The sequence below is a fragment of the Prionailurus bengalensis genome, chromosome A2, assembly GCF_016509475.1.
Source record: "Prionailurus bengalensis isolate Pbe53 chromosome A2, Fcat_Pben_1.1_paternal_pri, whole genome shotgun sequence".
Lineage (NCBI taxonomy): Eukaryota > Metazoa > Chordata > Mammalia > Carnivora > Felidae > Prionailurus > Prionailurus bengalensis.
In genome coordinates, this window is record NC_057348.1 from 13563863 (window position 1) to 13690090 (window position 126228).

At 57.0% G+C, this 126228-nt stretch overlaps 6 protein-coding genes, 1 long non-coding RNA gene and 1 other non-coding gene across 35 annotated transcripts; 5 read left to right on the forward strand and 3 right to left on the reverse strand.

Annotated features, from left to right (window-relative positions):
- Window positions 1-8305: 8305 nt before the first annotated feature.
- TRNAR-UCG lies at window positions 8306-8390 on the forward strand. The gene has a single exon. It is a non-coding gene; the product is annotated as a tRNA-Arg (tRNA).
- A 6723-nt stretch (window positions 8391-15113) lies between these two features.
- On the reverse strand, window positions 15114-19818 carry LOC122487087. The gene is made up of 3 exons (XR_006298304.1): window positions 19610-19818; window positions 17258-17912; window positions 15114-15650 (listed from the first exon to the last, which is right to left on the reverse strand). It is a non-coding gene; the product is annotated as an uncharacterized LOC122487087 (long non-coding RNA).
- A 4582-nt stretch (window positions 19819-24400) lies between these two features.
- IL12RB1 (interleukin 12 receptor subunit beta 1) lies at window positions 24401-43761 on the reverse strand. Its single transcript, XM_043587016.1, has 16 exons — window positions 43602-43761; window positions 42746-42808; window positions 41788-41902; window positions 41070-41239; window positions 39277-39419; window positions 36127-36160; window positions 35105-35230; window positions 34304-34386; window positions 33193-33436; window positions 30706-30867; window positions 29867-30004; window positions 29346-29501; window positions 27699-27833; window positions 26648-26750; window positions 26272-26353; window positions 24401-25498 (listed from the first exon to the last, which is right to left on the reverse strand). Exons 1-16 carry the CDS (start codon window positions 43669-43671, stop codon window positions 25145-25147), a joined length of 2178 nt encoding a protein of 725 aa, XP_043442951.1. The 5' UTR covers window positions 43672-43761; the 3' UTR covers window positions 24401-25144.
- A 6769-nt stretch (window positions 43762-50530) lies between these two features.
- On the forward strand, window positions 50531-87495 carry MAST3 (microtubule associated serine/threonine kinase 3). Of its 26 annotated transcripts, none has more exons than XM_043587035.1 (28): window positions 50531-50615; window positions 56557-56588; window positions 66684-66772; window positions 66856-66928; window positions 67107-67127; window positions 67639-67753; window positions 68164-68324; window positions 68510-68585; window positions 68890-69099; window positions 69190-69291; window positions 69582-69714; window positions 71197-71258; window positions 71659-71744; window positions 72562-72770; window positions 73336-73474; window positions 76131-76263; window positions 76501-76666; window positions 77266-77367; window positions 77996-78118; window positions 79001-79110; window positions 80432-80568; window positions 81093-81337; window positions 82072-82278; window positions 82574-82800; window positions 83257-83379; window positions 83997-84133; window positions 84238-84419; window positions 85386-87495. In XM_043587035.1, the coding sequence occupies exons 1-28, from the start codon at window positions 50577-50579 to the stop codon at window positions 85916-85918; spliced, it is 3972 nt and encodes a 1323-aa protein (XP_043442970.1). In that variant the 5' UTR covers window positions 50531-50576; the 3' UTR covers window positions 85919-87495. The 26 variants fall into 26 exon arrangements, with proteins under 26 accessions (XP_043442970.1, XP_043442971.1, XP_043442979.1 ...); XM_043587036.1 differs by having other exon boundaries at window positions 50548-50615; window positions 66859-66928; XM_043587019.1 differs by lacking the exons at window positions 50531-50615; window positions 56557-56588 and adding exons at window positions 58591-58786; window positions 59078-59167 and having other exon boundaries at window positions 81096-81337.
- A 1060-nt stretch (window positions 87496-88555) lies between these two features.
- On the forward strand, window positions 88556-101397 carry PIK3R2 (phosphoinositide-3-kinase regulatory subunit 2). Its single transcript, XM_043587046.1, has 16 exons — window positions 88556-88680; window positions 90362-91110; window positions 93903-93995; window positions 94359-94409; window positions 94499-94630; window positions 94720-94930; window positions 95426-95511; window positions 95671-95779; window positions 95868-95966; window positions 96125-96305; window positions 96390-96515; window positions 98007-98149; window positions 98383-98559; window positions 99454-99525; window positions 99699-99869; window positions 100218-101397. Exons 2-16 carry the CDS (start codon window positions 90789-90791, stop codon window positions 100423-100425), a joined length of 2181 nt encoding a protein of 726 aa, XP_043442981.1. The 5' UTR covers window positions 88556-88680; window positions 90362-90788; the 3' UTR covers window positions 100426-101397.
- A 2559-nt stretch (window positions 101398-103956) lies between these two features.
- Window positions 103957-107427, forward strand: IFI30 (IFI30 lysosomal thiol reductase). The gene is made up of 7 exons (XM_043587051.1): window positions 103957-104160; window positions 105160-105342; window positions 105425-105499; window positions 105748-105840; window positions 106661-106813; window positions 106998-107051; window positions 107136-107427. The coding sequence occupies exons 1-7, from the start codon at window positions 104032-104034 to the stop codon at window positions 107196-107198; spliced, it is 750 nt and encodes a 249-aa protein (XP_043442986.1). The 5' UTR covers window positions 103957-104031; the 3' UTR covers window positions 107199-107427.
- Window positions 107428-115530: 8103 nt separating this feature from the next.
- MPV17L2 (MPV17 mitochondrial inner membrane protein like 2) lies at window positions 115531-118258 on the forward strand. 3 transcript variants are annotated; one of them, XM_043587057.1, is made up of 5 exons: window positions 115531-115924; window positions 116581-116751; window positions 117481-117557; window positions 117650-117778; window positions 117982-118258. In XM_043587057.1, the coding sequence occupies exons 1-5, from the start codon at window positions 115738-115740 to the stop codon at window positions 118009-118011; spliced, it is 594 nt and encodes a 197-aa protein (XP_043442992.1). In that variant the 5' UTR covers window positions 115531-115737; the 3' UTR covers window positions 118012-118258. The 3 variants fall into 3 exon arrangements, with proteins under 3 accessions (XP_043442992.1, XP_043442991.1, XP_043442990.1); XM_043587056.1 differs by having other exon boundaries at window positions 115533-115924; window positions 117650-117866; XM_043587055.1 differs by having other exon boundaries at window positions 115534-115924; window positions 117650-118258.
- Window positions 118259-118309: 51 nt separating this feature from the next.
- On the reverse strand, window positions 118310-123803 carry RAB3A (RAB3A, member RAS oncogene family). The gene is made up of 5 exons (XM_043587054.1): window positions 123633-123803; window positions 122235-122462; window positions 120983-121101; window positions 120040-120164; window positions 118310-119167 (listed from the first exon to the last, which is right to left on the reverse strand). The coding sequence occupies exons 2-5, from the start codon at window positions 122460-122462 to the stop codon at window positions 118977-118979; spliced, it is 663 nt and encodes a 220-aa protein (XP_043442989.1). The 5' UTR covers window positions 123633-123803; the 3' UTR covers window positions 118310-118976.
- Window positions 123804-126228: the final 2425 nt, after the last annotated feature.

Below are 126228 nucleotides of genomic sequence, written 5' to 3' on the forward strand. Positions count from 1 at the left end.
CAGGGAGGAGGACGAGGTCACCCAGGGCCTGGACCCTGGCAGGTATGGGTTCAGGCTTAGCTTTCTGAGTGACCTATGGGCAAGGGCAAGTCACGTGGCTCTGAGCCAGTTTCCTCACCCGAGACTCTTGGGACACCTCCCTGCCACGGCCTCAGTTGTCTCCCACCCGTGGTGTGAATTTGGGTCCTGATCCCCACCGACTTCCGGCCCCGGGTTTTGCCCAGCCCTCCCTGTCCAGCGGCGTCTGCCCTCGGCAGCTGACCTGGCATCCAGCTTTGAACCCATCAGATTTGGGGTTCCTTTGGGCCCAGCAGAGGGGAGATGTACCCACAGCACAGACCAGGTCACCCAGACCTCCAAAATAGCCTCAGGAGGGGGTGAGCTCCCCTGTCGCCCTGGTGTGCAAGACACAAGATCCCAGTCTCCAGAACTCTGTCCCCAAACAGAAGAGTAAGGTGTTTGTTACAAAAGTTTCCCCTGGCAGGCTTGGGAGGACAAGCCATCGCGCGTCCCCGGGACTTCTGCGTCTGCAACTGTCTGGAACCTGATCCCTTAAGAGGTGGATTATCCGGTTCAGATAAATGAAAATCAGAATGGAGCTGGCTTGGGTCATCCAGAATTCAGGGAACCCCCTGAACACAGAGTGAGGCCCATAGGGCATAGAGGGGGGTGGCCGAGATAAAATCCCACCCTTCCCTAGGCCCCTCTCACCCACCCCTCCTTCCAGCGCCCCCCCCCCCCCCCGCCGGATCCCTGACTGCTATTCACGTAATCCAAGCTGGTTTCCACCTCAGGACCTTTGCACATGTGGTTCCCTCTGCTGAACGGCTCTTCTTCTCTGTGGCTGGCTCTTCTTCACCTCCTAACCTCATTGTTCCAAGAACGCCCAACCTGTTGGTTAAAGGTGACACTCCCTGTTACTCCCTCTCCCATTCCCTGTCCTGTTGCCTTCATAGCCCTCATCCCTCTCTGAAATTTTGATTTAGATAGTCATTTATTTGACGCTTTGAGGGCCTCTGCCTCTCTCTCTGCCTCTCCCATGTTTTTTCACTTGTCTCTTTTGCTCACTTTCTGTAAGTCTCTCGTCTTTGTCCCCCACCCCCACCCCCTCTCTGTCTCTGGTTCACCGTCTCTGCATCTCTGTTTCTCTCACTCCTATCACTTGCTGTCTCTTGCCCCTGGCTCACCATCTCTTATGGTCACCATCTCTCTGTCTCAGTCTCTGAGTCTCTCACTGTCTCTCTGTTTCAGTCTGTCATTGTCTCTGTTTCCCCCTGTCTGGCTCACCATCTCTGCATCTCTCTCTCTCTCTCTCTCTCTCTCTCTGTCTTTGTCTCTGTCTTTCACTCACCGTCTCTCTTGTTTACCGTCTCTCTGTCTCAGTCTCTGTTTCTTTCACCATCTCCGTCTCCTTTCCTGGCTTGGCCAGGCCCCCGGGGCCCTGGGGGTGACAGGCAGGGCGCCCTCTGCTTGTTTTCCACCCTCGCTGGCAGGGGGCCCGGCTGGGCCGCTGTTCAGGAACTCTCCAGCTGCCTAGCCGCAGCCACCAGGCACAGCCGCCTCTGGCCTCTCCTCCCAGCACATTCTGTCCCGAGCAGGGAGCACTGGGGGTGGGTGGGGTGGGGGTGGAGGGTTCCTATCGGGCTCCAGTTACAGGACAGCCCGTCCTGGTGGCCTTGCTCCCCACCAGTGCTGCCCCCTGATGCCTCCCCTCCTTGCTTGGGACTTAGATCTTCATGAATGGGGCCCCTCTGCCAGCTCATCCCTACCTCAGGGGCTTTGCACCTGCTGTGCCTTCCCCCTGGAGTTCCCTCTCCCCGGATATGCCCAGGACCTTCTCCCCAGCAGGCTTCAGATCACAAGTCACTGCCTCAGGATGCCCTCCCTGTCTCTGGGTCAGAACACCCCTCAATTCCCTGACTCCTGTCCTGATGCCTTTCGCTTCCTGATCTTCCCCCTTCCTCAAAGTTAGATATTTACTTGTTCGTTGGTGTGGTGTCTGTTACCCCAGAGCCCTCCCGGGCACACACTAGGTGCTCAATGAATGCTTTAGAATTGTTGCCATTTCATCCCAAAGTTCAGCTCTAGCTTAGCCACCCAGGCGCCCACACACAGCTCCCGTCCCTTCAACCTGGCTGACCTACCCCAGACCCTGCCTCCTCCTGACCTTGGCGCCCCCCTGCGCCCCCCGCACACCAGCAATATCTCTGCCCTCCCAGCTGCTCCTGGCGACTTCCCTCCCCCAGATGCATCTTTTCCAGTGAGGGGCTGAGTCTGTGTGTTTTTTAGACCCACTGGGCTCCATGCGGAGGCAGCTATCTCACACACACACACACACACACACACACACACGCAGAAACGCATGCACACACACATACAGGGACCCAGAAATGGGCCGGTGAGCTCGGGCACACACAGCCTAGACCTCCACGGACACAGACCCGCGTGCGCCTGCGTGCACACACACGTAAGGTCCAACAGTATTGACCACGCCGGGCGCCCCCGGCTCTGGTTGAGGGCTTGCAGGGTGTTCCCTCTGCCCTTGCTTCCCCCACCTTATTTCGGGTGTTCGAGGAAGGCCAGGAAAGTCCCCAGAAAGCATCAGGCTGGGCGAGAGGCCCAGGAGGAAGCAGTGAATCAGCTGGCAGCCATCAGTGCCCAAAGGGACCCCCTTCGGGGGGTTGGGGGGACTTACAGAAAACAACAATAAAGGATTGGGGGGTGGACGGGGCCAATGGGGCCTGCTGAGCGGGGTGGGGGAGGGGAGGGGGCATGCCTCAATGGGTTCCCGGGGCTCCAATACCCCCACTCTGCTGAGCCTGATTCCCAGGTGGGGAAACTGAGGCACAGGGATCAAATGACTTGCCCAAGCCCCTCCAGCCATGATGGGGCAGGCAGAGGCCCCCGAAGTCCTTGGTAAAAGGTTTTGGGGGGGGGCGTCCCCTCTTCCTGCTCTCCTTTTGGAGGACAAAAGGAGCCTGGTCCACTTCATGGCTCCAGGTGTGGACGTACGACCAGGTCCGGCCAATTAGAGCCTTTTGTGACCACAGACTCAGGGATTGGTTCAGGAATAGGCATGTGACTCTGACTGGGCCAATCGTGCTGGGACTTTGGGGGGTTCCCAGAGTTGCTGATAGGCCTGGAGGTGATAATAAAGAGGGGCAGAACAGAGAGTTCCAAGGCCATTGTGATGGAATCCACAGACACCCCTTCCCTGGAGGGTCCCGGGAGGGCTCCCAGGAGGAGAGGCCACTGGAGTTGGGGTTTTGATGGGTGAAGAGGAGTTCACCAGGGAGGTAGAGAAGGGCATTCCAAGAGAGGGCAGCCGCGGCTGTGTTTATTTGCTCCTAGGCACCCCCACGAGCCCCCTAAGGGTGAGACCACCTCTTTGCCGGCAGCCTTGTTGGCAGCTGACGTTCCATTACCGTTTGTGGTGTAGGTGGCCCTTGTCTGGGGATGCAGATGAGTGAGATGGGTGGGCCGTGAATGGGAGAATGGGACTCAGGGGGCCAGAGAGCCCAGGGCCGGGTCAGGGTGGCCCCGGGGGGCCTGGGAACAGCACCGCGGTCCCAGGCAGGAGGGGGCACTTCCCGTCTCCCCGTCTGTGAGCCCCCAGTCCTGGGCATGGCCCTCCAAGGGGAGGCAGGTGGGGGCCCCTGCCTTCCTGTGCGACCCTGGGATGGTGACGGCACGTCTCCGGGCCTCAGTTTCGTCATCTGGAACCTGACTTCGCGGTAGGACAGGGTCGGTACCGGGCACAGAAGCAACACCAGGTCTGCGGGACCGGATGGGGTGTGCTGAGCCAGTGGAGGAGGGGCTGGGCCGTCCAACACATTCCCTCAGCAGTTCCTGGCCTCTTTGAAAACAGGAAGCTGGCTCTCAAGGGAGCCCCCCAGCAGCGCTTCCTGAGCCTCCTCATGACGCGTGCTGGGGGGGAGGGAGGGGGGAGGCGGGGGGGGGGGGGGCCGTGCACGCACATGCGTGTTTGCAGGCGGCCTGGAAATGAGTGAAGCCCACCAACGCGTGCACACGTGTCTGCGTGTCAGCTTTGTCCGTGGAGTTACCCGGAAGCACGTGCCCATGGTGCGTGTGCTTGAATGTGGGTTTGCACACGTCGACCAATACGGGAAGCAAACGCGGGCTGGTGGGTGCGTTTGTGAGTCTGGGTCTAGGTGGCGGGCATCGGTGTCTATCCGCAGTGGGGACCGGGGAGTGCTGGCGGGAGCTAGCCAGTGGGGGAAACACCTAAGGGTCAGTGACGGTCTGGAGTCACTCAGCCACAGGGGCCAGAGGGGGCCAAACTGGGGCCTCCTCACGCCATGTTCCTGAGAGGCTTTCGACTTGCCGGCAAACTTCGACTCATCCTTCAAAACCCCATCTCGCCTGGGTGGCTCAGCGGGTTGGGCATCTGACTTCGGCTCAGGTCACGATCTCACGGTTCGGGAGTCCGAGCCCCGCGTCGGGCTCTGCGCTGACAGCTCGGAGCCCGGAGCCTGCTTCGGATTCTGTGTCTGCCTCTCTCTCTCTCTCTGCACCCCCTCCTCTCAAAAATAAATAAACGTTAAAAAAAATTATAACAAGAAAACCCCAGCTCAAATACCCCTTTTTTCTAAGCCAGTCCTGACGCCATGGGCTGAGGGCATTTCGTGTCTGGCCATGTCTATCCCTTCTGGATGCTGAGGGGCATCGCCAGGAACACAGGGCCATGTTCCCCACATGCTGACTTTCTGGAGTTGGCCCAGATTCCTTTGCCATACCTGATCCCCAGGAGGGGGACTCCTGCTGCCATATAATCCTCAGGACCTGCCAACCCCGGTGGTTTAGAAGGTCGGGCAAGACATTTCCACTTGATCCACAGGCCCATGTGTTCCGGAAAGTCCCCTGCCCAGGACTGTGGGCTTTCTGGCCTTGGCCCACAGCAGTTCAATGCCAGTCTGCTTTGTCTGTAGGATGGACCAGAGTTTTTCCAAGGCCCAGGCCGTGTGATGGGGGTTTCTCGCTGGTGTCTCAGTGTCCCAGCCCCAGGGCCGCCATGGGGGGCTTTGAAACGAGGCTCAGATCCCATCCCTCACGCCCCCTCCCCCAAAGCCCACCAGGCCCTCTGTGGCCTCGCCCCGCAGCCTCTATCACAACAGATTTAGGCCTACCTCAGGGCCTTTGCACTGTTCCTTCTGCTCAGAGAGCCCTTCCTCCGCTCCCTACCTTCTCCTCCTTGATCTAAGTTCAAATGTCCCCTCCTCAGAGGCCCCTCAGCCTCCCTGACCAAAGCTGCCGCTCTCTCAACCCCTCCCTTTCCGCCTCTGGCAACTCATAATTACCACATATCTGTGGCTTCATGGCCATCCTCCACCTCTCCTCTGTAATGGGACCTCCAAAAGGAGGGGGCGGGGCATAACGCCCCTCCCCCAAATGGGAGAGTTTCCCAGCATCATGTCTCACCCTTTCCTTCCAGACTGGGCCTAGAAGTTTCCTCATTCTGGCTGTATCAGCCAACAGCATAGATGGGAAATCCCAGGGAAGGAGAGGCGGTGTCCCCGTGTCCAGGCAGAGCATACTCCTCCCCCCACGTGGCCAGAGCTCCACCTCACCTGCGGGAGAACGTCCGGCTCTTAGGCTCGGAGTTCAAGGTCCAGCCCGTGTATGGCAAAACCCTTCCTCTTCCTTTCCTTAATTCTCAGCTGCTGTCAGAGACCATTTGCTGCACTGAGCATGTCAGCACATCGGGCTGAGTACAAAGCAAGGGACTCGTTTGCACGGTATATGAACATTGCGGACCGATGCACTCATAGTCTGCCCAGTACGTAAACGCCGTTGCTTGTTGGCTACTGACAGCCGCGTAGAGAACAGAGGCTGCCCAAGCGCTTAGATCAGGGGTTGACAAACTTTTGCTATAAAAAGTCACATAGTATGGGGCACCCGGGTGGCTCAGTCGTTGGAGCGTCCGACCCTCGATCTCAGCTCAGGTCTTGATCTCAGGGTCAGTTTGTTTTGCTTTGTCTTTAAAGTGTGTTTATTTATTTTGAGAGAGGGCGTTCGCATTAGCGGAGGAGGGGCAGAGAGAGGGAGAGAGATTGGGAATCCCCAGCAGGCTCCCTGTTCCACGCTGAGCCCGACGCGGGGCCGGACCTCATGAACCCCGAGAGCCCGTGGCCCAAGCCAAAATCAAGAGTCCGCCGCTTAACCCGCTGAGCCACCCAGGCGCCCCTCAGGGTCATGACTTCAAGCCCCACGTTGGGCTCCATGTTGGGCCTGAAACCTACTTAAAAAAATAACATAGGGGCGCCCGGGTGGCTCCGTCGGCTGGGCGACCGGCTTGGGCTCAGGTCACGATCTCACAGGTCATGAGTTCGAGCCCCGCGTCGGGCTCTGCGCTGACAGCTCGGAGCCTGGCCAGCCGTTCCCTTGAAAGCAGCCATAAACAATACACAAATGAGGGGGGCCGTGGGCAGCGTCCCAATAAAGCTTTATTTACATAGTTTTGAATTTCATATAGTTGTGTGTCCGGAAACTTTCCTTCGGTACGTTTGTAATTATTGCAAAAGTGTAAAAGACACGTCTAGGGCGTGGCCAAAGCTATATCGTTTGCCAGCCCCTGGATGAGACCTTCAGTGGGCAACAAGTATCGGGAGTGGTCGTCTTACAAACACTGTAGCTCCGCTTAAAGGATTGCAGGTCGCCAGCGACGAAATTTTAGAGCAGGGTAGACGCTTAACAGCGTCTGACCCCTGACAGGCGACAGGTATCACGCTTGATGTTTACGAAGCATTAGATCGGAGCAAGTGAGGGTGGCTCCCTGGGTGTCAGGACCCAGTTTAAGTTGGAACCAGCACCCCCCTCCCCGCCTCCCCCGGCTCCAGCACCACGCGGACCAAACCGGGCGCCGCCTGCCCATTCTCAGAACACTGTTTACCAAGTATCAAGTGACAGGGGCCGGCGGCCGGGTATCGAGTCACAGGGCAGTCACACTGAGGCTTGGGCGCTGTGACAACATCTCCAGACACCAGCTGTTTACACTGACATGAGACTGGCTGTTTACAGGGGACCAGCTGACCTGCTTCCGGATGCCAGAGCCCAGATGGCCGGTGGGACGGGCTCCTCTGCAGGTGTTTGCAGAGGGCCCAGGTCCTGGGGACCCCCCCCCCCTTCCTGCGGCTGCCTCCAGCAGCAGGAGTGGTGATGAGGAGAGAGCTCGTGGCCGAGGCGAGGCGAGGCGAGGCTTTTGCTCGCTGAGGACCCCCACGCTCATCCCTGCTCTTTGGGGGCAGGAATTGAGCCCTGCGGGGCATCAGGTTCCACGGTCTGGCCGCCACTCTCTCTCTGCTCATTTCCGGCTGCGCCACCTTACGCACATCGCTTCGCTTATCTGAGCCTTCACTTCTCTATCTGGAAAATGGGCAGGGCGATGCATCAAGGTTGCCAAATAAAATACAGGATACCCAGTTAATATGGAATTTCAGGGGCGCCTGGGTGGCTCAGTTGAGCGACCAACTTCGGCTCAGGTCATGATCTCAGGGTTTGTGAGTTCGAGCCCCGCGTCGGGCTCTGTGCTGACAGCTCGGAGCCTGGAGCCTGCTTCGGGTTCTGTGTCTCCCCATCTCTCGGCCCCTCCTCTGCTCGTCCTCTCTCTCTCTCAATAATGAATAAATGTTCCAAAAAAATTAAAAAAAAAATTTCAGACAACCAGCCAGTACATTTTAGTAGGAGTATATCCCAAATGCTGCATGGAATATACTTATGCTAAAAAAAAAAAAAAAAAAAAAAAACCACACACAAAACAAACAAGAAAACAAGGTGTTTATCAAATATGCCTCTCCTATGATGAAGTCTCCCTGATAGGAGGTTGTGAAGGTCTTGAGGGGATCACAGGCCGGGCGCAAAGGGCCTGATGCATCATAGGACTGACGTTCACTGTCCCTAACTCCCCCAGGAGCTCACAGGGATGAGCCCAAGTGAGGTCTGCTGATTAGCTCATAAATGCATCATGTGCCTCTGGGGAGCAGGGCCTGGGTGACAAGAATGATGCCATTATTCAAGAGTTTCACTAGGATGTCAGCAAGAGGCCCTGCACCACAGGAAGGAGAGGTTTTCTTCATTCATAGCGTGTCCCCAGCACCCAGATGCTCTGAAGGGCTCAGCAGAGTTGTTGGGTGAAAATAAGAAGACATTCAATAAATAGTTGTTGAACTCCATGTTTGATCCCATCACTCTTTATTGAATACCTACTGTATGCCAGGCGCTCGAACCCATGCGTGCCCAGGGCTCCCCATCAGCAAGGGAGATGGGTATTCATACAGCCATCAGGGGCGCCTGGGTGGCTCAGTTGGTTGAGCGTCTGACTTCGGCTCAGGTCATGATCTCGCGGTTCGCGGGTTCGAGCCCCGCGTCGGGCTCCGTGCTGACAGCTCGGAGCCTGGAGCCCGCTTCAGTTTCTGTGTCTCCCCCTCTCTCTGCCCCTCCCATGCTCACACTCTGTCTCTCTCTGTCTCAAAAATAAATAAACATTAAAAAAATTAGGGGCGCCTGGGTGGCGCAGTCGGTTAAGCGTCCGACTTCAGCCGGGTCACGATCTCGCGGCCCGTGAGTTCGAGCCCCGCGTCGGGCTCTGGGCTGATGGCTCAGAGCCTGGAGCCTGTTTCCGATTCTGTGTCTCCCTCTCTCTCTGCCCCTCCCCCGTTCATGCTCTGTCTCTCTCTGTCCCAAAAATAAATAAACGTTGAAAAAAAAAAATTTAATAAAAAAAAAAATTAAAAAAAAATACAGTCACCAGCATAAACGCAAAATTGTAACTTGGACAAGACCTGCCAAAGGGAGATACACAGTGCTGGTAGGATCCAGAGGGTCCTGAGTAGGGCCCAGAGGGGCTTTCTATGGGAGTGACACTTTATGGGGAGCTGGAGGAAGCGATTCGCAGGTACAAACATGGCACAGAGCATCCTAGGTAGTGGGCACAGCCTGTGCAAAGGTCCCGGGGTGAGAGCGAACGTAATTTCGGGGCTGGCTTCGGGCCACCCCCAGCTCCCTTTGACAATTTGCAGGCTCCAGCAGATAGTCAAGGCTAAGTTTAAGATGGTCGGGGTCTCCCGGCGAGTGGAGCAGGATGTGATGCCCTCAACCACCCACAGTGGGGGAAGGACAAAAGTCTGGGCGCATCCTCAGCCAGAGGGGTGGGGAGGAGCAGGTGAGGTGAACGGCGCCCTGCACCGCCTCCGCCCTGGAATTTCCTGAGCTACTTGCCGGCCCAGTCCACCCTCCTCGCCCACATTGCCATAGCCACTTCCCAGGGCACAGAGCAGCAGGATCCAGACAAGGCCACAAGCCACTGCTGGGTGGAGTCAGGAGGCGGAGATTAGAGTTCTGGGACGCCCAGCTGGGAACTCTCAGGACGGAGAACCAGAGCCGGGATGGCAACAGTAGCAATCACAATAATAATGGCTTCTAAGGCCTAAAAGTGCCCAGCTGAGTCCCGGCAGGGAGATTTAATAGCCACAAAAGCCCCAGCAGGCTGGTTCCAGAAGTATTCCCATTTTACAGACAGAGAGACTGAGACTCAGAAGGATGAAGCGACTGGTTGAGGGCTCCCGGTGACCCCGGGATGTGGCAAACCTTCATTCAGGCTCCTACGACAATAACTACCACGGAACGGGGGGCTTGAACAGCAGACAGGTACTTCTCACAAGTCCGGAGGCTGGGAAGTCCAAGATCGGGATGCCGGCAGATCCGGTGTTTGGTGAGGGATGATTCTTGGTTTGTGGACACCTGCCTTCTGTCTGGATGTCCTCACATGGCAGAAAACAGGGAGAGGGAGCAAGTTCTCTTGTGTCCCTTCTCATAAGGGCACTAATCCCATCGTGGGGGCTCCGCTATCGTGACCTAATCGCCGCCCAAAGGCACCCCCCCCCCTTCGAACGCCATCACACTGGGGATCGGGGTTTCAATTTATGAACTTGGGAAGGGACGCAAGCATTCAGTCTATAGCCACACCTGCATTTCCTTTTTATCCTCACTGTTGAGGGGCTGACATCAGGGCCCATTGGACCCTCCGGGCCATTTGTCTCTAGCCTCATTAGTACTGGTCATAAAATGGGACTTTGGCCAATTGCCAATATCCAGAGGAAGACCTTGACCCCGGGCTCCTGAGCCCACTCTGGGCTCAGCCCAGGGGGACTACGGGAGGAGATGTTTCCATCTCCCGGTTGAATCTGTAACTCGCCGTGTCCAGTTGGTAAAGGCAAATGTGTACATCCACTATCTGTTACTGTATACCCAGGGGAGGGGATGGACTGCCACGGGGCCGATGGAACTTTCTGGGTGATGGAAATATGATATCCAGATTGACAGTTTCAGGATTTATGCATTTGCCAAAACACATCCAACTGTACTTTACTGGGTTTTGTTTTGTTTTAATTTTTTTTTAACATTTATTTATTTTTGAGACAGAGAGAGACAGAGCATGAACGGGGGAGGGTCAGAGAGAGGGAGACACAGAATCCGAAACAGGCTCCAGGCTCTGAGCTGTCAGCACAGAGCCCGACGCGGGGCTCGAACCCACGAACCATGAGATCATAACCTGAGCCGAAGTCGGCCGCTTAACCGACTGAGCCACCCAGGCGCCCCTGGGTTTTATTTTTTAACGTTTATTTATTTATTGAGAGAGAGAGAGAGAGAGAGAGAGCGCGCTCAGGAAGGGGAGGGGCAGAGAGACGGAGAGAGAGAATCCCAAGCAGGCTCTTCGCCATCAGCACAGAGCCCAACTCTGGGCTCGATCCCACGAACCAGGAGATCATGACCTGAGCTGAAATCAAGAGTCGGACGCTTCACCAGCTGAGCCACCCAGGCTCAGTACGTGAGTCACGTAGTCACGTACTGAATTCTACTGTATGGGAGTTATGCCCTAACAAAGCTGACCTTTAACACAGTTATATGAAATTTTATTTTAAGACCAGTTGGGGAAAGGCAACATCATAACAAAATTCACATGCTTTTTTATTTTTTTTATTTTTTTTTTTAACGTTTATTTATTTCTGAGACAGAGAGAGACAGAGCATGAATGGGGGGAGGGTCAGAGAGAGAGGGAGACACAGAATCGGAAGCAGGCTCCAGGCTCCGAGCCGTCAGCCCAGAGCCCGACGCGGGGCTCGAACTCGTGAACCGCGAGATCATGACCTGAGCCCAAGTCGGACGCTTAACCGACTGAGCCACCCAGGCGCCCCATAAAATTCACGTGCTTTTATACAAAGTCTTCTGTTTGGGGAACTTGAGTTATTTGCTGTACCTACGGAAGGACGTCAAGTGCTATCTCACTATAGACTCTAGCCGTCCAGACGTGCCTGGTGATGTTCCCTTCCTCCCTTCGGAATAAAACGCATCTGTATTTTAAATCATGTCGACCCTAAGGTGCTATCTGCAAAGCCTTGGCGAAATACACATGAACATACTGTTACATAAACACAGAAAAGAAGATAAAAGCAGTCAATCTAGGCTGGGAGATGTCACAGCTGTCAAAGCCGCACACCCAGACGCTGCCTCCGTTTCCCCATCTGTGCAATGACGTAATAACAACCTCCTTGGGATTCTCTCCCTCCCTCTCACTGTCTCTGCCCCTCCCCCGCTCACACGCGCTTCATCTCTCTCTCAGGATAAACAAAAATAAAATAAAATAAAAATAAATCCTAGATTGGATTTGGTGTCCTTTGCCCTTTCTGCTGTACGTGTTTGCTTTATGCTGACGTAAATCGACACAACGGGTGGACCGCGATTCCCACCGTTGTCCGAGTGCCTGAGTTGTTCGTCTACACGGCAGGCTTCCTTGCAGGGTGCGGGCCAACCCAGTGAGGCGGCGTTCAGCAGCACCGCCTCAGCCGTGCCCAGTGCGCAGCCGCCCCTTGACAAGGTCCACTCGTGGTCCTGCTTCTCTTCTAGAACAATCTTGGGGGTGCTGAGGAGCCCAGGCCGGTGCCTTGAGACCCCGGAGCCCCTGGGGTCACCAGGAGGTTGGATTCAGGGTGACCAATGGGGGAGCTGGGGTGGGAGGCTTTGGGACCCAGCAATGTGGCTCCCAGGATGAGGGGAGGGGGTTAACGGGTGGGGCAAGGCAGCCAGGCCCAGGTTGGGCTCAGCGTGTATAACTTTGGCCCCTTTCAAAGTCCAGCCCGTCAACCATTCCCTGGAGGTTCGACAGCGGGGCTCATCCCACTCAGACTGGAGGCCCAGAGGTAGATGCAGGAGACGGGGGAGGTGAGACAGGGGACCCAGTCCACCTGTGAGAGAGACAGACAGATGGGGGAGAGACGGGGAGAGAGGGTCTCAAGGGTGATTTTGATTTTGGAGCTGGGCTCATCCTGTAAGACCCATCTCAAGTCTCGGATGAGAAGCATGACCCTGGGATTAGCAGGAACCTCATAAGGTCGAGGGGGAAAGAGTGTCATGGAACTGAGGTCAGTGCCTCCTGGGTCACTGTGCGTCCGGGGACGGGCCCATGGGTCACTGTGCATTCTTGACTTCAGGGCATGTTTGAAATTTTCCATAACACAAGGCATTTTTAAATGATCTCTGGAAAAAATAAATAAATACATAAAATGATCTCTGGGCTCCTGGGTCTGATCCCAGGCCTGATGTCCAGGATCGAGGGAAATCTCAGCTCCTCCTGGAGCAAAGCCCAGTGGCGCCAGAGTGGGGGATGTCTAGAAAACTCCGAGAATGCCCCAGGCCTGAGACAGAGGCGCCAGGCCGCCTCAAGAAGGCGGCTGGGAATTCTGCTGCTGGCATCCCCCTGCCATTCCGGAAATATGTGATGTGCACCCCCACACCTGCCAGCTCCGAGGCTGGAGTGACCAGAGCAGTGACTCCTTCATCCCTGGGGAGGCACTTGCAATATAAGGAGTGACCGCCCTTCCATGGGCTGCCTTCCTGGGAGACGCTGGGGGGAAGGCCGGACAGGGGAGAGGTGGGGAGTGAGAGGTGACAGCCTGAGTTTTAGGGGACCTGGGGATCTCATCTCATTCCCTGAGACTGGGGGAGCGGGGCTGGCCTTATGACTGATGTCGCTGAGGAAGCGGGCGGGAATCCAAACGACCAGATCTGGAGAAACCCATCATTTCACCAGGAAAAATCTCTGAACCATGACCTCCACCAAGAGTGGGAACAGAGGACGGATAGCTTAAAATGAACTTGTCGTGCACCCCAAAATCCATGAGGGCAGATGCCGGCCATGTGAAAATCGGTCCATCCAAAAACAAACAAAGAAACAAAATAGCTCGGTGGTATCGGGAATATGATAGAGGAAGGAATGATCTGGTGAAACAGATCAAGTGGAGGCCTCCCTACATTGGAAAGAGAAATAAATGAAATAAATGGGGCTCTCGACCCTTCAGGGAAACAGAAATGGCTCTCTTAAGAGATCCTAAAGAAGCAACAGGGAAGGTGGATGTACCATATTCATGGACGGGGAGGCTGAGGCTTAAAAGATGCAGATTCTCCCCATCTGAGGGTCTGTTTTGTCTCCCCCCCCCCCCCGCCTTCTGAAGTTTTAACACAACCCCATCCAAAGTCACAACACAGGCTTTCCCTCAGGAGCATGATAAGGTGACACAAAAAATCACCGGGAAGAGCAGAGGGTTGCAAATAGTCAGAATACTTATACAGAAGAACAGGGCGGTGTTACCTGTCCTACCAGCTATGGGGACCCATGACAAAGCTTGTAATTAAGTCAGAGGGATACTGGCACAGGCAGGGACACGTTGACCAATGGATTGGAATTAAATGCCCACAGTCACCCTATGGAGGTCAGGAATTGGCTCCAAGATAGAGAGGATCTATCTCAGCAGCGGGGAGGGGAGAGTATTGTCTAAAAGAATCTGTAGGGGCGCCTGGGTGGCGCAGTCGGTTACGCGTCCGACTTCAGCCAGGTCACGATCTCGCGGTCCGTGAGTTCGAGCCCCGCGTCGGGCTCTGGGCTGATGGCTCAGAGCCTGGAGCCTGTTTCCGTATCTGTGTCTCCCTCTCTCTCTGCCCCTCCCCCGTTCATGCTCTGTCTCTCTCTGTCCCAAAAATAAAATAAACGTTGAAAAATTTAAATAAATAAATAAATAAATAAAAAGAATCTGTAAAGTGAGAGTCTATGTTGAAAACAATTCAGGCAGTTCTTTCTGCCCACAGGTCCTGTCCCCATGCTCTAATAAAACCAGTTACCTTTTCTGTACCAAAAAAAAAAAGCCCCAAACAATTCAGTTGGGTCCCTTTGTCACATCACACACAAAACTCAGTCTCCCGCTCCAGTCTCCGTTTCCAACTCACATGGCCTTCTCTTCTGTCTCAGCTCTTCCCCTCCTTTCTCTTATCTTCCAAGGACATTTGGCATTGGATTTAGGGCCCACCCTAAACCAGAATGATCCTATCTCAAGATCTTTACCTTAATGACATCCACAGAGACCCTACTCCAAATAAGGCCCATTCACAGGTTCCAGGTGGACCCGTCTTTTGGAGGACACCAGGCGGATCGCTTCGGGGGACCCCTGGTCTTAAGCTCATATCAGAACACAGTGAACACCCATTAGCCTGGGGTCCACAAGGTCATGTACCTGTTGCTTCCAATCCTTGCTCGCCTCGACGTCCCCAGCTTCCGGCAAGGGCTTGGCCCACAGCAGATTGGAGAGGATTCCAGAGCGGTGAAGCAAATAGATTCAGGCTCCCGACAGCCAGGGTTGAAGTCCTAGCCCCTCAGAGCAGCAACCTGATCTCTCTGTCCCTCAGTTGCCCATAAAGTAGAGCTGATAATGATCTTCTTGGGCAATGCTGGGTTGCGCCCCCCGCCCCCCTCACAAAAAAGAGATGTCTACCCACAACCTGAGAATGTGACCTTAAAGGGTGTGAAAGCAAAGCCACAGGCCCAAGATAGTGTCCCTTAGGCCAAAAAGGGGGCTTAATACCTAACCTAATTGCAAATTCAACCTCTCTGAGAATGTAAGTCTTAACCAGTCAGCCAGGAATTTTCTTTCTTTCTTGTTCTTTAATTTTTTAAAATTATTTATTTTTGGGAGAGAGAGTGCGTGCGAGGGAGGGTCAGAGAGAGAGGGAGACACAGAATCTGAAGCAGGCTCCGGGCTCTGAGCGGTCAGCACAGAGCCCGCTGCGGGGCTCGAACCCATGAGCCATGAGATCGTAACCTGAGCTGAAGTCGGACGTTTGAGCGACTGAACCACCCAGGCGCCCCGTGTCTGGCTTGATAAAGGCAATTAGATCTTCTACTCGTCCAATTTTTGTTCTTTAACAAGGGTCACTGCAAACATAATGAGCTTTGGATCTGGAGACAAGAGTTTCGGGGACTCGGGTTAAGGGACAAAGAAGAAGCCAGAGACAAAGGCCACGTGCACGTGGACATAGAGGCAGACATCGGGGTGAAGCAGCCACAAGCCAAGGAACCCCACGGGCTGCCGGCGACCACGGGAAGCCAGGAGACAGGCCTGGGTTGGGCGCTCCCTCTGAGCCCCCGGGAGGAGCCCACCTCGCCACCACTTGGGTTCCAGGCCTCCGGCCCCCTGGACTGTGTGAGAACTAGTTGTTTGAAATGTGGCAGGTTCACGGTCATCTGTTCCAGCCCCGGGAAGCTCAGCGTTGTTGGGGGTGATGGGATGAACTGATACCTGGAACACAGCCTTTTAAACAGCAAGCACTTAATATATGCTCGGCAGGAGAATAAAATGTGCTAATTCAGCAAAGCATGAAGTCATTGTTGACTGTTGATTGAATGAGTGATCAAAGCTCGGTGGGGATGAGGGCTCCGTGCACTCCCAGGCCCCTGGTTCCCCTGCCCACACGGTCCCCAGACCCCTGACCTCCCCTCTGCCCAGGGTTGCCCTGCCTCCCCAGAGCAGACAGGTTGATCAGCCCCGAGCAGCAAACCTCCCCAGGCCTCAGGCGGTTGGAGGCAGACGCTATTTGCAAATCTGCAAATCGAGCAAATGGAAACTGAGGCTTTGGCCACCCACTTGTGAAACCAGCCACCGCTGTTTCCTCCCTGTCAGAAAGTCCTCCAGTGAGGGGACATGGGGAGGGGCAAGGGGAGTGGAGGAGGGCTGACTGTGTTCCCAGGGGACCTTGGGAAGTAACGGCACCTTTTTGCTTCGGTTTACCCATCTGCAACTGGGTGGGGGCAGGGGAGGGATCTGCGGGCTCCTGGTTGGAGACGTGGGAGTCGGGGACGCTTGGGTAAGTGACTTCACGCCTCTGAGCCTCAGTTTCCCCATGTGCGAACTGGTGAGACACACACAGCCGCTATTTCCTTTGGGAGACATGACTCCAATCCGATCACCTGCCTTGAGGTCTCCCAGGGTGCCCCACTGCTCTGAAGGTGACGACCAACCCCCTCCCTGTGGCCCCAAAGGCCCCATGAGTCCCACCTTGCTGCCCTCCCCACATGACCTCCCCACGCCACCTCCTCAGGAAGAAACAAATGCATTCCTAGCTCAGGGCTTCGGTCTCCATGCCGCCCCTTCCAGAAGGTGCTCATCTGAAAAACTCTCTCTCTGCCACATCTGGCCAAGTGTCCTACTCCATTCATTCCATCCATCTCCCTCCCTGCCCCCAGGCCATAAATCCCACCAAGAGATATGTCCCCATCATCCTCAGCCCTGTACCCAGGCCCTAGCACACAGTAAGCGCCTGGTAAATGGCTCTCATTAAGAACGTGATTAAGCACGCTGATTAAGCACGTTGGCTTGACATTGCTGTGAACAAAACACGGACTCCTGATGGCAAGAGAGAAAGAAGGGCATGTGGGTGGACCTCCGAGCTGAGACCTGAAGGAGGTGACGGAGACATATGGGTGTCTTGGGGGAGACCGTCGCGGGCAGAGGCACGGCCTGTGCAAAGGCCCTGGGGCAGGAGAGTGCCTGCCGTGGAGGAGTTTCCCAGAGGCCCATGTGGCCTGAGTGGAGTGAGAGTTGTGTTAGAGTCAGCAGTTCGTTAGGCTTTAACAGGATGTCTGAAGGCCAGCAAAGTGTGAGTCACGGTCAGTTACGGGGAAAGTCAGAGGTCTGTCCTGGCAGCCCGCCAAAACAAAGCCACAAAAAGCCGGATCAAACCAGACAGGCCCAAGACAACAACAATAACAACAACAACAACAAAAGTGCAAAGCCCTGCTCCCCCCAAAATCCCCTCCCCAAGAAATAAATATTCCACCCCCTCGTTAACAACGGTCAATAAAGGCTAGAGACCCAAACCCCAGGCCTAGCAGCTCTTCCTTGAGCCTGCCCGCTCTCACCTCTCAAAGAGTGTACGCTCGCTTGAATTACACGTTCCTTCTTGAACCACTCAGCCGTTACGCCTGGTCTGTCCTCGAATTCTTTCTCGCAAAGGAGACCAAGAGCCGCTGGTAGCATCCCGGGGTGCAGCTGGATGGAGGCCGCAGGACCCGGGGTTGGACCAGAATCTGGGGAGAAAGGGTCGGGCTTAGGAGCAGTTTTGCGGGAGAATGGAGAAGAGGGTGGGCCTGTTTGAGCCCATCTCACAGGGAGGTAAACTGGGGATCTGGGAGCAGAGGGATGTAGGTAAAGGAGAGGCTGAAAGGGAAAGAGGGGAGTTAAGAGGTGGCCAGGGTCTGGGACGGAGATTCGGGGCCTCCCCAGACTCACCAGGGCTGGTACAGACACCATGCTTCTATCTCTGATTTTCTCTAGAATTTCAATCTTGTCAGAGGGAAGAGGCTCACCTCTTCCGGTTGACGATGGGCCCGACCCAGCTTCCCACAGGCTCATTTACTCCCCTCAGCAGCTCTGAGACCAGGGTACCATCTTTCACAGAAGGGGAAACAGAGGCGCAGACAGATGAACCCGTCACGCAGGTTGACGAGTGGCAGAGGAGGGGTTTCGAGCCCAGGACGTCAGGCTCCAGACCCCGTTGTTGGGATGGCGCTCTGCCTTGGGGAGGGGGTGGCGTCATCCAATGTCCCACCCTGGAACGTATTATTTAGTACCCGGCTTCGGATGGGGTTTTTGTGGTTGTGGGATTGTTCATTCATTCCTAGCCACCTTCAGGTTCCTGCCTTATGCAGGTGAAGTCCAAGGCCCCAGCTTGGGAAGGTCTAGGCCTGACACAGATACTCCCAGTTCCATAGAGTCTAGGCCGGGAGGAGTTACCCGGAGCTGGGGGTCCCCAAGGGCCTGGGGGCTTCCTGAAGAAGGGACCCTCAGCTTGAAACTCCCTTCCTGCGCCCCCCCCACAGTTACGATGAAAGGCAGGGAGCTCGGGGCCAATGGGGCACTTCCTGGGTGGAGGTTCCACCTCAGACCCTGCTTCTAGCTGCTCCCCCCGCCCCAGCTCCTGGCTGGCACCAGGCCACCTCCAGTGCCACCGCGACATGACTTGGGCCACCCACCAGACCACAGTCACTGGGAAACCAGCTGCGGGAGGTGAGGGTGTCGCTGTCCAGCCTGCCCGGAGTGGGGGTGGGGGGGAACCATTTACAGCGACTATTTATGGGGCAGGCCCAGGGGACCGCAGGCTGGAGGACAGCCTGAGAGCCACAGAGCCTGGTGGCTGGACCAGAATGACCAGTCATGCCGCTGGGGGTTGGAGGCCCTGGATGAGACTCCTCATGATACAGGCTTCAGTTTCCCCATCTAAAAAAGTCAGGGGAGGGGAGTGGTGGATGTCGGGCTGCTTGGGTTTCCTAGGTTTGAGAGGGATTCTGACGCGGTTTGGGTCTCCTGGGCAGCAAGAGAGAGCCCCAGGCTTCCTGGAGCGGGGGCCCCCGAGGCCACAGTGAGGACAGATGGGGGGGGGAGATTAGGATCTGGGCTCGGGAGAGCCTCTTAGACTGAGGGCTGGGGCTGGGTTAGTGCGGGAGATCCCCAGGTAGGCTTGAGGGAGAGACAGGAACGGATCGGGAGAATGTGAGACAGGGAAATGAAACATGAAAGGGAGAGAAATGGGAAAGATTGGGGGGGGGGGTACGCTTAGGGAGGCACAGACCCCCCCCCCTACAAATCCATGGGAAGCTGGGGGCTCAGGACCAGCCCTCTTGTCCACTGGGCCAGAGGAGCCCCTGGGTGGGGCATTAATCTGTGTGCTTTTTAAAATTATTATTAAATATAATTTATTGTCAAATTGGTTTCCATGCAACACCCAGCGCTCCTCCCGACAGGTGCCCTCCTCAATGCCCCTCACCCACCCTCCCCTCCCTCCCACCCACCCCCCATCAACCCTCAGATTATTCTCAGTGTTAAGAGTCTTTCATGGTTTGCCTCCTTAATCTCTGTGTGCTGTTGAGCAAACCATGACTTTATTATGGTGGATGAGGGGCACCTGGGTGGCTCGGTCGGTTAAGCGTCCAGCTCTTGATTTTGGCTCAGCGCATGATCTCGCGGTATCGTGAGTTCGAGCCCTGCTCCCGGGCCCTGTGCTGACAGCTCAGAGCCTGGGGCCTGTTTCAGATTCTGTGTCCCCCTTTCTCTCTCTGCCCCACCCCTGCTTGTGCTCTGTCTCTCTCTGACTTTCGAAAATGAAGAAACATTCTTAAAAAATGTTTTTTTTTTTTAAGATTTTCTCTCTGCCCCCCCCTAAAGTCAATAAATAAACAAACTTCAACAAATAAACACACTTTAAAAAAGCATACCGTTGTGGATGATGTTAGCGACAGCTTCACTCTGCTCGCTCTCCACTCTCACAACCCCGAGGGAGGACTAACTACCCCCATTTCACCGATGGAGAAACTGAGGCTCAGAGAGCCCCCCCCCCCACCCCCCCAGGCTGCACAGCTAGGCTGGGAGCAGAGCCGGGACAGCCCGGGTGCGGGTGCGTGAGACGTTTGTCGGTTGCCTGGGTGACCCCACCCTCACCCCCACCCCCCGCCCAGCCCCCAACCCCAAGGCACATCCGCCGACCGCCCCCTTCCCCCACCAGCCCTCCCGGAGTGTTTTTCTTCCCTCCTCCTGGGTGTTTTGGTTTCGGGCCCCTGAGCGGCCGGTCGCGTAACAGGCGGTTCCCGCCGGCAGGGTCAGCCCAGGGCTGGCGGGGAGCCAGGAGCAGCGCCAGGGCCAGGGTGGGGAGGACTCAGGGAGCGATCACCGCCCTTGCCCCCCCAAGGGGGTCAGCCAGTTCCGTTTTCCTCTCCCCCTGCCCCCCCCCCCAAACCCATGTCCCGCTGGCTCCACCTGGACAGCGGGGCCCAGCGTGGTCGCGGCCCCCATCTGTGGCCACGGGGCCCCCTCGCTGGATGCGGGCGGGTGGCTCCGGGCGGGGTTTCCCGCGTCCTTGCCAAGGTTCCGTGCGCTCTGTTCGTTATTAAACATTGATGGAGGCTGCAGGGTGCGGGCCCAAGAGGCCTCCCGGTTGGGGGAACGAGGGCAGGGCGCAGACGCCCCAACCCCAGTGGGGTGGGGGGTGTTCCGGCCAGGACCCGAGGGAGGGGCTGGGGGCAGGAGGATGGGACAAGTGCCTGGAAGGCCGGGAGAATTCTTAGCTATGACACCTAATCACAAGCAACCAAAGGAATACGTAAATTGGTCTCCATCAAATTAAAAAGAAAAACAACAAAAATTGACCAAGGTCATTCCTAAGAAAGTTGAAAAGGCAGGGGCGCCTGGGTGGCTCAGTCGGTTAAGCATCCGACTTTGGCTCAGGTCATGATCTTGCGGTTTGCGAGTTCGAGCCCCGTGTTGACAGCCTGGAGCTTGCTTCAGGTTCTGTGTCCCCCCCCCCCCCCCACTCCCCCACTTGTGCTCTGTCTCTCTCTCTGTCTTTCAAAACTGAATAAACATTAAAAAAAATTCTAGGGGCGCCTGGGTGGCGCAGTCGGTTAAGCGTCCGACTTCAGCCAGGTCACGATCTCGCGGTCCGTGAGTTCGAGCCCCGCGTCGGGCTCTGGGCTGATGGCTCAGAGCCTGGAGCCTGTTTCCGATTCTGTGTCTCCCTCTCTCTCTGCCCCTCCCCCGTTCATGCTCTGTCTCTCTCTGTCCCAAAAATAAACAAAAACGTTGGAAAAAAAAATTTAAAAAAAAATTCTAAAAAGAAAGTTGAAAAGGCAACCCACAGAATGGAAGGAGGATTATCTGCAAATCTTGTATCTGACAAGGGATCGATATCCAGAATATATGAAGCACTCTTACAACTCAAAAGGAAACAAATAGCCCGACTAAAAAATAAGGAAAGGAGGGACTTAATGTGACAGCCTATCAACATTTGAAGATATTGGTACTTGATATCCTGTTAAGGAAAACGTGCCTCCGAATTTTAAGCTGGAGGGGTCACCGGAACAACTTTTCGAAGAGAATCACAACTACGTGATTTTTTTAGATTTTCAGTACATACTAAGAATTGTGTACAAACTGAATGGTCTGTACTGACCCTCAGAACAACCAATGAAAGCTCAATTATGAAAAAAAATATGGAAAGCATTCAAATAGATGTTTCTCCGAAGAAGGTCTATAAATGGCCAATAAGCACATGAAAAAGCTCAGAAAGAAAGAAAGAAAGAAAGAACAAACGAAAGAAAGAAAGGAGGGAGGGAGAGAGGAATGAAAGGGAGGAAGGAAGGAAGGAAGGAAGGAAGGAAGGGGAGTGAATAAATACACGGGGATAACGTCCATGCGATGGAATATTACTCAGCCATCGTAAAGGAATGGAGTTCGGACACAGGCTACAACACGGATGAAGCTCTGAGACATTTATGCTGAGTTTCTTTTGCTAAAGAACACACACGGGAGGCCACGTGTCGTATGATCCCGTTTATATGAAATGTCCAAAGAGATCCATAGAGAGACAGAGAGCAGATTGGCGGGATGACAGAGAGCTGGGGGCTGGGGCAGGGCGGGGGCAGGGGAGGGGGAGTGACCGCTCATGGGCACAAGGTTTCCTTTGGAGGTGATGGAAACGTTCTGGAATTAGACAAAGGTGACGATCGCGCAGTATTGCGAAGGCACCAAGCACCACGGAATTAATTGTTCGTTTTACAAGGGTGATCTGTACGGTGTGTGGACATCTCTTAAAAAAAAAAAAAAAGCATTGACAAACAAAAAAAGGAGGAAGGAACAAAGGCACACAGCTGGGGGAAGGGCCAAGGGCCTGGCGTCTGCAGGGTGAGGGCGGTTAAGCGCCAGCGGCCTGGCCACGGCTGTCCTGCGTCATCCCTACGGCCCAGGGTCCTCGGGGGCCCCTGATAACCTCAGCCCCATCCTGGCTCAAGGGAGGAGACAGAGAGACAACATCTCTTCCTGACCAAGCGCAGAGGCCCCTGGAGAAACGGAGGAGGGAGGGATCTGGGGAGGTAAACTGAGGCAGCCTATCTCCCTGATGCAGACATGCTTCCTGACTCGAGGCGGAAGCCATGATGAAAGGGAGTCAGATCAAGAGAGACAGAGACAGAGGAGAGGGAGCGAGAGGGGGCCAAGGGCTCTGGAGAGGCCACCTTATCCATTTTCCAGACCAGGACGCTGAGGCCAGCAAGGCTGAGTTGTCTGTTCCTCTGAACAGTAGCAGGACTCGCGCATCAGGTCTCAACCATCCTGCTCCAGGACACCAACCCCCAGCCTGAGAATAAAATCCATAGGCCCCAGGAGGCAGTAACCTCTATCCCCACCCCCCCCCATGCCCCCACTCCCCCATCAACCACGCCTGCCTCAGGGCCTTTGCTCTCTCCCTTATGCTGGCCTCTCTTCACCACTTGACCCTGGTATCACTGCTTCCAGGAAGCCCTCCCTTACCCACTGTTCACACTTTCACTAGTCGCCCTCACTGTGTCGGGTTTATCGTAAGTCCCTGCGTGACGATCACGTGACCGTCTGCCTTCCCCACCGCGCCAGAAGCCCCTCGTGACAGAACCAATTCTGACCTGCGCAGGATAGGGCTTGGCACACAGTAGGTGCTCAACGCGGACTTCGCAAATCAACGGATGAATACAGATGTGAAACGGGGTCTACTGCAGTCCTGACTGCCAGAGCTGCTGGGAGGAGCTGAGGGCTGGACATTCGGAGGGCCCCGGAATAACGAGTACACACTGGGCGCTCAATAAACACCGGGCTGGGGCTCTGCTAAGCAGGGTGGTCCAACCCAGTGAGGTAGGGCCCCCAAACCAGTGCTCTGAACCCCTTCCTATTATACACACAGGCAAACAGAAACCCAGAGAGGCACCTCCTATAGGTCATTTCCTAGCAGCAGAAACAACTCAAAGTACTGTCAACAAAAAGGGAACCTGATGGAGAGGGAAAAAAAAAAAAAAAAATCCCAAGGTGGTGGGCTTCAGGCATGGCTGGATCCAGAGACAAGGGAGCCATCTCACTGGGCTGCTGTCCTCCCTGAAAGCTTCTCTCCCAAGGCAGTTTCAGCCTTCCCCATCCCCCCCCCCCCACCCTGTGGAAGCAGGGTGTCCACTCTCCCCATTCTACAGCAAGAAAATTCCAGATGGTGCTCAATAAAATGTCCAACTCCTACTCCTTGGACCCAGGGAGGCTGTGCCTCGGTATGGGTTTGTTACCTCGTGGGGCCACCAAACAGGGTGGGTCCAGGACTGGGGCAGCCCCTAGGGGGGCGTTTAGTTACCTGGAGGCTTCACTGTGAGGGGTAGGGGTGGGTGTCGGGTTCTGGGCTTGAGAAGGTAGCTTTGAGCTGCGGCCCAGGTCCCTCTGGTCTTTTTTATGAGGCCGCTGACCCGGCATCCCTTGCTGTCTGCCCACCTGGTCTTGCCACCAACGAAGCACTGATTCGCAAGGGAAGGCATGCCTGGATGGGAGGTGGCACATCCAGGGGAGGGAGCATGCGTACAACGGTGAACCGAACCGTCTCTCGCAGCTGGAGCACGGGGTTGGGGGGGGGGGGGCAAGGCTTCTGTTCTCCCTTCTAGATGCATAGATGGGAAACTGGGGCGCCCCCCAGGGGGCGGGGCCTGAGCCTCTCCCCTCCCCGGGGCGTTATGGAGCCAGACCTTTCTGCCCCAGAAGCTTCCTGTCCTTTTGCCACAAAATCCAGGGGTTCTGGGTTCTAATCTCCTCCCCTTCCCCCTCCCCGCCCTCCCTTAAAACCGTTAGTCTGTTTTGCAAACTCCGTGGCAGGGGAGGGGGCGGGGAGGGGGCAGGGGAGGCCCGCGAGGGCCGAGAGACACGGGCTGGTGTTGCCACCTGGTGGCCACGGGGGAATCCGAGACGACGGGAGGAGCTCGGGTGGGGAGGGACGGAAAGAGGGCAGATTCAGGGTCCGAATGGGGCGTGGGGGGGGGGGGGGCTGCGGAGCGTTGAGGGCGAAGAGAAAGGAGGAACCCCAAGCGCTGACCCTGGGTGGAGGGAGAATCGACCCCTAAGAGGGGTGGAGCTGGGGGAAGGAACCATGGCTCCTGATTTCAGGGGACCCGCTCCCCCTCGGGCTGTCCCTCCCCTTCCCTTGCCCAGTCCTGATCGGGTAGAGTTCGGAGTGATCATCCAGTTGTGTCTCATTTATTAAAACGGAAGGCTCATTTATTCAGCCATAAGCCCCCTCCCCCACCCCACAGCTCTGTGAGTTCAGTATTATCCTCACCCCCATTCTACAGGGGAGGAGACTGAGGCTGAGGAGGGGCCATCACTTCCTTCAGAATGATTAGAGCCCCCCCTCCTTGTTTTCCCCACCACTACATCCTCAGAGCCTGGACACCCTGCAGCGCCCGCAGGAACTCTGTGCCCAGACTCCCCATCAAGTGCTCCTGGGACAAGACGTCCAGCCTCGGTTCCTAGGATCAGCATGAGCCTCCCCCCTCCCCCCTCCAGCCTATTCAACACCGAATCCCTTCCCCCATGGTGTCTTGGGGGGGGGGGGGGGTAGCAGCTTCCATTTTCTGGCGCTTTCTAGAGTTCCCACCAGAGGACATGTTGCAAGAGTTGCTAGACAGAGTCGGGGGCGGGGAGGGCGGTGGCATCAGAGCCTCGAGGGTGGAAATGGGGTCTGGGTCACCTGGCCCAGGTTTGACTCCCACCAGTGCTGTGTAGCTTCAGCCTAGCCACTTGCCCTCTCTGAGCCTCAGTGGCCGTGTCTGTAAGATAGAACAGCCATGTACCTCTCGAGGTGGTTGTGGGGGTTCAGGACATCGCGGGAGTGTTTAGACAGAATAAGCTGGGTAGGCAACGTTTGCTTAATAACCGGCTGTCTTCAGGCTTCCTGCCCGAAGGACGACTTTCCCCTCCGTCCCTCAGGCCTCCAGGCCGGTGTGCGAAGGGCCACTGAATACGGGAGTCTGTATTAGGTCTCCCAAGAGCAGTGAGAGTCCAGCCGCCTGGGCAGGGCTGCCCTCCAGACCATCCTGCCTTCCCGGCTCCGGAGTCTGAGCCTCAGGGTGTCCTCGCACCTGTCTCCTGTCCTCCGAGGGCAGCTCCGCGTCCAAGGCCAGCTCAGGAGTGCCCTGAAGCAGCCGTGTCTTCTCCTTGAGATGCCCGGGCGTGTCCAGGTCCGTTCCCTCACCTTTTTCCCAGGACACGTTCACCACCAGGGCCTCTTTTTGGTACACCTCCTCTGGGAAGTCTGCCGGGCTTGTCCACTGCCAAGCCTAGATAGGAAGGGTGGGCCCGAGGCTGTGGGCAGCGCCCTATTTCCTATCCACACGGGGAGTGGATCGTGCTCCTGCTGGCTTAATTCTCTAAAATCCTGAGACCAATTCGAGGATCAGCTCTAAATCAGTGACCCCCCCCCCCATTCGGCATCCCCTTGGGAAGTCCTCCCCGGCGCCCCATTTCTCTTTGGGAAATTGTTCCTCTTCTCACTGTTGATGTGATTGGGCAGGCAGGGCAGTGTCCCCGCCCCAATTTGAGTGATGGACATGTGACCTGGCCCAGCCAATCAGAGCACTCTAGCCCCTGACTCCATGAGCATGTGGCCCAAGCTGGGCCAATCAGTGATAGCCCTGAGACTTTTGCTGAAGTGAATGGGGAAAATGGCACCTGCTTCCACTGGGGAAAGTCTGCGCCTGGCTGGGAGGGGAGACTGCGGGCAGAACAGCAGCCCAGACAAATGGATGTTCAGTGTCGGGATTCCTAGATCTAGCCATGCCTGAAGACCACCATCCAGGGAATCCTCCCCTTACCCCCCCCCCACCCCCACTGGGTTCTTCTGTTGTTTCTGCTGCTAGGAAATGACCCACAGGAGGTTCCTCTCTGGGCCTCTGCTTGTCAGTGTGTGAAATAGGACGGGTTTTTGGAATCCCTGTGTCAGTGGTTAGGGGAGAATAAAATGAGTGAAGGCATGGCCATTACTCTGTAGAACCCCGGCCCAGAGTATAGACCCAATAAATAAGACCTTAAATTAGAAAAGGTGTGCCCTTACCTGCTTCCCCTGGCTGCTATGGAACTCGACCACAGTGCTGGCACAGGGTGTGGGCAGGGGCGGGCACAGATACCGCGCAGCCCTGGGGAGGGAAGGGAGCTGGTCGGAGGAGCAGTGTTTCTATCCGTTCTTACTTTTTCATTGTTCTGTCTTATTTTGTTCATCTCCACTAGGTTATAAAGGGAGAAATGATGTGGATGGGTGGGGGGGGGGGGAGGCGGGCATCTGACAGACTTTGTTTCAAATCCCAGCTCAGCCCCCACCGCTGGATACTTTGGACCTGACTCTCTGAGCCTCAGTTTCCTCATCTGTAAACTGGGCACCAATACCTACTATTGCCATTACGGACCATCTTGGGGGGGATGGTGTAAGTTACCTGTTCAGGCCGAGGTATCCAAGGACGCCCAGGAGAAGGATGCTCAGGAAGCTCCCCAGAGACGCGAGGAGTACAGACAAATCGAACTGGGAAACCTGGACTTCTGGGAGTGGGAGAGGTCGGGTTGGGGGAGGGACACCTCCTGCCTCTTACTGGGAAGGGAGGTGGGAGGGCTGGACCCTCCATCAACTCGCTGCTGACCATGGCATGCCATGGGTCCCTCTGTGCCTCAGTTTCCTCATACGTGAAGCCGGAGACCGGGGAACCCACTTGCCCTGTGTCTGCGGGACAAAGGCCTGGCCCGCTGCGCCCAGGACACCGTGGCTCCAAGTGCCCGCAGGTTGTGCCCATGTGGTTGCTCCCCTGGACCCAGACCTGCCACCCCACGCAAGGACCGACTGCCTGGCTCTCTTGGGACCAGATTTCACCGTAAGGACAACAGGCAGCGACTATGGCAGGAACAGGGATCATCTGATTGCCAAATCTCTTCCAGCCACACACCCCAGGACAACGGAGCCCGCCTCCTTATCTTTGCGATAAGAGAGACACTCATTCATTCACATTCACTCACTCAATAAATAGCCCCCTGCCCCCTCTACCTCCCCTGGAGCCCCCAGGCTGGAGGGGGGGGGGTGGTGGGACAGAGCCTGGGACACAGACACCCTCCCTCACCCACTCCCAAGATGTCAGGCCAGGAAGGAAGGGCAGTAACAGCTAGGGGGGCAGGGGGCGGGGTGGGCACCCAGAGGAAAGCGTGGAAGGCTTCCTGGAGGAGGAAGCGTATGAGCTGGGTTTTGGAGGATGGAAAGGAGTTAGCGGGAAGCACAGACATTCCGGGCAGAGGCGCCTGCACAGGCAAGGCAACAGGAGTGTGAGAGAAGGTTCCGGAAGGGAAAAACCGCAAGAAGAGGTGGGAACAGAGTGAGGTGGGACTTCCTCCTGAGGGTGATGCACTGGGGGCAGGGGCAGGGCCAGGGCGGGGCGGCTGGGGGAGGCTTGGGCCGGGGCAGTGCATGCTGGGTAAACACCCGGGCCCTGTCCTCTTACTCACCGAAGCTGAATGGCTGGGGTTGGCTCCAGGCGCCCTGCAGCGTCCCTGTGTCTGCTCGAACCTGCACGGTGTAGGCTGTGCCAGCCCGAAGGCCACCAAGGGTGACCTCGGTCTCCGTGGGCTTCACAGACAGCTCTGTGGGAGGGAGGCAGGCGCGGGTTCCTAGACTGCCTTTACTCCCATCGGGCGATGGGATGCCCGGGGCCTGGCTGGGCAGCGACACCCTAGGAGTGGCAATGGGGACTCAAGGCGTTTTGCTGAAAACTCTTAATGCACCCACGCACCTCGGCTTATTTGGAGGAATCTTCGTCACCAAAATATTTAGTGAATGGTGCTATTTTTCTCAAATCCTGACCTCTGCAGGCTCCTTGCTCCGTCCCCTGCCCAGACCCACCTGCCTTTTCCTCCAAGCTCCTCAGAGACGCCAGGTTCTGTTACACCTCAGGGCCTTTGCACGGACAGTCCGCCCCTCCTCTACTTTGTTCACCCTTTCCCCAGATATCTGCGTGGTTTCCTCCCTCTCCTCCTTAAAAACACTTTTTCGGGGCGCCCCGGGGGCTCAGTCGTTTGAGCCTCCGACTTCGGCTCAGGTCATGAATCTCGCGGTCTGTGAGTCTGAGCCCCACGTCGGGCTCTGTGCTGACAGCTCAGAGCCTGGAGCCTGCTTCCGATTCTGTCTCTCTCTCTCTCTGCCCCTCCCCAGCTTGTGCTCTCTCTCTCTTTCTCTCTCTCAAAATAAATAAAAATCTTAAAAAAAATAAAATAAAGCCCTCCATAAAAATCCTCACGATGAGAACACCGCTCTCGGCCGTTATCAAGAAGAAAAAAACTCCTAGAAGCCTCAGTCGATATTCTTTGTGTACATTGAAGATAGAATATTCTTCAAACGGAATTTGGGGGGAACGGGTAAATGTGGCCAACGGGTGGTTCGTGCGCTAATCTTCAGCAACCTGACTTTTGGCAGATGGGTTTTCGGTAATGGCCGCTGCCAGCTACGCCGCCCCGAATAAGCCACCGAACCCCACTCGGCCTCATTTACCCTCTCTAAGCAACGGGTGGCCAGGCTGATGGCAGGTGTCTTTGATACCTGGGTGTCCCCCCCTGCCCCCGGGGCATCTGTGCCTTGACCGGTGAGTGCTAGGTGCTTGGTGGGAAGGCAAGACACGAAGAGGCAGGTCTCGCTGGCCCGGCCCGTTGCTGCAGGAGGTGGGGGGTGTGAGGCCGTATCGGAAAGGCCGTGTTCCCCGAATGGGAGAGGGGGGCCCTAGTGAGACTTGCCCGGCGTGTTCTCACTTCTTCCCCTCCTAAGGAGCGAGAAGGGGCACCTGACTGAGCCCAAGTCCAGGCTTCCTTAACCCTTGGGCGGGAATCCCGCGCCAGGCCTCAGTGTTCCCATCTGTGAAATGGGGACAGCTGGGGATTCACAGGAGGGGCTGCCACTCACACACGGGGTATGTTGTGGGCACAAGGCTGCTGCCCCCTGGGGGCCCGGAAAGGGCCGTCGAGACTCGGAGCCCATCTCCTGGGTTATGGGTGGGAAAACCAAGGCCCAGAGAGGGGCAGCGAGGCGCTCGGGGTCCCGCAGCCCGGCAGACCTCAATCCCAGACCCCTTCTCCCCGCAGCCAGACCCGCGCTGCCTCACGTACTGGACATCTGGCCTCCATCCTTCTCCTGGCAGAGCACGACGTACTCCTTCAGGACGCCAGGGCAAGCGCTCAGCACGGAGGGTGCCCACTCCACCGTCACGGAGTCCTGGCTGAGCCTTTTCACCAGCACGTGTTGTGGGCTTCCGGCCCCCGGGGCTGCAACCGCGGCCATGGTCAGTTCCCGGAGTACCGGCTGAACCCTTCCTTCCCGCGTGCCCAGCCTGGCCCCGCGCAGAGCCCCACGCGGGTGACCTCGGCGGCAGAGTCGGGCGGGCCCGGGTTCGAGTCCTGGCTCCCCGGCCAGGCGCCATCATTTCTCTTCTCTGCGCCTCACTTTATTAAATCTATAAAATGGGGCGAGGCCGCTCGGGGCGTCTACAGGAACCCCCGTCTGCGTGTCTGGCTTCTGGCCAAGGCCTGGCCCGGAGTAAGTGCCCCTGAATGTCCCTTCCCTCCTCCTCACGCCCAAGGCCGCTGCCAAGCCCTCCGGAGGGACCACCCCGTAGGTCTGGGCTACTCACCGTGGCCCCCGAAGTGGTAGGTGGACAAGACCGTGGACCACGAGGTGGGCTTCTGTGGGTGTGCGGACGCGAAGATCGTGATGCGGTAACACATCTTCTGCTCCAGCGCCCCGGATGCCCTGCTCCAGCTGTAGGTTGCTGGAAGATTGGCCCGGGCCAAGCCAGTAAACAGGTTGTATTTCCCTCCACGTCTCGGCGCTGGCTGTGCCTCGTGCCGGGAACTCCCAGAGAGCGCTCCTGCTCATGCTTCAAAACCCTCGCACCAATGTCCCCTCTTCCAGGATCCCTCCCTTATCCCCCCACAGCCCGTCCCCGCCCCCCGCCCCAGCCCAGCCCTTCCTCTACAGGGCCTGGTGGGCCTGTCCCCAGCTCTGCCTCCCCAGTCTGCGGACTCCTCACGGGCCAGTCTGAGGCTGAGGTTCCTGGCGGAGGCCAGGCCCAGGGTAGGAAGCGGGAGGGAAGACGCGAGGTTGCGGGGGCCATGAGCCCTCCCTGTTTTCCTCCGGAGGCCTCATTAAATTTGCCACCAGTATGTTGCTAGCTGCACCTTCTCTGGCACGGGTGAATGTTTAACAGGCACCCTGGGATGTGAGACTCATTACCTACTGGGGCGCGATCTGCCCAGGGCTAAGTAAGCCCTGATGCCCCAGGATCCTGGCAGGGGGCTCCCGACCTGCATGGGGGGGAGGGTCCAAGTCTCAGCCTGGCTCCCACCTCTGGGGGACGTCGGGTAAGCAGCCAGGCCTCTCTGGGCCTCACACATCGCACCCGCACGGCCCATAGAGGTCTGACCCGACCAGGGGCTCTAAGGCAGAGGCAGAGGCGGGGCATTACGGTACCCATTCCAGTAGGGTCCCGATCCTGGGGTGGAGTCAGGGTGCAGGTGGTCAGGCTCCTGTCCTGGCCCCGGGGCTGCCACTCGATGCAGTAGGTCATGTCCGGGGCCCAGGCTGGCCAACGCATGATGGTCCCGTTGGCGCCGGCGCTGATATTCAGAACCCCTGGTTTTGGAAGGAGCGGAGAGAGCCACGTGAGAACAGGTGCCCCCTTCTCCCGCCAGTCCAAGGCTCCCGTAGCCCCGTGCCATCCTCTGGCCAAACCCTAACCCCTCGGGGCCGCGGGTATCTCTGCCTGGCTCTGTCTCCTCACACTGGGGGCCACCGGGCTGGGGGCCGGGCCCAGGGGCTGTTTGAATAAGTTCGGTCGTCTCCAGGTCTGACCATGAGTTCCCTGCTAAGACGCCCACCGTCCACCTTCTGCGACGCCTGTACGCGCGCGCGCGCGCGCACACACACACACACACACACACACACGCATGCGCACCCCTCCCCTTCCCGCCCCGCCAGCCCGGGGAGCATCTCTTGTTCCAGCAGATGTTTGGCCACCCACCTCCTGCCTCACCCAGTGACGGGTGGGTGTGGTGCCGGATGGGCCTCCTGGCCTGGGCACAAGGACACATCCACTCAGCTCCCGGCTCATCTCTCCCACTCCCTACCGCAAGGGCGTCTGCAACAGCCTTGGGGAGGTGGGCACGACTTCTAATTCCGGGGTCCACAACTAGCACGTATTGAGCGCCGACTATATGCGCCGGGCCCGTGTGAGGGCTTTGCTATACCCTTCGCTACCAACGGGGACCGTGATCACCCCACTAACACAGACTCGGAGGCTCAGGGAGGGAGAGCCACTGGCCCAAGGTCACACAGCGGGGCCATGACCCAAACCAGGCCGGGAGCTGACCGGCTCGCTGCTGTGCGAGTGGCTTCACCCATCTGAGCCTCAGTCATGTCATCTCTGAAATGGGCATCGTCGTAACAGCCCTGTGCTCACAGGGTTGCCGGGTGGCTCGGTGGGGCCGGGACCGGGGTGTGAGTGAGGCAACGATCGGGCACAAAATGTGAGGCACTGAAGAACTCAGTCGTCAAGGTAAATGTTGTTTTAAATGCGATATTTAAAAAAAAAAAAAAATCAAGGGGCATCTGGGTGGCTCAGTCGTTTAAGCGTCCGGCTGGGGTCACGATCTCACGGTTCGTGGGTTCGAGCCCCGGATCGGGCTCTGTGCTGTCAGCTCAGAGCCTGGAACCTGCTTCAGATTCTGTGTCTCCCTCTCTCTCTGCCCCTCCCCCACTCGTGCTCTCTCTTTCTCTCTCTCTCTCTTAAAAATAAGTCAATAAAACATTAAAAATAAAATAAAATATAAATAAAGCTAAAGAAGTCAAAACATGAAAGGAAAAGTATGTGATGGGCACAATTTACAATCGCCAAAAGGTGGAAACAGCCCAAGTGTTCATCCGTGGATGAACAGGTCAATGCGCCGGGGTCCCGGCCACGCGATAGAATATTCCTCGGTCATAAAAAGGAAACGTGGATGAACTTGGAAAATGTTAGGCTGGTGAAAGAAGCCAGATACAAGAGGCCACGTGGTGTGTGACCCCGTTTCCGTGAAATCTACAGAGACAGAAAGCGGGTTAGTGGTTGCCAAGGGCTGGGGAGAAGGGGGGTGGGGAGTGACGGCTGATGGGCACGGGGTCTCCCTTTGAGGGTGATAGAAATGTTCTGGAACCGGACAGAGGTGATGGTTGCGCATCCCTGCGAATGTCCTAAATGCCACTGAATCGCACCTGTTAAAGTGGCTGGTGTTGCTACGCGAATTTCACCTCAATAAAATATGTGTGTGCGCATACGTGCCCGTATACATAAATATAAATCTTGATTTGTTTCGTTATATGTATAAATACATGTACATATTTAATTATGTATATGTATACATAATGAACAAACATCAAGATTTTTATTTTATGCTGGGGGGGGGCGCAAGCGAGACAGAGGGAGAGACAGGAAGACACAGGGAGAAGCGGGGCTCCCCCGAAGCGGGGCTGGAGCTCCCCTGCTGCGGAACTCGAACTCACGAACCCGCGAGATCATGACCTGAGCCGAAGTCAGATGCTTCGTGACTAAGCCACCCAGGCGCCCCAGATATCAAGATTTTAAGTGAAGATAGGATCAATCCTGTGCCCGCCTCGCCCACCACACCCTGATCTCACCCTGGTCCCCGTACAACTTTATTTACAAAAACAGGTGGTTGGTCTGGGCTGTACTTTGCCAGCTAGAGTTTTGGTGTTTGCGCGTTTGCTTTAAATACTGCGTTGTAACATGACATGCCCTAATTAGTTGATTTTGACACATTCCTAAATTCGACACCCCCTTCACTTTGTGCCTCACCTGCCTCCCCGCTCCCCCCCCCCCGACCCCCCTGCCTGGCGGAGGCTCAGAGTAGGTTCTCAGATCCCAGAGGCCCTCCCGCAGCCCTCCCCGGCCAGAGGAGACACCTGGGTGGGTGTGGGCATGGGCAGGAATGTGCCACGTCTGGTTGGGGCCGGGGCCGAAGCGATTCTGGGAGACGACAGCCAGGTCATAGGCGGCGCCGGAGATATTGATGAACCTTCTCAGCTGCAAGGTCTTTGTGGCCTTGGGCTTACACGGGCAGGACAGCATGTGCAGGTGGACACGGTAGGTCACCTCCCCGCCAGACTTGGACCTGAGGCAGCCTTCTGGAAGCTCAAGCTGGGGCAGCTGTGGGGAGTGGGAGAGGCTTGCGGAGGCCTGACCCCGGTCATCATCCCCAGGGTGCGGCCCCCGGGCAGACTCATCCATGGGCCAGGGCCTGTGCCAAAAATTAAAACAAAACAACACAACCAGCCCCCGCCCCCTGTCCCCCCAAAAGAAACCCTCCGTGCTGCCAGGGCGGCTGGAAAATAGCCATTCATGTCCGGTGCATGTTGGTCTGAGGAGGAAATAATTTGGCGAAACTCACAGAGAGCCAGGGAAAAAAATGTTTTCGTTTTCTGGGGTTTTTTTGGTGGTTTTTTTTTTTTTTTTTTTTTTCCATCTTTGGAAAAGCCTGGAAATTTTTCCTAAGAAAAGGAATTCGAATGAGAGGAAAGCCAGGAAGTGAAAGAGCTTTACTGCAGCCTTTACCGCGACAGCCCGTTAGGGAGCTGGCCGCGTTAATTATGGTGAAGCCAGGCGGCGCAACATTTGGTGGTTTTGCACCCTGACTTGGCCAGGAGAGTTTCCCTCTGTGCCTCAGTTTCCTTCCCTGTAAAATGGGGGTTAATTAGAGTGTTCTTAACGGGTTGTTTATTATCTCCCATCTAGACTGACATGGCCGACCCCTGGCCTGCCGGCTTGCACCCCAGCCCCTCACAATCTGGCCCCCACCCGGCAGCCAGGGGAAGTCTACGAACACCTGCACCCCGCCATATCCCTCCTCTGCTCACATACTCTCCATCGCTCCCAATTACCCTGCAGAGTCAAACCCACGGTCCTTGCCACCTCCACGGCTCTTCCCCATGTCCTACTCGTGCCCTGACTCCAGCCTCTTTCTTGTCTCCTTCTGCCCATCCCAGGCCACCCTACAGCCCTGGGCCGGCCCATTACCTGCCCATCCAGAGTCACCTGCCTCTTCCCGTCTGGGCGGAGTGCCCCCACCGAGAACCTCCAGCTGGGCTGTGGGAGACGTTCTGCAATGAATGGGATGGGCCAGACAGTGACGCTGGGGGCGTTCCCTTGCCCGCCGCCACCCACAGACCCCCGATGGGGACCCCCCCGCCCCGCCTTGAAACACAGGATTCCCATGGGATGTTAGTTTGCAAAATCTGAAAACATGGAGATCTAGTCTCCAACGACGTGGCTATACTTAACGCTAGAAAACTACACTTTGAAATGGCTAAAATGGTACATTTTATATGTGATGGGCTTTTTACCACACATTTTTTTTTTCCAAAGTCTGAAAATAACTCTTGGAGTTGTTTTCCGGCAGATAATGCACTTGGGCAGGAGGAGACCCCAGATCACAAGGCCAGGAGCAAATGTTGCCAGTGGCCTCATTCTTCCCTCCCTCTTGGACCCCGTCGCCTGTTTACTGACACCCGCCGCCTTATTTCCAAGGCCCACTGCTGAATTCTTCTTCTTCTTCTTTTTTTAATGTTTATTTATTTTTGAGAGCGAGAGAGACAGAGCATGAGCAGGGGCAGAGAGAGAGAGGGAGACACAGAATCCGAAGCAGGCTCCAGGCTCTGAGCCATCAGCACAGAGCCCGACGTGGGGCTCGAACTCACGGACCGTGAGATCGTGACCTGAGCCGAAGTCGGACGCTCAACCGACGGAGCCACCCAGGCGCCCCTCCACTGCCGCATTTCTAATGCCTGCCCTGGTTCCTGTGACTCTAGGTGCTCTCACCAGGCGGGACACACACGGGGCTGCTCCAACTGCTCCAGGGATCTCCTGGGGCTCCCGGCCTGAGCCGCCGCCTCCGCAGCTGGAATTCCTGGGCTGCGTCCATCTGCAGGGGGCAGAGGCATGACTCTGGCAAGAAACAGGTCAGACATCAAGCTGAAGCGCTGTCCCACACCTGGGGGTGCCCCGGGGCTTGGCACTCGGCACCTAGCTGTCATACACTTTTTTTTTTTTTTTAATATTTTAACGTTTGTTTTTTAAGACGGAGAGACAGAGCACAAGTGTGGGGGGAGGGGCAGAGAGAGAGGGAGACACAGAATCGGAAGCAGGCTCCAGGCTCCGAGCTGTCAGCACAGAGCCCGACGCGGGGCTCGAACCCACAAACCGCGAGATCATGACCTGAGCTGGAGTCAGATGCTTGACTGACTAAGCCACCCGGGCGCCCCAGTCGTCATACACTTATTGAGTGCCAGCTGTATGCTGGGCCCCAGGGACACTGTGGGAATAGGCCAGGGCCTGTCCCCTTGGAGCTTCAAGATCACCCATTCTTCTGGGGCGCCTGGGTGGCTCAGTCGGTTAAGCGGCCGACTTGGGCTCAGGTCATGATCTCACGGTCCATGAGTTCGAGCTCCGCGTCTGGCTCTGTGCTGACAGCTCAGAGCCTGGAGCCTGTTTCAGATTCTGTGTCTCCCTCTCTCTGACCCTCCCCCGTTCATGCTTTGTCTCTGTCTCAAAAATAAATAAACGTTAAAAAAAATTAAATAAATAAAAAATTTAAAAAAAAAGATCACCCATTCTGCCCCTGCCCTAGGTCAGAGTCCCGGCAAGGCCACCCATGGGGATGTGCCCCTGATCAATGGCTTCTCGCCCCCCCAGGCTGTTTCCTCACCTGTGAACTGGGAATAATCCCATACTGAACTACAGGGTGGGCCAGGAAGCACACAGAGAATTTAGCACTGGGCCTGGCACCCAGTGGGTGCTCAATTAACGCTAGCTTGCTGCAGCTGTTGTTATATTATTCTCACCGAAGCCAGCATCATCCTGACGTCCACAGTGGCCCTAGGACAAGATCATATATATACATATATATATACACATATATACATATATATACACATACACATATATATGTATATATACGTATATATACATATACATACATATACACATATATACGTATATATACGTATATATACATATACACATACATATATACATATATATACATATACATATACACATACACATATATATAATATATACATATATATACACATATATACATATACACACACACACACACACACACACACACATATGAATGAACCTGTGACCATTTCGGTGTTGAGAAATACTAGCTCTTTTCATTGTAAACAATTATTTTAGGGGCACCTGAGTGGCTCAGTCGGTTAAGCGTCCAACTTCGGCTCAGGTCATGATCTCACGGTCCGTGAGTTGGAGCCCCACGTCGGGCTCTGTGCCAACAGCTCGGAGCCCGGAACCTGCTTCGGATTCTGTGTCTCCCTCTCTCTCTGCCCCTCCCCTGTTCCTGCTCTGTCTCTCTCGGTCTCAAAAATAAATAAACGTTAAAAAAAAATTTCTAATTAAACAATGATTTTACGTGCAGTGTGGGAGCTTGGGTCGGAGCCAGGAACAGAAAGAGGATGTTTGTAAAAATAAATAAATAAATAAATAAATAACCAGAAATAAAAGAGGACATTCGCGGAAAAACAAGTGACCTCTGCAATTTAATTCATAACAATATGCCAACAGCCATCTCAGTTGCAAACAAACACACTCAAGAAAGTGAGATATTAACATGCGGGGAAGCTGGGTGGAGTTTCTGTGGGAGTTGTCGGCTTCCTGGAAACTTTACGGAGAATCTAAGATTCTTCTAGAATTACAAGTTTACTGAAAAGATTTCAGGAGGCAGGGGCGCCAGGGTGGCTCAGTTGGTGAAGCGTCCAACTCTTTTAATTTCGGCTCAGTTCACGATCTTGCGGTTCGTGGGTTCGAGCCCCGCATCGGGATCTCTGCTGACAGCTCAGAGCTTAGAGCCTGCCTTCAGACTCTGTGTCTTGCTCTCTCTCTCTGCCCCTCCCCTGCTTGCGCTCTCTCTCTCTCTCTCTCTCTCTCAAAAAAAAAAAAAAAGAAAGAAAGAAAAGGAAAAAAGAAAAAATCTTAACAAAAATTACTTTAGGTGGCAAAACCTGTATGTCTATGGTGTTGGGGGTCAGGAAAGTCAGATTTTAGGACACAGCCTGGCCCAGACTTCCTGGTGTGATGCTGAGAGTCCCCCAACATCCCAAGCTTCAGTTCCCTCCTCTGCTAAGGTGCTCAGGGGGCTGGAAATAAAACAGAGAGAGACGCCTTTCGCCATCAGAGGCCCCATACCACTGCCTCTGACTGATTCCGTTGACCTGATGGCATAACAGAGACTCAGAGGGGCCCAACATTGGAAGGGACGGCGAGGCTGACGCTGAGGCGGCTCCCAGACCTCAAGATGCTCCCAGTCTGAGGGAGGAGGAGACGCCATAATTCAGAGGCTGGAGGCCTCTGTCTCTCCCAAACTACGGGCTGCTTCTTCTTTTTTTTTTTTTAAGTTTATTCATTTTGAGAGAAAGAGAGAGAGAGATGGAGAGAGCACAAGCAGGGCAGGGACAGAGAGAGAGAGGGGGAGAGAAAATCCCCAACAGCCTCCATGCTGTCAGCGGAGATCCCACAAACCGTGAGATCGTGACCTGAGCTGAGATCAAAGTGTTGGGACGCTTAACCGACGGAGCCACCCAGGTGCCCCCCAGACTAGAGACTTCCTGGGCGCTAAGCAAGGGCTGAGATTTCTGGCAGGCCCAGCTGGCTCCGCCCCGGGATGGGGGGAACCAGCAGGGGCGGCAGAGGGTAGCCAAAGAATGAAGGAAGGTCCAAAAAAGTCATACAGAGAAACAACCTAAGGGTCCGACGATGGATGAATGAAAAAAAAAAAAACAAAAACAAAACCAAAATCAGGTGGTATATATACAATGGACTATCAGCCGTACAAGAAGGAAATCTTGCCGTCTGTGACGACATGAATGGGGGAGTGTATTATGCTAAGTGTAAAAGGGTCTCTCACCCACGTGGAATCTAGAGCAAAGCCACCCGGAAACGTGTGGATACAGAGAACTGATTGGTGGTTGCCAGAGGCAGGGGTGGGCGGTGCGTGACACGGGTGAAGGTGGTCAAAAGCCTGGGGATGTCATGTCCAGCTCGGTGACTGTAGCTAATAATACTGCCTGATGGGGGCGCCGGGGTGGCTCAGTCGGTGACCCGTCCGCCGCCGTCGGCTCAAGGCATGATCTCCGAGTTCGTGAGTTCGAGCCCCGTGTCAGGCTCTGGGCTGCCAGCTCAGAACCTGGAGTCTGCTTGGGCATCTGTGGCTCCCTCTCCCTCTGCCCCTCCCCGCTGGCACTCTCTGTCTCAAAAATAAGTAAACATTTAAAAAATAATAACACTAATAACACGGTGTGGTGTATTTGAAAGTTCCTGGGAGAGTAGATCTTCCAAAGGTCTTAGGACAAGAAAAAAGGTTTATAACTTCGTGTGATCATCTCACAATATGTATATAAATATCAAATAAGTATGTTGAACACCTGAAACCAATATAATGTTATATGTCAATTATATTGAAGAAGATGAAGAAGAAGAAGAGGAGGAAGAGGAGGAGGAGGAGGAGGAGGGAAGGGAGGAGTGGAAGCGGAAGGGCAGCTTCCTGGAGAGGCGGCCCTGGAGCTGGACCCTGAAGGTGGGCTGGATTCTCATGTGCTCAGATAGAAAGGAAAGCACACAGATGGAGAAGACTGCATGGGTAAAGGCAGAGTCTGGAAATGCCGGGCATGAGCAGAGACTAACAGCCATTCAGGAGGGGACCAGAGGAAGCACGAGGCAGGTGAGGGTACCTAGGGCCAGCCGAGGAAAGGATGCCCTCCTGAGGGTAATAGGGAGCCATGGAAGGTGTGCGAGCGAGGGAGGTCACGACGAGAGCTGAGTGTCAAGGAGACCCCAGAGGCTAGAAACAAGGCAAGAGTGGAGGCCAGGTAGGAGGGGGGAAGGGTGTAGAGACGGTGAAACTGATTTGGGGGATGGAGCTGCCCCGGGGAGAGGCCTGTGTTCTCCCCCCGCCCGGGGAATAAACTCACCAGCTTCCAAAGGCTGCCGGCTGTCCGGTGCCGGAACTGGACCTCGGCGCCATCCTGGCGGGCTGGGGTCTCCCACTTCATGAGCAGCCGCCCCGCGGAGCCAGACACCTTGATGTCTCCCAGCAGCGGTGGGTCGTATTTAACTGGAAGCAGAGATGGGGTTTGGGGAGGGGGCCAGCATATGCGTGAGTTACTGGTCCTGAAAATTTCAGAACATCCGTCCCACCCAGCCCAGGGTAACTGACTAAGCCCCCAGTATGTGAATCGGGGAAACCCTTACATGCTCCGTCTAAGCCTGGGAGGGAAATATCAATACCCCTTAGAGCAATGCTATAGTGAGACAGGCGCTTTTGTAAGTTGCTGACGGGGAGGGTCGTTGACAATCTATTTTTCTAGAGGACGATTAGGGAAATCTTACTAATTTTTTAGACCCTGACCCAAAGAGAGACGTCTATCATTCTTTCTGCATCTTGGTCACACCATGCCTGATTCTACCGCAGGGCCTTTGCACTTGCTGTCGCTCTCATGTCCTCCACCTGGAACACACTTTTCTACGCTTTATTCCTGTTGGATCTTTTTTTTTTTTTTTTTTTTATCCTTCCGGGCTCAGCTTGAGCCAGAAGCCTCCTTGGCCTCCCAGCGGTATCTCCTCGTATGTCATAATCATGCCTCGTTCATCACCCCCACTTGATTCTGGGCTCCACGAAGGCAGAGAGAGGCAGGGCCACGAGTACAGTGAAGCAAGAAAGGCAAGGGTGTACAAAGACCCGGTCGGATCCTGTCTTTAATTAACCAATTAATTTATGAGTTTAGAGGGGTTTTGTTTGTTTGTTTGTTTTTGAGAGAGAGAGTACGAGCAGGGGAGGGGCAGAGAGAGGGAGAGAGAGAATCTTAGGCAGCCCAGCGCGGAGCCTGATGTAGGACTCCATCTCAGGACTGTGAGATCATGACCTGAGCCAAAATCAAGAGTCAGACGCTTGGGGCGCCTGGGTGGCGCAGTCGGTTAAGCGTCCGACTTCAGCCAGGTCACGATCTCCCGGTCCGGGAGTTCAAGCCCCGCGTCAGGCTCTGGGCTGATGGCTCAGAGCCTGGAGCCAGTTTCCGATTCTGTGTCTCCCTCTCTCTCTGCCCCTCCGCTGTTCATGCTCTGTCTCTCTCTGTCCCAAAAATAAATAAACGTTGAAAAAAAAAAAAAAAAAGAGTCGGACGCTTAACCGACTGAGCATATTTTAAAACGCGATATTTTAAAACCGACCCCATATTTTAAAACGCGGTATTTTGTTCACCGTGGATTTTTTTCCCCATGAATTTTGATTTTTTAAAAATATTGCATTACCGCAGTGTTTATATCGACTAGCGAGGTTTGGGGCACCCCTGGGAAATGTTGTGCCCCAGGCGGGCTCCCTTCTCACCTCACCCTAGTCCCAGCTCCGAGCTGCAGACTTTGGTGGCCTCGCTCGTGTCCCTGTGACTCAGCGGTAGCACACGGTGGGAACTCAGCAACGATATGTCAAAGTGTATGTGGTTTGAGTCGTGAAAACAGACATAGAAGACCCAACAGGGTCCCAGCAGCTTTCACCCAGAAGCCACCTAAGTGCCCGGCAGCTGGGGATTGGCGAGGGGACCATAAAAAACTGCCATGTCTCACGATAGCGTGTGATGTGAAAACAGCTGGCGTTATCGAGCCGCTGGCCGGAATCCCCCCCAGGTCCAGGCTCAGGGACCGGAGGCTTCTCTGGGTGACGAAGGGGCCACGGGGAGGAGGAGGAGGAGGAGGAGAACAGAGTACTGACCTGAGCTATGAAGCATCAGGGTGACCTTGGGTGACTTCTCTGTCCGGTTCCCGGCTCGAGATTCGACCCAGAGGGTGACGGCCTGCAGCACAGATATGCCGTCCTGGTCGGAGAACTGCACCTTGGTGGCCGAGCCCGCGGCAAAGTAGCAACAGCGCCCGGACCTGAGGCTGGGGAGGGAGAGTGCTGGTGCTCAGTCTGGGGGTCCTCGGGACCCCCAGGGTGCCTCGGCAGAAGGTGTGAGTCGCATCCCAGCATCTTCTTCTGCCCCCTTTGCTCCCCCTCCCCGGCCTGGGGACTCCTTGGGGATCAGCCTGGAACCAAGGGGTTGGGTGTGTGTGTGTGTGTGTGTGTGTGCGTGTGCGTGTGCGTGTGCGTGTGCGCGTGTGCGCGTGTGCGCGTGTGCGTGTGTGCGTGTGTGTGTGTGTGTGTGTGTGTGTGTGTGTCCCGGAATCTCGCGAGATGGGCTGCCACAGGAGGAAGGAAGATGGGAATGAATGGATGGGAGGATGGACGAGTGAGTGAGAGGGTGGGGACGAGGGGCTAGAGGGACGCCCCCCCCACCTCCCACCCCCCCCCACAACATAGAGTCCCAGCCCTCTCTTCTCACATGAGAAACTGAGCCTCCCGAAAGGAGCCTGACAAGGTCACACATCTGAGAGCGGGAGCCAGGGTGGGATGATGAATGAGGGTCTGGGAACTGGGGCAGGGTCCTCACCAGCACCTCAGGAAGTGGCTGACCCCAGCCGCGGGGCCCTCATACCGCCAGGAGCATTCATAACCGGCGCTGAATATCCGGTAGCAGGTCAGGTCCTTGGGACCTGAAGCCGAGCCTAGAGGAGATACCAGAGGTTTGGGAATGGACCAAGAATCGGGAGGGGCCCCTCCTTGCTGACGCACCCTCAGGGTAAATCTTTGTGACATTTAAGGAACCCGCTCCCAGCCCCCTCCCTGTGCCCTTTTCTCCTCTGCTCACCCCCCTCCGGCCACACCAGTGGACTCCTCACCAGTCCTCAAACACACCAAGCTTACTCCCACCACAGGGCCTTTGCACACGCGGGGCCAGCTGCCTAGAATGCTCTCCCCCCAGATCTTGGCATTCCAGTTTCTCCTTCAGGGTCACCTCCTCGACCACCAGGCAACCTGAAACAGCCCCTTCCTTCATCCCCCACCTCCTCTGGTTTCTCATAGCACATCCTAGGATGCCGTCCATGTATGTGGTTGGCAGTTGGGGTCACGGCCGGTTCTTTCATGCCTAGAACTGTGTCCGCACAGAGTGGGTGCTCAGTGACTATTTCTCGCACAAAAGAGCGGATGAAGAGCCTGTTCAATGGCAGGCCCTCATTGGGGTGCATCGCGAGCACACACGTTCCAGCAATGCCTGCCTCCGGGGAGCCCCAAAATGTCTCACGGCTGCTTAGCCCCCCACGCTGGACAGACACAGACGCCAAGTCTGTGACCCTGCGAGGGAGGAGACGAGGCTCAGAGAGGCAAGCGACTGATCCAGGACGCCCGAGCTTGGTGAGGATAGGACAGTAGGCCGTCTGGTCACTCCCAAGACCTCAGGCCGGCCTCAAACTTTGGCTGGGCAGGAGAGAGCTGAGGGACCGGCCCCCAGGGATGGGCCAGTCAGAGCCCCGCATGCCCTCTCCCCACAGCACAGAACTGTTCCAGACCTGAGTCTGCATCCGGATACGGTGGGTCCTGAAAACAGCACCCGCTCGTGCCGCAGGCTTCGGCTGCAAAGGCAACAAAGAGATCGTGACATTCCCAGAGTTCAACTGCATGGGAGAGGGGCTCAGGCCGGGGGCTCGCCAAGTCACCATCCGCCCACCTCTCCACGTTCCCATAAACGGATCCGCCCACCCGCCCTGCCGTCCCTCCACACGTCCAGTCTTCTGCCCATCCATCCACCCGCTTGTTCATCCACGCGTCAACCTCTCAGGCTGCTCTTCCCAGGGTCCCCTGGACCCCTCCCCGTCTCTGATCTCCAGCCCTGCCTGACCCCTGAAGGCCCTGAAACCCTGCCGCTGCTGTTTCCAGAGAGGGAAACTGAGGCACAGAGAGGCAAAGGGGTGGCCTGAGGTCACACAGCAGCAGCAGCTGAACCGGAATTAGAGGTCAAACCCAGCCATCTGCAGGGGTCTGGGCTCCTTCCCATCTGATTCCACAAGACGGAGAGAGTCTATGAGTATATATAAGGTAGGAATATACCATGTACTACAAACATAATCAGTTATCCTGTATATCACTTATATACATAGTTGTTCTTTACCCTTTCTTAGCATTTCTCACAGAACTCTGGGAAGTGGGAAAGATTCAGGGGTTCGGCCCATTCCACGGAAGACAAAATCAAGACCGGAGGGAGGAGGCCCAAGGTGGACCCCGGAAGCTATGATCAGCGATCTCCCATTTGAGAGAGGGAAAGACTGAGGCCCAGAGACGCAGAACCCACCCCAGAAACCCAGATCCACGGCCTTTCACACACACGTCTCCCAGCAAAGAGCCACCTTGTCTGGGGGGAGCACTCACCGCCCTGCCCTGGAAGCAGGAGCAGAAGGAGGGGGACCAGCCTGGTCAACAACTGCCCCATGAAGTCCATGCAGAGGCCTGCAGCCCCAGATGAGCTTCTGGGTTGCTGGCGAGGCCCAGCCACCCCGTCCTCGCCCTGGAACACATTGAAGCTGAGCAAGAAAGAATGCTAAAAAGATTAAAAAAAAAAAAAAAAAAAAAAGTTAGGTGTCATGGCCCCTCCTGGCATAAGTCAAACTGAAAGAGAAACCCAGGAAGTCAGCTCGGTGATGGTGGCCTCATCCCAGCCACAAAGCCACCCGTGGGGCCAGTCTGACCCAGGGCCTTAGATCTCAGGGTCTCTTCCGACCCGAGAAAGACCCAAGCAGGACACCGGGTACCAGCCTCATGAGGGGGCAGCTCTGTGCCCTTGCCCTGGTCTCTGGCCCTCTCTAGCCAACTTCTGAGACTCGGGTGCCAAATGGGAGCCCAGGGTTCTTGGATGTCTGAGTTCACTCTCCCAACAAGTCATTCTGAAGTGTTTGCTGTACCTTACCCCTCCCCCCGCACCTCCCCCCTCCCCCGCCGCAGCAAATGCCCACCTCCCCGTTTCCCAGACTCTGGTCTCAGGGCACCCTGGGTCCCGGCTCCTAAAGAGCCCCTTTGCTTCCTTCAGACGAAGCGTTTTCTCTCCTCCGTGTCTATTTCTTTGGCATCTGGGGGTCTCATTTTCTGAGTCTCTCTCCCCACTGTCAAAAGAGGCCCAGGATGTCCATGGAGAAGCACTGATTCATGCTACAAAGCGGATGAATCTCAAACACATCGTGCTGAGTGAAAACAGCCAGACGCAGCAGCCCACGTGTTGTATGATTCCATGTATATAAAATGTCCAGAGCAAAATAAAAAATAAAAAATAAATAAAAAATAAAATGTCCAGGGCAGGCAGATTCGAAGAGACAGAAAGATTAGTGGTTGCCAGCGGCTGGGGGGTGGGGGCTGGGGAGTGACTGCTAATGGGGACGAGCTTCCCCTTGGGGTGGGGAGAACATTCTGGAACTAGACAGAGGTGACGGTTGCAAAACGTAGTGAATGCTCTAAATGCCACTGAACTGTGTATTTTAAACTGGTTACTTTTATGTCATGTGATTTTTCACCTACAAAAAAAAAAAAAAATGTTCACGGAACCGTGGGAGACGGAGGAGCATACGGTGAGGGTCTCTCTTGGAAGAGCATCTGGGGAAACTGAGGCCCAGGTGGGCCAGGAGGAGGCCCATTCTCGGAGAAGCCCTGCCCTGTCCCTGGGGGGGGGGGGGGGGGCAACTGGGCCGGTCAGGGTCAGGCGCCCGGGAGGCCATGAGGTCAGAGCCATGGGAACAAAGAAACAGTGTCCCAGGCCTGGCACAGTGGGGACGGGGACCCCGTGACCCCGCACAGAGCAGCCTTCACTGGCAATAGGGCCAGGCCAGGCCAGGGGGTGGAGTGGGCTGCAGGACTGATGTGTGAGGCCTGGGGGAGGGGCAGAGACAGAGAGAGACAGAGACAGATTGAGAGAAACATAAGGAAAGAGGGAAGAGACCGGTTAGAGAGAGGGCCAAAGTCACGACCTCCCCTCGAGGAGCCTGAGACCTCACCCGAGGAGACACCATCATGGGCCCCATTTCACAGATGGAGACACTGAGCCCAGAGGCCTCAGCTGCCTGTGAACAGATGGATTCAGAGAGAGTCCCCTCCCCTCCCCGCCCCCCAGTGGGGCTGAGCGGTGAGTGGGGAGTGAGCCTCATGCCCCAGGGCTGCCCCATCACCGAGGTCGGCCCTTCCAGGCCTCAGCTACCCCATCTGCAAAATAGGCTGTAGCGAGGATAAAGGAGGATTTGGGCTCCCGGCAGATCGTGCCCCCCGGACAGCCAGCGTAATTAATCATTGTTTGGGGGGCCTCCAGTGGCCTCTGCTCTCGTCACAGCTCCTTCCCATCTCCCCAAAGTCAGAGCAGCCACTGGAAAGACATCGAAGGAGGGAGAGAAGAGTGGAGGAGGGGTCAGAGCTAGACACAGATGCCCTCCCCCAGCTCCTTGATGTCAGGGCTGGGTGCAGGGAGGGGCTGGGGGTGTTCCAAGGGAGAGTAGGGAGGGATGCCCAGAGAAGGGGGATCTTGAACTGGGGTTTATAGAATGCAACAGCACTCCCCGCAGAGGGGCACAGCAGAGACCAAAGCTCAGGGGACATGCTTTGGGGGAACATCAGGATGAGCCAGGAGGTCTCGGACTCCACAGGAGAGATGAAGGTGATAAGTCGGACAGGGACCTCGAGCGTCAGGCTGAAGGGCTGGGCTTTTTTCCCAAGGGCACTGGGGAGCCATAGCAGGTGTGTGAGCAGGACGCCAGTCACAGGTGAAGTGGTGTTTCTATCCTTATCAAAGTCAGGATCTGCACTTCACCTTCCCCCATGCCCGATCTGCACACCCACCTCCCTTGGCCTGCCCGCCCCTACTCCAGGAAGCCCTGGGGTGCCCTCAGTGGCCCCTCCCAGCTGCCCTAGAAACACAGCTGGGGTATGCCCCTAGGGCTGCCCCACTTTCAGCCGCCTCACGAACTGCTGGGAGGGGGAGGCAGGAAGGATTGGGTTAAAAGGGGCCGCCGGAAATGGAAATCGTGACAGGAGGAACCACAGAATTTCCCCACCCCCTCAGCCTCCGCCTCCTTCCTGGGTAGAGTGACCTTCAGTCAGCCCAGGGTTGAGCTTTTCCCTTCTCGTGGCCACAAGACCCTGACGCCCCTGGAGGGCATCTGAGAATGTTGAGGGATGAATAGGATTTTGCAAGGAGAAAATCTGTTCGTTTTTTTTAAATCAAACACATTTCTAGGCATCACTTATTCGTTCAACAATCACACTCCCTGATGCCCCTTAGAGATACCTGAGAAGGGTTTTGATGGATGTATAGAAGTTCGCAGGAAAACAAATCACTTATTCCTTCGGTAAAAATGTTCTTTGATGCTTCTTAAATTTGAAGCGGGTTTTGAAAGATGCATAGGCGTTCACCAGGGGAAAATTGCACTCCCTGTTCGATTGATTCAGCGAGTCAGTCAATAAATGTCCCCTAGCGCCCACGGAAGGTGTAATTTTGGAAGTTCTGTGTAGAAGTTCTCCAGGTGGAGCAAGGGCATTTGAAACCTCTCTGGTGGCTCCCCCTCCAGCAGCTCCCCCATTTGCCTGGTCCAACCGCCTCTGGTACAGGGAACCGCTCTTTCCCCAAGATTGCAGCCAAAGTCCCAGGGAAGACTGATTGGCTGAGCTTGGGTTTCATGTCCACCGTGAGCCTGTCACCCTGGCTGAAGTGAATGAAAAGTCTCTAGGTCACATGTCCACCCCAACTTGGACTCTAGGAGAACTTGTAGGCAGAACAGACCAGAGACAGGGCTGTCGTCGGTCGCTGTAAGGTGCACGCTCCCCATTACCCGGGGTAGACAAGCCATAGCCTGAGGTCCTTTTAGCATAGGGTTGCCAGATAAAACGTGCCCTATTAAATGAGAATTTCAGGGGGCGCCTGGGTGGCGCAGTCGGTTAAGCGTCCGACTTCAGCCAGGTCACGATCTCGCGGTCCGTGAGTTCGAGCCCCGAGTCAGGCTCTGGGCTGATGGCTCGGAGCCTGGAGCCTGTTTCCGATTCTGTGTCTCCCTCTCTCTCTGCCCCTTCCCCGTTCATGCTCTGTCTCTCTCTGTCCCAAAAATAAATAAACATTGAAAAAAAAATTTTTTTTAAATAAATAAAATAAATGAGAATTTCAGGTTAAACGCCCCCTAAGTTTTTAGCATATCTACTTACCAAGGATCGCGTGGAACATTATGAACAATTATTCATTGTTTGTCTGAAATTACATTTAACTGGGTGGCTGAGACGGAGTGCCTTCAATAACAGGGATTTCTTTCCTTACAGTTCTGAAGGCTACAAGTCCAAGATCAAGATGTTGGCAGGTTTGGCTTCTTCTGGGGTCTTTCTCCCCGGCTTGCAGATGGGGTTTTCCTGCGTGTTCACGTGGCCTTCCTTCTGTGCGTGCCTGTGCCCTAATCTCTTCTTTTTTTTTTTTAAATTTTTTTTTACCGTTTATTTATTTTTGAGACAGAGAGACACAGAGCATGAGCAGGGGAGGGGCAGAGAGAGAGGGAGACACAGAATCTGAAACAGGCTCCAGGCTCTGAGCTGTCAGCACAGAGCCCGACGCGGGGCTCGAACCCACGGACCGTGAGATCGTGACCTGAGCCGAAGTCGGACGCTTAACCGACCGAGCCACCCAGGCGCCCCCCTAATCTCTTCTTATAAAGACAGCAATCATATTGGATTAGGATCTACCCAGGTCACCTCAGTTTACTTGAATTGTCCCTTTAAAGTCCCTCTCTCCAAACACAGTCACATTCTGAAGGACCTACGGTGAGGATTTCAACGTCTGGATTTTGGAAAAACATGACTCAGCTTACAGCAGCAGCTGCTTTTGACTGCACAGAACAGTCTGGCCGTTTTTGAAAAAGCAGAAATACAGAGTTACCGTACGACCCAGGAATTTCACGCCTAGATGCAGACCCAAGAGACTTGAAAGCATAGGTCCACACAATAACTTGCGCATGAATGTTCACAGCAGCGCAACTCACAAGAGCCCAACAGTGGAAAAACTCAAATGTCCGTCGACAGGTGGACGGATAAACAAAACGGGGTCCATCCACACGATGGAGTATTATTCAGCCATAAAAAGGAAGGAAGCCCCGATTCAAGCTACAGCGTGGGTGCAACTTGAAAACATCGTGTGGAGCGACAGAAGCCGGACACAAAAGGCCACCTGTTGTAGGATTCCATTTATGTGAAACGTCTAGAACAGGCAAAGCCACGGGGACAGAAAGCAGATTGGCGGCTGCCAGAGGGAGGATGGTGAGTGCTCACGGGTAAAGGTTTTCTTCTAGGGGTTGGTGAAATGTTCTGCGATTAGATAGTGGTGACGATTGCACAATTCTGAGAATATGCTAAGAACCACGGAATGGTACTCTTTAAAAAGATCTGTTTTAGGGGCTCCGGGGTGGCTCGGTCTGTTAAGCGTCGGACTCTTGATTTCGGCTCAGGTCACGATCTCACGGTTTTGGGGGTTTCAGCCCCGAGTTGGGCTCTGTGCAATGATGGCGTGGAGCCTGCCTGGGATTCTCCCTCTCCTCTCTCTCTCTCTCTCTCTCTGCCCCTCCCCCCCTTGCGCTTTCTCTGTCTCTCTCAAAATAAATAAACTTAAAAAATAAAAATAAGGGGCGCCTGGGTGGCGCAGTCGGTTAAGCGTCCGACTTCAGCCAGGTCATGATCTCGCGGTCCGTGAGTTCGAGCCCCGCGTCGGGCTCTGGGCTGATGGCTCGGAGCCTGGAGCCTGTTTCAGATTCTGTGTCTCCCTCTCTCTCTGCCCCTCCCCCGTTCATGCTCTGTCTCTCTCTGTCCCAAAAATAAATAAATGTTGAAAAAAAATTAAAAAAAAATAAATAAAAATTAAAATAAATTAAAAGGTATATTTTATGGTGGGTGAATTATATGTCAATTTTATTTATTTATTTTTATTTATCTTTCATAAATTTGTGAGGGGAGTACCAGTACCTTCTTATTTTTTTAATGTTGACTTATTTTTGAGACCGAGAGAGACAGAGCGTGAGCAGGGCAGGGGCAGAGAGAGAGGGAGACACAGAATCCGAAGCAGGCTCCAGGCTCCGAGCTGTCAGCACAGAGCCCGACGCGGGGCTCGAACCCACGAACTGCGAGATCATGACCTGAGCCGAAGTCGGAGCTTACCCGACTGAGACACCCAGGCGCCCCTCTTTTTTTTTTTTTTTTAATTTAATGTTTATTTTTGAGAGAAAGAGAGCACCAGCAGGTGAAGAGTGGAGAGAGAGGGGGACAGAGGATCAGAAGTGGGTTCTGGGCTCACGGCAGCTTAGCCCAATGCGGGGCTCAAACTCCCAAAACCGTGAGATCATGATCTGAGCTGAAGTTTGACGCTCAGCTGACTGAGCCACCCAGGTACCCCAATATTTCAGTTTTAAAGTGTGTATGACAAAAACAAAATTTCAGGAAGCCCTGTATTTTTATGTGCTCAATCTGGCCACTGTAATTTGGTAGGAGCCTATCCAGACTCAAAGGCAATCGGGCCGTCCCTGGGGTCTCTCCTCCAGCCTGAGAAGATCCTGTAATGTCTAAGTCCAACGGATAGCCAAGGGAACCTGCAGGTGCAGAGACAGTGGCAGTCCCAGTGGAAGAGAGAATATGGATCCCATCTTGGCACTTGGGCTTCTCCCTGCCTCAGTTTCCCTTCTGCAAAGGGGGGCTGATCAATTATCACCAGATACCTGTGGAAGGTGGTCCTCATTAGGCGCTTAGTCAGGTGCCCAGCTGACTCGGCGAAGGGAGTCCTCCTCAAAACAGAAACTGGCAACAGTGGCTGCCTGTTCTTGTAAATAAAGTTTTATTGGGGCTAGGGCCAGAATTAAGGTGAAACCAGTAAGGCAGCGTGATGTAAAGGCAGAGGCAGAGCCTGCATTTTTGGTGTTTCGTTCATCCTGCGCTTTTCGCATTAGTTTAGATTCTTTACATTATTGTATTCGAATCTTGCGTACCTTAATCACTGATATTTGTGGCCCTTTTCAAATTTTGAACAGAACTGAGGGTCTTGTTGTGCGCCCTGGGCACATCAACTAACTTCTCTGAGCCTCAGTTTCCTTCTCTGCAAAATGGGGGTGCTAACGTTCCCTTATTCCCAGGAGGATTCATTGAAAACGGGTATCATCTTGGCTGGGGGGCAAGGGTGGGGCCTGGAAGGGCGGGTCTGGCCCATCCAATGGAGGCGGGGCCCTTCCAGGAGGGCTCCCAGGGAGGGGCGGGGCCAGGACACGTCAGCTGACCGGCTTGACCAATGGCGCGGGGTGGCGGGGCTTGGCAGGCTGGGGCGGGGCCGGGGGCGGGCCAGGCGGCGCGGACTAGCGGGCCATGGACGAGCCGAGCCTCCTGCGGCGCCGAGGGCTCCAGGTGAGGCCCCTGCGTGGGCGGGCGGAGGGCGCGGCCGAGTGCACCTGGCTTGGGTGTCAGGGGCGAGGTTTCGGCGTCCGGAGAAACTGAGGCGGAGAGCGGGGCGCGCGCTCCGATCGCTCCTTCTGCCCGCTTTTCAAAGTGCTTTTCGCCTGATGGGAAGGGGACGTAGACTCCGTTCGGTTTGACAGATGGAGAAACTGAGGCTCCAAGCGCTAGCGTGGGAGACGGGGGCTGAGGGTTGGGCCCCTTCCCACCAGCTGCTCTAATAATATGAGCAACAGCAGCCTTTGAGCGCTCACCATATGGTCCTCGTCGTGTTAATCTTTTTACTAGTGATATATTCTTATTAATTAATGTGGATCATTACCTGCCTCGTGCCTTCGCTGCGCCACCGCGCCCCAGCCTCGGCTCACCCCTAAGGTGAGCCAAGGAGGTTGGGGCTGTCCGGGCGCCCATTTGTCAGACAGGGAAACTGAGGCTCGGGTCTGGAAAAGTCACAAACTCGAGGTCGCCCGACAGAGGTTCAATCCGGCAGCCTAACTGGCTCTCTGTTGCAGAAAGCACTGCCAACTGGCTTGCGGGGGGCCGGGCGGGCGGGGGGGGGGTGTCGAGGGCAGGAGACACTTTTGCTTATCCGGATCTCAGTTTCCCCATTGGCTGTAGGGGCCCTCCTCTTCTGACCTCTGGCCCTGAGTTTGTGCGTGAGAGAGTTCGAACCCACGCAGGGGCCATGGGACCCCGATGGGTGACTCCTTTGACTTTTCTGGCCCTCAGTTTCCCTTATCTCTGTGCAAAGGGAATTAAGATGATCTAGCCGAGGCGTAGACCACACCCTTAAGAAGCCACCAGGTTGCCTGCCGGGAACCTGGGATTCCTCATTTACCCAACAAACATTTCTTGAGTGCCTGCTGGAGAGGCGGCGGGGTGTTCACCCTCTGAAACCGCTCTCCTGGGTCTCCTAGCCTGTTGGGGGGTATGGACGCCTGAGCAGCAGTGACCCCAGGGAGTTGTCAGCTGCAATGTGGGACGCTCAGGCACTCTTGGAGAAGGCGCCTGACCCAAGCGTTGCTGGGTGGTCTTGGAGCAGAGGAAGCAGCGCGGGTGGCAGGGCAGGGGCGGGTGGCAGGGGGGGGGGGTGCATGGGGAAATAAGACAGTCTGAGGGAAGCTAGAACCTTGGAAGGACGGGGTGGGGGTGGGGTCCGGGAGGGCAGGGGCAGAGATGAAAGGCAGAAGCACCCCCACCCCCAGGCGTGGCGGGGGCGGGGGGCGCAAGGGGAAAGTCCGCGGCCAGAGACCAGAGGCCAGAGACCAGAGCGAGGGGCCTGGGCGTAGGGGAGGGGGCGGTGAGCCGTGGGGTGTTGTGGGGGGACAGGCCCCGCCCCGAGCCCCAGTTAGACGCGAGCCCCGCCCGCGGCCTCTTAAAATAGAGAAACTGCCTTCGGGTAGGCGAATGGGGGCGCTGCTGACGTCAAGAAGTGGGGGCCTGTTTCACGGGGAGGAGGCACCCGCTCCCTGATGACGAGTCCCATGCTACAAAAGGGGAAACTGAGGCTCAGAGAAGCCTAGCCCCTGCCCAGGTGTCACAGCACGTAGGTGACAGAGTCAGGATTCGAACCCCCCCATAGTAGATGTATAGGGCTGCCTGGGTGGCTCAGTCAGTTCAGCATCTGACTCTCGACTTTGGCTCAGGTCATGATCTCACTCACAATCATGAGGTTGAGCCCAGTGTTGGGCTCTGCACGGAGTGTGGAGCCTGCTTGGGATCCTCTCTCTCCCTCTCTCTCTCCCCCTCTCCCCCCCACCCTGAAAATAAATAAATAAACATTTTGAAAAACTTAAAAAAAAATAATAATAGAAGAAATATAAATAATGTCTCACAGTAACGGGCACCCACAAATGGGGCATAAGCTATCCGGTACCTTAACTCGGAGCTTTGTTAATGGGCCCAGGAGCACCCCCAGCCAAGCAGGTAGCAGCCTCCTGGTCAGAGCCAGTCAGATACTCTGGAGGCTGACCCTTCCAAAGGTCAAAGAGTCGATTCATAGAAGCTTGAGGAAGTGGAGGGGACTCAAGTCAGTTGCTGACTGGCTAGTATAGACCATATCCGTGGGAAGGCTGGCTAATCTGACTGGGGCAGTGCGCTGGGAGGTGGTAAGCAGGAACTGGTCTGGCCCTTGGAATCCCAGTTTGCGCTGGGTCAGAGGAAGAGCTGGGAACTGGGCCTTCCCGCTTTGGGTTAAGCTCAGTCTTCTGTGCAGCATTTATGGGTTAACGTGAGCTCCACTCCTCGCATTGTTATTGCTACGACTACTATTCTTATTATTCTATCGTTATTTTTTTAAATATTTTTTTCAACGTTTATTCATTTTTGGGACAGAGAGAGACAGAGCATGAACAGGGGAGGGGCAGAGAGAGAGGGAGACACAGAATCGGAAACAGGCTCCAGGCTCTGAGCCATCAGCCCAGAGCCCGACGCGGGGCTCGAACTCACGGACCGCGAGATCGTGACCTGGCTGAAGTCGGACGCCCAACCGACTGCACCACCCAGGCGCCCCATCGTTATTTTTTTATCATCTCCCACTTGGGCCTTTGCTTCACAAGCCACGCTTCTTTTTTTTAATTTTTTTATTTTTACGTTTTTATTTATTTCTTTAGAGAGAGAGAGAATCCCAAGCAGGTTCCACACTGTCAGCAACAGAGCCCGACTCGGGGCTCGAACTCATGAACCGTGAGATCATGACCTGAGCCGAAATCGAGAGCCGGATGCTTAACCGACTGAACCACCCAGGCGCCCCACGAACCACAGACTTTTTTTTTTTTTAATTTTTTTTTTTAATGTTTATTTATTTTTGAGACAGGGAGAGACAGAGCATGAACGGGGGAGGGTCAGAGAGAGAGGGAGACAGAATCTGAAACAGGCTCCAGGCTCTGAGCTGTCAGCACAGAGCCCGACGCGGGGCTCGAACTCACGGACCGCGAGATCATGACCTGAGCTGAAGTCGGATGCTTAACCGACTGAGCCACCCAGGTGCCCCGAACCACAGACTTTTAAAACACCAGATCTCCAAATCCAGGGGCAGTGAAGGTGGCCAGAGCTTGTATCTATCTGAACTTTGTCTCTGCTGCTGCTGGAGGCATTCCCTGGAAGGTCCATCCTGCATCCTCGTGGCCCAGTTCAACTTACTCTTCTCCTCCAAAAAGCCCTCAGGCTGGGGCTCTGTGGTCCCTGCTGACTTCTCTCTCCCTTCACTGCAGTTGCCAACTTCCCGTGGGGCTTGGTGCCAGCCAGCCTGGGTCCTACCCCCACCGCACAGATTCCCACCAGCCTGACCCCCCCCCCCACCCAGGAAGCCTCTTGGCTCCCCCCACCTCCAGCCCCTTCTCTCCCCCTGGGTCTCCCCAGTGCCTCCAGTTGTGGGGGTGTCCATGCCCCGGGGGGGGGGGGGTTCCTCAGGATGGAGCTGAGGCTTCTGGCTGGGAGGCAGCATTGCCCAGCCCAGCCAAGAACCGAAGAGGTTGCCGTAAACATTATCTTTAAAGGGCAGTTCCAAGGGACCGGGCCCCCACCTACTCTGGTCTATGCGGGAGTCACTCCTTGAGAACAGCCGGCAAAGAGGGGGCTGAAGGCGGAAGCAGATGGCTCTGGGAGCAGAGGGTCCGGGGGCGGTGCCGGGAGAATTCCATGTGGTCCCAGCTTTCCACGGAGCCTTTGCAGGGGGCTGCCGACCTTCCCTCGCTTCTCTCTGCCACTTTACATCTTTTTGTATTTTGGAAGCAAATTAAAATTTGTGGTTAAATTGGTGGTTATTATTAACCTCACAACATCATTGTCTTGGCAGGGATTTATCCAAGCCTCCCCAGTGCCGGGCTCTTAGCTTGTTTCTCGATTCCTCCCAGGACCCTATGGAACCGGGAGGCTTTCCAAACGAAGAAACTGATGTGAAATTGTTTGGCGGGGGTCACACAGCTCGGATGATGGGGAGCCAGACTGGGAACCCAGAACGGCCAGGGCTTTGGAAGGAAATGGTTGGGATGGGGGAGGGGGTGCCGGAGCAAGGAAGTCCTGGGTTCAGATGCCAGCTCCTCGCTGTTTCACGGGTTAGAGGAGAGGGGTCAGCTGGCATAAGACCCCATAACAATTGGAGGGGGCAGAAGGAGGCCTTAATGGTGGTGGTGGTTCCTATGACTGTGATCAATTGCCCTGAACGATAGTGAGCTCTCCATTCCCAGAGGTATTCAGGCAGACAGCAACACCCCGGGATGGCAGGTCAGCCTCTTCCCACCTTGAACCGCCCGGTTTTGTGGGCTCAGGGTAGCTGGGGTCAGGCCTCGGGGTGACACCCCTCCTCTTGGACCCTCCTCTTCCCCTGCTGGGGGACCCAGCCAACCTCTCCCAGCCCCGTCCTGCACCGGGCAGCTTCCAGCCCCCTTGAATTGCCTGTGGGGGCTGATGACGTCAGTGGTTGCCATGGTGAACGCCCCGCTCTGGATGTGGGCAGTCCGGAGAGCCCACCTAGGTAAAAATAGTCATGTGTCTGTCCTCCACAGGACCGCCCTGGCGTGTGTGTTTGGGGGGGGGGGAGCAGGGGGGGTGGGTGGGGATGTCCAGAGACCTGGATTCCCTTCCTTCTCCTTGCCAAGAGACATGGGCAGCTGGCTTCCCTGTGCGCCTCGGTTTCCCAGCCTGAAAAACGGCCCTTGCTCCTGGTCTGTATGTATTAGGTGGCTCAGTAAAATTTATCAGCTATTACGATAGTCCACCTAGGCCCTTGCTGAGCTCAACAATAACACAACGCACAACAGCCACGATAATAATGGCTGATCATTACTACCCTGGGACCCTCCCGATGTTACCCTCCACCTTATAGGTGGGAAAATCAAAGCACCAATTGCGCAAGTTACTTGCTCAAGGTCCCACAGCCAGGCAAGAACAGATAATAAATAGATCTGGACCCACGTCTGAGTGTCCCTAGATTCTAAACTTGCGTGACATGGCCTTTTGAGAATTTAGAAACCTTCTTGGGTGAGCTACTTTTGAGGATGGACTCCGGGGTCACCGTGAACCCCAAGTGCACGGCTTTTCGCCCTGCATATGGCGAGGGCACCCAGGGTTGGTGCAGCCAGCTTGCTGAGCTCTAAAAGGGTCTTCAAAAGGGAGTCACTGATTAGTGCCCCCACCGCCCACCGGTTCCCAGGACACAAATCCACATAAGCTTTGCAGAAGTGACTTTCAGATCTGGGAGGGGGCAGAGTGAGGGCGAGTCAAGAATCTCCCTTTCCTCGAACAATTGTTACTATTTAGCCACTATTGACATACTTCTTTACAAATATAACTAATTTGTTATTTAAAATAATGAAGTTATGGGGCGCCTGGGTGGCTCAGTGGGTTAAGCGTTCGACTCTTGATTTCAGCTCAGGTCATGATCTCCATGTTCTCGTGAGTTCGAGCCCCGCATCGGGTTCTGTGCTGACAGTGCTGAGCCTGCGTGGGATTCTCTCTCTCTCCTCTCTCTCTGTCTCCTCTCTCTCTCTGTCTCTCTGCCCCTCCCCCACTCTGGCTCCCTCTCTCTCTCAAAATAAATAAATAAACTTTAAAATCAAATAAAATAATGAAGTTATTTTTAGTACAAGGAGGGTTTGAGCTAGGCAGGGAGGTGATTGGGAGTCTGGAGGGCTTTCAGGAGGAAGGGGTGCCTGGGCTGAGGGATGATGTGCAATTGACTAGCACCAGAGGGGAGGGAAGGCGGTCTTGGCAGAAGACACAGCTGGTGCAAAGGCTCTGAGGCAGGGCAGAACCCAGAATATGGGGCAGCAGAAAAGAGGCATTGGCTGGAGCTGAGTGAGCGAGGGGCCACCTTCGGGGTGAGGTGGGTGGAGGGCCGGGGATGTGATGGGCCTGTCTCCTTGGGAATGACCCCTGTTTCCTCTCATTTCAGAAGGAGCTGAGCCTGCCACGCCGGGGACGTGGGTGAGTTCACCTAAGGCCAGTGGGCTGGGCTGGACCCAACGGTCCTGGGCACAGATATTTCAGCGGCAGCCTCCAGACTGTGAATTTATTTGATAATTACAACAAAGCTGCTCACCTTGATCCTTTCCCCCGGTGTTTGCAAAGTGCTTTGGAAGTGCTTCCTTTGGCCCGCCCAAGCTGGGGGCCCACGCCAGTTTGCAAATGTGGAGATTGAAGCGCTGTAGCGTTGCACAGCTGGCACAAGGGCATCCAGACTGGAAAAGGAACCCTTGTCTAGCATCTAGAGTCCAAATGAGAGGATTCCAGCCAAGTATCCTGGGGCCAGCTTGCATGTCTCCCATGACGGGGAGCTCACTGTCAGGGAACACAGGTAGAAAATTGTATCCTTCAGGGTCACGTTAGCATTTTTCTGTAGGCTGGCATTTTCGGATCCCAGAGCTCACAGACCGTTGTGTGTCGTGTCTTTGCTGGTTTACAGACGGGAAAGCACAGCCCAGGACAGGGAGGGTTTTGCCTTGTGCTAGTGGTCCGGAGGTGTGTGAGTGTAGAACACCCACTCTTTGGGGGCTGTGCTTGCCTGAGGGATGGGAATTCTCTTGTCCGGCAGTGAAATTACCTACTTAACAAACTTTTTGGGGGTGCCTACTGTGTATCAGGCCCTGTTCCAGGCGTGGGGGGGACACAGAGACAAATCGATGCTGGACCCTGCCCATGGAGCTCACACTCTCTTGGGGAGAGTTATGGTGAAGAGATGTACTGCAGGGGAGAAATTAAACAGAGGAGCTGGGGGTGGGGGTGGGGCGGCTTTAGCCCTGTTGGAGAAGGTAACATTTGAGCCTAGATCTAGAAGAGGAAGAAGAGGCAAGAGGGAAGGTCTGAGGGGAAGAGCATTCCAGTTAGAGGAAACAGCATGGGCAAAGGTCCTGGGGTGCAAACCAGCTTGGCATTGAAAGAACATCATGGAGACGGCAGTAGCTGGAGTGAAGAGAGCACAGGGGAGGTGAAGGGAGAGAGGAGGGAGGTCCTGGGGTTTGGATGAGAGTTTGAAATCTGATGGTGGGGATGGGGTCAGACTGGCCCCCAAGCCCTGACCATATGTTCTTGATGGACTGGGGATGTGCAGCTGGTGGGGAGGAGCCTGAGGGGCCCGTAGGGGCGGGGCTCCGGCATTGACCGGAAGGCGGGCACTGTCCCTGGCCTTTGCCCAGGCTCGCGGCGGGGTGGTGGACCGGAATCAGTCAGAACCACGGAGGACAAAGTCCTGGGCCACGGGGCAGAACGAGGACAAAGACTCCCTGAGAGCTGTCTACTTTCTGCTGCCTACCGCGTTCTTGACCGGGTCTAAGTGGGGTGTCGAGGGGGGGCCATAGCCAGACACAACCCCGGAGTCTTGGGAGCTGGGCTGGGCAAAAGGGAGGGTGGGACTCGGGGCGCCATGGGTTGTTGTGTAGGGACGGCTCCGCCGAAGAGGGGCCCATGGGACCGAACTGGGATGTGGGTGAGGGGGACGACGCTCCAGACGTGGACCCCAGCGAAGCAAAGGCCTGGAGGCGTGGACCGGCCTCTGATGTGCGCGGGGATGCTGAGACCCGCCGCGAGGGGCTGTGCTGAGCGGCAGGCGGTGGGGGAATAGGGACGGGACGCGCTCAGATCCGGGGTCCGAGAGACAACACCCCCCCCCCCCACACCACCCCCGCACCTCCCGGGGAGGGGTGGGGCGAGGGCAGAGACCCGGCCGGGAAGGGGTGGGGCCAGGCGATGGAGCAATAATGCCAATCGAGGAGGCAGTGACCGCCCTTCCTTTTCGGCCGCGCAGCCCTGGGGCTCGAGACCCGAGACCCGGCAGCCTCGGCGTCCCTCTCTCCGGGAGGGGGTGGCACCTGCCACTCCAGCCTCCCGCAGCCCGACTTTTCCTGCTGGGCTGGGCCTGCGCGCAGGTGCGGGGCCCGAGCCCCGCCCCGAGGCGGAGAGAGCCCGCCCCCCCGCGCCCCCGGCGGCCCGGCCTCCGCGCCGCCGCGTCCGTCGCGCCCGCCAGGCGTGCTGTCCCCACGTCCGCCTCTGTGGGTCTGTCCGATCGCGCCACCATCAGGGGTTGGGGGCCACAAAGAGGGCTTTGGCACCCAGCCGCGTAGACGCAACCCCGGCCTCAGCATGAAGTCTCGCAGGGACAAGCTTCACATCCCGGCGCTGACCCTCGAGTGAGTGCTTGGCGAAGAAGAGGGGAAATGGGGAGGGAGGAAGAGAGGCAGACAGACAACCGCCCTTCCCCCCGCGTCTCTTTTTAAGTCGCCCAGAGTCAGACCGCCGCCTCCGGGGAGCCCTCCCGGGTCATCGGTCAGGCCCCACCCCCGCGGCCTTGGCGAGACCCAGAATCCCGGGCCTTGGGGGCTCCTTCTCCCTAAGGGAACCTAAGTCCTGGTCCGAATTCGGATTCGGCCACACGCAGGGGCCACCACCAGGTTCACCGTCCCCGGCCTCTTTCTTTACAGTCTGTCTCCGAGCAGCCAGAGCCCATCTTTGCTGAGCCCCAGCAGCCCCTGCAGCCTTTGCAGCCCCTCACTGGGCCTGCATCCCTGGAGGTAAGTGACAGCACTTGGGGGGCGGGGCTCGGACATTGCCCTGACACCCCAGAACCTCGGAAGCCGCCCAGACCCAGCTTCCTCACCAAGGTACTGTGGGCCTCAGTTTACCCCTCCATAAAATGAAACTACTATCCACATTAGGGCCTTGATGGGGGAAATTCCATTTTCAACCACAGCCAACAGGTCCTCCATCCGACAGGTGGCCAAGGTGAGGCTAGAACTTGAGCTGTGGCCCAAGGACATCCCTGGGACAGATGCTGGGTTCCCAGCCTGCTCTGGGCCCTCCCTGCCGAATCAGCCTTGCCTTCCAGCCTGTGACCTCCAGGACCCTCCCCACACCCAGCTCAGCTGGCCAGAAAGCTCCTCCCTCTGAATGTAGACACACACACACACACACACACACACACACACACACAGCTGAGAGTTCACCGTTAGAGCCCCACGCACTGTACCAGGCAAAGTGGCGTCAGGAGGAAAGAACCAGCTTGACTGAGTGCCAGCCCTGTACCAAATATCTTCTGTTTCCTGCACAAGCCGAGAGGGAGGCGCCCTTCCTGTCCCCATTTCTCAGCTGAGGAAACTGAGGCTGAGAGGAGACGCCACTTCTCCTGGTTCAGTACGTCTGAGGACCGAGCATCAGGGCCAGCTTGGCTACCAGAGTCTGTTGAGGGTTTGAGGCAGCCTCTGTGACTGGTGCATCTCAGGGTCTTGCCCCCTCTATAGGAGGGAAGATCAGGGTTGTCGTGGGCTCTTTGCACGGCTTGGGGAAAGTTCAGGGAGGTGACAGATGTGTGAGTCAGTCATGTCTAGAATTCAATGGCCCATCAATCATTTATACCTCAGTATGAACGAACTGATTAGATTCTTTCCATAGACCTTTCGTGGGGAGAAGAGAGAACAATTTGGAGCCCTCACTGGGTGCTGGGCAACAGACAGTTCCCTTCATTAAGTAGGTACCTACTGTGAGCCAGATGCTAAGGGCAGAGCTGTGAACAAGATTAACGTAATCCTTCCCTCATGGGCCTCTCGGTCAGATCTCTGGAGGTGGGCAGTGAACAAGTGAGGAGACAAACAAGAGCCATTCAGACGGTGACCCCTTGGGGGAGGTGGTGTTTTAGCCAAGGTCGAGGCAGAGCTAGGGGAAGAGAGGTACCAGGCAATGGGAACTGTACGTGCAAAGGTCCTGAGGCAGGACCAAGAATTGAAAAGCTGCTGTGGCTGCCTTGGGGGGAGAAAGGTCTGCCGAGGACAAGTGATAGGAAGGGAGGTGGCCAGGATAACATCTGGGTAGAAAATGGTGGGGCCTAGACCAGGTCGGGGTATCCAGTGGAGACTGCCGTACCCCCCATTTAGGGGAGGAGGAAACCCAGGACATCAGAGTATGTTGTGCAGAGGTACCCTGGGAAAGAGTGTCGGGCCAAATCTGACACCGACTGCTTGGCCTCAACCACCAAGTGAACAACAGCTGAGCCAGTTTACCAGGAGCAAATGGAGGCAGAGAGTTTGGGGCTCTGAGCAGAAAAGCCTCCTCACCCGCCACCAGAGGGCAGCAGAGCCCCATCACCTTGGGCCAGCAAGGAAATGGGTCCCTGCCTCCCCTGCTCCAAGTACCCTAGGAATAAGCCCACGTTTGTTCCCTCGGCCTCCAAGTCCCCATGAGTCTGGCCCCTGCCACCTCTTATCTCCCTGTCACCTATCTCCCCATCTCGCTCACCATACTCTAGCCATGAGGCTTCCTGGGCTGCCAGAGTATAAGCTGGTCCAGCCTCAGGGCCTTTGCATTTGCTACTCCTCTGCCCAGAGCTCCATTTCCTCCTTTCTCTGTTTGTCATGCCCTCAGATAGGGAGCTTTTTCTGAACACAGCCCCCATTCAGGGCCTCCCAAGCCCCAGATACATCCATTATGCCTGTCCATTTTCCTCATTGAGACTGCATTATGGGTGTGATTTCCATGTTTTCTTGTGTGATTCTTAGGTTATTTTTCTCACCCAGAGGTTTGGGAGCCCCTTGAGGGCCAGAGCTGGATCTGTCCTCTCTATTCTGGGGCGGGGCCTGGTATACAGCAGGTGCTCAGTTAATGCTTATGGCATGGACAAATGGGAAGGAGGTGGGAGGGCTCTGCCTGTGGTGGTGAGCAGGAGGTAATCGAAGAAGGTCGTGAACTCAAGGTCGTGAATTTGGCCCTCGTGGACGAGGGGGCAATAAAAAGCACCGTCAGAAGAATGTTCCCTCTGGGGCCTTGAATGTCAGGGACAGGAAGAATTTGTATTTTTCTATCCAGGGAGCTAAGAACCATACAGCATATAGAGTTGGGAGGGGTGTGGACAGCGTATGGGCAGGTGGGAAGGGCTTGGGATGGTCAGACCACGGAGGGGTTGAGGGTAGGGTTCTGTATGCTCACTGGGGCTTTGCCATTTACATAGTCACTTAGCACAAGCAGAGGGAGGCAGGTCCTGAGTTACGGACAGGGTTAGGATCTGAGACCTAGGAGAGGGATTCACCCAGAAGTGTGGTTTTGCTGCAAAAACACTGAGGAGCCACGGAGGGCGGGTGAGTTGGGGAGGGACGTGATCTGGTGGGCAGGGGGCTGACGCCAGACATCGGTGGCTTAGTCAGCCTTTCACGGGAGGCCTTCGCCACGGCCACAGGCGTTCTGGGTTGTCAGCTGCGGCATTGTTCTGCAGAGGAGGAAACTGAGGCCAGATGGGCGTGGGAGAAGTGGCTGCTGGGGATGCCAGCGCAGTGGGAGTAATGGGGGGCACGGAGGCACTATAGGGTGCCACCACAGCTGGGATTGACGGGTAATTCCTTTACGAACTGCGCAGAAGCATCCCTGGCACACATGGTGGGGAGGGTTTGTGGGCACGGTATGTCAGCATATGGTGACACCAGACCACGATTCCATCTCTACTTGGGCCTCACACCAGGTCTGGAATCTACCCACTTTTCCCCACAGCCTCACCCTGGTCCGGGCCCCAGTGTCGTCCTCCCAGACCCTGTTACAGCCTCTCACTAGCCTCCTGCCACCTGCATTCCTGCCCCTGACAGCTCCTGTTCCCCATGGAAGACGGTGGGGAGGGGCGGAATTGACAAACAATTCAGACCATGCCCCTTCCCTGCTCACACGTCCTCCATGGCTCCCCATTGCTTCTCCCGTTACAACTGCACTCTTCCTGCAACGTTTACATGTTAAGTCCTGCTGGCCTCTTCCCCTCAGTCTGGTCTCAGGGCTTTTGCACAAGTTGCGCCCTCTGTTGGGAACACTTCCCATGGCTGGCCCCTCTTCCTTCTCAATGTGTCCCCTCCTCAGAGAGGTCTCCTGGCTAAAGTCACCCTTTGCCATTTGTTACCTCTGTTCTTTTCCTTCCTTGACTATGGTGTTTGAAATTATCTTGATCATTGAGTCGTTTGCTGTTTACTGTCTGCTTCCCCCACCAGACTTGGGGCCTCTGAGGGCAGGGTACTCAGGGTTTAGCACAGGGTCAGGAACACAGTAGTTACTCAATAAATGTTGTGTGAGTGAATGACCAGCGAGGGGTGTTTGAGACCCAGGCCCAGGGGACCTGGAGAGCATCAGGAGGACAAACCCAGTAGCTTCCTGAGGGTGACTGTGGCCATGGCCAAGGCAGGATGGGGAGTCTCTTGAGAAACCTGAGAAGCCAAATTCGTGGCAAGAAGGTTGGGGGGAGTTAGGGTTACACACCAGGCGGGGGCCCCTATCCATGACTTCTCAGATATGGGGTCTGGGCTTCAGCGTCTGGGTTGGTTCCCAAAGCATCATGTGATCTGTGAAGAGGCCACCCCCAGGGTGACACTGTCCCTGACTTCCGGGACGGTCATGAGAGGAAGAAGCATTCATTCACTCCCTCCTGTGTCAGACGTTCCTATTTCTATGGTGAACGGGTACTGCATTCCCAGCCCTTTCTGTGCCTCCGATTCCATTCCATTTTCCTGAGGGGACATCTGTAGAGGGAGAAACAGAGGCCTGGAAGTTAGCCTGATTGATGCTAATAACATTTATCACACATTTATCAGGCACTGTTGTGGGTGCCACCTTACGTCTAATTCATGTAATCATCCTATCAGCCCAATTTCCCTCCCATTTTACACTTGAGAAGACAGGCCTCAGAAGTTAAATCAGGTATCCCCTGAGTCGGGTAGCCAAGTTGATGGCCTTTCCGTCACCATAGACAGGCAAAGCACGTCCGATGCCCTGATTTCCGTTTGCCCAACACGTCCTTTCTGCCAGTCCAGTGCTGAGAGATGCCGGGGCCTCAGGGAGCCCAAGCCCGAGAAGACAGAGCCAGACAGACGAGAAAAGGTTTCCTGGAAGAGGGGACGCTGGATTTTGCCAGGCAGGAAGGACATTCCAAGAAGTGGAGCCACCGTGGGGCACGGTAGCATGAGCCAGGCCAGGCCCTGGGATAGGTCTCAAGTGCCACACTCAGAAGGGGTTCGCGCGGGGGGGAGAGAGGGAAAAGGAGACGTGAACAGATTGACGTTTTGAGGGCAGGGGGCTACGTTCCACCGCCTCACCTAACAGGCGCCAACGCCCCGCCCCCGCCGCCCGCAGCCCTGGCAACGCCCCGCCCCTCCGCCCGCGGCCCTGGCAACGCCCAGCCCACTAAGCCCGCACGCGGGTCCGCCAGCCTCGCTTCCGCGTCGCTCGCTCCGCCCCGCGAGGCCCCGCCCCCGCGAGGCCCCGCCCCCGCGCTCGCCTGGGCGGGTTCCCGGCCGCGTTCCGGGGCGCGCGCTTCCTCCTCGCCCCCTAACCCCAGCCCCGCGGCGCGCACCCCCTACCCCGCTCCGCGGGGCTCCTGGGGCCAATCCCGCCGCGGAGGTTCGTGCCCCGCCGCCGCCGCCGCTGCGCCCCCGCGCCTCCCGGGTCTCGGGCGGCGGCGGCGGCACAAAGAGAAGCAGCATGTCCGACCCCAGCTACTGGACGGCGGTGGCTGCGCCAGGCCACCGGAGCCGCCTTGCCAAGGGCGCGCTGCTGCAGCGCTCCAAGAGGTAGGGGGCACCGTGCGGGCAAAGGCGCGGCGGCCGGCCAAGCAAACACGAGTTGCCAGAAGTATATCCCGGCGGCGTGGCGTGGGCCACTGTGTGCGGCGGTAGGGGGCGGGGGGGACGCTTTGGGATCGAGGTATCCTCTAGGACCCCAGATACCCTCGTTTCGCCCGTCGTTACCCCGGAGTGGGGTGTCTGCCCGCCGGGGTCTTAGTTAAGGGGGTAACACAGGCAGAAGGGACTTGGGACCGAGTCAGGATTCGAACCCGGGTCTCTAGGCCTGGGAGACCTGGGGAGGGGCTTCTTGGAAAAACTGAGGCTAGTCTGGCCCTGGGGCTCAGTTAGCGGAAATATTGTTTCAGAAGCAGATATTTACCGCACGAGGCTGGCATGCAGGTGGTGTGTCAGCAGCCGGGTCACGGGGGTAAAATACTGGGTTTAGCCTCCAGCGAAGCCTGGCTTCTCTTGGAGTCTGTTTCCTCTTCTGAAAAGAAAAGGCCAGGTAAGGGCTGTGGACTTTACAGGACTTGGGTTCAAATTCCTGCCCAGCCACTGCCTGGCTGTGTGACCTTAGGCAGTTCCTTAATCTCTCTGTTCTTAGATGTTTCACTGGTGCTGGGTTGGGGCGTTCCTAGAGGGCTAGGCACCGAGACCAGCTGCTGAAGGACCTGGAATGCTAGGTTCGGGGCTTAGACGCTTCTCCCAGATCCTGTGGAGTTACAGAGGGCTTATGGGCACCTTAGGGATCGGGTACAGGAAGCTGGCCTCAGGCCAGCGTTTTCTGTCGTATTCTCACTCTGTGTTGTCCCACTCGGGTGTTTATTGAATGGCTAGGCAGAGCTTCTCAGCGTCCTGGGCCTTCTCCAGAGAGGGCTGAGCAAATAGTCGACACTAGACAGTTGCTCGGGAAGTGCACAAATGATGCCCGGTTCCCCTTTGAGACCTCAAATATGGCTGTGTTTTCTTTTCAAGAAGGCCCCGCCTGAGAGCGAGAGGGAGGTGGCCAAGTGTTTTTCCCAAAGGCAGCTGTTAGTGATAAATGATGCATTGGGGTGCAGCATGGAGCTGAGGACCCAGATGAGGGCTGGGAGAGGATGTGGGACTGGCGGGGGTATGGGTGTTGGGGGGGGGGGTTGTTGGCAGGAAGTCTTGCAGGAACCTGTGGGTTTCACTTTTGCTTCTGTACATCAGACTACAGGACAGTTCCCTGTGGCTGTTGACATCCGTGGCCTCAGTTTCCTTGGCTGGGAAGTGGGTGCAACTGGTGTCTCTCACCTCCGGGTTTGTTGGGATTGGCAAAGGGTGACTTAATTCACCGGGGAGGCATTGCCTGCCCTCCCACTGCGTGCACTAGACCCTGCAGGAGTTGTGGGAAGAAAGATGACAATATACGTGCCCACGGCCATCGACCCAGTGCTGGGCCCAGAGCTGAACACTGTGTACGTAGTGCATCAGATCTTCCCAGCACCTTGCAGGGTGTACAGATGGGGAAACAAGCTCAGAAGGGCAGGTGCACATAGTGTCGTGGACAGGCTGGATCCCTCCTCCCTGCCTGTCTTGATGCCTGGGTCGGCGGCTGACCCTGCTCTCCCATGTCTTAGCCTGCTCTGTGCCTTCTGCCTGGGACACCATTCCTGGCCCTGTAAGGCCCTGAGGTTTCTCTCTCCCTCCCTGCGCCACCGAGCTGCGTTGGCGGCTCAGAGTATGTGGGCTGCTGCACTTGTCGAGCAAGCAGAGCCGTTGCTGGGCGACTGCACCGGGGAAGGTGGGGAGACGGTTCGCTCTCAATTTCCCTCTGCCGGGGCGGGGGCCGGGGCCGGGGCACAGGTGGGAGAGGCCGGGCAGGCGTGGGAGTGGCCTGGGCCAGGGGGTCTGGAAGCCAGAAGACAAGGGAGGGAAACGTGTGGGCAAAAGTTGGGTAGAACAGGAAGGCAGGACCTAATGTGCGAGATGCTGATTCTCGGGGGTTTTTAAGGATCGGGTTGGCATTTTGGGGGGATCGTGGGGAGGAAGGTCGCCAAGAGATTGGGGCAGTGAGCCTGAGAGGGGGTGCGTGGAATGGAACGGGAACCTGCCTCAGTTCACCAGTGAGCTCCGGGGTCCTCTCCACTCTCTGCCTTATTTGCCGGTGCCCCTGGCCGGGGCATGGCGTCAGCGAAGGAGTGGGGGTGGGGTGGTGAACACAGAAGCGTGAGAAGGCTCACGGGGGGCTCCTGGCCATGTGCAGTGTGTCCCCCCAGGGGTCTGGAAGTGTTTCGTGCCACCACTGATAATAATAATAAGAGTTTTAATAGTAGGTAACATTTGTCAAAAATGACTACCCCAGACCTCAAAGGCCGAGCTAAGGGCCATGCAGGAGTCCAACTGGGGGCAGAGTGGCAGTGGTCACACCTAGCTTCCCGTCCTGCCCCAAAGCTGGCCATAGGTGCGCTCTGGCTTGGGCACGTGGTCCTCTGAGCCCTGAGGCCTGGGCCAGCGCCTGACCTTGGCCCCACCTCCCTGACAGCTGCCGCAGTGGGAACCGCAAAAGCCTGGTGGTAGGAACGCCCTCCCCAACCCTCTCCCGGCCCCTGTCTCCGCTGTCAGTTCCAACAGGTGAGTGTGGGAGCAAGCCTGCAGGGGCGGTGTCCCGTCTCTGCCCCCTCTGCCTCAGTTTCCCCTGCCTGCTTCTTCCTCAGCAGGCAACAGCCCCCTGGATAGTCCTCGGAACTTCTCCGCTGCGTCGGCCGTGAACTTCCCCTTTGCCCGAAGGTGAGTGGTCACTGGCTTTGAGGGAGGACCTCAGCACAACCGGTGAGGGGACAGGCAGCGGCATGCTCTTGGTGGTTGGCCCTGCCTCTTCATTCGCCTTTTCCCCTCCCCTGTCCCCTGCCCTGTGACGGTCTCTCCCCCTGGCTTCTGCCCCCGGCAAACGCGCGGCCTTCTGCAGCCACGTCCCGCGCATGGACAGGTAATTTCAGGGAGCCCTTGGGGAGGAGGAGGGCACACCATCCAGGCTAAAATCACTAATTCACTAAAAATCATTAATTTACTTAGAGTTGACGTTGGACCAAGCATTTAAATGTTACTTGTTCACTCATTAACATTTATCAAGCACCCGTTACATGCCGTACCCTGTGCCGGGGGCCGAGGAAGGGGGAGGCTGGACTTCGACCCTTGGGGAGTCCTCAGTCTCAAGGGGGTGACTGGCATGTATCCCAGCAACTGCAACTCACAGAGGTCAGAGCTTCGATGTGGGAGGCACTGGCAGCTGGGTCAGGGAGGGCTTCCTGGAGGAGGTGTCAGAAGGACAAGGAGAAAACACACAGTGGATTTGTTCACCTTGAACCTCTGTTCTCCGCCTTTTCAGAAGATCCTTCCTCCAACAGGGCCGGCACCTGCCAGCCACGGTCTCCGTCCTTAGTCCCCACAAACCACGGGGGCCATGCCTCCTTTCCAACTCTTCTGGTTCTCCCCTCTAGGGCTGACGGCAGAAGATGGTCCCTTGCATCTCTCCCATCTTCTGGCTATGGAACCAACACACCCAGCTCCACCGTCTCGGTACCCACAGTCCCACCTTGGCCAGCAGACAGGCGGGTGCGAGGTGGGGCGGGACACGTCTTTGGTTTTTATCAAGGTGTCGGATAGTTGTCCAGTCAACAAACATCCTGGCTGCCCCCTCTGTGCCCCATTCCGGGCAACGTATGGGTCCCTGGAAGGACCCAGCCTCGGTCCCAAGGAGTCCCCGTTCTGGAGGACACAGACATCCCCATCCTGTGGGGTTAGGGCCTGGCCAGAGGGAGTCTTAGGGTTGCTTAAGGAGCAGGCGGCGAGGCTTGCTGGAGGAGGGGGCATCAGAGCTGGGGTTTTGAAGGATGCGTAGAAGTCAGGCAGGAGAGTGTTAACATCTAATGACCAGCAGGCAGCCTAGGCCTTGAGGGGTAATGCTGGGGTTCTGGCTTTGGCGCTGACTGTGAACTCGTGGCCCTGATACCCCCTCCTGCCAGTCGAGCTCATCCTCCCGGGAGCGCCTCCACCAGCTTCCTTTCCAGCCGACACCGGATGAACTATGCTTCCTGTCCAAGCATTTCCGCAGCTCAGAGAGCGTGGCTGACGAGGAGGGCGGCCACCGCTCACCCCACCTTCGTCCCCGTTCCCGCAGCCTCAGGTGGGCCTCGACCTCCAACCTCAGCCCCTCCCCGAGCTGCCTTTGGGGCCCACATTGTGGCCCCTCCTCCACCTCTGGCCCTGACCCTGTCCGAGCCTGGCCTCTGATCCTCGACCCTCCCCTGGACTGGATTTCTGGTCCCACGTCACAAGCTGACTGTCCCCCGCCTGCCCCTTCCCCTTCAGCCCGGGACGCACAACAGGGAACTTCGACAATGAAATCGTCATGATGAATCATGTGTACCGGGAGAGGTTCCCCAAGGTGGGCAGCGCCCGGTGGCTGCACCGGCCCTAACTCCCCTCCATGTTGCTGTCCCTCCTTGGCACCCTGTCTTCTTGGCTGTATCCCCCCCATCTCTCCATTTCTGTCTGTCCCTATCTCTCTGTCTCAAAGCGCCCCCCTCCAACCCAGGCATATTGCTTCTTCCCCCCCCAGTTCTCTGGCCCCGTCGTCCCCATCATCACATTCTCCCCCACAACTGCCTGTCTTGCCCCCACCTGTGTATATTGCCCCCCCCCCCCCCGGCCCCATCCAGTGACCCGGTTGTCCCATCCGCCCTGCCCAGGCCACGGCACAGATGGAAGGCCGCCTGGAAGAATTCCTTGCTGCTTTTGCACCCGGCGCCCGGCTGGCCCTGGCCGATGGCGTCCTGGGCTTCATCCACCACCAGATCATTGAGCTGGCCCGCGACTGCCTGGCCAAGTCCGGAGAGGCCCTCGTCACCTCCCGCTACTTCATGGAGATGCAGGAGAAACTGGAGAGGCTGCTACAAGATGTGCGTGAGGGGGGTGGGGGGGGTGTAGGGGTCCCCGGGGAGGGCAGGGCCAAGGGCCTGCAGGCGACGCCATCACCCGCCTCTCCCTAGGCCCACGAGCGCTCGGACAGTGAGGAGGTCGGCTTCATTGTCCAGCTTGTCCGGAAGCTGCTCATCATCATCTCGAGGCCGGCGAGGCTCCTTGAGTGCCTGGTGAGTCTCTGCACCCAGCCAGGTGTGGGGCCCAGCGGTTGAGACTAGGCCGCTAGAACCGTCCTGCTGAGATACAAGAGACATGCCCATCGGGTGGGGTTTGGAGAGGAGCACGGGGTGCCTCCCGGCTGGGCTGGGCTCTTTTCCCCAGGGAAGTGCCAGGAGCTGAGATCTGGAGGGGAGAGTTGGAGGCACCGAGGGTGAAGCTGCTTCAGACGGAGGGAACGGCACGGGCCAAGGCCTGGAGGTGGGCACAACCCCCGGCTTACCGGCCCCTCTGCCACCCCCAGGAGTTTGACCCTGAGGAGTTTTACCATCTGCTGGAGGCTGCCGAGGGCCAGGCCCGAGAGGGCCAGGGCATCAAGACGGACCTGCCTCAGTACATCATTGGGCAGCTGGGCCTGGCTAAGGACCCCCTCGAGGGTAAGCTGACGGGAGTAGGGTGGAAAGAGAAAACCAAGTAGGGTGTGATTCGAACCCAGGGCCGTCAGCTCCACAGCTGCCATGATGTCCTTCGTCTCTCTGTGGCTCTGCCCTCAGCCACCTGTGGGGCCCACTGTGGCCACGTGCCTGGGGTTCCTGGGTCAGCCAGCTGTAAGTGGGACCTCTGACCTGCCAAGGGGACTCCTCCCACGAGTCCCCAAAGTACTTTCCTGATTTCATCATCTGACCGTGGCCCAGGAGACGGACTTAGAGTCGGACAGGACAACGAACCCGTGGGCTTGACCAAGCTGGTCAAGAACTCCCCCCAGACGGCAGAGTCAGGAGACGTGCACCTGAGACGTGGGACCCGGGGAGCGTCGAACTTGGACCTGACCTGGTCCAGGTGCGGCCATGGGAGGCTCTGGGGAAAGGTTGATGTGTAAGCGAGTCCTGGCGGATGGAGAGGTGACCAGGTACAGATCTGGGGAAGAGAGGGGGTGAGCCGGGCAGGGGGGGAGGGTGAAAGCAAAGGCCCTGAGGTGTGCGGGAAGAACAGTGAGGGGGGAAGCGACTGGAGCTGAGGAAGAAGCAAAGCTGGGAGAAGGTGGTGGGGTCAGCAGGGCTTTGCCACAGTGGCTGGCGTCTGCCCAGCATCACTGCTCTGTTAACCCTGGGACTGGGCTGCCATTGTCCCCGTTTAAGGCTGAGGCTCCAGGCAGATGAGGTCGAGCAGGGGTTCAGACCTCGGCGGGCCCCAGGCCAGACCGATTGTCGACTGGCTGTGTGGCCCCGGCTGTGCCTGGCTGTCCAATGAAGGCAGGTGGTGCCGTGGGCGGCCCCAGGGTCAGAGGAAGCAGAAAGTGGCCGGGCAGTTGGCAGCTGAGACTGTGGGGCAGGTCATCTATCCAGTGTCCCCGGCGGGGAACCTACTGAGTAAAAGAGGCTGTATTCAAACCCAGACCTCCCTCACCCGTGAGACCCCATTGTCCCATCCCAGCCTTGCTCCGTGACCGTGAGACACTGTCATGATTCAGTGCCATCATCACGGCTCATGTGCACCAGCCGCTCACTCAGGGCCGCCCCTCTGCCAAAGCCCTAGGGCCAGAAAACGGCATGGGTGGGGGGCTCCCTCTGGGCCACACCCTCAGCTGAGGAGGATGTTAGGAGCCAAGACCCAGAGGGCCCATGTCACAGCCTGCGTTAACAGGCCCAAGGCTCGGAGCCAGGATGATGGCTGTGCCATTCAGAGGCTGGGCTTCCCACGGGTCCTTCTGGAAAGTTCCTCAGTCGTTGCTTACTCTGGCTGGGTTTGGCCAAGGTCTGGACGTAGTAGGGGCTCGATGATGCAATGATGGTATCGTGGGAGCCGGTCCAGCGGAGGCACTACGTCCCCAGGATGAGCCCTGGAGGCCTTGGGAAATCTCTGGGCGATCGAGGCACAGGCACGGAGGCATCATTTGAGGCTCTTCCCTTGTCTCACAGAAATGGTGCCTCTGAGTCACCTTGAAGAGGGAGGACAGCCTCCAGCACCTGAGTCCCCGGAGGTAAGTCACAGAGCTTTGACGCCCCCACCTGTCGGGTTCTTTTCAAGGTAGATCAGGCAGCCGTGGGAGGGGCTGGGTGTGCGGACGTGTTGCATGTAGTAGCTGCTTAGTAAATGCCTGTGACTTGAGGGAGAAGGTAGAGGCGAGTGCCCTGCCCTGGCGGTTGGACAGGGCAAGGCTGGAGGGGATACTGGAAAGGGGCGTTTTGGAAGATGTCTCGGAGTTTTCTGGAAGGAGGACGTGGCTCCAGCCAAAGCTCAGAAACTCAGAAGCTGAGTTTGAGAAGTCTAGAAGGAGAAAGTAGCATCAGATGTCGGGACCAGTGGCTGGGACTTGAAGGCGGGAAGAGCCCAGCCTGCTCTGAGGTGGGGCAGGACCCTGACCCTTCTTTGCCCCCTAGAGCCGTGCCCTGGTCGGCCCATCACGGAGGAAGCCGTGTGAGAATGACTTCGAGACCATCAAACTCATTAGCAACGGGGCCTACGGGTAAGTCCTCGGGTCCCCCATGGACTGATTTCTCAGCCGCCCACGGGGATGCCTGAGGTCCAGCGGCCCCTGAATGTGCAGTCCGGGAAGCTGAGGCCTGAAGAGGGCAGTAGAGACACAGTACAGCCAGGCCAGGGTCTCAGACAGGCTCCGCCAAGGTCTAGGCCATTACCTGCCCCAGGTGTAGGGAGTTCTAGGTATACAAGGAAAAAGATGGCCCCGTGGTGGCGGTAGTGAGCAGTGAGCATTATTTTAGTGCCACGTTGACAGGTCCGCGTGGGGCTGGGGTGGGAGGGGGAGTCCTTCACAGGATAAGACTATCCAGAAGGGGCTTCTGCGTCTAGGTGATTTGGCTCAGCAGCACTGCCAGGAGTCTGGGTCAGGGAGCTCCAAGAGGGAACAGTGGCGTGGGGTCTTTTTAGCCCCAGGGCTCGTCTTCCGGATGGCTAGTAAATTTGGTATCGTTGCACTACGGATGCAAAGCTGGCAAGCTCTCAACGGTTAAAAATCTGCTCATTTGGGCCCTATTTAAAGCACTTTGAGTTTGGTGCCAGGGGGCTTTTGACTGCAGGGGTCTCAGTCTGCCGTGAAGACATAAGCCAAGGGCCATCTCTGTCATATCGATGTGACACCAAGAAAGGCAGCTTAAACCCATAGGGTGGCTGCTTTTGGAGAGGGGCCAGGTCAGGAGAAAGGGTGTCCCGGCTGTAGGGCGCAGCGCGGGCAGAGGCCTGGCAGGTTGGGTTCTGGGCCCAGGTCGGGGCCCGTTGCCCGCCCGGGCCTCGGTCTCAAGCCTCGGCGAACCCGGCTCCCCCAGGGCTGTCTACCTGGTGCGGCACCGAGACACACGGCAGCGCTTTGCCATCAAGAAGATCAACAAGCAGAACCTGATTCTGCGCAACCAGATCCAGCAGGTCTTTGTGGAGCGTGACATCCTCACCTTTGCCGAGAACCCGTTTGTGGTCAGCATGTTCTGCTCCTTCGAGACCCGTCGCCACTTGTGTATGGTCATGGAGTATGTGGAAGGTGCGGTCACTAGGGCTTGCGTGCCTCCAGTGACGGGGAGCTCACCACCTACCCAGAAGAAAGTCCCTCCTTTGACCAAGCTAGGGTCTGCTCCGGCCTCCCTGGGGTCCCAGCCTGCCTGCCCTGGGAGCTCCTCAGCCTGTGGTGGGGGGGTCCAACCTGGGCAGTTGGGGCTGAGGGAGTCCAAAGAGGTGTGTGAGGGTGGGACCCAGACATCCTAGGCAGGGGGGGTGGGTACCAGGGAGCAGAGGCCTGAGGGCCAGAAGTAAGAGCAAGGACGGAAGGAGGGCGGGAGGTGTGGGTCGGAAGGGCCAGGATGATTGGGGGCCAGGGAGAAGAGTTGTTGGATCAGGTTTGCAGTCAAAGAGTGAGCAGGGCCTTCAGGTGGTGCAGGGGTGTGCACTGTTCAAGGTCCTTCTAGGCAAGGAGGGGGAACGAGCACTTAGGAGGCACTGGCTGTGTACAGGGTAAGGAACCATGTCCTCGCAGGGCTGCTGCAGGGTCTCGTAAGCCTGGAGCAAGGCTCTAGAGCCCAGGGCCTCTGAACGCATGTGTCCCCCAACAGGTGGTGACTGTGCCACACTTCTGAAGAACATGGGCCCACTGCCCGTGGACATGGCCCGCATGTACTTCGCCGAGACGGTCCTGGCCCTGGAGTACTTGCACAACTACGGCATAGTGCACCGGGACCTCAAGCCTGACAAGTGAGCAGCCTGGGGCTTTGGGAGCGGGGCCTCTGATTGGGGTCTGGGGCTGCTCAGAGCTGCCCGCCTATCCAGGTCCTGCTGGCCCATGGGCCCCTGGCAGCAGGAAGACAGGGAGCAGTGGCAACTTTGGGCACCTGGTGTATACAGAGGAGGACAGGTACTTAAGAGGCACCTGCTGTATGCGAGGGGAGGATAGTTGTATTTATGGAGATGCGGTCAGGCAAAGAGAGAATGTGCACTTTAGGGTGCACACAACGCACAGGGGAAGGGACTGTGCACTCACAGAGTTACCGCGGCACAAGAGGAGAGAGCGTGCATTTAGGAGGCACCGGCTGTATATAGGGAACAGGGACGTGCCCTTTGCAAGACCTTCTGTGTGGAGAAAGGGACTGTGCAGGTCTTGAGCACCTGTTGTGTGTTTGTGCAGGGAAGACAGGAAGAGATGTTCATTGAGAGCCTTGGGAAGTTTATTTTGCTCTAGCACCTAATAAGCACCTACTGCATTCCAGGTCCTCTGTGGGCGACCATGAGACATGTGTGTGAATAATCCATCGTGGTTTATAACCCCTACATAATTTGCAAGGCACTCTCCCCTGCATTAATTGAGCACTTGCTATTTATAGAGCAAGGGGCTGCTCTTGATATCAAGTGCCGTCTGGATACCAGGCAAGGAGCTCGAGTTTCTTAGGTTCTTGCTGCACGGGGGGTGTGAACGTCAGCATTAAGAGCCTGCACGTTTTCAGGCGTCTTGTAGTTTGCCAGCGGCTTAGAAAATAAAGTATGTATTTGGCACCTGCCATGTACCTGGGCCTCTGTGCGCAACATTTGTCAATATGCTCTGTGCCGTCAGGTCTGTGGATCATCCTAGAGTGGGGTGGGGTCTCCTGAGTGACCCCAAGGCAGCACCTGCCCCTCCCAGGCTCGGGACCCCCATCTGCAAAATGGCACAGGCCGGTGCCCAGCCCCAGAGGGTTCAGGGAGACAGGCGCACACGATAGACACGCGAGAGAGAGATTTTCTCCTTTCACTTTGGAAAATTCCAAATGCATCCCAAAGTCAAGAGAAGGCGCATTCATTCACTGGGGCTGTCAGAGCAAAGTAGCACAGAACTGGGCGGCTTAAACAATAGAAGTTTATTCTCACAGTTCTGGAGGCCAGAGGTCCAAGATCGAGGTAGCAGCAGGGCTCCCTCTGAAGTCCCCAGGGAAGGATCTCTTCCAGGACCCTCCCCCAGCTTCTGGTGATTTCTTGGCTTGTGGCGACATTGTCCCGCTCTTCACATGGCGTCCTCCCTCTGCATGTCTGGGTCCAAATGCCGTTCCTATAAGGACACCAGTCATACTGGATGAGGGGTCACTGTACTCAGGGACGTCCTCCTCTTAACTAATCACACAACAATCCCGTCTCCAAATAAGGTCACGTTCGTAGTCACTAGCGGTCCGGACGTCAACATGTGACTTTGGAGGTACATAACTCAGCCCAGAACAGAAGGAAGGGTCCAGTGCCCCCCCCCATGCACTCCCCACATCCATCCCGTTTCCAAAGCTTCCAACACTTGGCCAATCCTGCTTCCTCCCCATCCCTGGGTCCCCCCACCCCCCATGCCGGGCAATTTGAAGCATATCCCAGGCATCGGATCATTTCATTATCATTTCGTTTGTAAGAAGGAAAGGTTTTTTTTGTGTTTTTTTTTAACATTTACCTATTTTTGAGAGAGAGAGAGAGAGAGTGCGCGAGCAGGGGAGGGGCAGAGAGAGAGGAAACAGAATCCAAAGCAGGCTCCAGGCTCCAAGCGGTCAGCACAGAGCCCGACGCGGGGCTCGAACCCACAAACCATGAGATCATGACCTGAGCCGAACTTGGACACTTAACCCACTGAGCCACCACGGCACCCCCAGAACTTTTTAAAGACAGTGGGTGCACAGAATCGTTCCTTTAGAGAGTCCGTGGATGCAGTTCTGTGCCAAGTAAACGGTTTATCAGACCACTTGGCTATACGCAGCTCTCCAGAAATTAAGCAGCCGAGGTACCAGGAGGTGCGCGAAACGGCGACTTTCTAAAGGTGGTGCGTATGGTTCTGTCATCTGGCAAGGCGTTTATATCCTTGAGCCGACGGGAAAACTAGAACAGCAGGGTGCATGGGAGGTGTACAAGGTTTTAAAAACGGGTGCCCTCAGGAGGTGCACAGAAATATTTCTGTATACAGCAGCTGCTCAAGGTATGTTCGTTTTTCGACAGGAAACATAAATAACGAGGGCTTGCAAAGAAAGCATTTAGCGAAAACAAAAAATGGCCACGTGTGCAAAAATATACTGTGGGTTTCAGGCGTTTTCATGCACAGCGGGGAGATGGTATGATTCTCGGGAGATGTAAATTCCAACAGCGGAGTATACAGTAGGTGCTCAGTAGCGACACCAGCTGCATCCGGTGGGTGCCCCGAGACGTTTGCCAGATTGGCAGTATTGCCCCAAGACCTGTCGGTCCTCGTGATGACGTGCCCGCGCTCGGGAAGTGCTTTCCGACCCCCTCGGGGGAGTTAAGCCGCCCTGGCTGGACCCCAGCCCACCTGGGGTGGCACCAGGTTCCGGGGCGGCATGAGAAGCCACGCACCTCGGGCCCCCCAGCCCTGAGTGCACCACCCGCCCACCCACAGCCTGCTCATCACCTCACTTGGCCACATCAAGCTGACCGACTTCGGCCTGTCCAAGATTGGGCTCATGAGCATGGCCACCAACCTCTATGAGGGCCACATCGAGAAGGACACCCGGGAGTTCGTGGACAAGCAGGTGTGCGAGCGGGCAGGTGGCCCTGGGTGCGGGGCCGCCCCCCTCTATCTGGATCCTGACCCTCAGGACGCGGGGAGACTTTGCAGCATGAAGGAGAAAATAAACCGCACCCCCCCGCCCCCCGCCCCGTAATTCTCTCCACCCCCCGTTCCCAGCCTGGCCTTGGCCTCTCCGTCCCTCTCGTGCTCTCTCTGGAGTTGAAGGCCATCCTCCTGTTCCCCATTCTGCCTGACCCAGGTGTGTGGGACCCCTGAGTACATCGCGCCCGAGGTGATCTTCCGCCAGGGCTACGGGAAGCCGGTGGACTGGTGGGCCATGGGTGTCGTCCTCTATGAATTCCTGGTGGGCTGTGTGCCCTTCTTCGGAGACACCCCCGAGGAACTCTTCGGCCAGGTGGTCAGTGGTGCGTTTCCCCCACCGTGGCCCCGGTTCGAGTCTTGGCCGCCCTGGGGCTCTGGGCAGCAGTTTCCCTAAGCGAAGGGAGCAGCGATGTGTGTGGATTGGGCACGTGTGGTGTGCCTGGCCCCAGCTGGACACTGGGGACATGGCCAAGGGCGAGACAGCAAGGGAGAGAAACACGCAAGTTAGGGAACATCAGATACAAAAAAAAGTGCCCAGGAAAAGAAGCAGGAAGAGGGGAGGGGATAGGGTACCAGAGGTGTTGGGGGGGGGGGGTGCTGCATTAAATAGAGGGTCATGGAGGCCTCGCCAAGGTGACGGTGTGAGTAAAGACCTGAAGGAGCAGCAGGGAGTCCCAAAAGTAGAAGAGGGGAAGGTGTTCTGGGCAGAGGGTGCAGCCACAGCAAAGGCTGGGTATGAGGTGGGACCGAGCCTGGTGTGTTGATGGAATAGAAAAGGCTGATGGCTTAGAGTACAGTGAGTGAGGGGAGGTGGTTGGAGGTGCTATGAAGGGCTGTCCTCACCCTCTCACTCTCTTTTATTTTATTTTACGTTTATTATTATTTTTTTAATTTGACTTATTTTTCCCTCTTCTCATTTTAGATGAGATCATGTGGCCCGAAGGGGATGAGGCCCTTCCAGCAGATGCCCAGGACCTCATCACCAGGCTGCTCCGACAGAGCCCACTGGACCGTCTGGGCACTGGTATGTGGACGTGGGATGGGGAGAGGCTGCATAGAGAAGGGGGACTTGGGGCTGGGGTTTTGAAGGACGCATAGGAGTTCACCGGGAACTAGCGTAAGACCTTGAAGGAATAGCGGGTATCTGGGTCAGACGCAGACAAGGGGCACTGAGGCTGAGTGAGAGCCTACAAGGTCACCGTGGGGTATGTCCTAAGGTCCTCAAAGGCCCAGCCCAGTGGATCCCACTGTTCAGATTCCCCAGCCACCTAATTAATGGTTAAAGGACTATTCGAGACTCACGCAGCCACTACAGGTTATGTCCATGAGGAAGCTTAGCCACTGGAGAGGACCGCAGGGGCTGAGGTTGGGGAACAGGATCCCTTCACGCAGTCAGCTCTCTGCTCCGTGGAGTAGAAATGCATAGAGAAGGCTGGAAAGAAAGCCCTCCTAGGGCTTTGGGATCTCAGAATCCAGCAGAGGAAAGAGCAGGGCCTGGGGGCTAGCCCCAATTCTGTCTTCAGGCTCTTAAACAGCGGCTGTTCCCCTCGCCATCTTTATGGCTCTGTGTTGGCCAAGTTGGGGCTCAAATTTGGCCCAGGGGGCAGTGGGGGACAGGGACACGCAGGGCTGAGCCAGGCATGTGTTGGCAGGTGGCACCCACGAGGTAAAACAGCACCCCTTCTTCCGAACACTGGACTGGGCAGGGCTTCTGCGACACAAAGCTGAGTTCGTGCCACAGCTCGAAGCTGAGGATGACACCAGCTACTTTGACAGTAAGTGGGGGGGGGGGGGGGGGGTGTCAAGGGGGTGGGCTCTGCTATCCCACAAGCCCCTGAGGCGGGGAGGGGATGTCTGCCAGGGTCTCCACCCAAGCACCTCGCCCTGGACCTGGAGCTTCTGACTTCCGGAGCTTTCTGAGTAATCAGAGCGTGTCTGCCGGCAGCTGCCCCCTCCCTGGCTGGGATTTCCTGTGCCTCTGGGGTCCGGAGGCCACCGCATCCTCTTGGGTTGTGGGAGGGGAAACCAAGGCACTGAGTGTGGCAGACCCTTGCCTGGCGTCCCTAGCAGGTTCAGCCTCCTGAGCGTCCAGCCCTGACCAAGGACGGTGCCTCATCTGTCACACGGGAGGGAGGGGCGCTTCGCTTTACCTTGTGGAGGGAGCCCCTCCGACATTGTGGGTGGGCTCAGACAAGTCTTCCTCTGCCTACTTGGGGCTCCAGCCACACAGGTTAAATGCTCTAGGCTTCCAGCACCTCCTCTGGAACTTGCTGTGTGATCTTGGGCGTGTCAGAGGTCCTCTCTGAGCAGCTGTTTCCTGTTCTGTAAAGTGGGGAGCATCCTTTATGTTTAAGATGCACACGATCACCTAATTCTGGGTGACCCATCTCAAGGGCGAGGCTCCCGAGGGTCAGACACAAGAATCCCCACCCACAGTCCCAAGGTTTTTAGGGACCCAGCTGGAGTTTTTCGGCCAGGTCCTCACTCTGCCAACTCAAGCCTCCCGTAGCCCCTAAATACACCAGACACAGCCCCACCTCAGTGCCTTTGCCCTGACCGTGTCTCCCCACCCCGGGACGCCCTCCCCAGATCACCCCACGGCCCTCGCGGCCGCCTCGGGGCATCGGGTGGGCTGTACGTGCCTTTCCGTCCTGCAGCGCGCTCGGAACGCTACCGCCACCTGGGCTCCGAGGACGAGGAGACCAACGACGAGGAGTCATCCACGGAGATCCCCCAGTTCTCATCATGTTCCCACCGGTTCAGCAAGGTGGGCCCAGGGACCTAGCTACGGCACTGGGGATGTTGCAAAATGTTGGTTCGAGGTTGGGGGCGGGGTTCTGCTGCTTTCTGTCGTCATGGTGGTTGAAATACGTATGAAATATACAATCAGAGCCGTTTGATTGATTGATTGATTGATTGATCGATTGGTGGGGCGGGGGCGGGGTAGCGTTTTTACCTTTAACGAAATGACCTTGGAAATGACATACCTTTCCGCGACGCCAACGCTACGGTTTTCGGAGTCACAGCGAGATACGCAGAATTGCATCCATAATTAACATGAATGCCAACACTTCAAGCAGTGATTTCAGTTACGTGGCGAACACAGTCAAGAAAGCAGCCACCGGACAAACGTGGGCTCCTCTCCTGCCTCCCCCTCTTCCCGGGAGGTGGCGGCAGGGTAGCAGCTGCAGCAGCAGAGGTCAAAGGGGTGGCGCCCCATCGTAGCCATTTTAAACTACAATTCAGTGGCATTCCGCGCATTCATAAGGTCGGGACACCCATCACCTCTGGTTCCAGAACGTTCCCATCATCCCAAAGGGAACCCCCGATCCCGTGGGCAGTCACTCCCCTTCCCCTCTCCCCCAGCCCCGGGCCACCCGCAGTCTGCCTTCCGTGTCTGGTGTCTTTCACTCAGTTGGATGTTTTCAGAGTTCACCCACGGTATCGTGTGTGCAGGGCTTCGTTCCTTTTTGTGGCTGAGTAGTGTTCCACTGTGTGGACGGACCACGTTTTGTGTACCCATCGGTTGGTGGATACTTGGGTCGTTTCCACTTTTGGGCGACTGTGACCAGTGCTGCTGTGCTGGGTGCCACATTTTATAGCCTCACAAGCTTAAGTTTCCTTCCTTTGTTTCTAATTTGATGAAGAAAACCTTCCCTGCTGCTTGTGGGCCTGGGCCCCAGGCAGAGCGTCCTGATCAGCAGCAGAAACCCTGGCTGCGGCCCCCTTGGTAGCCGGGCCCCTCTGAACCTTAGTTTCTCCATCTGTACAGTGGGTGTCTTTACTCTGCTGTTTTTAGGGATGTGGTGAGTCTGGATTTAAGGAAGTGACTCACAGGGAAGCACGGGGCATATAGGAAGCACTCAACTAAGCTCACTCTTTTTCCTTTTTTTTTTTTTTTGAGAGAGAGAGAGAGAGCACATGTGTGTGTGTGAGTTGGGGAGAGGGGCAGAGGGAGAGAGAATTCCAAGCAGTCTCCACACCCAGCATGGAACCCAATGCCGGGCTTGATCCCACAACCCTGGGATCGTGAGTCGGACTCGTGATTAGTAACACCAATTGTTACTAATGTTTTCTGTTTCTTCCAGGTCTACAGCAGCTCCGAGTTCCTGGCCGCCCAGCCCACGCCAACCTTCGCCGAACGGAGCTTCAGCGAGGACCGGGAGGAAGGGTGGGAGCGCAGCGGCGAGGGCGAGTATGGCCGCCGCCTGAGCATGGATATTCGGTAGGTGGGCTGGAGAGTATGAGCAGATCCAGCTTCCGAGCCTGCTGGGAGGTGGAACCACAAAATCTAACACTGCCAGGAGCTTCCCGGTGGCCCAGGAGAAAAGGGTCAGACACACTGGCTAGCCTGTCAGACCCCTGCCAGCGTGGCCCCTATCATTGCTGCCTCTGGCTTTGCGTCCCTTACTACAGCAGGCATAAAGCAGCCGTGCACTGTCCTACTGTTAGGCTTCTGCTTGCTCCGTTCCCTCTGCCAGCATACCCTTCGCTAACAAACTCCTGTCCGTTCCTCAAAGACCAGACTCAACAGAAATAACCAATGTCTACTAGAGGATGAGTGTCAGAAGCTGGGTTTTAAAAAACGCCAATTCTCTGAGCAGAGGACGGGGCAAGCAGAGGGAACTCACCCTGTATTTACGAATTCCCTCTGGTTCTGGGCTGAGTGCTCAAATCTGGCTGCCAGGGGTAACTGGGTGTCCCGGGGCGACGGCGCCTGGCAAGTGTGACTTTGGCCCTTCCCTGCAGCAGCCTGAGGTCCTGGACGTCCTCTGGTACTTCCTGTCCGTCGTCTTCCCAGCCCGAGCGGGGCCCCAGCCCGTCTCTCTTGAGTACTATTAGCCTGGACACGATGCCCAAGTTTGCCTTCTCGTCAGAGGATGAGGGAGCCAGCCCAGCCTCTGCGGGCCCCAAGAGGCCCATCTTCATTCTGGGGGAGCCCGATCCACCCCCAGCAGCCACCGCAGTGATGCCCAAGCCCTCAAGCCTTTCTGGTAGGTGAGGTCCAGGGTGGGCGGGATAGTGTTGTAGAAAGTTTCCCAGAGGGACTATTTGAGATGGGTTTTGAAGGATAAGTAGGAGCTCCCCAGAGAGACCATTCGCCTGTCTGACAAAGGCTTTAAGATAGGAGAGGCCGGGGCTCCCAGAGAAGCCTCGAGCCTCAGCTTGTCTCCCAGTCTAGGGGTGATAACCCCAGCTTCACTGGATCAGGATGGGACTGGAGAGGGGGGTGAGACCGCAGAGCTCTGAGGGGTGCTGGGGGTCTGACGGGTGGGAGAAGGCTGCTTAGAGGAAGGGACTTGCAGAGTGGAGCTTTCCAGGGAGAGCAGTGGAGGAAGGAAGTGTGGGAAGAGAGAACCCTCTAAAGAAAGGCCAGGTAGGGGCGCCTGGGTGGCTCAGTCGGTTGAGCGGCCGACTTCGGCTCATGTCATGATCTCACGGTCCGTGAGTTCGAGCCCCGCGTCGGGCTCTGTGCTGACAGCTCGGAGCCTGGAGCCTGTTTCAGATTCTGTGTCGCCCTCTCTCTGACCCTCCCCTGTTCATGCTCTGTCTCTCCCTGTCTCAAAAATAAATAAAACGTTAAAAAATAAAAATTAAAAAAAAAGAAAGGCCAGGTAGCCAAACTAGGGTCCACGCTGACCGGAGAGGAAGGGGCTCTGCCTGCCGAGGGCAGGAGGACTGAGTGGTGAGACCGGCCGGGCTGACCCCCAACCCTGCTGACCCCTAGCTGACCCAGCCGCCCTCAGCCACGCACGCCTACGGAGCAACAGCATCGGTACCCGGCACTCGACACCACGGGCCTTGGATGCTGGCCGAGGCCGCCGCCTTGGGGGCCAAAGAGACCCAGCTCCCGAGAAGTCTCGGGCCTCCCCCAGCGGGGGCCGTGTGCCCAAGTCCGCCTCAGTGTCCGCCCTGTCGCTCATCATCACGGCCGGTAACGCACGTGGCCCAGCCTCGTCTTTGCTTTGTCCGTCCACGTCTGTTGTAACCGCGGGGCTCGGGCTGTGCCACAGGAAGGGGGAAGGAGCGAGACACGGGGAGAGCTGGGGGGCCGGCATTCCTGGCGGAGGGCACTGCATGTGCAAAGGCCTGATCGGGGGACCGTGCCTGGGACACTGGAGCAGCAGCAAAGCAGCCAGAATGGTCAGCTTGGTGGGAAGGGGAGGTGCCCTCCCCACCCTCGTCCCTGCGAGGGAGTGACCCCCCCCCCCCAACCCGTGTCCTTGCAGATGATGGCAGCGGCGGCCCCCTCATGAGCCCTCTGTCCCCACGCTCACTGTCCTCGAACCCGTCGTCCCGAGACTCCTCTCCAAGCCGAGACCCGTCCCCCGTGTGCGGCAGCCTGCGGCCCCCCATTGTCATCCACAGCTCGGGCAAGAAGTACGGCTTCAGCCTGCGGGCCATCCGCGTCTACATGGGCGACAGCGATGTCTATACCGTGCACCACGTTGTCTGGGTGAGCTGGCCTCGGGGTGGGCAGGAACAGCGGGACTTGGTTTGAGTCTAGCTTCACCCTGGCAAGGCACTTCACTTTGGGAGCCGCATTTTCTAGTCTTGGGAAAGCAAGCTCATTGGCCGAAAGGTTTTGGAGCCCAGGGCAGGGAGCTGGTGCCACCTGGGTCTTTGCAGCCCCTCTTACTTAGGCGGAGGGGGTTGGGCAAGACAGACAGGGATGGACAGAGGGGTAGAGACCTCAGTTGGGCACGAAGCTCCCGCCCCACGCCCGCAGATGCACCCTGGGTGTGATGTCCTGCCTCCCCCCAGCCCAGGCCCCGTTCCCTCCCTGCCAGCACCCAAGGTCAAGGAAACCACGTGAGTGGCAGCAGCTTGCTGGGGTCCCACAGCTGACCCAGCTGGGCCGGGGTCTCCAGCTGTGGGTCCCAAGCCCCCTGACCCTACCATCCACCCCCAGAGCGTGGAGGAAGGAAGCCCTGCCCAGGAGGCGGGCCTGCGAGCTGGGGACCTCATCACCCACATCAACGGGGAGTCAGTCCTGGGTCTGGTGCACATGGACGTCGTTGAGCTGCTGCTGAAGGTTCAGCCCCCCATCTTCCCACCCTTGGGACTTCCAGACCCCCACCCCACTCTGCCTACCCTTGGGGCTCCCAGAATCCCCACGTCCCGTCCATCCTCAGGGGCCCAGGTCTGCCCCCACTGCTTTGCTCCTGTGACCCCTCAGCTTTTGATCCTGAGGATGTCCCCTCTGGAACCACACCTTTCCACACCTGGTCCCACCTCCAGGCCTTGCATGTCCCCTCCCCTCTGCCCAGGACGTACATCCTCCTTTGCCCCCTGGGTGCCCCTACGTTTGGCCCTCCTTCTGGCTCACCCTGGCCTTATGAGGCTGGGGGTGTCCGTATTATCTTTATCTTCCTCGGGGGGGGGGGGGGCTGAGGCCTGGGGGTGGGGAGGTGGGCCCAGGCCAGGAGGCAGGGCCTTGTTTGGAGAGCTCCTAGGACCGGTGGGTGGACAGGTGGGCAGCTCATTGCATGGATGGGCAGATGACGGACATGCATCTTTGGCCCAGTGAGTGGCAGGTCAGTAGGCGAGAAGTGGGTAGATAGGATCTGGGGCTCTGACGGACGAAGAAGTGCGTGGGGGGCTTACTAGGTGGGAGACACACAGGTGACCCCCTCGCCATCCCTCCTGCAGAGCGGCAACAAGATCGCCCTGCGGACCACAGCCCTGGAGAACACCTCCATCAAGGTGGGCCCCGCCCGGAAGAACGTGGCCAAGGGCCGCATGGCTCGCAGGAGCAAGCGTAGCCGCCGGCGGGAGACCCAGGACCGGTGAGCGACGGGTGGGCCTGCGCGGAGTGCTGCAGAGGACCGGGAGCAGGCTCCCTAGACTGCTGGGGACAGGGGTTCTGACGCATCGGGTCTCTCCCCCTCAGGCGGAAGTCGCTTTTCAAGAAGATCTCAAAACAGTCCTCTGTGCTGCACACCAGCCGGAGTTTCTCCTCCGGCCTCCACCACTCCCTGTCGTCCAGCGAGAGCCTCCCGGGTTCGCCCACCCACAGCCTCTCCCCCAGCCCCACCACGCCTTGCTGCAGCCCAGCTCCCGACGCCCCCGCAGGTAGGTGTGCCCCCCCCCCGCCCCGCCCCGGGGCCACCCTGGGGCTGCTCAGGTCTGTGGGGCCTGACCCCGGTGAGGACGCCGGCGGGGTTTACAGGAGGGAATGACATGACGTAGGAAGTGAGGGGACCAGAAGGGCCTTTCCAGTCGCTTGGGGTCTGAAAGGCAGCCTGGAAGTGAGAGGAGAGAGGCGGGAGAGCAGAGAAGAGAGTACCCAGCAGAGGGAGCATCGTGGACCAAGGGGGCTAGGCTGCAGGGTTGTGAAAGCAGGGAGAAGGCTGGGAGGGAGGAAGTTGGGAGATGGGTCAGGCCGAGGAGCTGGGCTTAAATTGGTGGGCAGCTGGGAGCTATGGAGGGTGTGTGAGCTAGAGAGGGCATGTTTTAGAAGGGTCTGCGTTTTAGAAAGATCATTCCGGGGCAGGAAAGGACGGGGCCCAATGTCTGTGAGAGACAGCCAGGTGCAGACACCCCTAGGCTCACTGGGTCAGCATCCAGTGATGGGAGGACCAGGCTGGGACACCCCTGAGGGGAAGCAGGGAAGTCCTCCTGGAGGAGGCCCCTGCTCCAAGAAGCCCTCTCTGCCCCTTCTCTACCCTGACTTCGAGGGGCTGAGGGTATCTGTGCCACCTTTCCTTTCCTCAGACCAGGTATCCTCTGCAGCTGAGGCTTGGGGCGGAGGGGCGGTCACGGGGCAGATGGTGGATGCGTACCTTTGGCCCATTGAGGGGTAGGTCATTAGATGAGAAGTGGGTGGATAGGAACTAGGGCTTTGATGGATGAGTAGGAGTTCACCAGATCTAAGCCAAGGGAACACCTTGCACACATTACAGGAGGCGAGAAAGGCAGGCATACTGGGTGGCCGTAGGCAGAGACGTGGGCTTTGGCAGGCGCTCTCAGGCCCAGGGCCCCACGACAGGGCTGGGGACATGCAGGCCGGTGGCCCTGACCCTCATCTATCACCCACAGACACCGCATCCCCTCCCAGTGCATCCCCGAGCTCCAGCAGCCCTGCCTCTCCTGCCGCCGCTGGCCACACCCGCCCTAGCTCCCTGCATGGCCTGGCCGCCAAGCTCGGGCCACCCCGCCCCAAGGCCGGCCGCCGCAAGTCCACCAGCAGCATCCCGCCCTCCCCACTGGCCTGCCCCCCGGTGCCCGTGCCCCCACCCCGCTCACCCTCACCCCTCCCCGGGCACCCACCTGCACCCGCCCGGTCTCCACGGTTGCGCCGGGGCCAGTCGGCTGATAAGCTGGGTTCGGGTGAACGGCTGGATGGGGAGCTGGGGCGCCGCGGCCGCGGGCCAGACTCGGAGCTGGTAGTCATGCGGCGGCTACACCTGTCCGAGCGCCGTGACTCCTTCAAGAAGCAGGAGGCCGTGCAGGAGGTGAGCTTCGATGAGCCACCAGAGGAGGCCGCCGGGCCGCTCACCTCTGTGCCGCAGATTGCCGTGGAGGGCGCCGAGGCTGTGCCAGGAGCCCTTGGTCCTGCCGGGAAGGACTGATCCCTCCCACCCGGCCTCCCCCTGGCCTAGAAGTTGGGCTTTTTCGTGTGCAATGTTTTTTCCGTCAAGCGACTCTTGGATGGAGACTGAGCCACCAGACTGTGACACCCGGAAGGCGAGAAGCCATCTCAGTCCTTACCGGAAAGTAGAGACAGCACCTCCTTTGTGTTCCAGTGCAGATCAGGGGCCGTACGTAGGGGCAGGAATGGGGGACAAGGGTGGCATTGTAAATAGCAGCAAATCCCTGCGACTAATTTATTACTTTTTATAAGCGATAGTTAGACTGAGCCACCACTGCGAAGGTGGCTGCCCGGGTCCTGCCCCTTGCACCTGGGACCCCATTTGCAGACGCTGCCCCCTGGGCTGAGAAGGAAGCACTTTGGACAAGTTACGTATGTTTGTGTTTTCTAGGTTTTCTGTATGTTTTAGTTTTGTGTGTGTGTTCCTTGATCCCATCCTGGCCCAGGACCCACTGACCTGAGGGGATACAGGCAAGCTTACCTGTCCGGGCCCAATGCGGATAGGACTTGGAGAGTCTGTAAATGATTCCCCTCCACCACAAAACAAAGCAATCCCGATGATGGACTGGACGCTGAAAGCTACGTCTCACTGTCATAGCCTCGATCCCTAGGCCAGTCTCGCTAGAGTTTGTTTCTAGTCCTGAAGGCTTCAGCCCGGGGGAGGGGGTGTGGGACCTGGGACCTTGATGGAAGAGCAGAGAGGTCACCCACTCCACAGGGGTACACTGATGCCCTGGTGAGGGGGGGGGGGGAGGCGCAGGCCTCGAAGGGTACTACTGCCAGGGCAGGGGAAGAACGTCCAGCCTGGACAAGATTTCACGTGCTCAGTGCCCACCAGGGTGAGCCCTTGACCATGATGTGTCTGAAACACCCTACGGAGGGTTCCCGCAACGTATCGCAGCCTTCCTAGAATGAAATTCGAGTGAGAAACCCAACTGGGGGGCAATGGGGCCCAAGTTGGAATCTTGGCTTCCTCGTGTGGCTCTGGGAAAATGGCTTTCCCACTCTGTGCCTCAGTTTCCTCGTGTTTACAAAACTAATCCCAACGACTATTTATTAAGCATCCGCCCTATGCCAGACGCTTTTACTCGTGGCTTCTCCCCCAGCCAGCCTTGAGAAGGCTGCAGGTGGTGGTGTCCTCCCGATTTTAGGGACAAGTAACCGAGGCCTGGCGAGGGGTGGAGACGGGTCGCACGATCACCCGGTTAAAAAAATCACGCAGCCAGGCCCCGTCGTGGGCACTGTCGACAAGGGAGCTTGAACGGAGAGTCTGGTGTCGGATACAGCAGACCTACCTCCAGCTCTCGGGGCTGCTGTGTGACACACACTGGGCGTCTCAGAACCGCCACTTCCTCTGTGGAGGTGGCCGGCCAGATCCCTGCGCCCCACCTGATGAGGGCACTTTCCAGGCACGGTAGCCCACTCTGCATCCCTCCCAGAGACCCTCGCCCAGCACTGGCTGGTGCTGGAGCTAGACCAAGGCTGTGCATGACGTGTGCCCCCCACCCCCCTTCCATCCTGGAGCTGACCGTGAATAAAAGCCCACGTTTACAAAGAGGAGGCCCAACGTCTGGATTTGTGAGGGGCAAAGAAAGGGGTAAGGGGAGAGAGTGTGGTGGGGACGGGGTGAAAACTGACTTCCTTTGAAGGGGTCTTGAAGGTGGCACAGGAGTTCGCCAATGAGATTCTCCCTGATGTCTTCTCGGGTCCCTGGCCTCCTCCTGCCCTCTCCCCGAGTACCCATCGTAGGCTCTGCTCTTAAAAGCTTCATCCGGACACCGATCTGGGGCCCCGAGCTGTGTTAATAAAACAAATAAACCATCTCTGTGTCCTTTCTATACAAGTCTTCGCTGGAACTGTGCCCTGTCCCCCCACAGTCCCCCACGCCGCACGCGAACCCACCCCAACTCCGTGTTTTTGGGTTACTTCTGGGCAGTGCCAGAAGCCCCGGGCCACGCTTCCGAGTGTCTTCGGCTATTCCGGAAACAATCGTCCGTCTCTGGGTCCTCGTTGGGCGTGTTCCCGCGCTCGCTGCGCTGCAAATAGTTCAGCTGTTTCCGGACGCTCTGGGCTGCCATGGAAACGCTTTCAAGCCCAGCTTATTTGGCTCTTTCCTGAAAAGCTCAGATTTCTGCGGCGAGCTCCCTTCCCACCCCACCGCCTCCTGCTCCCTGAGCTCGGGGCCGCCTCGCGCCCTTAGGACCCATCCATCAGTTCCGGAAACTGGTGGTCCATCCCTGGCTCTCGACTCACAGGGCCTCCCTCTGGGTCCGAGCACACGCGGTTCTTTGCAGAAACTGCAGTCTCGGGGCTCAACCTCGGTTCCATCAGTCCCGCTGGGGGGAGACGCTCGGCGATTTCCGGAATCACTCGGTCATCTCGAAGCCCAGCCGGGCCCCGCGGAGCTTAGGGAAACGCTTAGCTGACGCGATTGCGCTCGGCTGTTTCCGGAAATGCTCGGCTATCTCGTGGCAGCCTCTGCCCGCCAGTCCCGCGGGAGGATGTTCGGCTCTTTCCGGAAATGCTCGGCCATCCCGAGGCTCCGCCCCCGCCTCGCTTCACGCGCCTGGCCCGAACGCGCTCGGCCATTTCCGCCGGGGGCGGGCCCGGCTGTTCGGAACCGCGGCGGCTGTGGCGGAGGCGGGGATCCCGCGGCTGCGGCGACGGCGGCCGCGGCGGAGCCACGGGTCGGGCTCCGCTCCGTGTGACGGCGGCCGCGGCGGCGGTGGCGGCCGCGACCAGGTAAGTCCAGGCCGGCTGGCGTGGCAGGCTAGGCTGGGCGTGCGCGCCAATGCGGGGCGCCTAAGCAGAGCGCGGGGCCGAGGTGGAAGTCGGAACGCGAGCGCCTAGCCGCATCGCGCCCCGCGGGAACCCGGGGCCTCCGGGAGCAGGAGGCCTCGGGTTCGACCTGGCAGCGGTGCAGCCTGCCCCGGACGGTGGGGAGAGGAACGCGGTGCCCCCAGGCAGAGATAAGGCGCTGGGACCGCGGCCCCCGATGGAAGGAGGCCCTGCCTGGAGTGGGGCGTCGAGCAGTAATAAGGGGCACCCAGGCTTTGTGTGGGACATGGTGAGATGCAAGAGGGTCGGGGGTCGTCTCCGCTTCCGTTCCCCTGGGGGCTGCCGGGTCCACGCAGGCCCGGGCACGCCTCTGAATACGCGTGAGCGCGCGGGCCCTGCGTCCAGCCGCCGAGCCCCTGGCCAGGCCTGGCCCCTCCACCCGGCCTCTTGGATTCCCCGGGCGCACACACCGGGGCGTGTGCAAACGTGTGCACGTTGGGGCGCGGGGGCCGGCAGGCGAGCGGATCCAGACGGTTTCCTGGACGTCCCCTCGCTGGGCCTCAGTTTCCCCACCTGTAGAATGGTGGTACCGGGTCCAGGAAGCGGGTGCGTTTGGGCACCCCGGAACGGGGAGCTTCTCCTCCCTGCAGAGAGTCCCTTCTGGGGCTCTCGTGGTCGGGGGACAAAGCCCCGAGCCCTCTGTCTGGCACTCGAGGACCAGCGCGGTGGACGGCGGGTGGCTTTCATCGGGCCACCCTGAACTCTTGGCAAGCAACTTCCCACTGTCAAGCCTTTGCACGTACTATTCCCTCCAGCCAGTACTCTCTCCTCTCCTTTCTGAAGACCCGCCCTCTAGAAAAGCACGCCCTCCCCCACTCCCCAGTCTCAGGAAGACCGAACCTGTGGGGCTGAGACTGGGAATGCTGTCCGTGGCGGGCTGTTTCCCCGAGGCTGGACGCTCCCGGGGCGTGATCACCGATCGCCATGCATCCAGCAGCCTCCCCCTTGGCAGCTGTGATGCCCTCCTGCCATTAACCCTCTCCTGGCTGCATGGAGGTCCCCTTGTCCGCCCATCACCCCCCCTCACGTTTTGAGATCCTACTCTAGGCCCCTCATTGAGCCAAGCCGGAACACGCACGCACGCCTGCACACGCGCACCTTCATTTCTCCCCACGCAGAGACCTTGGACTCACTTGTTAGTCCTTTGCCCGCGCTGGGGCCTCCAGCTGGACCTGCTTTCCTACCTCTTTGCTTCCTTGCTGCCTCCTGTGTTCAGCTGGCCCGGCCCCTCCTCGGGACTCCCATAGTACCCTAAGCATTCCCCATCACGGTCTGCCCACTGGGGGATCTAACTGGCTTCGTGGCCCACTGGTCCGACAAAGACCTCCCTGCGCTGAGCCTCAGTTTCTCCATCTCTAACAGGGGCGATGAAGAGCGTGCGATATGCCTGGGGCAGAGCTCGCCAGAACCCCAAGGGCTGCTGTTAACGCCCATTTCACAGCTGGGGAAACAAGACTAGAGAGGGGCTGGGACTGGCCCGAGGTTACCCAGCGAGGGGATTCCAAGCTCAGATTTGGGCCCATCTCTGGGGTGGGGGTGGCAGGAGCCCGACCCGGCTGACGCTGCCCTGCCCATCTCCCCCTAGGTCGGCGTCCTGGCCAAGCATGGTGACAGCCTGTGCCCTCGGCCCCCTCGTCTGGCGCAGCCGGAAGAGCCGCCAGCCTCGGGCGCCGATGGCCCCCCGTGTGAGGGAGTGAGCAGCCTGGCCCTGCCCTACGGATCGAGGGGGGACGCAGCGGCCGAGTGACCTGAGACCACGCTGCCGACCCCCTCCCACCAGTTGACGGATGGTGGAGCGAGCCATGAGCGACCCACGTCAGGGTCGTGGAATGATGGTGGGAGGCCAGGCATGAGTGACCCCCGTGGTCACCTGTAACTAACTTCTTGGTAGAAATAGTGGTCTCGGTGCCCCAGGCCGACTCAGCGGACCCTCCCCGGCCGTCCCCACAGCTGATGGGGCCACCGGGGCCCCGAGCAGCAGCTTGACCGTCCAGACCCCACCCTGCCCAGCCATGGCCGGCGCCGAGGGCTTCCAGTACCGCGCGCTGTACCCGTTCCGCCGGGAGCGGCCGGAGGACCTGGAGCTGCTGCCCGGCGACGTGCTGGTGGTGAGCCGAGCAGCCCTGCAGGTGCTGGGCGTGGCCGAGGGCAACGAGCGCTGCCCACAGAGCGTGGGCTGGATGCCGGGCCTCAATGAGCGCACGCGGCAGCGAGGTGACTTCCCCGGCACCTACGTCGAGTTCCTGGGTCCTGTAGCCCTGGCCCGGCCCGGCCCTCGTCCGCGTGGCCCCCGCCCACTGCCCGCCAGGCCCCGGGACGGGCCCCCTGAGCCAGGTGAGCAGCAGGCAGGGGCCCCGGCCGGGGCGGGGGTTCCCTCAGACCCTCAGCTTCCTCTTCTTTCTAGTGAAGCAATGGCACCCCTTCCAGGGGAGGAGGAATAAGGACATGTGGTTGGTCAGCAAGGGTTGACTGCACTGCTGTCGAGGGCTGGGCGCGGTTCATGGCGCCGGGGACACAGCGGTGGACACGGGCCCGGCCCCGCCCTTGTGGGGCTCCTGGTGCAAGAAGTGACAAGTGACGAGAAGTGATTAGGTAACAAAAAGGGCTGTGAGGAAGGAGCCTCACGAGGGGAGAGCTGGGGGCGAAGGGCTCAGGGCGGCAAGCACAGCAAAGGCAGAGGCTGAGAGGTAGGGATGGAGCGGCGGGTTCGGGGAACAGCCCATGGAGCCGAGTGGGAAGGGAAGGGCCCCGCAACAGGGGCTGTGCCTCAGGGACTTTGTGGGATTGACTCTGAGCACAGTGGGGAGCGTTCGGCAGGATTGAGAGGTTCACTTTAGCCTCGTCCCTCGGTTTACCGACAGGGTCCCTTGAGAAACCCCCTCTCTGTTGCCCTAAGTTTACCTGGATTCCAAAACGGAGGGAGCCACAGAGCCTAAATAAAGAGGATGGGATGATCATTCCAGGCCATGTAGCACACTGGGGAATGAGGACCCCACATGCCTCCCCCAAAGACCCTTGGCCATCTACGCTTCCGAGGCACGTGGTGGGAGTGCAGAATGAGGGCACTGGGGGTAGGCTGAAATCGCTGTCTGCTGGGCAGGGCACATGGGTTCCAGCCAGGGAAACCAAGGCTCGGGTTGTGGGGAGGAGGCTGGTAAGTGCTGAGTGCCTGGTAGTCTGCTCCCCCACCCCCGCCACAGCAACCCAGGGGGGCCCCGTCTACAGATGGGGAGACCCAGGTGCAAAGGAGTCAAACCGCTCACTGCCCGCCGTGGGCACATCCCCCAGGGAAGACCGAGGCCCTGGGAGGCGCCATGGCCCCAACCTTTGGCCTGTCCGGTTTTGTGCCAGAGGGACATTGATGCCCCAAGAGGGTCACAGCAGAACCCCACAGCATGGGGCCGAGGTGGGGGGGGGAGGCGGGAAACAGAGGCTGTGGTGTGGTGCTGCTAGGGGTTTGCAGCATCTGGCGCCTCCAGGGCCGGGGCCTACGTCCCGCCTCAGCCTGGAGGAGCAGGAGGCGGCCCCATCCGGGCTCCCAGCCAAAATCTGCCTCTCCCCCTGGTAACAGCCGCCTCCCTCCTCTGCCTGGCCTCGGTCCAGCCACCACACACATGCCCACTCCGAGTGGCTGCCCAGCCCCGCCCTCCAAGTCTTCCAGGACTAGGTGACAGCGGCTGGGGCCAGCCCTCTCCAGGCCTCAGTTTCCTCATCTGGCAGCAGGAAGAACTGGTCCTTTGCACGTGCAGGCCATGCCTCTCCAGGGCCCTAGGACCACCCAGCAACGTGCTGTGGCTGCCTGTGTCCCCTCCGTTCCATCCCGCACAGGGAGCTAGTGCGCAACTTCAGTGTCACACCTGGGCCCCCAGAGGGTGGTCGCTCCCTCCCTCGGCCTCAGTTCCCGCATCAATAAAATGGGGGTGACACCTGTTCTCACGAGACTTCCCTCCCCCGCTTTGCAGAGGAGCCACAGGCATCTTTCAAACCTGTGCCCCCACCCTGCCACCATCACCCACCTCCTCTCCCCTTGTTCTCTCTTTTTTTTTTCCTCTTTCGTGTTTTTGACGTAGCTGGGCCTTTCTCCAGCTTGAGGCACCACCTGGCCCATCACTCAGGGAGGCCCCGCAGGCCTGGACTTGCCCTTGCTGGATGCCAGGGCGTCCCTGCCGAGGGCCGGAGCCGCATCAAATGGTGGCCGTGCAGGCAGAGCACGCCTGAACACAAAGGGCCCGGTGGAGCGAGAAACGCGGGCCCAGGAAGGCCTCTGACACCCGCTGGGAAGGGGTTCAGCATTTTTAAAACCGGGAGAAATCCTTTTTTTTTTTTTTTTTTTTTTTTTTAAAGCAAGATGACTTAGAGAATGGAGAAAGGTCCTTGAAGTGAGGTGTTCTGACCCGGATAGGGGAGACTGTCCTTTTATTGTCTTCAACCGCTTTGTTGTTCCCACTAAGGGAGAAATGACACCACAAACCGGTTTCTTACTCGAGGGAACTGAGGCTCAGAGAGGGCGGGTTCTGTACCCAAGGTCGCACAGTGAGCGACGGCAGCACCGCCGTAGTGAATGCCCACGGACTCGGTGGCCTCAAGCAACAGTGTATCTTCTCACTGTTCCGGAGGCCACAAGTCCAAACTCGAGGTGTCGGCAGGGCCGTGCACCCTCTGGAATGTCTAGGAACGGGTGGTTCTTTGTTTTTCCAGCCTCCAGGACCTCCAGGTATTCCTTGGCTTGTGGGCGCATCACCCCAATCTCTGCCTTTGTCTTCACCTGGCCTTCTCTTCTTACAAAGACACCAGTCATTGGATTGAGAGCCCCAAATCTAACATCTCATCTCAAAATTCTTACCTTAATTGTATCCGCGTAATAAGGTCATAGTCGCAGGTGTCAGGATTTCTACCTGGTCTCTGAAAGTGTGTAAACTGCTACTTTAACCCAGAAAACCGTTTGCCACCAACTCCACCCTCCCAGCCGCTTCAGCCAGGCCTTTTGGCTTCCAAACGATGGCGGTTCAGATGCCAGGCGCCTGCCTAGACCCGACCCTACCGGGAGCCGCCCAAGCGGAGGTTCAGGCAAAGAAGGGCTGGAGTCCTTCCAGGGACCCCACCAACACGCTGTCCCCTTCTGCCAGGCCTCACGCTCCCTGACCTGCCAGAGCAGTTCTCCCCACCTGATGTGGCTCCCCCGCTCCTGGTGAAGCTCGTGGAGGCCATTGAGCGGACAGGTGAGCCTCCGCCCGGCTGCAACCCATGTGTGCTGCTTGCTTATCTCTGGTGACGGGCCACTCATCCTCTCACGGGGCCGCCAGACCCACTCTGCATGGAAAGAAGCTGAGCTTGGATGCTCTGGGCCTCCACGTGGAGGTGGGGCAGTAGTGACTCCTGGGTTGGATGGGAATGTGGTCACCGGACCTGCCGTTGCCTGTGCTGTGCCCTCTGGCACCACCTGTCTCCCCTCCCCCTGCTCTTCTGATCTCTGGGAGGTTGAGTAGCCATCCCAGGCCCGTACAAGGGGTATGGGGATGCATGTGAGAGCTGGTCTTGCCATCTGGGGTGGAGCTGACCCACCCCTTCCCCTACCCCTCCAGGGCTAGACAGCGAATCCCTCTACAGGCCTGAGCCGCCCGCCCCGCGCACAGGTGAGGGGAAGCTTGGACGGGCAGGGGTTGGGGGAGCGCTGGCCCTGGGCCTCCTTGGCCAACCCTGCCCCCCCCCCCTGCCCCCGCAGACTGGTCCCTGAGCGACGTGGAGCAGTGGGACGCCACAGCCCTGGCAGATGGCGTCAAGGGCTTCCTGCTGGCGCTGCCCGCCCCCCTCGTGACGCCCGAGGCTGCGGCCGAGGCGCGCCGGGCCCTGCGGGGTGAGCCTGGCGGGAAGCCCGGGTGGGAAGGGGGCCGGGGCGGACCGGCGCCGGCCCCGGCTCACCCTGCCCCGGCCGTGTGTCCGCAGAGGCCGCGGGGCCCGTGGGGCCGGCGCTGGAGCCCCCGACGCTGCCACTGCACCGCGCGCTCACGCTGCGCTTCCTGCTCCAGCACCTGGGCCGGGTGGCCCGACGTGCCCCGGCTCCGGGCCCCGCCGTGCGAGCCCTGGGCGCCACCTTCGGGCCGCTGCTGCTGCGCGCGCCGCCCCCCTCGCCGCCGCCAGGGGGCGCGCCCGACGGGTGAGGCGCCAGAGGGGGCGGGGCTGAGCCGGAGCTAAAAGGGGCGGGCCTTCAGGGAGGAGGGGGCGGGGAGCCTCCGCCCAGGGTGGGGTCTCGGCCGTGATAAAGGAGTGTGAATGGGGGGGCCCCGGGGTTAAGAGGCCAGAGGTGTTGTGATGCCGGGACTAGTTAGGATAACCGGGGTGGGATCTGTGGTTCCAGGAAGACCCCAGCAGCCTTGAGACTTGAAGCGATGGGGCCTAGACCGCAGAAGAGGCTCGTGGGTGGAGCTGTGCACCTTGGCTTCCGCTCCCCCTCCCACCCTAGGTGCTAGACTCCCGTGTGTTTGGTGTGTGAACATTTATCGAGTGCTTACTGCATACACGTAAACAGGCGGGGGGGCCCCACACCTGCCCGTCTTCTTCCCTACACGTGCTTTCACGGACGTCTGCCGCACGATGCGGGACCCTGTGCACCTCAGACCCTACCTACCCCCTGCGCTCCCCTTCCCCCTAGGACTGAGCCCAGCCCTGACTTCCCGGCGTTGCTGGTGGAGAAGTTGCTTCAGGAACATCTGGAAGAGCAGGAGGTCGCGCCCCCAGGTGACTCTCCCCCCCCCCCCCACCCCAATATTAGCTCTTACTGTTGGGAATCACGAATACTGACCTGGAGTCCTGCCCCATCAGCAAGCTCTGTTGCAACAGGAGCCAGCCACGGTATACAGTTGGTGCTCAGTGTGTATTTCTTTTCCTGTCCCCCAGCGCTGCCACCCAAACCCCCCAAGGCCAAGCCAGCCCCCGCAGGCCTAGCCAATGGGGGGAGCCCGCCCTCCCTGCAGGATGCCGAGTGGTACTGGGGTGACATCTCCAGGTAGGGCCGTGGGACAGGGCCACGTGGCGGGCAGAGCCTGAAGGGCAGGGTCTCCCGGTGGGCGCCCCAATCCTGGGTGTCCCCGCAGGGAGGAAGTGAATGAGAAACTCCGGGACACACCCGACGGCACCTTTCTGGTCCGAGATGCATCCAGCAAGATCCAGGGGGAATACACACTGACCCTCAGGTGGGGGCCTGCCCCTTCCGGGGTGACTGGGTGTGAGAGGTGGGAGGGAGGACACCCAGGGCGGAAGGACAGGGGGTTGCCTGGAGAGTGGGGCACGTGCGGTGTCCGGACGGCTGGGGATCGCACGGGCTGCTGACACCCCTCTCGCCCGCCCCTAGGAAAGGCGGGAACAACAAGCTGATTAAGGTCTTCCATCGTGACGGGCACTATGGCTTCTCAGAGCCGCTCACCTTCTGCTCCGTTGTGGACCTCATCACCCACTACCGCCACGAGTCGCTGGCCCAGTACAATGCCAAACTGGACACACGGCTCCTCTACCCGGTGTCCAAGTACCAGCAGGTCTGCGGCCAGGGTGGGAGGACAGTGCCAGCCTCCGGCACAAGTGTCCCAGGCCGCTTCTCTGATCACCCCGGGTGTCCCTAGGACCAGATCGTCAAGGAGGACAGCGTGGAGGCGGTGGGCGCCCAGCTCAAAGTCTATCACCAGCAGTACCAGGACAAGAGCCGCGAGTACGACCAGCTCTACGAGGAGTACACACGCACCTCCCAGGTACCACAGGCCTGCACACGTGGGGAGACCCAGGCGTGGAGGGGCGGCGGCGAGGCCATAGGGACAGCCGTCTGCTTCCAGGTCACAGAGCAGTCACTCAGCACCCGGAACTGCCCTAAAGGCAGAAATCAATGCATGTGTTTTCAAAAAAGGAAGGCACCAGCCAGCCTCCCGGGAGCAGCTGAGTCAGGACCTAGAAAATGCCTTGGTCGAGCCTCTGCGTTTCTCGGGGCCTCACTTTCCCCATCTGGAACCGCGGGTCTTCCTTATTTCTCCGTAACCCCTCAAACCTGGATGTTATTCCGAGTGATGATAACCTGACAAAGAGTTGATGGAGACAAAGGGTCAGGCGATCACGGGAAAGCGCAACATCTTTTAAAACAGGGAAGGGGGATGGGGCGCCTGGGTGGCTCGGTTGGTTAAGCATCTGACTGCGGCTCAGGTCAGGATCTTCTGTGAGTTTGAGCCCCGCGTCGGGCCCTGTGCCAACAGCTCGGAGCCTGGAACCTGCTTTGGAGTCTGTGTCTCCCTCTCTTTCTGCTCCTCCCCCACTCGTGCTCTGTTTCGCTCTCAAAAATAAACATTAAAATTTTTTTTAAACGGGGAAGGGGGAGGGAGGTTTTATCACTCAAAGACTGTTAATAATCTACTTCTGTAAGTTGAAACGCAGCTAATTCAGACCGGACATCCCATTTCAGGCAGAGAATATCTGGGTTCCCCCTGCCATCCCCAAGGAATTTCTTCCTTGTCCCCTTTTTACTGATGGGTCATCTGAAGCTCTGAGCAGACAAGACGCCTGCCTGATGGGTGATGAACATCGTGATCTTGGGAGTGACTTAGGGCCCCTGAGTCTCAGTTTCCCCATTAATAGCTCTCGCTTTGTAGGAAGCTCTCAGCAAGTTCTGCAAGATGATATATTGAAAGTACTCCATGTAGCAGGTACCCTGAGAGGGAGCCCCATGCCCTGTACGTAGCAACTAGATTTGTCATTTTTTTCTAATTTTTTTCATTTTGAGAGAGAGAGAGTGCACGTGAGCAGGGGAGGGACAGAGAGAGAATCCCAAGCAGGCTCTGTGCTGTCAGCATGGCACGCTGAAGGCACACTATCGTGCAGCTTCTCAGACCTAAGCTTCCGGCAGCTTAGGCGTGAGATCATGACCCGAGCCGGTACCGAGTTGGACGCTTAACCAACTGAGCCACCCAGGTGCCCCTAGATTTGTCTTTAATTCTCAGCAGTGCTAACAGATCCAGGTGTTTGTAGGGTACCCAAAAGAGGATCTAAAGGAAGAGTGGGTTTGGGGAGTGGGGTTCTGAAGGCTGAATAGGAGTCCGTTCAGTACAGGAGGAGCTAGAGGAATGATGCACCTGATGGAGGGAACAGCGTGAGCAAAGTCTCCATATCAGAGTGGGGATCTGCCTTCACCCCTCATGAGGGACTTGAAAGGAATCCCAGCAGGTGCTAAGAGTCCCCCCCCCCCCCCGCCATTTCAGGAACTGCAGATGAAGCGCACAGCAATTGAGGCCTTCAACGAGACCATCAAGATCTTTGAAGAGCAGGGCCAGACGCAAGAGAAGTGTAGCAAGGAGTATCTGGAGCGCTTCCGGCGTGAGGGCAATGAGAAAGAGATGCAGAGGTGAGTCGGCTCCTCTGCCCTGCCCTACCCCACCCTACCCTGATCTGGCACAGTGCACTTGGGGAAAGAAAGGAAACAGGGGGGACACCCCGAGTCCCAGGGGAAGGGAGGGTCATTTGAAATGGGCTCTGAAGGATGAACAGGAGTTCACGGGAAAGAAATCAGGGACGCAGCGGTGCAAAGGCGTAGAGGCTGGGGCGCCGTCTGAGGCCTCAGAGCCGCCCCTCCCACAGGATCCTGCTGAACTCAGAGCGGCTCAAGTCTCGCATCGCCGAGATCCACGAGAGCCGCACGAAGCTGGAGCAGGAGCTGCGGGCACAGGCCTCCGACAACCGGGAGATCGACAAGCGCATGAACAGCCTCAAGCCAGACCTCATGCAGCTCCGCAAGATCCGAGACCAGTACCTCGTGTGAGTGCCTGGCTCTGTCCTCAGATGCAGAGTCCCTCGTGAGTTCAGGCACATCTGGCGTGGTGATCTCTGCCGGGGCCTGACTCTCATTGCCTCCACCAAGCGTCCCCGCCTTGCCCCTGAGACCCCTCGTCTGTCCACGAGCCCCCCCGCCCCGGCCCCATTGATCAGACCCCTCCAACCCCCCCCCCCCCCTGGGAAGGGCTACCTAGGTACGGGTCGGCCTCAGCCTCATAGTGGTCTGCGAAATGGGAACACTGTTCCCACGGAGCTTGGTCACTGGGAGCCTCCAGCAGAAGCCAGTCTGTGGATGCTATCCGCGCGGCCTAGTGCACGGGAGGGTCGCAGCAGCCCCGGCCCGAGCTGAAATCGTGCCCCTGCCCCCCCGAGCCGCCGAGGGCTTCCTCAAGGGCTTCTCTCTCCCACCTCCGCCTGAGATGCGTACATGTACCTGCCGTGTGCCACACACTGTGCTGAGTACCGAGTGCGCGTTACCTCATTCTGTTCTCTCAAAGTTCTTTGTAAAGTTGGCCCTTAACAGCTGAGGGAAACTGAGGTACGGAACAGAGCCCCCCCCGTGTAGCCCTCAGGCCTAAATTTCTGGTAGCGATAAGACCTTGCTGGGGTGGCCCATTCTAGGGATCTGATAAGTGTTAAAGGAAACACAGTAAGTGGGGGGCTTCCCTGGAAGGTCCCCCGGGGCCAAGCTTTCCTTGACCAAGCCAAGGCTGACCCCTTGTGGCAACCTGCGGTATTGTACCCAGAACCTGCACTCCTGTAGGCCGGTCCTTGCCTCTGGCCGGGCTGCCCTGACCCACTGTGGGCTAGCCTGCCTGTGCTGCTCTGTTCCCCTCCCGGCAGGGTGGAATGAACCTACCTTTCCTCTTCCTCCAGGTGGCTTACCCAGAAAGGTGCCCGGCAGAAGAAAATCAACGAGTGGTTGGGGATCAAAAATGAGACTGAGGAGTAAGTGGACACCCGATGGGGGCCCGGGAAGGCTTCCCGGAGGAGGGGGCCGTTTTCAGTGGGTTTTGCAGGACGAGTAGGAGTTCACCAGGGCAGGTGAGTCGTCCAGGCGGCAGGAGAGCCTCAGAGGCTTGTGGGTGAGTGACCGGGGTCCCTCCCTGCTTCCCCCGCAGCCAGTATGCGCTGATGGAAGACGAGGATGACCTCCCCCACCACGAGGAACGCACGTGGTACGTGGGCAAGATCAACCGCACGCAGGCTGAGGAAATGCTGAGTGGCAAGCGGGATGGCACCTTCCTCATCCGCGAGAGCAGCCAGCGGGGCTGCTATGCCTGCTCCGTGGTGTGAGTGCCTGGTGGGGGCGGGGGGGGGGAGCTGGGAGTGAGCGCAGGGGTGGGGGGTGTGCGCGTTCCTCCTGAGAGCTCTCGCTGAGCACCTACTGTGTGCTAGACCTTGGGAAGACGGCCAGGAAGAAGCTCCCCGCCGCCCCCCCCCCCCACAATGGCTGCCACAGGCAAGGGAGGAAGCTAAGGCAGGAGGCGGTGGCATCCGGACCAGGGTGGGGTCCAGGACGCGGGGAAATGCGCGTCCAGCGCCGAGGTCACCTGGTGGGAGTAGCGGGGAACGGGGAGAGCCCGGGGGGGGGGGGCGGGGGGAGCCCACCTGAGCGCCCCCTTCGCCTGCGCCTGCAGGGTGGACGGCGACACCAAGCACTGTGTCATCTACCGCACGGCCACCGGCTTCGGCTTCGCGGAGCCCTACAACCTGTACGGGTCGCTGAAGGAGCTGGTGCTGCATTACCAGCACGCCTCGCTGGTGCAGCACAACGACGCGCTCACCGTCACGCTCGCCCACCCCGTGCGGGCCCCCGGGCCCGGGCCCCCGCCAGCCACCCGCTGACCACCGAGCACCGGCCCGGAGCGGTCACCCCCGGGCCCGGAGGCTGGGGGGGGCAGTCCCATCCTTCTGCCTCTGTCCCTTCTTCCAGGTTTTCTGTCTTGTCTGTCTGTCTCCTTTAGGAGCCTCTTCCTGTCTCTCTTTCCGTCTCTCTTTCTGAGCCTCCCTCCGTCTCTCCCTGTCACCCTGTCTCTTTCCCTCCCCACCTGTCGGTCCTTCTCTCTGTCCCTCTGTGTCTCCGGGTTGGGCGTCCTACCTCCCCAACCCCATACCCCCCTCCTCCATGGGCACTGCCCTCCCCACGGCTCTGGCCACCCCTAATCCTGTGCACCCTGCCCACCAGAGCCCCCCCACCCCCGGGGTCCCCGAAGCCCCACCTGGCTGCACCTGCCATGTTTACAGAGGCCCCTGGGCTGTGCGGCCCCAGCCTGGGTGCCCCGATTTTTAAGCCATAGACCTGGGGTCACGGCAGGAAGGAACTTTACTTGGCCACTTCCAAGAACTTCGGCTGGGACATTCTGGGCCGGGCGGGACCCGCCCCCAGACCCAACTTCCCCTCCAAACCCTGAAGTGAAACCACCACTTGGTTATCCCCCCCATAGGGGCCACCGGCCAAGAAGCAACGCCCCAAAATGAAAAGAGTTAAAAATAAACTCACAAGCCGGCCCCACCCGGCACCAGGCCTCCCAGAAATAGAGGCCCCCGCACCGCTTGGGCGGCTGAGACGCATCACTGCCCACGGCACCTCTACTCAGTGTAGGTTCAAGGCTTCTCCTCGATCATGTTGGGTTCTGATTTGATTTTCTCTTGACTGTAAAGCCCCTTTTTCTCTCCTCTTTTGGGATGAGAGCCCTGGTTTTCTACACTACCCGCAGACCCCCTCCCCCCCCCCCACCTCCTGCCTGCCCAGCTAGGCTGGCAGGCAGGTTTTGTAAAGTACGTTGATACTGATATGGATATAAAACATCGAACGTGTGGATGCTTCTGTTGTTGGTGACGGGACTTCTCTATGGCTCCCGTGTGCTGGGGACCCTGGCATTCACAGGGTCACACAGACCCGGCAGCCAGTGAAGGCTGACGGTCCTCCCTCCCTCCCCGCCACCCGGTTTAGCTGCTTGTGACCAGAGAAGTTGAGAGACCTGCCCAAGGTCACAGGGCAGAGAGGCTCAAACCCTGAGCTCTGCCCTGCGCCACGGCCTCCTCAAGGCACCCCAGACTCCAGCCTGGCTTCTCACCAGCATCCAGGCTGTCCCCCAGGTTTGAGTCCCAGCCCACGGCTACCAGCCAGGCCCTCAGGAAAGCCGCCTCCCCTCTGATGGGCAGCTTCGTCATTGCCAAGTGGGGTCGATAGCACAACCCTCTCATCACACTCAGAAGCCTCCCCCGCCATGTCCTTAAACCCCTCAGTGCCAGCCCCTCCCTGCTGACTCTCCTCTGACCCCCTCCACACCTACCCCTGACTTTCAGGCCTCCAGGTCCCAGAGGACACTGACCTGGGGCCTCATGGTGTCTTCGACCTTGACCATTCGCCATCCTCCCCTCCCCAAGGTCCCGGTCTCTCAGCCCTCCCCTCTCCTCCCCCCTCCCCCTACAGAGAGTAAGCTTTCTGCCCTCTCCCCTCCGGGCTGGCACCTGTCAGGGCCCAGCATGCCTGCAGCAGCCCAGGATAAATGAACAAAGCTGCCCTCTGAGCTGTTTCTCACTGGGCTCCAAGGGGCAGGACCTGCCTCCCTTGGCCTGAGCGCCCGGGCTCTCCCCAGGGCTGTCCCTGCTGTGCCCTGCGAGTGATTCCAGCCCAGACGCTGTCTCCCCTGTGGTCTTCACCCACTGCATGGGGGAACACAGGATAAAGGTCACCTTCTAGGTCCCATGACACCAGCAGGCTGAGCCTGGAGACAAGAGGTAACAGCCCACATGGCCTCCAGCAGGTGCCTACACTCAGCCACCTGCTGTTTCCTTGGGACAGTCCCCCCCCCCCCCTTTCTGATCCTCTCCCCAGAGGATCTGACCCTCAGATTCCTCTCACCAAGTAGGATCAATAGTTGCTACTCCCACCCCCAAGAGCAAGTCTCTTAAGGCTTGGATAAGCAAAGGAATGAGGTTACCTCTGGGAATTCATCCAATCGGGCTGGGGCCTAGTAACCACTGGAAAACTTGTAGCAATTTAGGATTATTTCTTCCGCCTGCCCTGCCTGGCGCAAGTGCACACAAACTCTACAAAGTTGTAGGGTTTCCTCTTCCAGAGACATCAAAAGGGTTCAAAGAGAATTGGCAGGACCATCCAGCCGTGGGGACTTTAGGGAACCCCCTCACCCCCGCCCAAAGCTGCTGCCATGGACACCAGGCTGGGAGGCTGGGGCTTCTCCCAGACCGGAAGGAGGCAGAGCTGGGGAGCTGGGGACTTGGCTGTGATCTGGGCCAGGTTTGGGCATTTCCTCCCGTGGGATCAGGTCCTGTGTCATGCCTGGTATTTGAGGCCCTGCAAGGCCTGAACGTCTGGGTTATTCCCTCATCACCCCCAGCCTCCACCTCAGGCTAGTCTCTGCCTGCACCTCCCAAGACCTTTCCAGCTGGGCCACCCCACCCTTAGCCTGGGGCAACCCTCCCTCTGCCTCTGAGCCCACCACGTGGCTTTCTTCCCCAGACTTCACTCTTCTCCCCATGTTACGGAAGGGGAAGCTGAGGGTCCATCGCTTGAGGTGTCCAGTGGAGTCTGGAGACAAACCCCGTTTGGGTCCCCCACGGTCAACCCCCCTCCCTCCCATGGGAGCTCCCTGCAGGCCTGGATGTTCACCCCCCCACACACACCCCCAAGCTTTGGATGGAGGAGAGAAGGAACTCTAGCTTTCCTCTTGCCCACCACCCCCACCCCAGCCAGGGCTGGGAGGACCCAGAGAAATGAGGGGCCCTCCCCCCACTGGCTTCTGCTTTCTGGCCCAGCTGTGGCCAAGCCTGAGTCAGCGCCGCGGGACCACGCTTGGTGGCACTGAGGCGTCGGGGCTGGGGAGCCTGAGAGGAGGAGGGGGCGCGAGGGGCAGGTCCCATGGTCGAGAGTGAGGGGCTCCCCGCGCAAGGCTGGGGTGCGGGGACAGGCTGTGCAGCCCCTCCCTGCTCCCCCATAAGAGCAGGGTAGGGAGAGGGGGCTCCCAGGCTAGGAACGGGGACCTGGGTCACCCTGGCCAACCCCAGAGCTGTCTGTGGGCCCATGGAGACCCTTCTCTCTCTCTCTCTCTCTCTCTCTCTCTCTCTCCCTCCCTCCCTCCCTCTCTCTGTGTCTATCTCTGAAGCCTCCACCTAATCTCTGCTCCCCGAGTTCTTGCCCCAGCCTCACGTGACTGGGCGACCCTGGGGGCTGGGAGGGGTCGAGAGAGATGGCAAGGCGGCCCCACGGCCTCGGGATGGCGGGTCCAGCACCTGGTGGGAGTGAGGGTGGGGGACAGGTTGGACAGGGACCCAGAGAGGTCAATAGGTACCTAGAGACGCCAGCCCCAGCCCCCAGGGGCGTGGGCATCGGGAGGCGGGTCCGGCTGGGGGCTGGGCCACCGCGGGGTTAAAGGCTGCTCCTTCCCCGGGCCGCTGCTCCCGCCTCCGCACGTTGGCCCGGCTGTGATGGCCTCGTCGCCACCCCTGCCGTTCCTGCCGCCGCCGCCGCTGCTGCTGCTGTTGCTGCTGGGGGTCCCCGCGGTGGCGCGGGCGTCCTCGCTGGACAGACTCCCCGAGGGGGCGGCCGCCTGCCGGGTAGGGATGGCGACGCGGCGGGTGGGCCGGGGGGGACCGACGCCCAGGCAGGGGGCGACGCGGGACAGGCGGCTCCTCCCCTCTCCCCGGACTTTGCCGGGAAAGCCTAGGGTCCCGGGGACGCTGTCCCGGCGGGTACCGAACCCCACCCGCGGGCACCGTGGCCGCGCTCGGATTCGTTTCACTTTCCCATCTCGCGTCCCAGACTCTCCGGCAGTCCTCCACCCACCCCCGCCCGCCCAGCCCGGGGGGTGCATTGAGCACCTACTGTGTACGTCTGGGGCGGGAAAGGAGTCTCCTTCTGTATGCCAGGGGAAGCCCAGATAAGTCTGCCCGTGGCACCGACCCTGCAGGTGCTGCTTACTGGGTGCATTCCGGCCAGGGAAGAAAGAGCTCGCGTGCTTCTGGGGCCGAGCAAGCAGTTGTCCCGGAGGCTGAGCGACTTGCTCACTGCTGCACAGACACTGGCTGCTGCCATCCGTCAGCCGAAACCGGAAATCAGCACATATTAGGCGCCGCCTCTGCAGTGGGGTTTGGGAGGGGTTCACCTGGGCCCCTTAAGAGGAAGAATAAATAAGGAGTCCGGCAAGGGTAGGGCCCTGCTCAGCTCGGGGGCCAAGGCTCTGGGGGATGAGGTGGCAACAAATGAGCATGAATTAGTCTCCTGTGGTATGCACCTCTGAGAAGGCAGGATTGAGGGCAGTGACCAGAAATGTGCATGCCTCGGGTCCTTACTGCATACAGTTCCCCTGGGCCAGGGGTTTCACCTCAACTGAAGGAAAGCAAGAGCTGTGCATAAATTAAGTGCCTACTGTTTGCAAGTCTTTGTTTTGCAGAAAAACTAGGAAGACTTAGGGATGCAATAAAGCCTTAGGGTCAGGGTTCCACCTGGCAACGTCTGAAAGGAGGGCAAAATGGAGCACCTACTGTTTGCAGCTACCTTTCTTCAAGAGAACCAAGCGGGGCTGTACTCCCTTCACACCCCTTCCTCCCACACAGGCTGGGGACCTGTGCCCACAGGGGCCCCTCGGGAAGTCACAATCCCCGCCTGTCAACGTGAGCCTCTACTACGAGGCACTGTGCCCCGGCTGCCGGTCCTTCCTGATCCGAGAACTCTTCCCGACCTGGCTGATGGTCCTGGAGATCCTCAACGTCACGCTGGTGCCCTATGGAAATGCCCAGGTACGTTGGCACTGGGGAAACTGAGGCGCCAGGGGAGGGGGCAGCCGGCGGGCCAGCCAGCACTCACCTAGCTGCCTTGCAGGAGCAAAATGTCAGCGGCAGGTGGGAGTTCACATGCCAGCACGGTGAGCAGGAATGCAAGCTTAACAAGGTGGAGGTGAGCAGCTCCCCGAATTCCCGAGCGGTGGGGGCGAGAGGCTGGGGACGTTGCCCGTTGTCGGGAAGGCCGAAGCGAGGCTCAGAAGGGACTGGAACCGGCCCCATCCTCTGCCTGCATGCCTCCACTGAGTCATATCCTCGTTCACCCCTTTATTAGTGAACACCCGCGATTACTCCCAGAGTGGTGTAGGTAGGGGTGCCCTGGGCCCACTTCATGCCCTTGACTGTCTCCTCCCTATCCCACAGGCCTGCCTGTGGGACCAGCTAGAGAGGAATATGGCCTTCCTGACCATTGTCTGCTTGGAGGAAATGGATGACATGGAGAAAAACCTGAAGCCGGTGAGCCACGCCCCTCCCCTTGGCCCGGGTTGGGAGGCCCTGGGCTTCCCTGTACCCAGACGGACCCAGGCTCAAGTCTTGGCCCGACCACCACTCTCTCTGTAGCCCCAGGAAAGTGACCTTCCCTCGGGAAGCCTCACATCTCTGAATCAAGGGAACAAAGATCTTTTGGAGGCAGGGGTACATCAAGGAGGGCTTCCTGGAGGAGCTGCCTCTGAACTGGGCTTGGATGAACAGAAACGTACAGGCATACGGATGATGATCCTCATCTGGGGTATGAGGATGACGGGGACAGGCCCGCCTACTTCTCGGGAGGGTTACGAAGAAACAATTCCCAACGGAGTAACTCATGAATGCCGATCGTTTATTCACTCATCAAACATCTGGACCGCCTAAGAGGCCTCACCCCGGGATGCCCCGCAGCCCTACAGAGTCATAGCGGGGCCAGAAGAGTGAGGAGGAGGGAGCACTCAGAAGATGCTGAAGAAGGAAGTGGAGGGGCGTTCCTGGTGGAGGGAACAGCACATAGGAAAGCTCCGAGGAAAATGAGACGCTAGAGGGGCCAGTCTAAGGGCTGCAGGTCTGGTCTCATGAGAGGCAGAGCAGTCGGACTCCCGCCTTGGGGGCCTCCCCTCAGGCAAATATTAAGCACCTGCTGTTTATGGGTCTTGGTGCATTGCTGTGGACCCAAACGTCTCCTGTTGCCAGTGAGGAAATAGAAGCTTGGCTCGGGGGGACTGGAGGAGGCACCGTTGGGGAGATAACACAGAGGAAGCTGAGGCAATGCTCCAGCTCACCAGCAACCCTTCTTCACCCTCAGTGCCTGCAGATCTATGCTCCGGAGGTGTCCCCGGACACCATCATGGAGTGTGCAATGGGGGACCGCGGCACGCAACTCTTGCACATTAACGCCCAGCTTACAGACGCCCTGCAGCCGCGCCACGAGTATGTGCCCTGGGTCGTCGTCAATGGGGTAAGAGCTCTCGGAACCCTGCGTGTGGCCCCGGGGCAGGGACCAGGATGATGGATGTGCCCACTGGTCTGGGAGGCAGGGGCCAGACTCGGAGCCATTTGCAGCCCCTTCCGGGCCAGACTCAGGTTGGTTGGGGCAAGTGGAGCCGGGGAGACTGTACGACTCCCTGTCGTGTTTTGTGCAGAAACCCTTGAAAGATCTGAGTCAGCTCCTAAGCCTCGTCTGCCACCTGTACCAGGTAAGCTGGAAGGGGGACAGAGGGGCCACTGGGGGCGGGTAGGGACTCGTTCCGGGACCGCCAGCTCACGGCTGTCCCCTCCAGGGTGAGAAGCCAGATGTCTGCCAACCCGTGGCCAGCTCCCACAGGGAACTCTGCTTCAAGTGACCGCTGGCGCCCTCGAAGGGAGCTGATGGAGGAAGAGCCAGAGCACTGCCCCCCTTTATTCCGATCCCTGACTCTCAGCGGCTGCTACTCACCATCCGGATAATTTCTACACATTCCACGAAGCCCAGACTCAGAATCCTGCCCCGACATCAAGACGCTTGCCCCACTGGTGACGGTGCTACCTTGAAACTAGTTTAATAAACACTTCTGGATGTTGTGATTCATTTGATAAGTTCGCAAATCTCTCTCTTCCGGCCCACACCGTGCCGAGACCCCTGAGAAGTCTCCTTTCTAGGGAATGCAGAGCCGGACAGACGTTCCTGGTCCCACAGGGAGCAGAGATGGGCCAGAGGGAGGCACCAGGGCAGGAGGAGCCCAGAGAGAGAGTGAAGGCTCTGCGTAGGAATAGGGGCAGTGGGGCTCGGGTTCTGAAGGGTGAGTAAGAGTTCATTGGGCAGAGGAGGTATTCATTAATTCAACCCACAACACTAACCGTTCCCTTTTGCTGACCCCGCACTAATAGGAGTTGAGCCAGAAGGTGGACAGGGATCGTGTCTAGGGAGTTTCGAAGAAGGCGTTCACTAGTGGCAGGGGGGTGGATCCCCGCATTCCAGGCAAGAGGAACAGAGTGCAAAGACCACGCCAGCAGCAAAATCTGGAGCCGTGGGCGCCTGGGTGGCTCAGTCGGTTAAGCATCTGACTTCGGCTCAGGTCGTGATCTCACGGTTGGTGAGTTCGAGTCCCGCATCAGGTTAGCTTGAGCCCCACTTCGGGTGAGTCCCGCTTCTCTCTGTCTCCCTCTCTCTCTGCCCCTCTCTGTCCCTTGCTCACTTGCGCCCTCTCTCAAAATAAATAAATAAAATAAAATAAAATAAAATAAAATAAAATAAATCTGGAGCTATAATGCCAATTTGAGGCCAGGCTGAGAACACCAGGACATATTATAGGATGCCTTAAAAAAAATGTTTTTGTTTTTGTTTTTGTTTTTTTTGAGAGAGAGAGAGAGAGAGAGAGAGAGACCCGGGTGGAGAGGAGCAGAAGAAGAGGGAGAGAGAACCTTAAGCAGACTCCCCACTCAGTGTGGAGCCCGATGCAGGGCTCGATCTCACAACCGTGAGATCATGACCTGAGCCCAAACCAAGAGCTGGACGCTTAACCAACTGAGCCACCCAGGAGCCCCAAGATATTTTTCAAAAAAAAAAAAAAATAGGATTCTTAGACTGATATAAAATGATTACATGTTAAAAATTTTATTTCATTCATGATTAATGAAGAAACCTGGTTAGATGTTCAAAGAAGCGTTCAAAAAACAGGGAGGTTTATAAATGAGAAATCTTGAAATGATCGTGCGAATAGAAGGAAAAAAGTAAAAATGACTTTCACTTTCTCATCAAGTGGTGGGGGGGGTAACACGTTTTTTTTACTCCCAGGTTTTTTTTTTGTTTTACTTTTATTCATTACTTATTTAAAATCAATTTAATGAACATACAGTGTAGTATTCGTTTCAGGAGTAAAACCTAGTAATTCATCACTTAAGTTTTTTTTTATTTTAATAATAGATTCTATTTAACCTGAGGTTTTATTTAACCTGATATGGATCTGATACGTTATCATTTCAACATGTAAGGGATGTGAGCAATCTTAATGAGACCTTCTTTGTTTTGTTTTTTTTTTTCCATACTAAGTCCTTTTTTTGTTTAAGTTTATTTATTTTGTTTTGTTTTTCAATGTTTATTTAGTGGGGCGCCTGGGTGGCTTGGTTAAGCGTCTGACCTCGGCTCAGGTCACGATCTCCTGGTTTGTGGGTTTGAGCCCCGCGTGGGGCTCTGTGCTGACAGCTCAGAGCCTGGAGCCCGCTTCGGATTCTGTCTCCCTCTCTCTCTGCCCCTCCCTCGCTCACGCTCTATCTCGGCCTCAAAAATAAATAAACGTTAAAAAAAATTTTTTTTAATTTTTTAAATAAAAAATGAAAATAAATGTTTATTTAGTTTTTAGAGAGGGGTGCATGAGCAGGGGAGGGGCAGAGAGAGAGGGGGACAGAAGATCCGAAGCAGGCTCTGTGCTGACAGCAGCAAACCCCATGAGGGGCTCGAATTCACCAACCGTGAGATGGTGACCTGAGCCAAAGTCGGCCACTTAACTGACTGAGTCACCCAGCCACCCCAGTTTTTATGTATTTTGAGAGAGAGTAGGGAAGGGACAGAGACAGGGGGAGAGAGAGAATCCCAAGCAGGGATCTGTCGCTCTCTCCTTCAAAAATAAATACACATTAAAAAAAAAAAAAAAAAAACTAACAGAGAAAGCAAAAAAAATTCCAGTTTGCATAGGTACACTATTGATATTGAAGCTCATTGTTAAAACCCTTCTAATAAATCCATTTGATTTTTTTTTTAATTTTTTTTCAACGTTTATTTTTGGGACAGAGAGAGACAGAGCATGAACGGGGGAGGGGCAGAGAGAGAGGGAGACACAGAATCGGAAACAGGCTCCAGGCTCTGAGCCATCAGCCCAGAGCCTGACGCGGGGCTCGAACTCACGGACCGCGAGATCGTGACCTGGCTGAAGTCGGACGCTTAACCGACTGCGCCACCCAGGTGCCCCAATCCATTTGATTTTTGACAACTTGACTGCACAAGATAAAATTCTCTCCCTCTCTTTCTCCCTCTCCAACTTTCTATATCTACTTAGGTTTTCGTTCTTTGTTTTCCTCGTTCATATTTTTTTGTAAAGATTTTATTTTTCAGTAATCTCTACACCCAATGTGGGGCTCGAACTCACAACCCTGAGATCAAGAGTCCCATGCTCTACCAACTGAGCCAGCAAGGAGCCCCCCTCTTTCTTATTTTAAAACAATCTTTTTTAAAATTTTTTTTAACAGTTATTCATTTTTTGAGAGACAGAGAGAGACAGAGCACGGGGGCGGGGGGTGTGGCACAGAGAGAGAGGGAGACACAGAATCTGAAGCAGGATCCAGGCTCTGAGCTGTCAGCACAGAGCCCGATGCGGGGCTGGAACCCACGAACTGTGAGATCGTGACCTGAGCCAAAGTCAGAGGCTTAACCGACTGAGCCACCCAGGCGCCCCGAAACAATCTTTAAATACCTTTAAGCTAGGACAAAATTACTCTCCTTTATCCTTCACACCTCATACATTTCCTACCAAAACACATCCTCTTTTCCTTGCATTCTTTATATAGGAGTTTTTTTTTTCTATACTCTGATTAATAATAGTTTTGTTTTCTTATACCAATTATAATATTTAAAAATTATGCTTAAATCACTTGTGAACATATGAGTCATGAACCATCTAGCCGCATCCTAAGTTATCTTTCTTGTTGACAAATCAGGTAAGTATCAAAAGTCACAGGGGCGCCTGGGTGGCTCAGTCAGTTGAGCGACCGACTTCGTCTCAGGTCATGATCTCGCGGGCTGTGAGTTCGAGCCGCGCATCGGGCTCTGTGCTGACAGCTCGGAGCCTGGAGCCTGCTTCCGATTCTGTGTCTCCCTCTTTCTCTCTGCCCCTCCCCCGTTCATGCCCTGTCTCTCTCTGTCCCAAAAATAAATAAACGTTGAAAAAAAAAAAGATAAATAAATAAAATAAAAAGCCAATTAAATAGAGATCTTATAGCTCCTATTTTTAAATTTTAGCCATGACACAGGTACAGGAATAACAAAACTCACGTGTTTGAAAAAAAAAAAATAGTTCAGGGGATGCCCAGCTGGCTGAGTCAGTGGAGCATGTGACTCTTGATCTTGGGGCTGTGAGTTCAGACCCCACACAGGCATCAAGCTTACTTTAAAAAAAAAAAAAAAGTTAAATTAAAAAATAGATTTAAAAATAAAATTATTTTAATAGTTGACTCCAAACTATGTTTCTGGCAGATGGAACGAGACTAATATTTGCAAAGAAGATTTTTTTTTTTTCAACGTTTATTTATTTTTGGGACAGAGAGAGACAGAGCATGAACGGGGGAGGGGCAGAGAGAGAGGGAGACACAGAATCGGAAACAGGCTCCAGGCTCTGAGCCATCAGCCCAGAGCCCGACGCGGGGCTCGAACTCACGGATCGCGAGATCGTGACCTGGCTGAAGTCGGACGCTTAACCGACTGCGCCACCCAGGCGCCCCAACAAAGAAGATTTTTAAGAGATTTCACATGCCGGTTTGTTCCCAAGTGGCCCCCTGAGTATATATTCCCATTTTAGCTTAGGAGAGAAGGCTTTGAAAATAGTTCCTAACAGCCTCAGAATATCAGCCTCCTTAGGCCAATTTCTGTCCATAGAGTTCCTTTAAGAATAATAATAATGAAAAAAAAAAAAGTCCTTTTAAATATCTTATCAGGCTTCAGCTCAGACAAACAGTAAATTTTTCTGGCACTATTGAAATCTTATTATTTTTTTAAACAGAAGCATACCTGTTCCAAGTGATTCAAAACCCAAACCCGGAGGCCCCTGGGTGGTTCAGTCGGTTAAGTGTCCGACTTCAGCTCAGATCATGATCTCTCAGCTCGTGGGTTCGAGCCCTGTGTCGGGCTCTGTGCTGACAGCTCAGAGCCTGGAGCCTGCCTCGTATTCTGTGTGTGTATGTCTCTCTCTCTGCCCCTCCTCCGTTCGCTGTCTCTCAAAAAATGAATAAACGTCAAAAAAAAAAAAAATCAAAACCCAAACCAAAGCCTTTTATGACCTAACCAGGGACATAAGAGGTGTCCCCAAGGAGGGCACAAAAGTTCATTCTTCCCGAGATCCAGAGCCACTCTCAAAGACAGCCAACAGGACATTCTCCAGAGAGCTGGCAACGACCCTAACCACAAATGGGGTGCGACCCACGTTTCTGGCTGGCCCTTGACATGTTCTCAGGGCTCCTAACCTGATGGTTGGTCCCCTGCAGCACCCAGACCTGGCAACAGGCAGGCAGAAAGCCAAGCCAAGCTTTCAGACCACAAAAGGGGACAAACAGGAAAACAACAGCTGGGAGGGAGGGATTAACAGGCGGGTACCCAAAACCAGAAAATTTTTGAAGTTTATTTTTATTATTTATTTTTTTTGAAACAGACAGATACAGAACAAGCGGAGGAGAGACAGAGAGAGGGAGACAGAGGATCGCAAGAGGGCTCCAGGCAATCAGAACAGAGCTGAACTGAACGTGGGGCCCGAACCGGGAGATCACGACCAGAGCCCAAACTGAGATACTTAACCGACTGAGGCCCCGCCAGGCGCCCTTCAAAACCAAATTTACAAGAGTCACGCAGAATCCAAAGAGCTAGTCCTTCCGAATGCTTTCCTCTCGCCAATCGGAACCCAGAAGGGAACAAAGAGAAATTTTTACCATCCTCTCCCCACCAGGCACTAGAGCCAGAGATCCAGAAGGCAAATGAGGTAAGAAATCTTACCTACTGCTGGCTTCATCGGGCCCCGGGACCTCCCAACTGCAGACCCAGAGCCAACGGAGTCCCAGCCAATGTTACACCATCCTGGTTACCAAGCAGGACAGCCTCCGGCTGAGACTAACACCAAGCAGATTAAAAGCACGTGGATTTTATTTACACACACGTGGGAGCCCTTATGAGAAAAAGGAAGACTCGAGAAATAATTAGGCCCAAGTGCTTCTTTACTAGGTTGAACACAGGGAGGCAATGATGGAAAAGCAACTAAAGTATATAGGGATGAGCCGCTCAGACGCCCTTTCCTATGAAATTATTCATTGATCTCCCATTGCCTCTCAGCCAGCAACTAGGAATCTTCCGATAGAAATGATCAAATGGTCAGACCATAAAGCCAGATTCCCAGACTCTCACACCCCCAATGCAGGTGACAATATCCATCATAAAGGCATCAAAGGCAAAGCACACATCTATAGAGAGGAGAACAAAGGCGAGAACAATAAACAGTGAAATTATCTTACCCCTTGGGAATCATCACAACTGTAGCCACCATGAAATGTACTTGTCTATTGACAAAGCCTACCTGACTCTGTCCTATGAACAGTGTGATGTTTTCCCCACCTTTGGGCCATTCTGGAGGTTTTTCCACCAAGATGCAGTAAAATCTAGTGCCTGGAATACCAGGCTGGGGCACTTGACAGCAATGCACGGGAAATTGTACATTTTTAATGTTTTTATTTTATTTGATTTTTGAGAGAGAGAGAGACAGAGTGCAAGTGGGGAAGGGGCAGAGAGAGAGAGAGGAAGACACAGAACCTGAAGCAGGCTCCAGGCTCTGAGCTGAGCTGCCGGCACAGAGCCTGACTTGGGCCTGACTCTGGGCGGGAACGCACAGACCGTGCGATCATGACCTGAGCTGAAGTCAGACACTCAACCGACTGAGCCACCCAGGCGCCCCATGTTAACTCATTATTAATGAGGAGAACCGGTCAGATGTTAAAACCATTTCAGAGGGGATCCAAACAAGAAGCAAATTAGGAATAGTAAAATAAATGTGCAAATGAATGGAACAAAGATTAGGGGAAGTGTCTCTCCACCTGGCTGAATTCATTTGCATGTCTCGAAGCAAAAATTATCTTTCCCTGTAATCATGTAACTACAGAGTTTATAAAAAATCTTCCATAGAAATCAAAATCAGAAACCCCTGAAGGGTTTAAAAACCATTTTTTAAATTTAGATTTTATTTTTCAACGTTTTTTTTTTTTTTTTAATTTATTTTTGGGACAGAGAGAGACAGAGCATGAACGGGGGAGGGGCAGAGAGAGAGGGAGACACAGAATCGGAAGCAGGCTCCAGGCTCCGAGCCATCAGCCCAGAGCCCGACGCGGGGCTCGAACTCACGGACCGCGAGATCGTGACCTGGCTGATGTCGGACGCTTAGCCGACTGCGCCACCCAGGCTCCCCTAGATTTTATTTTTAAGTCATCTCCACAAAGTGGGGCTCCAACTCACAACCCGAAATTTGAGAGCCATACGCTCCACCAACTGAGCCAGCCAGCGCCCCAATAATTTTTTTTTATTGTATAGGGGCATATAGCAAAATAGTTTAGTTGTTGCAGACCACAGTCTTTGTTGCGACTCCTCATTGTAGTGAGGGTAGACAATACAGAAACAGAATGAGCATGTCTCTGTTCCAACAGAATTTTATTTACGGATCCAGAAATTTGATTTTCGTGTAATTCTCATGTTACGGAATCTTATTTTGATTTGTTTCCCCAACCATTTGTAAAGTGAGAAAAGGAACTGAAAAGGAACAAAGGCTTTAATCCGGGGTCCCAGAATTACGCTTCAGGAAGCACAGATTCCTGAGTAACCAGAAAAGTGTCCCTCTCATGTGGGGAAGCAAACGGATTTCATGAGAAAGAAGAAAACGACAATTACATGATTTAGATAAAGGAGAAAAAAAAAAAAAAAAACAACCCTGCTAATTTGGTGCTGACCAGTTGAGTCACTTCTGATTCCTGTTGTTATTTTATTGGTGCGATCAAATGAAACTGTCCCTGGTATTTATTAATTTACTTTCTCCATATGATCCGAATGCCAATTACTCTTAAAAATTTTATGAGCAACTGCTTGCAAAAGATTGCCGTCCAGCCCAGCTCAAGAGTTCATTAGTTGGAAAGTAAAATGGAGCTTCAAAACGGATTCTCTCGGGTCCAGAAATTTTATTTCAACTATTTCACACACTTAAAAAAAAAAAATGGAAGAAACATTTTTAGCTCGCGAGCCTCACAAAAACAGCAATAGGATTTGACCCACAGGCCACAGTTTGCGACACCCTGGCTCCTTCTAAGCCACAGCTTTCCACTGAAACTCCTATTTTCCCCTACAGGAACACGGGAGGTCAAATAGGGATATAATTGTTTGTATAACTGCTGGGAAATAAATTAATGCATGTAATGTGCCCAGAACGGTGCCTAACGTTTTAATTGTTATTATTCTGGAACTGAGGTCAGATACCCAGCAAAAGTCAGGACCAAGGTCAATGTCCGGATCAGCCTCCAACTGGGCCGCGCGCGTATCAGAATTGTATCTCTCCCCCAGTTCCGTGAGTCTCTGCGGGATTAGACTTCTGCCGCGGGAGCGGTCGTGGTCACGGGTCGCGTTCCTTTTCAGGAATTCCGGGAGAATCTGAGAACCTGGAGGGCAACTAAAAAGGAGAACAAAATTGACCATCTCAACACAGGAGGCGGGACAACCGGCAGTGAGTCGCCGGCATACCGCTGGTCTGTGATTGGCCAGCGCAGTAGTGGGCTGGTCGGTAAGAGTGTGGCGACGGCTGTCCATTGGTCAGCGCAGAAAGGGGCGGGGAAACGAGGGACAGTCAGCCTTTGATATGCGTGTTGCAGTGAGACGCCTATTTGCGATTGGTCCGTAAGGTGCGGAAGGCAACGACTGGCTTCATTCGGCGATCGGCCCGGGGACGGGATGCCGGTCTTTTATTGGCTAATACCTCTCGAGGCTCGCAAAATTGAGCAACCTGCAGTCAGTGATTGGCTGGCGAGGACTGGGGCGGGCGTGCAGAAAGCGAAGACAGAGTGCGATTGGCCAGCACCGGGAGGGCTGCGATCCCGGCGCGGGTTCCAGAGTAGCGGCGGGCTATGGCTTCCGGCGGCAGGCGCTGGCTACGCGGTCTGTGGGCCGTGGGGCAGCCCCTGTTCCAAGGTCGTGCGCTGCTCGTCACCAACACGCTGGGCTGCGGTGCTCTCATGGCGGCCGGGGACGGCGTGCGCCAATCCTGGGAGGTCCGCGCCCGGCCTGGCCAGAAATTCGACCCGCGGCGCTCAGGTGAGGAGGCCGGCGCTATACTGGTCCCTGGCCCCGGAGGATCTTTGGCCCCAACCTCAGATTTGGAGATCCCTGACTCGTGGCCCTAATTCCCGGCAGGACCCTTGACCTTGGCGTGCACCCGAGACCCTCAAAACCCTCCCTCGGGTCTCCACCTCGGGGTCTCTGTCCCGTCCCCACTCCAGGTCTCCCATCTCCTCCTACTTACTGGTCCCTGCCTCCTCCCGTATCCAGTTTCTGTCCACTTCCACCCGCCAGGCCTCGTCCCCACTCATCCCCTTGTCAGCTTCCCTCCCTTCTGCACAGAGACCAAACCGCACCCAGGGTAGTCGAGAGCTCAGCCTCCGGACCCAGTCAGCCTGGGATTGTGCCCTGGCCCCACGCTTCCCAACCCGCTGTGCCTGTTTCCTCGTCCGGAGAGCAGGGCAGCGGTAGAACCTGCTCAGAGGGTGGTGAAGGGGATGAGAGAAAACGGGAGAGGAGCCACTGGGACGGTGCCTGGCAGTGGGGCTTGTAATGGAAGATCGTACGGCTGAGCTCAGGGAGAACTTCAGGTTAATCAGGGAGGGAGGTTAACCAGGGAAGGAATGGATGGGAGGATTTGCTTGCCTGACGTGCCCTCCCCCCCCCCCCCCCGACTCTTGGACTGCTCTCAGCTAGCATGTTTGCAGTGGGCTGCAGTATGGGCCCCTTCCTGCACTACTGGTACCTCTGGCTGGACCACCTGCTCCCAGCGTCCGGCCTCCGTGGCCTCCCAAACGTCCTCAGGAAGGTCCTCATCGACCAGCTGGTGGCCTCTCCCGTGCTAGGCGTCTGGTACTTCTTAGGTAAGGAGCCTTGTGAGCTTGGGCTTTGCCCCTCCATACGTCAGGAGGGGCATAGCCAGCTTTGTGTTAAGAAGGATGCTGAGGTGCCTTTCTGACGTGCTCTTCTGTGAGCGGCTCGGGCCTGGGTGCTGTGTCCCAGTGGTAACAGGACAGACCCGTCGGGGGCAGGTATGAACGGCAGAATCAGACAACGATCCTTAGTGTAGGAGGGATGAGGACAGGATCAGGTGGGCCCAAGGCAATGGTTGGGAGGGCTGCCCAAAGGAGAGGACACTCAGCTGAGACCTGAAGGAGCCAGCAGGCATGAAGAACTGCCCGTGTAAAGGCTGAAGGAAGAGTTGCTGGGGCTGGGGTTGATGTTGATGGGGTGCAGGGGGTTGATGTTGATGGGGTGCAGTCATCCAGCCCTTGACTCTAGCATGAGTTTCCCCCATCCTCCCCACCCCTTCCCCCCAGGCTGTTTCCTCTGTGGAAGGCAGGAAATAAAACAGCCTCAGGAAGGGTGCATTTTCATCCTTTGGGGTGCGTGTTTATTTATAACCTCTCCCTCACCGGAACCGACTTGTTCTCCGCCCCAGCCACTCTGCTGTGTGTGGCCCTTCCCGCCACCAGGCTTTTAAAACATGGTCTGTCTGCCGGGGACACTGGCCTTCAGGGCTCCTGCCCCATCTACTCTATCACCGGTACTCCCCAGCCTCTGACACTCCCATTTTTTGGTTTCCTTCCCAGGCCTTGGCTGCCTGGAGGGCCAAACCCTGGATGAGAGCTGCCAGGAGCTGCGGGACAAGTTCTGGGAATTCTACAAGGTGGGCAACGCCCACCCCCTCGGGCCCCGCCCTTCCCTCGCGGCCACGCCCTCAAGGCCCTGCCCCTGACCACACTCCGCCCCTCCCCTCAGGCCGACTGGTGCGTTTGGCCAGCCGCGCAGCTGGTGAACTTTCTCTTCGTGCCCAGCCAGTTCCGAGTCACCTACATCAATGGCCTGACGCTGGGCTGGGACACGTACCTCTCCTACCTGAAGTACCGGGTGAGCACGGTGGGTGCACCAGGCACCCAGGGGACTCCTCAGGGGCCACACGTGTGAACCCCCAACCGCAATGCATCTGCACTCCACGGTGAGGTCCTCCTGTGCCTGTGACAGTCCACAAACCACAGTAGGTGGGTGGGGAGCTGATCACCAGCAGGGTAAAGACCGAGCCCCTCTCTGCTGTTTGATGTGACCTTGGCCAGGTCCCTGCTGAGTCTTTCCCACAAGATTGAGCCCAGCCACAAGACTGGAGGATGAGGGCTCACTTGGCGACGAGGAGTCCAGAGGGGTGTGTGACCAGACCTTCTTGCACGGACGGACCCTGGGCCCAAGGTGGGGACACAGCCCATGCCCTTAGAGCAGGGCCGAGCCTGGAGTTGACCTCCAGAATCTGGGGCCTTAGGCGGGGCCGAGTGGCCTCCAGTATCCTGCTCGGGTCACGGGCTGTGGAAATTCTATTAAATTATCTTGTCATTGAAATTGCTGTGGATGACCAAGGCCACCGTTGGCAGGCCGGCACTCATAGGGACATGGCGTCATCCATTCACTTTATTGGGTGTGTGTAGTGTGGTCATGACATCTCCTGGGGATCCGAGGGGCACGTTTGACACTCATGACGTCCGAGCAGGTCTGGTGTTTCGGGGGGGTCCCAGGGTGGCGAGTACCCACAGCAGCCCTCACCTCTAAAAAAAGGGTAAAACTTTGGGGGTGAGGAGCCAGGTGGGTCACTGCCTGGCTCTGATCCACCCCATGGTCCATGCTGAGACACCCCCCCCCCGCCCCCCCAGAGTGGCCTTGGCCCAGCGAGTCACAGCCAAGAGGCTGGCCAACCAGACTACCTCCCATCACCCAATGAGCCTGCCCTGGGGTGTCATCGGGCCCCCTCTTCAAAACCAGTAACTCTCGATGGGGGGTGAATTTTAAAAAAGGTGGGGTCTTGAGAGGAGGGGAAGCGGTGAGTTCACAGGGCCACGACACGCCACGGCAGAGTGGGGACAGGGCTGTATGTACAGGGTGGGACGTGGGATGGGCAGGGAGCCCGTGCCCCTGGGGGACATCTCCAATAAATAAATAAATAACTACAATAATAAATAAGGGTGAGGGGCCAAGTGGGGGCAGAGGTCTCGCGCCCCCGGCCAGTGGGGGCTGGATCAGGCCCGGGGGGGTGGGGAGGGCGGGGGTGGGGACAGGGCAGCTTTCAGCAGGCGCAGTCCTGGTGCGGAGGCGCCTGCTGGTCCGTGAGCTGTGGGCCCTGCTTGGCACCCGTGACTGCAGGGTCGGCCGTGTCCAATGACTCGGACATCTTCTCACAGATGACGTCCACCAGGCGCTCAAAGGTCTGCTTGACATTAATGTTGTCCTTGGCGCTTGCCTCAAAGAACTCAAAGCCTGTGGTTTGGGAAGGGAGGGGTGAGGACCCTGGTCTTCTGCCTCCCAGAGCCCCTTCTCTGAGGGCAGGGAACGTCTGGAGATCCCCAGTGCCGACCACCTGTCAAAGGCACCAACAAGCCCTCTAGGGAAGCAACACTAGGCCGGGTGGGCCCTGTTGCTCGTATTCCTTCCCGCACCCTCAGATGGTCCCTTCTGGTCTCCAGGCCCCTGGCAAGACCTACTTCCTTGCTCCCGCCGGCCGACCCAGCCTGTGCACTGACCCTGGCAGCATCTGACATTCCCATCCGCCCGTGCCCTCCCCCGCTTACGTACCCTCTGGTTCCCTGCGGCCTCTCCGGAGGATCCGTGTGGTTCGGACCCTGCACGATCGGCCACGTTTCCTCCAAGTGGCCCCCGTGGCCCCGCCGTGTGAAATGACTCGCCAAAATACCCACGATCTCCCCCACCTGTGGCCTTTGCCTAAGTTGTTCCCTCTGCCCGAGAGAGCACCCTTTGCTCAAGCACCAGATCCAGTGCCTTCCTCCAGGTCTTCCCTACTCCAGGCAGAGCTTGCCCCCCTCCCCAGGCACTCCCCCAGCCCAGCCCCCCGTATAAATGAGGTCCTTCAGGCCCAGCAACCCGACAGGAGGCCGGGCAGCGAGGGAATCCGAATGAATCAGTAACTCCCTGCCTGGTGAACTCCTATGCATCCATCAAGGTCCATCCCACGGCTCCTGGATCAGGGCCATTTGCAGAAAGTGTGAATTGTCTGCATTCAAATCCAGGCCCTGTCCTGGCTCTGCCGTGAGATCTTGGATGCGTCCCCTCCCTTTCAGGGCCTCGCTGTCGCTTTCCTAGCCTGGAGGTGTGCGGCCCCACGAGGCACTCACCAAGGTGGTCAGCCAACTGCCGGCCACGTTCCGACGACACCACCCGTTCATCTTCCATGTCACACTTGTTCCCCACCAGCAGCACCTGGGCATTGTCCCATGAGTAGGTCTTGATCTGGGTCGACCTGGAGGAGGCGGTGACAGGTGGGGTCAGGGCTGGGAGGATCCTGCCTCCAGCGTCCTTTTGTCTCCTCGCCCCACTCTAGTCCCCCATCTCCTGATTATTCCTTGAACTTGGCAGGCTTTGTCCCTCCTTCCAGCCTGTGTCCTGCCAGGAACACGCTTCTGAGGCTCCCAGACCTTCGAAACCCCTTTCAAGCAGCCCTCCTTCCCAGATCCCTGTCCCCCAGAGAGAATTTCTCCCTCCTCTGCAAACTCAGAAATTTCCTTAAAACTTAGCATTACTTTGGGCAGGAATGTAAACGTTTATATCCTTTCACCTATGAGAACTGTCCTGTTCTCTGCCCCCGCCCTGATTTTTTCTCTCTACATGTTTCATATTTCATTCTTCCATCTGAAATGAAACCTTTTTTTTTCCCCTTAGTTCGAGCCAATGCTACCAAGCTTTAATGATTACAGATTGGGGCGCCTGGGTGGCGCAGTCGGTTAAGCGTCCGACTTCAGCCAGGTCACGATCTCGCGGTCCGGGAGTTCGAGCCCCGCGTCGGGCTCTGGGCTGATGGCTCGGAGCCTGGAGCCTGTTTCCGATTCTGTGTCTCCCTCTTTCTCTCTGCCCCTCCCCCGTTCATGCTCTGTCTCTCTCTGTCCCAAAAATAAATAAACGTTGAAAAAAAAAAATTTTTTTTTTAAATAAAAAAAATGATTACAGACTGACGGCAGGTCTGAGAATCTAGCATTGTATTTACATTTCTGCCAGGGCAGCCGGGGCTTCGCATCAAACCCAGTTCTGAAGACAGTCTGCGAGGGGATGGGGTGTGCTCACCAGTCCTGCACGGCGTTGAAGGACTCCTCGTTGGTAATGTCATACATGAGGATAAAGCCCATGGCACCCCGGTAGTAGGCCGTGGTGATGGTCCGGTATCGCTCTTGCCCTGCTGTGTCCTGGGGAAGAAAAGACAGGGGTCAGAGAGGACCCACACATAAGCTCCTCAGAATGGAAATAAGCCCTGAGGTTGTCCAGCCCAGCCCCCCTGGGGACCAGAGGTGGCTCAGGGAAAGCAGACTGGCCACGTACATCATGCTCCATCATCCTCCAGAGGCAGGCACCTACAGAATCATTCCATCACTCCTTCAACATACCTGGGCAGTGACCTGTGCCACACCCTGTGCGGGGCACTGGGGGCACAGCCGTTAACAAAATGGACAAAAATCACTGCCTTGTGAAACTGACAACCCGGGGTAGGAAACAGACGATAAACACATAAAAAAGGAGAAAACGTATCCTATGTTGGAGGGTGATAAAGACCGAGGAGAAAGAGAAAGTTGGACAAGGAAGGACAGGCAGTGCAGGCGAGGGTATGGTTTTAAAAGCTGAAGGAAAGGAGGAGGGACCCATGTGGGGATTAAGGGAGCGACAATCCAGGCAAAAGGCACAGCCCAGGCAACGGTCCTGAAGTGGGTCTGTGCCTGGAACATCTGAGGGACGGTAAGGAGGCGGAGGTGGAAGGAGACCGACCAGGCAGGGGCTCCCAGACCGGGGAGAGGGGGGGTACTCCTAAGCCAGGGGACAGGTATGGGTTTTACCCTGAGTGAGGTAGGGGCCATGGGAGAGCAAGAAGCAGAGAAGGGAAGGCTCTGACTTGGGATTTAACAGGTTCCCTCAGGCCTCTATGGGGTTAAGGGAGGTGACCAGTAGACCCCGGGGGAAAGTGCCTGCTCCTGTCCCAGGGAAAGAGGTTGGGGGGCCAAGATCCAGCTGAAACCGAATACAGACTCATATGAAAGAGCTTAAAGGTGGGGAAACCGAGGCACCAAGCCAAGTGATGCTCTTGATAATAGCAAGGCATAGGAAAGGACTCAGCATTTGCTCCTTCCCCACACCCAGAGAGCAGTGATTAGGCACCCCTGGGAGAACAACAGCACTCTATTCTGGGCCTCTGGCCCCAGGATACACAGGAGGCACCTGATAAATGCCCAGTGTGTGAATGAATGAATCCAGACAGGGAACAGACAAAGCTGGGGCTGCTTTTCTGGGAAGGGAAAGTGAGAGACAGGAGCTCCCCAGCTGGACCCACCCAGATCTGCAGCTTGATCCTCTTGTCGTTGCGGTAGATGGTCTTGACCTTGAAGTCTATGCCCACAGTGCTGACAAAAGCAGGCGTGAAGGAATCGTCTGCATAGCGGAATAGGAAAGACGTCTTGCCCACGCTGCTGTTGCCAATGATGAGGATCTTGAACATGTAGTCGAAGTTCTGGTCCGAGGACTCCTTCTGCCCATAGCGTGAGTCTGTGGCGGACGCCATCTGGGTGTGTGGGGTGTAGGTGAGGTTGAGGAGTCCCCTTCCACCACCAACTGCCTAAGCCCCAGGCACAGGGTGCAGAGAACTCCAGAGCTCTTGAGGGGGACTAGTGTTTTGAGATTACCCTTATCTCATTAGAAGCCCCAGTGCTAATGGTGGGGCCCTGGTAAAGGACTGCGTGACCTTGAAAGGCCGGAAGTGTCAGAGGAGGAGCTCAGAGAGGTGGGGGTAGGGACACCCCAGCAAGCCCCTCCAGCACGCCCTCGGCCCAGGTCCCAGGTCCGACTGTAATCCTAAACCCTAAGGCTCGGTGGGTAGGGGTGACTGCAGCCGGCCCCGCCCCCCATCAATCATTCATGTTCCTCAGAACGGAGCTGCTCGGGCGCACGTGCACACGCGTGTACGATCCCGCGGGGATGCGAGTCGCAGCACCCCCTTCCCCTAGACTCCCAAGATAGGAGAGATCGGGCTAAAGCAGCTGGTCATGTGACAGGCACGGGGCGTGCACACGTTCACGTGCACGCAGCAGGGAACACAGCCGTACACGCGTGTGCACATGAGAGTCGAATACACTCGATGCACAGGAAAGAGACGCAGACACTTGTCTGCACACCAACACGCATATACAAATGTGACAAGCCCACCCGTGCGCGGGACGCCCTCCACCCATGCAGGCGTGTACACGTCACCCACGCGGGCACGCATTCCAGTGCACGTATGGACACGGCGTGCACGTACATCACAGTCCATGCGTCTCCTTCCACACGCGTGCAGCACGCACTCACGGGAGTCGGGACACCCACAGGGTCACACGAGCATACCCTGGTACATAAGCAAAAGGGTATGCACACAAACCCGTCGGCACAGGCGGGCGCGCACACGTGTGTTCACACCACGCGCACGCGCACGCACAGAACCTCCCGCGCGCAAAGCTTCCCGCAAGGCACTCGCCTCCCCTCCCCCTCCGCCGCAGAGGCCGAGGGTGGGGGGTGGGGGTGAGATTCCGGCAGGTAGGAGGAACCAGGACCCTACCCTTACAAGGGCTGTGATCGCCGCACCCTTCTTCCCATTTGACCCTAGCCAACCTCGTCCCCTACCCTGCAAGCCCATCAGTCAAATGAAGGTTATGTAGGTGTTCGCTGAGGCGGCGAACCAGGCCGCCCGGGAACTCACCTTGCCCTGCACCGATGCGGTGGTGACCCTAGCGATGGCGACTTTTCGGCAGCTGTGGTGACAGGGCCCCCGTGAGTTGATATGGGGCTGCGCGACAGGGGCAGCGGCGGCGGCAGCAGCGGCTCAGGCCCCTGCAGTCCGCGGTGACGTCCTGCAAAGAGTGAGGCGGGGCCTCATATGCAGATGTAGCCGTGACGCCATCCTGGGGCGGAGCCGCGCTTGGAGAAGTAGCCCACTGACGCACACAGAGCCAGGGGGCGGGGCTCCCACGCAGATTAACCCACGAACGGGGCGGGGACCAGTGTGCTCAGCCAGTAGTGCGCGGGGGCGGTGCCTACCTGCTCCGCCCCCTGTTGCGTCATGGAGGCGGGGGCGAGTGGCGTCCTGTCACTGGCTCAAGCTCCGGAGCGACGGACTGAATAGCCGATCAGAGATAATCACCTTTCTGCTCTTGTCCAATAATGGTTCCCATATGGTTGCAGGGATGAGAGGTTGAGGCCTTCCTTTGCTAAGCCTGGGTCTTCAGGGGGCGTTCCCGTTCCCCGCCCCCGCCCCCGCCCGCCTTTGGCCTGAGACTTCAGCGGGCCGCGACCTCTTGTTAAAAACACTCTATTCCCAATTTCAGAAAAGAGGAGCAGACATCCGAGAGATGCTCCATGTCCCCTATTTATGGGGTTCAAACTAAGTACAAATGAAGAAAAAGCGGAGATAGGGGTCAAGAGAGACCAATTTCCGAGGTGTAAGATCCCCAAAGAGGACCGGGCTGGTAGATGCCCGATCCCGTTTCTGAGATGAAAAAGAAAGAAGAAATAGGGATCAAGAGAACCACTTCCTAGAAAAGAAGGAAGGGGCTGACACTACAGGAACCCCTCCTCTCCCTGCGCCCCACTTTCCGGAGAAAAATTCGAAGACCGTGCTGAAGTGGGGCAGAGAAACGGCCTACCTCCTAAATGCCCAAAGCCTGCATTAAAAAAAAAAAAAAAAAAAAAAAAAAAAAAACAAGAAACCAGGAAACAGGAAACAGGGAGGGTCTGAGCGAGGTTCAAAGACCCAGCCATAAAGATGGGGCTGGAAGATGCTTTACCCGTGCCTGGTCACTGACTTAGACAGGGGACCCACTCCCTCCATCTGGGGAAAGAAGACTCAAGAGATTGGAGACTTTGGGGGCTGAGCTGCTCATTTATCCTCCCAAATCTTGAGGGGGAAATGTCAGAATTGGAGGGGGGGGGCAGGAGAACAAGACCCTTTCCCCCGTTTTGGATCCCTGCCCCTCAACTCCGGTCCCCAGACCCGGCAGGAGGAGCGTGGCCCCAAGAGAATCCTGATTCTTTGATTCCTCCCCGGGCGCTGATGGAGGGGATGGCAGGGGGTGGGTTTCGTCCTGTTTATAAAAAGCTTGCCAGCTGCGGAGGCGCCTAAAGACCAGAATAACTTAGCGCCTGGAGCCGCCCCCCCATCCCCCGCCCCCTGGAAGTTCGGGGCGTCCCTCGCGTTCCGCTGGCATTTATTTTTATTAAGGGTAACATTTTTGTCCCTCTCCTCCAATCGCACTATAAAAGTATTACGAACCTACTGCGGAGAGTTGGGAAATTCAGAAAAGCATTACGAAATAAACAAAAATAAATTTACCCCCCAATCTCCCCCACCTCCAGACGGGCAGTCAGTGGGGCCCCAAGCGCGCTGGGACAGGAACCGGCCCACACCCCCGGCGGAGGTAAGGACGCGTGAGGCTTCTTGGCTCCCTGACCTCCCAAACGCTTGCTCTGGGCTTTGTACGTGGGTGGCGCTCAGAAATAGCCCACAACACTGTGTACCAGCGTCTGCACAGACGAATTTGTGTTTTATTTTATTTTATTTGTATTTATTTTTATTTTTTCATGTTTATTTATTTTTGAGAGAGGGAGGGACAGAGCGTGAGCAGGGGAGGGACAGAGGGAGGGAGACACAGAATCCGAAACAGGCTCCAGGCTCTGAGCTGTCAGCACAGAGAACGAGGCGGGGCTCGAACTCACGGACCGTGAGATCATGACCTGAGCCGAAGTCGGCCGCTTAACCGACTGAGCCACCCAGGCGCCCTGGGAATTTGTATTTTAAAGTAAAAATAATGCAAGGCATTTATTGTTGAGGAAGAGCATTCCACTCCAGAATTAGGGACGGTTGAATGGGGGAAATGCTGGACAGCAGGGGAGACCAGAGCTGGTGACACAGAGGCCTTAAATCCTCCCAAGTCCCACCCTACTCGGAGTAAAGTCTAGACTCCACCCGACAGCCCAGGCCCTCCAGCCAGCTGCCTCTCGCCAGCTACCTGCCCGGTCTCATCTTTCTCCTCCAGTCAGATACTCCCTCTCTTTCCAGGTGCAATCCTACCTCAGGGCCTTTGCATCTGCTGTTCCCACTGCCTGGAGCACAGTTCCCCCACCTCCTTCCAAGCCTGGCTCTCTCACCCCCTTCAGATCTCGGATGGACACCCACCTCCCATTTCGGGTCGCCTTCCTATCACGTTGCCATATTTCTCCTTCTCCTGACACATCCCCATCAGAAATAATTATTTGACTTGTTTATCCATCAGCCATCTGAGAGTCCTGAGAGACAGGGA

Bases quoted from the DNA above. Each gene is read 5' to 3' on its own strand.
- IFI30 (XM_043587051.1), top strand. From the start codon at position 104,032: ATGGCCTCGTCGCCACCCCTGCCGTTCCTGCCGCCGCCGCCGCTGCTG. The intron at 105,343-105,424 runs GTACGTTGGCAC...GCTGCCTTGCAG, and splicing joins TGCCCTATGGAAATGCCCAG to GAGCAAAATGTCAGCGGCAG. The intron at 106,814-106,997 runs GTAAGAGCTCTC...TGTTTTGTGCAG, and splicing joins CCTGGGTCGTCGTCAATGGG to AAACCCTTGAAAGATCTGAG.
- PIK3R2 (XM_043587046.1), top strand. From the start codon at position 90,789: ATGGCCGGCGCCGAGGGCTTCCAGTACCGCGCGCTGTACCCGTTCCGC. The intron at 91,111-93,902 runs GTGAGCAGCAGG...CCCTTCTGCCAG, and splicing joins GGACGGGCCCCCTGAGCCAG to GCCTCACGCTCCCTGACCTG. The intron at 98,560-99,453 runs GTGAGTGCCTGG...CTCTTCCTCCAG, and splicing joins ATCCGAGACCAGTACCTCGT to GTGGCTTACCCAGAAAGGTG.
- MPV17L2 (XM_043587056.1), top strand. From the start codon at position 115,738: ATGGCTTCCGGCGGCAGGCGCTGGCTACGCGGTCTGTGGGCCGTGGGG. The intron at 115,925-116,580 runs GTGAGGAGGCCG...GACTGCTCTCAG, and splicing joins ATTCGACCCGCGGCGCTCAG to CTAGCATGTTTGCAGTGGGC. The intron at 116,752-117,480 runs GTAAGGAGCCTT...TTTCCTTCCCAG, and splicing joins AGGCGTCTGGTACTTCTTAG to GCCTTGGCTGCCTGGAGGGC.
- RAB3A (XM_043587054.1), bottom strand. From the start codon at position 122,462: ATGGCGTCCGCCACAGACTCACGCTATGGGCAGAAGGAGTCCTCGGAC. The intron at 120,165-120,982 runs GTGAGCACACCC...CGCCTCCTCCAG, and splicing joins TTCAACGCCGTGCAGGACTG to GTCGACCCAGATCAAGACCT. The intron at 119,168-120,039 runs GTGAGTGCCTCG...CCCAAACCACAG, and splicing joins GCAGTTGGCTGACCACCTTG to GCTTTGAGTTCTTTGAGGCA.
- MAST3 (XM_043587018.1), top strand. From the start codon at position 58,740: ATGAAGTCTCGCAGGGACAAGCTTCACATCCCGGCGCTGACCCTCGA. The intron at 66,929-67,106 runs GTGAGTGGTCAC...GGCCTTCTGCAG, and splicing joins AACTTCCCCTTTGCCCGAAG to CCACGTCCCGCGCATGGACA. The intron at 81,338-82,071 runs GTAGGTGAGGTC...GCTGACCCCTAG, and splicing joins CAAGCCCTCAAGCCTTTCTG to CTGACCCAGCCGCCCTCAGC.
- IL12RB1 (XM_043587016.1), bottom strand. From the start codon at position 43,671: ATGGACTTCATGGGGCAGTTGTTGACCAGGCTGGTCCCCCTCCTTCTG. The intron at 35,231-36,126 runs GTGAGAATAATA...GTTTCTTGCCAG, and splicing joins TCAGGATGATGCTGGCTTCG to AGTCATGCCTCTGCCCCCTG. The intron at 30,868-33,192 runs GTGTCTCCTCTG...TTCCAAAACCAG, and splicing joins CCATGCCCACACCCACCCAG to GGGTTCTGAATATCAGCGCC.